Source organism: Aythya fuligula, chromosome Z (assembly GCF_009819795.1).
Source record: "Aythya fuligula isolate bAytFul2 chromosome Z, bAytFul2.pri, whole genome shotgun sequence".
Lineage (NCBI taxonomy): Eukaryota > Metazoa > Chordata > Aves > Anseriformes > Anatidae > Aythya > Aythya fuligula.
In genome coordinates, this window is record NC_045593.1 from 69,445,343 (window position 1) to 69,566,957 (window position 121,615).

At 52.5% G+C, this 121,615-nt stretch overlaps 7 protein-coding genes across 7 annotated transcripts; 5 read left to right on the plus strand and 2 right to left on the minus strand.

The window, feature by feature from the left end:
• Positions 1–19,609: 19,609 nt before the first annotated feature.
• Positions 19,610–20,473, plus strand: FOXE1 (forkhead box E1). The gene has a single exon (XM_032205267.1). The coding sequence runs from the start codon at positions 19,610–19,612 to the stop codon at positions 20,471–20,473; it is 864 nt and encodes a 287-aa protein (XP_032061158.1).
• A 19,258-nt stretch (positions 20,474–39,731) lies between these two features.
• SPINK4 (serine peptidase inhibitor Kazal type 4) lies at positions 39,732–43,572 on the minus strand. The gene is made up of 5 exons (XM_032206330.1): positions 43,471–43,572; positions 42,074–42,182; positions 41,622–41,656; positions 41,249–41,361; positions 39,732–39,786 (listed from the first exon to the last, which is right to left on the minus strand). Exons 1-5 carry the CDS (start codon positions 43,570–43,572, stop codon positions 39,732–39,734), a joined length of 414 nt encoding a protein of 137 aa, XP_032062221.1.
• Positions 43,573–50,096: 6,524 nt separating this feature from the next.
• On the plus strand, positions 50,097–68,827 carry B4GALT1 (beta-1,4-galactosyltransferase 1). Its single transcript, XM_032205295.1, has 6 exons — positions 50,097–50,400; positions 60,096–60,331; positions 65,634–65,821; positions 66,644–66,766; positions 67,878–67,982; positions 68,539–68,827. Exons 1-6 carry the CDS (start codon positions 50,097–50,099, stop codon positions 68,672–68,674), a joined length of 1,092 nt encoding a protein of 363 aa, XP_032061186.1. The 3' UTR covers positions 68,675–68,827.
• Positions 68,828–86,946: 18,119 nt separating this feature from the next.
• On the plus strand, positions 86,947–100,474 carry SMU1 (SMU1 DNA replication regulator and spliceosomal factor). The gene is made up of 12 exons (XM_032205894.1): positions 86,947–87,016; positions 87,750–87,960; positions 88,048–88,200; positions 88,792–88,902; positions 89,836–89,964; positions 91,206–91,325; positions 91,724–91,840; positions 92,039–92,166; positions 95,691–95,817; positions 96,987–97,154; positions 97,460–97,612; positions 98,263–100,474. The coding sequence occupies exons 1-12, from the start codon at positions 86,991–86,993 to the stop codon at positions 98,359–98,361; spliced, it is 1,542 nt and encodes a 513-aa protein (XP_032061785.1). The 5' UTR covers positions 86,947–86,990; the 3' UTR covers positions 98,362–100,474.
• A 2,531-nt stretch (positions 100,475–103,005) lies between these two features.
• On the minus strand, positions 103,006–110,119 carry DNAJA1 (DnaJ heat shock protein family (Hsp40) member A1). The gene is made up of 8 exons (XM_032206104.1): positions 109,855–110,119; positions 109,570–109,747; positions 108,475–108,579; positions 108,134–108,361; positions 106,198–106,312; positions 105,070–105,185; positions 104,538–104,638; positions 103,006–104,298 (listed from the first exon to the last, which is right to left on the minus strand). Exons 1-8 carry the CDS (start codon positions 109,984–109,986, stop codon positions 104,080–104,082), a joined length of 1,194 nt encoding a protein of 397 aa, XP_032061995.1. The 5' UTR covers positions 109,987–110,119; the 3' UTR covers positions 103,006–104,079.
• A 331-nt stretch (positions 110,120–110,450) lies between these two features.
• On the plus strand, positions 110,451–118,838 carry APTX (aprataxin). Its single transcript, XM_032206490.1, has 7 exons — positions 110,451–110,589; positions 110,720–110,766; positions 113,142–113,471; positions 114,647–114,706; positions 117,022–117,248; positions 118,085–118,188; positions 118,487–118,838. The coding sequence occupies exons 1-7, from the start codon at positions 110,460–110,462 to the stop codon at positions 118,639–118,641; spliced, it is 1,053 nt and encodes a 350-aa protein (XP_032062381.1). The 5' UTR covers positions 110,451–110,459; the 3' UTR covers positions 118,642–118,838.
• A 1,320-nt stretch (positions 118,839–120,158) lies between these two features.
• On the plus strand, positions 120,159–121,406 carry LOC116500971 (actin-like protein 7A). The gene has a single exon (XM_032206331.1). It carries the CDS (start codon positions 120,159–120,161, stop codon positions 121,404–121,406), a length of 1,248 nt encoding a protein of 415 aa, XP_032062222.1.
• Positions 121,407–121,615: the final 209 nt, after the last annotated feature.

A 121,615-nucleotide genomic window follows, 5' to 3' on the forward strand; every position in this document is an offset into this window, starting at 1 on the left:
TCTGCAACACGCTGCAGAGCATTCCTGTTTCCCTGCTCAGTTTATTCTACCACTCACCATGTCCCATTAGTCACATTAGATCCAATCACTGAACATTCAGTGTTTTCTTCCCTGGGAAAATCAAACAATACAAAAAGTGACCTGCTTGGAAATCCAGAAGTGATGAGAAAGGGTAGTTTTTTTTTTTTAAAAAAAAAGTGAATATGCCTTTCTCAGTTTTTTCCACCTTTCCAGCCTGGCACATTTTGGATGCAGGAGTGGCACTGGGATATCTGGCATGCAACCTGTGTGGTAGCCGGGTAGCCGAGCTGCTGGGACGCATGGGGATGGTGTGCTGTAATGTCTCAGCATGCAGAACCATAGGCTTTGGAGGCCTGGTCCAAGCGATGGCAGGTTTTCCAGTGATTTCAGTGGGAACCGGAGCTACTCTCAAGAGGATGAGTGTCACAACCGGCTAAATTTTCCCTTTCAGTAACAAGGATGATTTTTCTGGTTTGTCCTCCAGAAGTGGCTTCAGACAAAGACCCTTAACACTTGCTCTGTGACTGACCTCCCTGCCTCAGAAAGAGCTGTGTCTTCCATTTCCTCCTGAGATGACAGAGAGGTGAGCAGTGTGCGCTTGAGGCCAGAGCACGTCTGGTAGTCGAGTGCAGCGGGAAGGAGAGGTCCCGGAGATCTGCACGCTCCGCTGCTGCAGCAAGCTCAAGGGCCTTCTCCTCTCGGGCACGATGCACGCTGTGTCACCGCAGGAATGCCTGCCCAGCCATGCTCTGACAAGGAGGCTTGAGCCCACACTTAGCCACTCAGCGGCTCGTCCAAGGGGAGAGGGGGAAGAGGAGCCGCTGGGGACGAAGTGTCCCCGGGGAGGTGATGCGGTCTGCTGCCCTGAGAGCAGCGCGCCCTTCAGAGCCAAGCACCGGCAAGAGGAGCGCGGGGAGGGCAGAAATGGGAAGGCGGAGAGGAGATCTAACAAGAAGATTAGATTTTAGGAGGCTTTCTCTTGCTTTAACATTTCTCTGGAGCACTGCTCCATTGTTCCTGATGGAGGGGTGCTGGCTGGCTCTCTGGGCTGCTTCTGTAGGGTGATTCACTTTGTTGTTGACCGTGGCCAGACACAGTCCTTTTGGGTTACCAAATTATGAGTGGCCCTTTATGGAAAAGTCTTACTGAAGGGAGATGTTTAGGAGAAAGCTATACAAAGAAGTGGTGGCAAAACAAATAAATAAAAACAACTTTCATGCCACAGAGGGTATGCCCAATTTCGTAAACGGTAAGAAGTGGAAGAGAAGGAGAAAAGAAGGTCAAGGGGCTACCCAGCTGCTGCCATCCACTGCCAAAAGCAGTTATGGAGAAGAGAGGCAAACTTCTCACAAGTCCACAGGTGAAGGACAGGAAGCAATGGGCACAGGTTACGACAGAGAAAGTTCAGGTTGGATATACAGAAAAAAAAAATCCTTCCCACAAGAGTGGTACTGCTCTGGGACAGCCACCGGAGAGGTGATGGGATCTCCATCCTTGGAGATGCTCCAGACTGACAGGACAAGGCTCTGGGCAAGCTGACCTGGCCTTGGTGAGCCTTGCTTTGAGCAGGAGGTTGGGCTGAAGACCATGAGGTGAAAACCTTTGTGTGATTCTTCAAAAAGCTTCTTTGGACAGCCAGCCAGCTCATGGCCGAAACAGCTTTTGGATGGGCTGCCATTCTGTGGCGATTTCCCCATGCTCTGCACCAGGTGGGAAGGGGTGTGAAGGACACAGGACGACCAGGCAGGGCTCTGCAGGGCAGGAAAGGCAGCAGCAAAGTTTTTGGAAGTGCCCACAAACTTGTTCCTCTTGTGTTCCTCTACTCTCCGGAGAAGGCCTCGGGCCCACAGCCTGCGTCAGAGCAGAGCTGGGCCTCTGCTTGCATGTCAGGAGAGGCAAAGGAAGAAGACAACGGAGGGGCAGCGTGCAGTTAGTAACAAGCCTTCCCCTGAGGTTTCATGAGTGCAGGTTCTCCCTGCCTGCCTCCCCGCTGTCCTCGAAGCAGGGCGCTCACACTGCAGGGCTGCTGTACCCCGGGTTGCTGCTCTGGCTGTTCCTTGCAGGTTTGCTGCCCATTTCTTTTCTCAGGCAAGGTATTCTGTGCTCTTATAAAGCATTTATTGAAGAGATTGCTTACCTTCTATTTTTTATATATATATATATATTTTTTAATTTAGGATTTCTGCACCCAAGGCAAAGATTAGGGTGGCAATGCACCTAGAAGTACTTCAGAGCATCCAGCTGGCTTGCGCTTTTACATGTTATCACAAGCACAAGCTCCCTTCCACCTCTCAATATTTCTCACCTCGTAACAGAAATGCCCCAGATATGACAGTGACAAGCTAAATGCACTGCATGTGTTTGAGGCCTGCCCACCAGCTCCTTTCTTTTCTCTCCAGCATACGTCATCCAAGCTTTCGGGCTTCTCTCCTTTTAAAGCCCAGAGAGTCCTTGCCAACAGTCCTTATGTAAATGGAAAATTTATGCACACACACCCATGCATGTGCAGTCATCCCTTCTGCTTGCTCACATACTCTCGCTCTCTCAAAAAGGCTGTCAGAAATCTCATATTTTCCACTCAAGGCCTCTCCTTCCAGCCACAAACTACTGGACAAACGTTGAGGACTTCATATACCTGCCTGTCAGATCCAGGCGTGACAAGGGCCTGGTGGTGTTTGCTTACTGTCCCAAGAGGGCTGTAAGTCTAAGTTTTAAAAACTGCTTCTCAGACTGTATCCAACTGCTGTGCACCCACACAACACCCTTGGGGTGGTTGTACCAGGAGTACATCCATGCACCGTGACCTGGCCTCCTTTTAAACTGACCTGTGCCTTAGCACGAAAGAAATGGATAGTTCCAGCTAAGTCTCAGTACCCCATTTTCCATCTTATCCCCCTGCCAACTCATCTGACATCTTTGTCAGAGCAAAGTAACCGTTAAGAAAATTGCATTTAATGTTTCTGATGCTGTGATGCATGGCATTTTACTTCTGCAGACTGCAGACAGCAGAGTGCTACTTGAGGTTGTGCATGCAGCATGCTCCCATTGCACAGGCAGTATGAGTTCCCTGCATTTTGTTTTCTGCATTTTATGGCACCTGGCATCACGTGCTTTCACCTTCCTATCCTTTGAAAAGAAATTGCAGAGCCTGCAGATTTCATACTGCAACAAAGGTGGCCAGCAGATCAGATCTGGTGACCTAAAATAACAGCCGCAATGTAGTAAGAGCCACACCGATAAATCTGAAACATCTCAACTGTATAGAAGATTTTGTGTCGGAGGAAGCAGTTTTAGGTTTTCTCCCTTTTCCGCCTTTCTTCCATCTGAAATCTGCAGAGGCCATGCAGGAAACCAGGGAAATGTGACTCACACTCACTTATACCCGTGAGTGATCCTGGATTTTCACCAGTCCTGCCCAAACTGCAGCTAAAGGCGCTGAGTAAACAGGAGGATGGTAATTATAGCAGTCAAATGGCCTTGCCAGCATCTTCAATTTAATTTCATTTATGTGACTAATTAGTATCCCTTGAAGATCTACGATGTGCCTGTCACATGGATTAAAAAGCAAGCTACTGATAAAAACTAGCCATCAGTGCAAAGTCCTATTTCTGACTGTTCCTGAAACAGATCCAGCAGGCAACTGCTCTCGGCTCACCACCCTGAGGTAAACTAGCTGAAGATTGAGAAGAAAGGTGCTGCTGGTGGTGAATTCACAGCTGGCGGAGGCACCGGGTTGTCCCACGCTCCTACGCGTGTGGGAAGCCCGACTGCCAGCAATATTCGGGGAGTGGGGACTCGGTGGGGACACAGGGAGGATGCTGTGAAGGTGAATGGGGCACAGGCAGTGCAGAGCAGGAGCTCCTCTCCACACAGATGGAGTTACAGGGGATCCTGCTTTGCCTCTTCAACAACCAGGGGTGAGCCCGCTTGCAACAACAGCACGATGGCCATGAGAGCAGCTGCTTCCCTCCACGCTTGAAGGAAACTGGCAATATTCTTCTTTTTTTTTAATGAAAGGTTTCTACCTGCCTGACAAGGCAGAATGGATCTGTCACACTCCGCTTTGGCCTCTGAGGTCAGCAGAGAGAGGTGGTGCGGGCATCTCCCTGCCTCTCAGCTCAGCCCTCCCTGCCAGGAGAAGGCTTGCTTCTGAGCAAATGCCTGAGAGAGGACCAGTTCCTGACAACACATGGCAGCAGGTGATCCATAGCATTCCCTCCTTTTCACCTGAACCAGAGCAAAACTGCCCACTGACCCTCCGCATCTACAGCTGGAGAGCTCTGGTGTGCCACAAGGCAGTTCCACAGCGTTTTCACTGTAGGCGACATTTCAGTGATATACAGCCGTATGTCACTACACCAACCGTCTTTGACTGCTGTACAGTATTGCCTTTACCACAGCCATCTGCTTCAGCGAGAGCAGATCTTTTAAAAAAGACACGCTGAATCTTAAGGCCACACAATTAAATTGCTGATGAACCAGTAATCGAGTCATCCATGGTCTGATTCCTCACTGACAGGCTTCTGTCTCAAAAATGCGAGAAATCCCTGAGTAAAAAGTGTGGAGCTGTCATCAGATCTGGAGATGCAGAGCTTTGCAAGTTATGAGGAATTCTTTTGTTGGTGTGCAAAAGCTGTAACAAGCCACTTCAGCCTCCAGCGCTGAAGCCAAATCTGGGTGGGATTTGCCAGCAAAGAAAGCAAAGGTCTCACCAGCACGGGCACTATTGCCCAAGGCTGCAGCTGCTCTCCTAATTTACCAGGGTGCTGGTATCCACGATCAGCACTGCCTAGAAGGGCTATTTCTGGGGACACACAGTTGTCAATGAGTATTACTGGAACTGCATGCCTTAAAAAGAAGACAAGAGGAACAGGCATGACAGTCAGTAGGTTTTTGAATGAAAATGGGGGAAAGGAGCAGCCCTGTCTCCCTGCTAAGTCCTATTTACTTGATGTATCAATCTCCTTTATGCAGGAAATGTTGACAATGCTGATGATGCTTGTGATTGATTATTAATACAATGCCTTAGAGGTTACACCATGAACAGAGACACCTCTTTCCAGGGTACCAACACGGAAGAGAAATGTGGAACAAGCACAGGACATAAGTAGCTTGGGGAAGGGGAGACAGCAGCACAACCGTGTTGTTTGCCTGATAAGTCAAAATTATGTTCTGCAGGTTTTACACATGCTTCAGGAAGGAGAGCTTTAAATAGGAATCGGGAGAATGATAACATGCGGATGAAGCATTGAAAAAAGCAGAATGGTGTGGGGCCAGTGGAACAGAAGGAACTGTGGAAGAGTGGGAAGTATTTGCTTCTTTTTGTCAAGCGTCTCTCCTAACAAGGAGCCCTACTTCAGCTCCATGCTGTCAGACATTTTAGATCTCGTACAGGAAAATTGCATCTGCAGCAGTGAACATGTCTGCAGGAAGATCCTGCAGGGTTGGATGGGTTGCTTTTAAGGGTTAGGACTTTACTTTTATACTTTGTGAAAATCATGATGTTGACTGAAGCCAAAATTCACAGATGGGAGGAAAAATGACAGCAGTCTGTTCTTGAGGAAGGATTATTCTGTCACGCAGGATACAATAGAGACCTCCTCTTTTACTACTTTAACAAGTTTTATTTCATGCTGGAATTCCTGCTTCAGAAAGGCACTGTCATGGGAAACGGATTCTGCCTGGAGACCAAACATTGTTCAGGATATCCCTTCTACCTCTGCGTGCTATTCAGCATTAAGGCGGCTCTAAGCAAAATCCTGAGACTATTGAAATCTCTTTCTTCGTCTCCCCCTTTCTTTTTGACAAGTGTGTAACAAGGATGCAATTGTTTGGAAGCCCGGTGGTGAAGAGAGCAGAGAGTGAAGCCTTCAGACGTGCCTCAGTGGTTTAGAAACCTAACCCCAAGGCTTGTGAAAGAGTTCACTGGAGGTCTTAGGTAGGGTTGAGCTTCCCCTCAGGTCTCTAGACACCAACGTAAAGGCACTGGAATGCCTCTAACAGCCGACCCTTTTGCGGATGTTCCCACCTAGGATTATCCCGGCTCTAGGGCTGAAGAATAACCCTTGGCCAAGTGATGGATCACAAGCCCTTGTCTTTGAGTATCTGCAGTTTGTGTTGGGTAGCCGCCCGTTCGACCAACAGGAAATCGTTTCTTCGTCAAAATGACTAAAGCTTTTGAAAGATGAAGGCAAGGGTTCCTCTGACGAATCACCAAAGGGCTGCATTTGGGGAATATTGTTCCTTGTTACCCAGAAGCTACTTGGCAGCCTGCTAGCCGTGGAGCACGAACACAGCGAGGACATGCAGGTATTGACTGGCGAATACAATCGGCTGTCAGAGTCCATCCCAGCCCCCAAAAGCGGCCTGTTTATTCCTTCAGCTGCTAGGTCACCTTGTGCTTCAGGTGTCTGCTGGACCTTGGAGTGAGTGTGTGCGTGGGTCCAGGCTCTGTGGAGCCATGGGAGCGCTGTGAGCACCTCTGCAGTGGACACCTACATCCCACACCATGGGGACACCGTGGCCCCTTTTCTGGGGACACTTTTGCTCTGTTTCCTTAGTGCTCAACACCCTCCTTTCCAAGCCCATCACATCTCCCTCTCAGGGGCATGTATGTTTAAAGATCATTCGGCTGGAAAGGGGGGCCCGGGGTCAGCATCTCTTGTGCTCCTGCTCAGAGAAGTGCTTACACATCCCACGTGATGCCTGGTACACGCAGCAGCACTCCAGAAATCCCTGGAGCAGGACAGGCACAATGGACCCCTCCTGGCAGGGCCAGCTGTGACTGCCAGGTGGCTGCCTCCTGAGCCCCAGTTTCCAGCCAAAATAGCATGGAGATCCAGGAGAAGCCCCTCATGAGACTTGGCACCCGCCACCGCTGCTGGTGTGGTCAGTGAATGCACCCTGGCATCCCTGGGGGACCAGGAGCCCTGGGAGCCCGTCCTCATCCCTGCAGGCTGCCAGACATCCCCAGTGATCCTGCCCTGAGCACTGGGAGCAAAAGGTTATTCCAGCTCAACCCCAGCCCTGGCAGCAGGGGTAAATTGCTCTCTGTCTGCCCAAGAGCTGCCCAGCACAGTAGGACAGACACAGCCCAGGAGAACTGTCGGGCCCATGAGCTCTAAGCGCCTCCATCACTGGGCCAGGAGAGGTGTTTGGGCAGCAGACCTTGATCCCAAGTTCTTCCATACAGCAAAACTTCTACTCTGACTCAGAGTAAAACCAGAAAGAAGTATTTCTCTTTCTGCTGCCTCTCTCCCCAAGTGACCCCTCCATATACGGTGCACCTAAAAGCCCTTTAGGCTTCCAAAACAAACCGAAAAAAATAAAATAAAATCAAAGAAACGGAGTATGATGAGAACCAAAAATTGGAGAAGGACCTCAGGCATCATTTAGGAAAGGCGCAGTGTCTTGCTCTGGCACTGTGCCACCCATGCTCGATGCCTGGAAGGCTGGGAAAGGTTCTGGGGAGCAAAGACCGCTGTGCAGGAATGCTTTAAGGCCTGAGTGGTAATGAGTCAGTGCTGAGGTTTGGACGCATGTTTCCTACTTAGCACCTGCCAAATGCACCAGACCTCGATGAGGAAGGACACGGAATAACATTATCCCTGGTGCACAGACAGGAAATGGGAGCTGAGCAGAGGGAATACTTTCCTAGGATGAAACTGGGAATTGGCTGCGGGTCTGGGACGAAAATACACGGGTTTCAGTCTCCCTGGGACATAGATGGAAAAGTGCCCATCCCGGTCCCATAGCTGCTGCTGTTCTGTTGGTTACCTGGCGAAGGAAAGGAGGGGAAGAAGAGAGAGTGACTCCATGCTTCTGAGACAGAACCACTTCCTAGCTGTGAAGGAGACAGGGCAGAGCAAAAGAGCAGTGCTCTGCCCCTGGGATATTCCTCCTGTCCTTCTTTCCTTCGAGGAAAAGAGGGGCTTCGAGCCCCTCGAGGCAGGGAACTGGAGCAAACCCCTCAGCAGCTGCTCCCCCAGAAGATCCAGCCTGGGAGGCGGCCCAGGCCACGTGCCTTCACCCACCTCCTGTGGCAGCCGCAGCGAGGTTGAGCAATTGTCAGGCAGGAATTTGATCGGGAGCTCCATCCCGGTTACCAAAGACGGGTTGCATCAGGCTGGCATGTGGGTGCAAACCCTCTTTATGCTCTGTTTGCACTCGTTCTGGCGCTGACCCCACTGTGAGCTCACTGGAAAGCCGCTTCGTGCACGGCAGCCCTGCGAGATAACGCTTCTCTCCACACCCAGTGCCGGCCCCAGCACGGGAGGGGAGCCCGGGTGGATGCAGCCAAGCCAAGATGCCGGCAGGAGGGTGGGCAGGGATGGTGGGGGCCCTGCACGGACTGGGGAAGGGGCAGGCTTTGGACCAGGGGCCAGCCGCTGTGGGGAGGGCTTTTGGTGGGCAGAACAGTGTGCGAGGCAAGGCGGCTGAGCCCTGTGGGGGAAGGAGAGGTTGGGGTGAACATCTCCTAGCTGGGGCCAGGCCTGAAACGCCGACAGGAGCTGACACTGCTTTTCTGACCAGAGCGACGACCCTCATTCCCCTGGGGTTGTGTGTGAAAGCACACACCTCTTGGCCACACGCTGTTACGGACACGGGTGACTCCTGACCCAGATCAGCATCTGCATGGGCAGCTGTGCTGAGCAGCTGGGTGTACGAGGGAGAGCCCGAGCCCTGAAGCGCTGAAATAAAAACCCATTTTCCAGTTCTGTAGCAGCGGTGGGCCTCGGTGCCACAGGCATGGGCAGAAAGTACCAGGAGGTGAATGCAAGCCTGCTGGCAGTGCCCTCACCTGGTGTCCCCTGCTCCTGGGGGACACCTGCCAGAGCAGCCAGGCAGCATTTGGGATGAGACAGGCGGCGACCACTGCTCCAGCCCAGCTCCTGGAGGGTCTGGGTATCCTGAGAGCATCCCCAGTGGCACCCCTACCCAGCACGAGGGGTACGACCCATCCAGTTTTTCAGGCTGCGAACACGTTGCGGGTTTCAGGTTGCGCCGGGAGGACATTCCTCTGGCGCTACACTCCCTGCAGGGCTAATCCGCAGGGGAATGCGCCTGCGAGGTGGGGCCACCCTGGGGCTGGCGGGCTGCAGAAGGCAGTCACAGCCTTGCTGTGCTCATACACCAGCCTCTCGCATGGCCTGAGCCCCGTAGGAGACTGGAGAAGGTCCACGTCAGGTCTTGGGTGCTCTGACATCTCCCACGTGTTGCTGCTGGAGATCCTTTGTCATCCCCAGCCTGCCCTGCTGACAGTAATGTGTGTGCCCAATGCAGTCTGAATAGCTTGAGACCCCACAGCTCTCCGCTGGAGCCTGCCACAGGGACCCCAGCACGTCAGCGTGTGCCACATGTAGGCACCGAGGGGCCTACCGGGTCTCAGATCGCCCATGCAGGCCTGCTGTGTGCCTGTGGTCTGCAGAAGAGGACCTGCACCGATGGGGAGGCTGCACGCAACACTAATATTCTGCCCATTCCATAAATAAGCTCTCTTTAAACCTCTTAGTGTTTTACACTTCTCAGTGTTTCAGTGATCTTTTCTAAACGACTTCCTCATGTGAGGACACCCTTTCTGCAAGTGCTGTATCTCTGCTATAAACAAGTATCAAAAATGGGATAGAAGAGTGTCCTCTGTGACCCCATCATGCCTTTGCTTTTTGCTGTTATCACACCAATATTTTTATCTGACATGTTGAAATGTTTTTAAAAAAATAGTGGGAAAATGACCCTCTCTAATCCATGCTCTGGAGAGGGGCTCTCAAGCAACTACTCTGCAACAAGATAAGTATGTCTACAAAGATTTCAGGTGGAGAAAGCATGCTGCAGTTAAAAGACTTGTTGAACAATGCAGAGGAGAGTGATGTCTGTGTCTAACAGTGCTTCAAGAAATCCAACCTCCCCCCCTTTACCCTGCCCGGATAGCTAGGCTGGACTTCTGTTTTCACCCTCAGCTACTATGTTGTCCTTGCTAGAGCAATCTGGTTGCAAATAACCTTAAATCTTTGTCGAAACTACAGTGCTGCTCTGTTTGGACTTGGCTGGTGTAACCCCTGTTAAAAAATGCAGAAAATATTTCAAAGTTAAACTTTAAAAGGACAGCCATTGTTTTATTTGTGTTTAATTAAAAATAATAATAATAAAAATTGTTTTCCAGTCCCATGGTAATTAGCAATCCAATCTACAGCTCCCATGGGAAAGAGCCTGGAACAAGTGTGCTCGAATATTGACTTGCTCTAGACATTGCCAAGGTGTTGAGTACAGCAATTTGTTGGGAGGGGGTTTCCAACTTTGTCTCTGTAGCAGTTAAACTGTCATGCTCCAAACCACAGAGTTTTACTACAGCCTCCATTTCCCTTTGTTTTACCTGAACTTCTCATCCCGCTCTGCAAATCCTATGCCAGAATGAGTCATTCCTGCAGGACTAGCTCTTATTTTTCTGCTCTCCTGTCAGTGTTGCCCAGACTAGTTCAGAGGAGAAAAAAATGACACTCCCCATTCAATAGAGCCGTATAACAAGTGACTGAAAGAAATTACCTCCAGTGCTCAGCTATTTACACTGCACCAGCAAGGAACACCCCATCTGCACGGCACAGTGCAGCTGACAGGCCAGTGGCCTCCAGCACGAGCGCTTATGGTAGTTTTACCCTGCTGGGCAGCTGAACTCCAACATAGCTGCTCTCTCACTTCTCAGAGGAAAAGGGGGAGAAAATATGATGGAAAGGACTCAGGGGTTGAGATAAGGACAGGGACATCACCCACCTTTTATAGTCATGGGCAAAACAGACTCAGCATAGGGAGATTAATGTAATGTATTGCCTATCACTAGCAGACTAGAGCAGTGAGAAATTAAAAGCAAACTACAAACACCTTTCCCCCATCCACCTTCTTCCACCTCCTCCCTCTGAATGGCACAGAGGAATGGGAAATGGGGGCTGCAGTCATTCCCTAACAATCTGTCTCCACTGCTCCTTCTCGGTCCCTCTCTGACCCTGCTCCCCGTGGGGTCCCTCCCAGGGATGCCGTCCTTCCCAAATTGAGCCTGGGGGGCTGCCCACAGGCAGCAGCTCTTCAAGCACTGCTCCCACACGGCTCCATCCCACGGGGTCCATCCATCCATCCATCCATCCCCCAGGAGCAAACTGCTCCAGCATGGGTCCCCCACGGGTGGGCGGCAGCTCCCCCCACACCCCCTGCTCCTGCGTGGGCTCCTCTCCACGGGCTGGGGCCTGCTCCTGCGGGGGCTCTCCATGGGCCGCAGCCTCCTCCAGGCCACATCCACCTGCTCCACCGGGGGCTCCTCCACCCATGGGGGGGCTGCAGCGTGGAGATCTGCTCCATGTGGGACCCATGGGCTGCAGGGGGACAGCCTGCTCCACCAGGGGCCTCTCCCTGCACAGCCCTCAGGGGAACTGCTGCTGCCTGCCTGCAGCACCTCCTGCCCTCCTGCTGCACTGCCCGTGGGGGCTGCAGGGCTGGATCTCAGTCCTCAGTCTCCCAGTGGCTGTTGTGCTGCATTTTTGTTTGTTTGTTTTTTCCTTTCTTAAATCTGCTCTCCCAGAGGCACAACAGACATCGCTCCCTGGCTCAGCTCTGGCCAGCAGCAGGTCCCTTTTGGAGCAGCTGGAGCTGGCTCTGCTCCGACATGGGGCAGCTGCTGGGCTCTGCTCACAGAGGCCACCCCTGCAACCCCCTGCTACCAAAAACTTGCCATATAAACCCAATGTAGTGATCTCCCCAGGCAAGGGCATACACCAGTGCTTCCCACCTGAGGAGCTCCTGTGAGACCTCCAGAGAAGGAGGGGGGATGCTGTGCTGCTCATGGGATGTTCTTGCTGCCTGAGCACCAAGGAGCGGTGCTTGCTGGCTCCCTCTGCTCCTCCTGCCTTGGGGGTGGATGTCATCAGGCGTCTTTTGGAGGCCCCCTCTCTCTGGTGACAGCTGAGGTCAATCCTGTGCCTCCTTCACTGACTGTGTGGCTCAGGAGGGAGAGGCTTCTGCTCTGGGGCTTACCTTCTGAGAGCAGGTCTTACCCTGCCCCTGTCCCATACACCTTTCCTTGTGTTCACATATAAACAAACATTTGCCACAGAAAACATACTTTATTTAATTATGTATGTATTTATTTATTCATTTGTATTTTGACATTTCATTTTCCATCCTTCCCTTGTTCTTTATTTCTGAAAGTCATAGAAACACTTTCAAATAGCAAGACTGCATTGACTTTTATTTAACACAACAAAAAGGAGAGAAACTTGAAGGCCTCAAAGATGCTGTTCTCCTTCCTATTCCCTGTCCAAAATATGATCCTGAAAGTGATTGTTTAAATAATTTCTGGAAGATCTGTTTTCTGATAGTGGTCTAGCATGGTGGCAAATCTGTGATTTGCGTATGAAGACCTAAACTGCATAAGCAAAACCACCAGGGCCAGCTGGGAGAAATAAGATCTGAGCACCTGGCAGGTTGAGAAGCCATTTTGCGTGTGTCCATAAGTCATTTTCCTATATCGTTGACAGGATTAGAGCTGACTTGACAGAAACTCCTGGGAACTGTGGTTCAACCTCACAGTGTCTCTCATGGTAACAGAGAGAATTGCAGGAATAGTCTGGCCCAGCCTTTTGCGGAAAGCAGGGTTATGCACCAAGTGAGGCTGGTCTTCTCGCAACCTCAGGCCACAGCCAGTTAGGCTTTAACAAGCCCAAAGGACCGGGATCCCACCGTGTCTTCGGGAAGCCTGTCCCAGGGCACAGATTGCACACGTGAAGTACAGACTGGTAACTGCACAGTTCAGAGCACTGTCCAAAATGTAGGTAGATCTCTGAAACTGTATGCTGCCTCTGGAAATGCACACCGTGTAGTTACAGTCTGTGCTTCTAACAGAAGCACAAAACTTAAAAGCCCGTCTTTCTATCCAGATTAGTGTGACCTCCACACTTTTGGAAATACACATAGCCTCAGGTAGATGCTGAGGTCATATGTGAGAGAGCAGGTGCTTATCTAGCATAAATCCACACAGGGCTGTTAACTGCAGTAGGACCCACAGCCTTTGTAGTCTTGTCAAAGAAAAGTTTGAGAAAAACTTGAGAAATAAACTGTCTCCTCATCTGGGAGTAGATATTTTGCTATGGGCTCAAGAAAAACTCCAGTGAATTTCTGTGGGTATTTGTAAGTAGGGCACTGTTTGGCAATTACCACAGTGGTAATGGGTCAGAGAGTGCTAATGAGAACAAAGAGGCCCAGGGAAAAAAAAAAAAAAGAAGAAAAAAAAAAAAAAAGAAAAAAAGAAAAGAAGAAAAAAAAAGGAAAAACCAGGAGCCCTTTGTAAAAGTATTTGGATTTTGCCCACCACTGCCAATAAGCCTGAACTACCCCTGCTTTACATTTTGTTCTGGAAATAAAGGCTATTTACATCCCTCACTCATGGAATTAGAGCAGCAGTTTGAAGTGCTGGGTGCTGCCAATTCACTGTCAGTGCCTAACGTGCCTGAATTCACCGATGGCAGATGGTATTCACAGTTTTCCTTACAGCCAGGTGTAATTTGCCATTCGGTGTTGTGTTAACGCAGGTACATGTGTGCACATTAGTGCAGATGCATATGCCATTTTAAGCCCTGTGTTTTTTGTTTGTTTGTTTGTTTTGTTTTGTTTTGTTTTTCTTTTTCTTTTGCCCCTGTCAAGCCTCAGTGTGATCCTCCTGGCAGAAGCAGCAGATGTGTTCAAAGAGACTGGAGAACAGCAGAGTGCAGCCTTTTGCAGAGCAGGGGATTTGTGGAAGCACCAAGCTTTGGACGTGGAGATGCCTTTATGTCTGTGGAGGAGTGGACATGGTGCCTCAGAGAGGTGTCATCGGGTGGGGAAGCAGGCAGATGCAAGACTGCTGCTCATGCTGCAGGTCCACATGGATGATATCCAATCGCCCCCATTTCAAAGCCAGAAGATGGGGAGCAGATATTCAGGTCATTTTTTTTCATTCTTGGGGTATTTCCAAATTGAAGAGTCTCATATCTGATTTGGGTATTGCTAAGCAATTTCCTTCCTTGAGACAAACTCTCAGCCCACCTACAAGACTGATGACTACCAGACTCTGCAGTTAGGTAGGCTGTCCACCAAGCAGTACAAGTCTGTGATGGGAAAGCAACTGTGCAGGATAGCACTTCCTTACTCATCTGCTCTTACAGCCCCTGCTCTTCCTACTGTTCCTCTTTCACTGCCTAAATTCTGGAACAAAGGAATGCTTCTGTTGCTGCACAGCTCTGATTCATCCAGAGAGTGGGCTACCTTCTGCTTAGACCAAGATAGGGAATGAAAGTGATTTGGAACCAAAGTAAGGTTTGTAAAAATTATAAATCACAGAGGAGATTAAAATTTCCAACCATTTTCCCATTATTAACCTTCTGCGATTAATATTGAGTTATAATGCTGTTTCATCAGTGATTTTCCTTGGCCTTGAGAAAAACAAGCAAACAAACAAAAAAAAAACAGAGCTGCTCACAGCACTGCAAGTTTTACATGCTCTTTAAAGACCAGTCCTAGAAATCTGTGACATTTTTTTCACATTTTTTTTTGCTCAAACCAAGGAGACGCTGAGATTGAAAGTCTTGGATTCCAGGCCAAGACCTGGAGGAGAAAACGCCCTGGTGGGCACCGCTTTTATTGTCCGTCCCTTCAAGATCTGTTCCACAAAACAAACATCTCCACCTCCAGCAAAGGCTCCTCATCTTCTTCCAGCTCCAGCCCCCTTCCCTTCCTTTCCACGTTCCCTGCCTTTCTGTGGTCCTCCTTCTCCTCTTCCTCATCCTTCCTCCTCCTTTTCCTTCTCCTCCTCCTCCTTCTTCTTCTCCTTCCTCTCCTCCCCCTTCTGCTCTTCCTCCTCCTCTCCCTCCTCCTCTTCCTCTCCTTCCTCCTTTTTCTCCTTCTTCTCCACCTCTTCATTTTCCTCCTCCTCTTTCTCCTCCTTCTCCTTCTCCTCCTCCTCCCCCTCTTCCTCCAAACCTTTTATTTCCCTTCTTTTCCTGCTTGGCTGTCCTCTCTGACCATGAGGAAATCAATGCTCAACCTCCTGCAAGCTGCAAGTGCCACAGAATAAACAGAATAGAACAAGCCAACTGAGGAAATTGGTTACTAAATTATAGGAAAACTCTACTGCAATTTGCTAAAGACCTTTAAATGGCTGTGTTTTGGGTGGAACAACAAGAAGGCCATTAGCAGCAAAGAACACAACCAAGAAATCTCTCCTGCCTATTAATTTCCCAGCACTACAGCATGGCTAAAATTACCTGTTCCCTTTCCACTCCACACTGAAGTGCTGGTCAGAAAAAGGGCAACGCTGTCCAGGGCTGTGCGGTTCTGTCTGCAACGAAGGAAAAAGAAAGGAAACATTTCTTTCCAAATGGCTGACTGAAATACAGCAAGATACTTGCGAGGACTCTTTGCTGACATTAAGGCAAAGTAATTAAATAATTAGTCTCAAATAAAATAACAAAAGCAATAAACTACCCTGTCCAAATGGCCGCATCCCATCATCATCATCATCTATCGGGCACCAGGTTTCGCCGCTGGCTGCTGAGAGGGATGAAGCAGCACTCCTGCCAGCAGTGCCAGGCTTCACATGGCACAAGCCCAGGGTCCAGCCAGCCCCGCGGAGGTGGCAGGCTCAGCAGACGGGTCCCAGCAGGGCACCCCCGAGGGCAGGAGGTGGTGGGCAGCAGGAGATGTCGGTCCTGCAAGAGCCACCACCGTGCCCCGTGTGCTTGGACCTGCTACAGGCTGAGCGAATGCCAAAGACGTAGGCCGCTATTAGAGGGGATTAAACCTCTCGAAACTGTTGAATGACTGGCCCAAATAGAGCATTTGAAAGGCAAAATAGAAAGCTCTTATTTCCATGCCAACAGCCCCGATGGCTATTCAAAGATACCCATCCGGAAGATTTTCATGAGGCGCTGAAATGCACAAGCTGCAGAGGAGCGAGAGCCATGCAAACCGCACACCACCTGCCAAAAAAAAAAAAAAAAAAAAAAAAAAAAAAAAAAAAAAGGCATAACAAGTGATTTTCGTCCTACAGAAGAGAGCCTGACTCTGCTTTGCACGTCCCCAGAAAAAGTCAGCTCCTCCTTGCACGGCATCTGACAGATCTGCTCAGCTCCCATGGATTTCTTGGGGGTACAAAGGCAAGAATGGGCAGCCTGATCCTCTTGCAAACCAGGTCCAGAAACATAACCAGGGGGAGGGAAGTGGCATTAATTTGGGAAAGCACAACCGATGATAACCAACCAGGCCACTAATGCAAAGTATCCATTAGTCTGTTGCTTTCCATCCCCTCTTCCGCCACGTGGCCACAGGCATGTGGCAGCTACACCTCCTCTCCCCCTCAGAGATCTCACCCTGGTCTGCACGCCAAGCTCTAGGTACAAAGTATTTCCACGTATCCACACAACCACCCCTCTGCTTTTGTATCTGGTGCCTCCAGTCAGATAAAAGATACCTTAAACTCGGTGATTTTGGACTGCCCCTTGTGGGCACAAGCTCTGGAAGCCGATGAAGGATGTCCCCATCGCCTCTCCTGCTCCAGGAGACCCAGCCTTGCGGTCCCCCCTTGGATCTTAGCAGGGGTCCTTTGTCTTAAAGTGCAGTAAGTTGTCTGGCTTGGATGCCCTTCATGCTCCCAGCAGAGGAGACCTCGTGCCAAACACAGAACCGGCAGAAAAACCAAGGGAGTCACCCCCCTGCAGAGGCAGCTGTGCTCGGGATGCAGGCTGCGCCACGGGAAATGTGTTTTCATTTCGTTTGTCTTCAGCCCATCTGATCTGGGATTTGGCACTGCTGAACACACAGCTCAGGGCACCTTGAACGCTTCTCTGCTGCTCTTGGGGCACAGAGGCAAAACAAAACCCATCTCCCTTCAAGGACGGGAGGCGTGCTGGTGCTGGAACCAAAACCGTGAGCCTGCTGCCCCTGAGGGGCAGTCCCCACGCTTGGTGCCTGCTCCCCTCAGGCCTGGAGAAGGTGGGAGAAGCCCCTCAGGTCGCAGGGCTCACGGAGAGCAGGGCCTCCAGCACTTTACTCCCGAGGGATCGCAAGGGTGTGGTTTGTAGCCCAGGAGGGACTAAGGGGAATGAAGCCTAGAGGACTGGATTTCTTCCACGGTTTGAAATTGCTCTGAGAGATCCAAGCAGATGGGATTTTGGCTGGAATAACTCTTTTGGCAGCTAGTGGTACCAACAAACCCCCGTCTCGAGAGGCCATGGCATAAAGCTCTCGTGTCGGGCACGTTCTGTAGTGCCTGGTCTCAAAATCAGTGAGTGCTTTCCTCAGCCAAAGGCAGATTTCAGCACAGGCAGGATCTGAGCTGGGGAGTTCAGATGGAAAACAAAAAAAAAAGCTGGCTCTGCTGGTGCTCTCCAAAACCCTGTCCCTGGTACCGAGAGAAAGGTCGAGCTATAGCTTTCGTATGGCTAACAGTCCCGTAGGTACCACACGCTTCCTATTGCACTGCGGGTGTTTAACCAGAGTGGCATTTCCAACTGTATTTGGTAAATCAATGCTGGGGACGACAAGACTGTGTGAAAGCACCGGATTCTCTCTTTCCTCTATAAAAACGTTGTCCCTCCTCCAGCATCGCTGAACCAAAAAAGTGCCCATGGATGTGAAGAGCACCAAGGCTCTTGCTCCAGCAACAGGCACCACTGTGACCGACCAGGGCGGGAGAGCTGCAGCCCAGGGTGTGGATCCCACAGCGCTCGTGACACCAGTCGTTAAGATGGGATGCGTTCCCGTGCCCAGACGGGAGGGCTGGAAGTGTTTTTTAAGCAGCCTGCTGGCAGTACCAGACTGGGGACAGCCAGCACGTCGCACAAACGCCGCCTCACTCACAACAGCTCCGCGTGTGTGGCGAGGAGAGGCGCAGGAGCAGCAGCCAGCAGGCGCTATTTCGGTACCCAGCTCACCCCGCTGCCATGCTGGGATCTGCCAAGGAGAGGGCTTTCTTGGAAGGGGTTTCTTGCCGGGATTTTCACCAGCAGCAGGAAGGGCGAAAGCAGCGTTTCAGCACGCCACCCCACCTCAGCGCACGCCTCTTTTGTTCCCCACCGCCTGCCACCGCAGACTGAAGCACGATCTGACTTTGCCCTCTGGAGGCACGGCGTTGGCATGGCGCAGCGAGGCACAGCCCCAGAGCCGCCCTTCGGAGGGCCGGGTAGGGGAGATTCGTGCCCAGATGCGGCTTCCTGTGAGCCAAGGGGGCAGAGCACGGCAGGAGAGGCAGCTGTGCTGGGGGAGGCTGCTTCTCAGTAACCCTCCCGCTGTGTTCTGCCTGCTCCAACACCGCGGGTGTCACTGCGGGAGGAGGAGGACGCTCTTGGGTCGAGCGCCGCAGCACGCGACGTGAAATGCTGCCACACAAATGATGCCAGCAGCTGGGACAGCGCGCGTGGGTCCTCGGCTGGTGCCACCCCACCCTGTATTTTTTTTTCTGCTAGAAGCTGTAGGAATATGTAGGTGGCCTGAGACTCAGCGTCCCCTTATTTAGCAAGGAGCCAGGGCTTGGGCTGGTTTTCCGCATGCCAGTGGCTCCTCACACGTGCTGGTTTTTCTCTGCGTGGAGAAATGACGTTGTGGGAAACCTCCGAGGGACCGCTGTTTCACCGGGATGCACATCTCCTTTGCGCAGGGGTCCCCGGGGGTTTGGGGGTGCCCTTCCCACAGCTGCAGACCCCGCACACCACTGACAAGAGCTCTGGGAGCGCTGGCAGGGGGCACCAAGGCAGGAGTGCTTCCAGCAGGCCAGCACCTGCACTCGCTGCACCCCGTCCTGCCTGTCAGCCCCGCCACACTCCCACCCCATCCACTCCAGCACACGTTCACACGCACAGGGACGCTCATGCCTTGTGCCACGTGCGTGTGCACACGCGTGCATCCCGCTGCATGCCCAGGAGCCCCATGCACACCCCTCAATCCTGCCCCAGTGCCCTCGCACACCTGTGTGTACCTGCGTGTGCTCTCCCTCCATGCACGCACGTTCCTGCTCGTGCCGCTCCCTTCTCTCCCACCTCCCGGGGCCCTCCTGCAGCCCCTTACACACTGCCTGCGGAGGGTCCCCGTGCCAGCACGGCACGCACAGCACACACACACGGCGCTCACTTGGTGCTGGCCAAACCCCCAGCACCTGAGCCAGCAGCAGGGAGCCGTCAGGGCCACGCACATCCCATCCCATCCCATCCCATCCCATCCCATCCCATCCCATCCCATCCCATCCCATCCCATCCCATCCCATCCCATCCCATCCCCATCCCATCCCCTTCCAGGCTGGCAGCTGACATCCCGCGGCACGGGTACCCCGGGCAAGCAGGGACCCGCTCGGGGCTCGCTGCCGGGGCCCGGGGGGCGGCATCGGGGCGCTGCCCTGCCCCTGCCCCTGCCCCTGCCCCAGCCCCTGCCCCAGCCCGTCCCGGTGCGCGGGGCGTAGCAGGGGGAGTGCCGGCCGCCGCCGGGGCGCGGAGCCGCCGGACACGGCCCCATAAAAGCGGCGGCGGCGGCGGCGAAGGGGCCGGGCTGCGCCTCCTGGGCTCGGCGGGGCCGCCCCGACGGCCGCATGACCGCCGAGAGCCGCCTGCCCCCGGGCCCCCCGGGCCCCCCGCCGCCGCTGAAAGGGGACCCGGCGCCGCCGGGGGACGGGGAGGAGGCGGCGGCGGCGGGGACGGGGGGGACGGCGAGGGGCGGCCGCCGCCGTCGCAAGCGGGCGGCGGAGCGGGGCAAGCCGCCCTACAGCTACATCGCCCTGATCGCCATGGCCATCGGGCAGGCGCCCGAGCGGCGGCTGACGCTGGGCGGCATCTACCGCTTCATCACCGAGCGCTTCCCCTTCTACCGCGACAGCCCCCGCAAGTGGCAGAACAGCATCCGGCACAACCTCACCCTCAACGACTGCTTCGTCAAGGTGCCCCGCGAGCCCGGCCGCCCCGGCAAGGGCAACTACTGGACGCTGGACCCGCACGCCCGGGACATGTTCGAGAGCGGCAGCTTCCTCCGCCGCAGGAAGCGCTTCAAGCGCAGCGACCTCTCCACCTACCCGGCCTTCCTCGCCGAGCGCCCCGCCGCCCCCTGCCGCCTCTTCCCCCCCGCCGAGCTGCCCCCGGACCCCGCCGCCGCCGCCGCCGCCGCCTCCTGCGCCTTCTCCGCCGCCTCCTGCCCCGCTCAGGGCTGCACCGCCGCCGCCCTGCCCCACGGCTACGGGCCGCTGCCCTCCGCCCCCGGCCCCTACGCCCCGGCCGGCCCCGGCCCCCTGTACGCGCCCCCGGGGCGCTTCGTGCTGCCCGCATCGCCGCCGGCCCCCGCCGGGCTCTACGCGCCCCTGCCCCACTCCTACGGCCCCGGCGGGCAGATGGGGGCCGCCGAGCACGGCCCGAGGCACGGAGCCTTCCCCGCAGCCTCCGACAGGTTCGTCCCGGCGCTCTGACCCCCCGCAGGCGGCCGGGGAGCTCCTGGGGAAACCTCACGCTCGAAGATCTCGCTCTTGAGGACCTCGTTCTTGAAGATCTCCCTCCCAAAGATCTCCCTCCCAAAGGTCTCCCTCCCAAAGATCTCCCTCCCAGAGATCTCCCTCCCGAAGATCTCCCTCCCAAAGACCTCCCCGCCGCTCACAGCTCTGCTCGCACAACCGGACCTCAGGGAGGAGGGAGGTGGGAGGACGCCTTCCCCAGCTTCGTGCACCATGGCCACAAAAGCACCAGCGTGCCGGCGGGTCCCTGCTGTGGTGCAGGGATGTGCCACGCTAGCGCTGGGGCTCGCCAGTGGGTTTATAGGGGCTGGGGAAGGTTTGGGGTGCAGGCAGGCTCTGCGAGTCGCACCCCGCCGGGGGTTTGTGCTTTGTGCTGCTGGGGCTTGGGGAGCAGCGGGGCTTGGTGCGTAGAGACTTTTCCTAGAAGTGTGCTCAGCCTCTGGAGTCCCTTCCAGACCCGGCGAGGCTGGGGGATCTCTGCCCGTAGAGGTCTTCCCGGGACGATTGCACAAAGCCCAGGCAGCCTGGTCTGTTTTGGAGCTGGAGTTCCTCTCTCCTCCTGAAACAAGTGAGAGAGGCAGGGCACGGTGTTTTCCGATCTCTGCTTGCTCTCCTTTTCTTTCAAGCTCTCCTAGGATGGAGAAAAGGCAAAAGGAGACCATGGAGAGGGGACAAATGATGGGCAAAGGCTTCCGAGTAGGTACCTGGAGAAACCCAAGCAGATCTGTCCAGACAGATCTCGCCACCTCGGGAAGGGGACTGGGGACCTGAGAGGTGCCCGGGGCTCTGGAGTTGTCAGCAGGGAGGGAGCAGATGCAGCCCCGCCGCTGCTGGCATCTCCTCATCCAGCTCCCTTTCCCCATTAAGGTGTGAGACTGCACGACCAGGGCCAGGAGAAGGTTGGTGAGAGGCTCCTGCAAACTGGTGGGGCTTTGGGTGGGGAGAGGGAGGTGGGAAAAGCAGCGGGAGGTTTGGAAGAGGAGGGAGAGGGTGCACCTACACCTACAGATGGGTAGGACCACAGGGTAACCGGGGTTGGAAGCCGGGAAGTTTCTGCTCCAACTTTATGCTCGGCAATGAGCCAGACCAGTTTTTTGGGGGGGCTATCCTGTAAAGTCTAGACAACGTCCAAGGATGGAGACAGCACAGGGGTTCCTTGTGGCACACACTCAGCACCCTGCTAATCTCACTCGGTGCCTGTCTCTCGTCCGACAGCTGCAGGCAGCTGCCAACAGCTCGGATCCTGCGGCAGAAGCTGTGGGGCAGCCCCCCGTGTGTCCCCGAGGCAGAAGACCTCCCTTCCCTCCCCGGGCGGTCAGGATGGCACACGGCAGGGTGAGGCACCCCCATGGCAGCTGGGGCTCGTCCCGGAGCTGCTGCCCCTGCCCAGGAGCTCTCTGGTGCCCCTCAGCACCTCTTCAGCTGTGCCCCGAGGAAACTGCAGCCCCGGGGCAGGACCACAAGCCTACCTCAAACCTTCGGTGTGCCGAGACACGCCTGGGGGCTCTCCCTCGCTTGCTGCTCCCCCTGCAGAGCAGCCTTGTCCCTTTCCCCGTCCTTCCTGGCCGCGGCAGGTCCAGGAGATGCTGCCCGCAGCGGCTCGGCTCGCCCAGCCCTCTCTCGCCTTCCCCTTTACCAGCTGCAGGCGGAGCTGTAGCCCTGGCTGTAGCAGCTCTCCGCTTTGGCAGCCGTCTGCGGGCGCTCCCTTCGCTCACCGCCGCTGCTCGCCGCCCCTGCATGAAGGCGAGAGGTTTCCTGCGGTGTGACGGAGGGTCCGGGGCTGGCTGTGGGGCTGGGAGGGGTGCGACCTGCAGGGATTGAAGCCTGTCCCTGTGCTAGCTCGTCCCGCTCACCTCCTTTCACAGGTCCTTTTGGTCTGGGGGGTACCTGGGAGAGGGACTGCCCTGCCTCTCGGTCGGTGTCCTCCTTCCTTCCTGCGAGCCTAAGGTTTAATGTTTTAAAACTGGTGATTTCCAGCCAGCACCTGGGGGCGTTTTCACAGCTCTGCCCCTCCGGCAGCTCCTGGGGGACACAGACAGGGCTGGGCAGGGGGAGGGAGACCTGGCTGCAGGTGGCTGCAGGTAGCCTTTATTTGCTTCTGGATTGCCTGGGCTTTGTGCAAGTCTCGGCTCAAGGAGGTGAGCCTGCTGCACCAGCATCTCCACGTGCACACACACGGGTTAATTTTGTGTACAAATAAGTGCCTTTCTAGCACCAGTGCTTTGCGCTGGGCAGCTCAAGGATCCAGGCTTGACGATCCTCATCAGCCACCTAACTAACCCTGCTCTAACCAAAGGTGCAGGAACTTTTTTTTTTTTTTTTTTCATTTGTTTGTTTGTGAAAAACAAAACAAAACAAAACAAAACAAACAAACAAACAAAAAAAAACAGAGAGAAACTGTCTCATCAGTCTTCCTTCGGCAACAGCTGACCTCAAGCCCTGCGGCCGCCGGGTGCTAACCAACCTGTGCCTCTGCTTCAGAGCCTCCCGCTGCCTCTGCCCCAGCTCTGCAGGCTGGGCTGCCCGCCTGCCTCCCTGCACAGCCCGGGATTTTGAGCAGCTCCTCCTGGCGCCGGGCGATGGGGAAGCTCTTTTTGGGAACCAGCAGGAAGCAAAGCGGGAGCCGGATGGGTCCCGTGGGGCTCCGAGCCCTGCTGCACAGAGAGCAGATAACCGCAGGGCTCAGACGCTGGGTTTGCTCTCTGCTGCTTCGCCTCTCCTCAGGTGCTGAGGACTAAACCTGAGAGTATTTTGTTTGCCTTGTGCAAGCCACTCCTGAGCTTGGATAGCGTGTAACATAAGCTCAGGAACAAAACCTGGTGTCTGGAGGACATGCATGACGGACCGCGGTGATTCACAAGGTACCAGTTGTGTAGGTGCAGTCGTGTATTGTTTGCTGACAGGATCTAGATGCTGGTTCTTATTTCTCTCCCAATCATTTCTAACCTCCGGTTAGGGACACCAGGCACCTAGGGTGCACTCACTGCAGCGGGTGCGGTGAACGAGCGCCTGTTGCACCAAGGACCTGGGACGCCTGGCCACAGACTGCCCAAGTTCAGCCACGGGCAGCGAGAAACCCTGGGCAGGAGCCAGGGTCTGTGTGCTCACTGAAAAGCCACACGGACCCTCCGAGGGGCTCTGTCCTCTGAGGATTTTACGCCGAAAACAGACAGAGCCCTACCCGCCCTGCTTGCAGCCGGCCCAGAGGACTCCAGAGGTCCCTTCCCACCAGCACTGCTGTGGTTTTGTGGCTACTGCGACCTCTCTGGGCTCCTGTGCAGGCAGGCCCATGGGTGAGGGGATGGGGATCTGCTGTGTCTGTGAGGAATTGGGGATACGCCACGTCTGCGAGGAATTGGGGATACGCCGCGTCAGGCAGCTGGGCTGGTGGCTCTCAGCCACCGTCTGGAACAGGGAAACTCCTGGTTTCTGGAAACTTCACTGTAAATATCCTTCCTTCTGTTTAGCAGAGTTAGCCCAAGTTCCCAAGTAGCCTTTTTGATTTCTGGGAGACGAGTGCGATAGGTTTGGGTAAGAAACTGGGTGTGAGCCCTGAGGAGAAGAGGGGCAGAGCACCTCGGTGCTGCCCAGCCTCGGGCACAGCCACTCCTTGCCTTGCCTTCGAGAAAGCAGATTATTACAGGTTAGGGGAAAAATTGTACTATGCATTAGAGATATTTTTATTATTTTTTTTTTTGTATTTACTCTTCTACTTCACCTGTAATGGAAATAAACCTCTGTCCTGTTGTTTGTAACACAGCGTTGCTGGTTTCTTCAAGCCTTCCCCGCGTCCCCCCGAGGCTGACGGAGCAGCAGCAGATTGCTCGGAGGTGCTGTGCTGCTCCTCGCCTTTCGCTCCATCTGCCTCCCCTCGACTTCTTCTTGCTCAGTCTGCCAGGATTGCTGGAGACACGGGGCGGAGGGAAGGCGGTGTCAGAGTTTGGCTTAGCAAACTCCTGCAGAGCTCGGAGTCGCCACAAACACCTCCGAGAAACCCAGGCGTGAGCCCTGACAGGGGTGTCCCTGCTGCAAGGAGGTGATGGCTCCACCAAGAGGCTTCCTTGCTGCCTGCCTTGCTGCTGGCACGGGCAGAGGAGCCTGCGCTCACCTCCCCCTGCAGAGACCTTCAGAAAGCATCTCCCTGTCTCTGAATCAGGGCTGTTGCCAGGAGAGCCCTTCTGTGTGGTTCCCTCAGCAGTGATTTTCCCCACAGCCCTTTTTACAACTAATAATAATAATAATAATAATAATAATAATAATAATAATAATACCGTGTCGTTTGGCACCAGGGTCTAGAAGGCTTACGCCAGGCTGTGGGAGCAAGCCTCTGGCAGAGCCAGGGTCGCTTGTGACCAGACTGGAGCAAATGGTGCTCCTCCAGCACCGGCCTGAGGGGCAACTGGGGGAAATCCACGCCTCAGGGCCACGAATCCTATTGCATCCCCACAGCAGAGCTGATTTCTCAGCTTGTTCCACCTGCTCGGCCTCTTGCCTGAGACCAAGAAGTCACGGTGGGGGAGACGGAGCCATCAGCTACCCCTGGGAATTGGGGTTACTTTGGGGTCTGGAGCAGCCACCACAGCCCCTCCTTGCGTGGGCAGAGGGAGAGGGAGGGAAAGGGTCTCGGTGGGGAGCCCCAGCCCCAGCTGCCAAACCCTGAGCTTCCGCCACCTCTGTCAGAAACTGAACACAGGGTGCAGCTGGTGGTCCTGAGAGTGTGTAGGGCCCAAAAACGTTTGTAGGGGATGAAGTACTTTGCCCAGGCCACTTGGTCTGCAAGGAAGAGGAGGCTGTATCCTGGGCTGTTCTGCATGAAGCCCTCTGAGACAACCCTACCTGTGGCTGTCTCTGGTGAGAGGACCCTCCCCAGCTCATGCTGACCTCTTCCTCTTGGAAAGGATGCCCATGAAACCAGGTTGTCGCTGTCTGAGGCTATCAGACTGCGCCCCAAGCTTCATACCACTCATTTGGCCCAGCTGTTCGTTTTACTACGTGGTCTGACAAAATCTTGTTATGAAGAGGAAAGGGAACACTGTAAGCGAAGCCTGGGGTTTACCTTTGCTGTGTGCAGAAGTGTAGCCAATGCAATATTTCCAGTTCTTAGTGTCATTGCAAGAACACCTCATCACAGTCCAAACTGAGAGAGGAAAGCCTCAGTAATGCAGCTGAGACTGCTGCACATGCACAATAACAACAACAATAATAATAAAAAAATATTAATATTAAAAACTAGCATCTACCCCTGCTCATTATGCTAGTCAATACCTTTTCTGTGCCTTGATGTTGATTTCTGTTGCTCTGTGTGTGTGCCATGCAACAAAGGGTGGGAAGCTGTAACAACTTACCAGCATCCTGGTGTCTTTATCAGGCAGATCACGAAGCTCCTGGCAAAGGTTTCTTCCTTTTCATCAGCAGGTGTTGGTGGTGATGATTTCTTCCTTCTCGGTCTTGAAGTTCACTGGAGTTTATTTCTAAATGTTGTTGTAACGTGCTTTCCCCTGTTTGGTGTGGATAAGCCTAGAAATGGATCCATTTAGGAAAACCCAAGACAAGAAAGACATTGATACACCGGAGCCCAGCTGAGGCCATCGAGTTGGGGGCCACAGCAGTGGGCAGGCTGAGGGAATCAGGTTTGTTAACCTGGAAAGAGGAAAGACAGCAAGTCTAAATTGCAGTCATAGCATCACAGAGACACAGAATGGTTTGGGCTGGAAGGGACCTTAAAGCCCACCCAGCTCCAGCCCCCTGCCATGGGCAGGGACACCTCCCACCAGCCCAGGCTGCCCAAAGCCCCATCCAGCCTGGCCTTGAGCACCTCCAGGGATGGGGCAGCCACAGCTCCTCTGGGCAGCCTGTGCCAGGGCCTCACCACCCTCTGAGTAAAGAACTACTTCTTCCTGATGTCTAATCTAATCTAATTTTTTTTTTTTTTTTTTTTTTTTTTTTTTTTTTTTTAGTTTAAAGCCATCTCTCTTTATTCTATTGCTCCACTCCCTGACAAAGAGTCAGCTTTCAGCAGGGGTTGGACTCAGGATCTCCAGAGGTCTCTTCTTGCTTCACTTTTTCTATGGTTTTGTGATTTCCTGATGACACAGGAGAGCCAGGCCAGCCTGTGGACTGCTGCTGAGCCCTGCCGTGCACATAGCCGTAGTCCTTGGCAGCCCTGGAACAATTAGAGATATATTTATTTAAACAGAAGGATCAGAGCTAATGATTTCTTGGCAGGAAATAGTGGCCAAGGAGGTAGTGAGTGTTTGCAGTCACCGGTATTTATTACCTCGAGTCAATATTGGTAAAACAACAAGAAAGGTGGTTTTTTTTTTCAGCTCTGCAAGACCAGGTTCTGGCAGGGTGGAATGACTTCACATTGGCCTCTGCTGGCCTCCAGCTGCCAGCTGCTGGCCTGGTTCTTTCTGCTCAGGCCTGGCTTTGACCTCACTTCTGCTGCGGACCAGAAAAAAAACCCTCTTGCTTAAAACACCACCCACGAGCAACAGCCTGCCACGACTCACCCCTGACATCCTGCACATGCAGGAGACCCCATTTCTCACGAGAAATCCAAGAAGAGAAATCCAAGAAACACAAACCAAACAGCATCTCTCCTCCAGTGCTGCTGGAAGCTGGCCATGCCTACTCTGAGTGTCTGGCAGGCCGTGGTGGCCTCCTGCACGGCTGTGCCACGTCCCCTTGGATGCTCGCAGACCACGCAGGGAGGATGTGTGTGACCGTGTGCTGTGACCTCACTTTCTGCAGTGTCAGGAGAGGATCTCTTCAAACGCAGGGAATTTTATTCCTCTTTAATCTCTCGCACCTTTAAGAGACCACGGGAAAGACTACTCGGCAGGGCAGACTGCTGTCACTGTGATGTGGCCTGTGTTGTGGCTGTGTGAAGGCATCCTCAGCATCACCAGCCTTTCTTCTCTAGCCACAAACTCTTGCAGACAAATATGTGGCAGGCAGAAGGGTTTTCTGGAGCTCCCCATAAATAAATAAATAAATAAATAAATAAATAAATCAGTCCTTTAAAAGCTGTGCCTGTCTCATTCAGTCCTTGGACGTGCATGGTGCACAGGGGGGTTGCAAAATGCAGCTGACCTTGTGCTGGCAACAGTCCAGCTGTAATCAGGAGGCTCAACAAGGGATAGCTTTTCCCAAAAGTTTATGGGCATGTTTTATGGCCACACTCTGTAGCAAATCCTTCTTCCTTCCCTATAGGAAGTAGTCTTCCTTTTCTAGTCACACGCAGCCAGGTCACAGCTATCTGTAAACTGCCAGGTCATAAAATAATCCACCCTCGGTGCCAGGCAGACTCCACCAGAAGACACACTGGAGGTCCCTCCTGTTCTGTCCTGTACTTACATTGCTCAGGACACCAGCTCAGGGGCTTGCAGGCAGGATGCACCAGGTCCTTACCTGTTACTTGTAAGGCTGTGTGGGCAGAAGGAAGGTGTCTGCTCCTCTGAGGGCATCTGGTCAAGGTCTTTATCTAGCAGTATGTGTAAGACAGGAAGCCATAAATGAGAATACAGGGTCACAGCCCTGACCAACTTGATAACAGGTATGGTGCCAGGAAGATCGATTTGGTTGCTGCTGCTGGTAAGGCTGTGAGCCAGGTGGAGGGCTGCACACTATCTGCAGCACACGGGGCAAGGGGAGCGGCAGGAACAGGCTGCGGGTCGGGCAGAGGAGGGGAGGCAGTATAATGGGGTCAGTGATAAGTAAAACACAGCACTCAGCAGAACGGGGTGTCCTGGGGGAGCCTTGCCCTGCCCTCTTGCCAGCAGAGCACAGCGAGGAGGAGGGCAGCATCGTGTCGGGCACTGGCCCTGCTCCCTGCACCATCACCCCCCCCGTATCACCAAGAAGGCTACGCTCAGCCAAAGGTCTCTGACCTCCCCTTTGTGTCAAACTCAGACCCTACTTTTCATCCCAGAGGGTGGAAATGTCCCCTTCTGGCCCCTCTTAAAAGCCTCTGTGGGTCTCAGGAAGGAGTGAAGGCGAGGGAGAGGAGGGGGAGGATGCTGCATTGCATCTGCAAAAGGTCACCCTCTCTGCCTTAGCTCCAGCAGCCCCCACCAGCCCACCCTCAGCTCCCTCCCAGCAGCAGGACCCACGCCAGAGGTGCACTTGGATCCCTACGTGGACAGGTTTTCACATGAATCCCGGGCAAATCAATACAAGGAAGGAGCTCTGTTACTTGCCCCCGTTCCAGAGAAAGAAACTGTAGTTTGCAAGTGAAAGTGCTGATAAGGAAGGCTTTATCTTTGTCTTGGTTATTCTGCAATAACACTTGTTACCTGCGGACACACCTTTCTCACCGGCTGCCAACGAAAACAGATAGAGACAGAACCCTAACGTGGGCTGCGCAGCGGCTGGGGTGGCTCCAGCACCTCAAGACCACCACAGGCATTTGCCGTGGGGAGTGGGCTGCTTCAAAGCCTCCCAGAAGCTGCTTCTCCCGGGTCTGAAAAGCTGTGGGAACAAGGTCCCATCTCCTCAGGCACGGAGGTGGGCACCAGGGATGGGTTCCCTTCCCTAGGAGCACTGCAGAGGGTTGGGGAGCTGGGGACAGCCACCAGCTCCTGCTGGGCCCCAGCACAGCGTGGGGGCAGGAGGGTCTCCTGCCCTGCCCACCCGCGGCAGATCCTGCAGCCCAGCCTCCTTGCAATGTGGTGTGGACTTGCAAGAGTACCCCAGCACAGCTTTCATGTTGATGCTCAGCCATAAGTTTATTTAATTTTTTTTTTTTTGTTGTTGTTGTTGTTGTTCTCCAGGAGAAAGACCTTCTATGTCAGGGTGCACAGAAATGAAAAAAAAAAAAAAAGCCACCCCCACCTGCACAGAGGAGAAGACCACAAGTCCTGAAATCTACACACTACACTCGATCTTAGCCAGAAGGCAAAGAAGTGAAATGTGGGAGGAGAGGAAGCCCTGTTCTTCACTGATTTCACAGAAATTCTGGGTACACGGCACAGGCACGTGTTTCTTCGGAGTCTCGGCCTGAAAGTTGGCTGGGGAGCTGCAGACACAACACCTGTGCAGAACGGCCTCACGTCTCTGCCCCAAAATGGCACTTTCCTGACCAACACGTATGGTTCAGCTGGTCCTTGTTCTGCGATGGGGATCTGCTTGCCTTTGTCTAGTGTGGCTCAGCAAGGTGAGAGTTAATTGGCTTGCAGGAAAAACAACGCTCTCCTCAGACCTGAGGAAAGCGAGCTGTTTATCAGGACAGCAGACAGTGAGAAAGGCCTTTGGACCGCAGATAACAGCACAGGGATGGCTGGGTTTGTCAGAAGTAGGAAAAAAAAAAAAAAAAAAAAAAAAAAAGCCCAAGCCACAGCTCTCTGGCCTGCTGGAAGTCACAGGGGGGTTCAGCTTTGCTATGGGGCTGGCATTTCCCCGGGGTGGGTTGGAGGCACCTTTCAGAAATGGGGACAGGTGCCTGTGGGGACAGCGCCCTGCAGCGAGGGGCAAGGGGCACAGCCCTGCTCTGCAGACCAAAAGCAGCACTGGGAGCACACTGGCCAGGAGACTCTGGGCTTTGTTATTCACTGGGAAGGAGGGGCTCTAAATCTCTCTACGACACTCACAAGAGTTTCTCTCAGACAGAAAAGTGTAAGTGAGAACATTAAGACTGGAGAGAGAAAGCTAATACAGGACTGATGGGAAGCTGCTCTCTTTGTCGTCTTCCACGGGGGTGTTCACATCTTCTGGTATCATTTCTGCAAGTTTCAGCATTTCTTCTTCACCTGCAAGGCATTTCAGAGACAGGTCACCTGCACGTCTCCACCCAGGGACGTGGGGGTCCCCGGGGAGCTGGAGGGGCTCTGAGGGGGCTGATGGCCACCAAGTGCAGGCCTGACGCTGGCACAGCTGTAGGAAGGCCTCCTGAGCCCAGCTGGCAACCAGCTCGGTGCCCACCACGGCGTGTCCCCTGCAGATGTGCACACCCCCAGCCCCGGCTGCCCCTTCCTCTCCCCAGCACCCCTCTCCAGCCCCGGGCCAGGAGATGTCTGGCACTCCCCGGCCTGCTCTGGTCTCAGGAGATTGCCTCTCCGCAGCACGTCTGCTCTGGCCTGGCTCTTGGCAGGGAGCTGGGGGGCATGGTGACCCACTGTCACGTTGGTCACGTCTGACCCCCTGGCTGCTTTCGTTTCGGGCAGCAGAGGGCTGGGGGCAGGCACTGCTGGGCTCTGTGAACCAGCAGCGTTGCTGTTGCAAAGTCTCTTTGCCTGACCTGTTGTCCCAGGGAGGTGCATCAGGACACACACACTTCTTCCCCGTGCGAGAAAGCCCACAGAGATGTCCTTAGCACACAAGCTGTTTAGGACTAGCAACCACAGACCCCGTGCCAATCACCCTGCTGACTGCAGAGGGCTTTTTGTCCCTCCCCATGACTCGGGGAGCAGTATCTGCCCGCACAGCCCCAACCCATGGGCCTGCACACCCCCGTGGGGACGGCAGCTCACCCAGAGGACTCTGGCTCCCGGATGGCAGATAAAGCAGAGGGCTCTGGCTCCCAGATGGCAGATCAAGCAGAGGGCTCTGGTTCTCAGATGGCAGATTATCTCGAGGACTCTTGCTCCCAGACGGCAGATCACTCGGAGGACACTTGCTCCCAGATGGCAGATCACTCGGAGGACACTTGCTCCCAGATGGCAGATTGCCCAGAGGGATCTGGCTCCCGGATGGCAGATTGCCCAGAGGGATCTGGCTCCCAGATGGCAGATCACTCAGAGCAGCCTGGCTCCCACATGCCACGTCTCCCCCCAGTGCTCCCATCTGCACCTCATCGGGCATCTCCTCCTGTACGGTGCCCACCATGGATGGCTGGTCTTGGTGTGCTGGCACGGTGGGCACCAGCTCTGCCTCCTTCTGCGCCAGGGGCTCACATTTCGGCTCTAGTTCTGACTTCAGCACGGCTTCTGGTTCTGGCTTCACCTCAGACCGGCGGTGCCGTCCTCTTCCAGCTCCTCTTCTTGGCCGCTTGATCTTCTCCTGCTCCCTGTTGGGGGGATTTCACGTGGGCAAAGGGTTGGGCACACGCAGGGGGCACCCACCAGTACACCCCAGTGGAGACTGGGGTGCTCTGCGTGGGGACTGCGTGTGGCTGAACCAGGCTGTGGGGGTTTGGACACCGTTTTTCAGCCCGCCCCGTGCTGTGGCTGAGGATTGCTTGCCACCAAACCCACCGCCTGTGTGACCACCTCCATCTTTCTTGGCCCCCTTGTGCCAGCCCGGACCTTTAGCTGGTCCCACTGGCCATGGGACACCTGTGCCAGCCAGGGCCTCTCCTCGCAGAGGACACAGGGGGCCCTGCCAGGCTCTGTCCTCATGTGAAGACTGTGCCTGGGCTCAGGAAAACGCCTGACAGCATAAGCAAGTTTTACCCTAAAGCCCACTGAACTGAATCCTTCTCCTGGGCTTCTTCTTTTCTCTTCCGCAGCATCTCCCGGTCTCTCAAGCCTCGTCGGGTGGTGGCACCTACAAAGACAAGAGGAGGGTGAGCACGACGGCCCAGCCACGGGGCGAGGCGAGCCCTGCCTGCCTGGTGACAGAGCATGGGCACAAGTGACCTGGCTCTTTTTGCCACGAAGCAGGTCTCGATACAAAACTACGTGGGGTGCTGTGCTTCCAGACCAAGGCTTAGAAGGGCTCCAGATAGCTTCCCAAGACTGATATCTCAGCCACCTACACGCTGGAAAACGAATCCCCCAGCCTCACTGAGCCTTCCTCTGTGCCCTGATCCTAACCAAAAGCACCCCTGGTCACGTAGCAGTAGGTGTGATGGTTTCTGATCTGGTCAGCCCCAGATTTTCTAGCTTGGACTCCGGCTCGTGGAGTCTTTGTTAAGACCTGGCTGAGGTCAAATAACAAGAGACCATTTCCTTGAGGAAAAGGGGCAGTAGCAATACCAGTAGGAGTACCACTTCCTTGGAGCCTGCAGGGAGAGGAGAGTCTTCCCACACGTACACTGAGCAGATCACAAAAGCACTGCTTTTCATAGTTTCAACAAATCCCACACATCGAAAGAACAACCAAACGATGTCCTGCTCCTCGCAGGTGTAATCAGAGCCAGCTTCGTCCATGGAACAGGCTCTGCTCACGTTAACGTAATAGGTCAAATGAGAGGGAAATTGTCATTTTGTCTTTCTTTAGCCTAGCTGGGACAATTGGCAAGGTGGGAGGGACTTCCCTCCCACAGCTCTTGTCTCCCAGATGTCTGAGTTAAATGTGAGAAAAGTCACAGCCCAGGACAGAACAAACACACACACAATCAACTGAAACACCAACCAACCAACCAAAAATAAATAAATAAATAAATACATAAATACATAAATAAATAAATAAATAAATAAAAGCCAACCTCTGCTCAAAATAGGTCTGTACACAGGACACCTCTGATAACTAATAACAATTGTGGAGAAATCTAGCTCGGAAAGAATCTCTGGATTCCCTGAGGGCCTCTGTCCCAGTGACCCGTTCAAAGCAGGACCAGTTTTAAAACCACATCAGGTTATTCAGAGCCTTGCCCGGAGATGCTGGGAAAACCTCACAGGCCACCTTCCTGCTCCCTGCACCACTCTCACTGTGAAATCTTCTCCTTTCTACCCAGCCACGTTTGCAGCATGGACCTGGTGCCTCCTGTCCTTTCCCGGTGCACCTTTTCAAAAAGTCTCTCCTCCGTGACTCCTACTAGATAGAGAGGCTGCAACAACATCTCCCTCTCAACCACTTCTTTCCTTGTCTAAACAACCCCAGCTCCCTCTGTCCTCGCGTGCCAGCTGCTGCAGCCTTCAGCAGCTTTGGTGGCTGTGCACTGCACTCATACCAGTGTGGCTTTGTCTTTTTTTTCTGCTGAACTGCCCAAATCTGGGCATGGTACTCCACATGCTGTCTAACAACGACAGCAGCCACCATCACAACCACAGAAAACAAATATAACCCTACTTTCTGTTGTTGCCTCTTAGCTTTTATGTCCTTCTGACAGCTACTTTCTCGTTCCAGGAGCCCCTGTTGCTCTGAGCACAGCAGAGACAAGAGGAGGAGGCAAACCCTCTCCCACAAGCCCTGCAGCCTATCTGGGCTGCAAGGAAGGGAGGCAAGAGGGTGCAATTTAGATGTGAAAGCCACCAGATACACACGCAGTGTCCGAGTTTCTCAGTGATGGCAAAGGTATCTCGGCTCGACCAGAGCCTCCGAGACGGAGAGCGCTGCTCTTGGACTGCGCAGCGTGCAGCTGTGCAGGGGAATGCGCGGGCATTCTCCAGCTGGGAGGCTGTCTCCCGAGGTGAAGCAGCATCACAGATAGCAAAGCCGGCAGGAGGTTTTGCCATCCACAGGGGAAAAGGCAGGAAGGTGAGGTGACAAGCAGCAGATTTGCACAGTGCTCGGGTTTAACTACCCACGTACACGATCCCTTGCACATCCCTTTGCAGCACTCAGTGTAACTTTCTTTCAAAACACCTTGTGAGCCACACAAGCACTTCTGGCTGCATGCAGTCGGTCTCCTTCCCAACCCACCCAAAGCAAATTGCTCTGCACAGCCAGAGAACACCCCTCATTCATTTCCAGCTGGTCCCACACAGCACTCCCAGAGCTGCTCCAAAGCTGTGAGCCACCCACTAGCACCAGGCAGGGAAAAAAAAAAAATCACACTAAAACACCTGCACCCCAATGAAAAGTTAGTTAGCAGAGGATGTAAAGATACAGAGATGAGCTGAAAAAAAATCCATCAAGTTAGAAGAACAGTGAGAGAGTACTCTCAGCCTGCAGGCAGGCACTGTATTGACACTGCCTCAGCAACTTTTTCTGAGCTGGAGAGCCTTTATAGGTGCTTCTGTCTTCGTGACCTGCAACATGACACAGAAAAAGCCACATGCACTTGCAGTTAAATGCGCATCCTCCATCCCCCAGCCATACACCGGTTAATTATTAACTTCTTTTTTGGAAACCGCTAGTGACAAAGATCATTCTCTCCTCCCTCCAAAAAAAAAAAAGTGATTAGGGTCAGCATTACCTGGCACAGCATGCTCCTCAGGAGCTGCAGAGGGTAGCAGGGAAGGGGCTGTATAGAGCAAGGTCTTACCTAAACTTTCCATGTCTCCACAGGTTTAAGTGAAAAGCAGCTTATTTCCCCGGGAAAAGAATCTGGAGCTACTGGTGCGGCAGAATGAGAGCTTGGAAAAAAAAAAAAAAAAAAAAAAAAGCAGACTGCCCGCCCCAAAGAGCTTATCTGTACAGGCCACTACTAGAGTAATAATACTCCCCTTATCACAGTGCAAAGGTGTGTGAGAGCCTGCTCAGGACCTACTGTGTGGTCTACAGAACGCGCCAGTGTTTCTAAACAGCAGTTCCGCTTCAGATAGGAAGCAAGCGCTCGCTGCTGCCAAGCCGCGGCTCCGATGCCTTCCTTCAGAGCGGGGAGAAGGTGCCTGGCAGGGCAGGATGCCCCACAGCCTCGCCGCCTGAGAGGCAGGGAGGTGTTGGGGGACTCTCCATCGCTCTCGTGAGACCCCAGCCGGGACACGAGCTGCTGGGACGCTGCTCGCAAGAGGGTCCGAGTGGTGGTGGGGAGGGACCTCCAGCTCCTGCAGCCGGGGTGGAGCACAGGAGAGTGGCACTGTACATTTCGGAGGGCCATAAGGATGTCTTATGGCATTATTTGGAGACTGCCAAATTCGGGTGACCTGTGCGAGGGCTGCAACACTTTCCTGGGGAACCCAGACAAAATAAGGAGTCCGCAGAGGGACCCCCGAGGGGCTGGATGAGCTGAGGAGCTCCTGATGTCCCGTACCCAGTGGGCCACCTACGAGCAAAGCATGTCCCTTGTGAAGCAGGATGGTGGAGGGCAGCCCCCAAAAAAGCCACTGGGAAGACCCAGCCAGGCTCTTGCTCCCACCAGAGGCTCTCCTTTGGTGGTTGCTCCTATCTGCCCCGGTCCCACTGCAGCCCCACACCTGCCCAGCCTGAAGACCCACTCAGGCTCTGCAGGACCATCGTGTGGCTGCCAGGGGGAAGTTTCTGATGCTTATTTTGGCTTCAGCCCCGAGACCCTGCTCCCTGAGGGGCAGGGTGGACTGCTCGGCAGGGTCCGTGCGGCTGGGACCCCAGGGCGCTGTGTATCCTGGCTCCCTGCACATCGAACGAGGTGGGAATCCTGAAAACCTCCAGAGCAAGATCCAGGCTGGATGCGGGTGGGTTTCCTGGGGTGTAACCTGGTGGGCCCTGGTCATCTCTGCTGCCTCTCTGCCTACCCCCCCCCCACAGTTACTGCTTCTCCCCAGGGCTCCTCCCCGGTGTCCACTGCAGATTACTCCGTGCCTCACGTGGGGCAGGGCGGGCTTCGGAGGCCTGAGGGAAGCGGCGGGGTGGTGGCAGCCAGGCAGATGTGGGGAGGCTCTGATACGGGAGGGTGGGTGAGGAGCGTGACTGGCACGCAGAGATGTGGGGCTTCCAAGTCACTTTTGGGGAGTTCCCTGGGTCTCGGTCACCAGCGGAGGCAAGGTGTGCTCCCCGCTCGGCCTGGCGCTGCGTGGCCCCGGGGACACCCTGCCTCATGCACACATCCCCAAACCCCTCTCTCGTGGGATGCTGCCCCCGTGTGAGCTGGGAATACCCTGGGATCCCCGGGCTGCTTGCAGGTGATGTGCCATGTGGCTGTTGCGGGTCCACCAGCACCAGCTGCCCAGCGAGCACCAAGGGGCTGCGGCCCGCACGGGGATGGGCATGGTGCTGAGGAGCTCGCACCTACGAGCTTTGGCACCACAACCGAGCTGCTCCACCTGCTCGGGCTGTGGCTGAGCTCAGCCTCTCACCCCTCGCACCTCCTGTTGGGGAGAAGCACGCAGCCGCTCCAGAGCCTGCTGAGGTCTGATAAATCGCTCTTGACTCAGCAAAACAGTGCCACGGGGCACCGCAGAGATGGTGCTGCGAGTGTTTACTCCACTCCAGCCTCTTTCCAGCTGGGTGGAAAACGATAAATTCCTCAATATCGTTCATAAATGAAAGAGCTGCGGTGCCCTCGGAGTCTTCTGAGGTACTTAACAGGACAGACGGGTGCTAAGCCCCAGTTTCCTCGATGGAGACCTGGGGAACCCTCACCAGAGTGCTTTCTGAGCTTCACCCTTGTTTCCCCTCTGCCCGGCATTGCTACAGCAAGGCAGCACCCAGAGACATGCCTGTCCCTCCTGTAGGGACCGGCACAGCCCTGAAGTTACCCCGGGGATCAGCACGGGGAGCTATGTGGCTGTCATGCAGGGTGCCAGGGCACATCTTCCAGTTTTGTCCTGCCTGATGGTGCACGGCACTTCTCCAGGAGCAGGGCCACCAGCTGCTGCTGTAGGCTGAGCTCTGGTGCCTGTGGGAGCAGAGGACACCCTCTGTGACTGATGCATGAAGAGATGGGAGACAGATGAATAAATCCAACAGGCAGAACTATGCAAAAAATAAACAGGAATTTGTGTACTCCAGCAGGAGCAAGACCTTTGTGGCCAGGGTAACACATCTGCCCTGCCACAGTCCTGCTGCCACCAGCTCCTCCCATCTCTCCTGACCAAGCCAGGCTTTCGAGCCAGGCTCTCAGCACCAGGCTGGACCCTGCCATCCCCTGCAGCCCGTGGTGGTTTTACAATTACACCCCTCGCCTCGCCTTGCTGCGTGAAAGAAACAGCCAAACCCGCCGGTCCCCGGGGAGGGTGCGTGCTGCCGCATCCGCCACGCAGCGAGCCAGCACCGACCCTGCCTTGGGGCTGCCCACGCCTTGACCTTGAAGGTCTGGCCCGCGAGGAGCGTGCACCAGGGCCCTGCAGCCCCTGGGTAAACACGCCGCGCTGTGCTGCGGGCGTGAGGCTTCCCTCTTCAGAAGCGCCGCCGAGCCATCCCTGTTGATTTTTCCCGTCCTGTGCAAACAAACAGACCGGGCTCCTGGGGGAGATGCGCAGCACCGCGCTGGCGGGCTGCCCTCGCTCCATGCAGCTCGAGACCTGCTCCCCTGTCCCATCTGGGGCCGAGGTGCCGCTGGCCCCACAGCAGCAGGGACCCCCAGCAGGCAGAGCTGCCCTGCTGTGTCCTGCCCACGGGGGTGTCCCAGGGTGCAGGGGAGAGCAGGGCGGGGATGGAGCTGTGTGCTCACCAGCGCTCGCTGTCCAAAACCCCACCAAACCCTTCCCCGAGGTGCAGGGGACACCTCCTGAGGCTCACTGGCAATGCAGGAGACCATCCCCTGATCCCCTGGCCTCTCCCTCCCCAGCTGAGGGCTGGAAGGGGGAAATGTGCTTCCAGCTGATAGGAGAGTCCCGGGGGGACAAGGGAACGAGGGGCGCAGTGACGGCACTACACACAGACAACCTGCGTGCAGCTGTGGTCCCCACACCTGCAGAAGTGGAAAGCACCTAGAGAAGGGCAAGAGGGATGCTCGAAGCTCTGGACAGCTATCAGCAGCTAGCCAGGCTGGGGGCAGCACCTGTGGAGAGGCAGACTTCGAGTCATGGGGAGCAACAGCAAGACGAAGGCAGGTGGGAGGAGATGCTTTGGTTCAGGGGCAGCTGCTGTTTCCAGCGTGCAGACATCAGCAGACCTCCGTGCTGACCTTGTGATAGTCGCTGATAGGGCTTCAGACAGCAACAAGACCAGGGCAGGGAAGAACTTCAGATGACAGCAACTGCCTCCAGACCAGAAAACAGCTGAAATCCCAGGGCTCTGTGCACACCTCATTACCCCCCTAGCACACCCTCCTGCAGGTATTTGCTCTTGCTGTCTGCTCATGGTCCCTGTGCTGGGGACAACAGGTCAGCAGGACCTCCAGTCTGACCGAGCACGGCTGCGTCACGTCAAATCTGTCACCGCTGGCTTTGTCTTGCATTGCAGGGCTGCAGTGTCCCACTGGGAGGTCACAGGAGGGAGCAGAACCAGAATAAGGGTGTCTGGGTGTGTGGATGGACATGACCAGCTGGCCAAGCACGGTGGCCATGACGCTGGCACAGGTCCCAGACTCACGGGGTGGCCACTGAGTTTGGGGAGCTCACTTTACACGTAGGGAGCTCACTTTCCTCAAACCCCTAAGGGGCTGGTGTGCCTTAAAAACCTGGGGGTGTTTAAGGAAGGGTTGGACGTGGTGCTTAGGGACATGGTTTAGTGGGTGTCATTGGTGGGAGGGGGATGGTTGGACCGGATGATCTTTTCAAAGCAACCCAATGCTTTGTTGAAGCTATGCCAAAAAAAAAAATAATAAAACCCAACGAGTCGTGCTCCCGGGACACAACATCTGGAGCAGAGCCGCACTGAGTTCAGGAGGAAAGCCTCGGATTAGTCAGCGTCCTCTGACCTCTGCCACCACGAGCCAAGGGAATCCCTTGCATAATCAAGCTGTGCAACGCAGTGACAGGTATTTATTGAAAGGTGAGTCACGTCACAGCTAGTAAAAGCAGGAGATGAAAGAGCAGAGGGAGCCCCACGGGTGGCTGGCTGATGACAACAAGCATTACCTGCGCTGGATCATACTGCACCGCAGTGCCAAAAATTGGCCCTGACACGAGGAGCAACCTAGAGCCGGAACCTGGCAGCTATTTGGGACGTGCTGTTCCCCGGGAGCAGCCCAGGGGATCGGTTCAGCTTGGGGGCGACCCCTTGGAGTTTCAGGGTCTCCACTCGGCTCATTCAGTGCTCCCGTGGGTTATCTGGGCTGCCTCCTGTGGTGGAGCAGTCTCAGGTGAAAAGCTAAATAGCATCTCATATGACAAGTGCAAATGCTGCTGTTTTCAGTTCGCATCAGCTCTGGAAGGAAAGGTGGTTATTAGGGAGCTGGAGAGAAGGCTGTCGACGCCCACGCTGGAGAAACTTTAGGTTCCCTTTGATAAATTGCCTCCTACAGAAAACTGTATTTTTTCAGCACCGCCTTCACCAGGATCTCAAAGCTATGTGTGCTTCTCGCTACTCCCACATGTCCTTTCTCCAAGGAATGTGGGAGAAATAATACACACAGTGCAGAGCCCTGTATGCAGCGCGGATTTGAAATTAATGTTTTGACTACACGCTTTTAGTAGCCCTTTGTAGGAACTGGCTCGTGTCATTTTCCCCCATAAAAATAATGCTATTGAAATATGATTATGCATGTAATTTTATTATTCGCCATCCCGGGCTGAAATGTTCGATCTGCACAGAGCACACAGGATCAATTAATCACCTGTTTCCAGGCTCAGGAAAGCCACCAGAAAGCTCAGGTATCTCTGCACATCCCGTCATTCAAAATCCGGATGTCTTGCCTGGTTTTCCTAGAATCATGTAGGGAAAGAGAACAAAGAGCTTGAAAAAAATGTTCCCTGGAGTCACGCTTGGTCTCCCACCTAGCCTGTCTAGATCCGAGCACTTACTCTGAAATCGGTTTGTTCATTTTTATGTCTTAAAAAAAGGTGAGATGTCCGCAAGCCACCCCGGCCTGTAGAGCTCCCCTCCCTGCCTGTGTGTGTGGAGGTCCCGCTGCCGAGGACCCTGCACCACCCTCCTAGGACAGGGCTTTCCCCCGTGTCCCACCTGAAGCTCCCTGGGTGCCCTCAAGAGGTCCCTGTTGCGCAAATTTGTGGTGGTCCCCGTGGCTTGAAAGGCTGCCAAAAGCCGTGAGGCACGTGGCTGGGTGCCTGCACCCAGAGGTCCCTGCCTGTGCAGACTGGCTGCCCGGTCTACCTGTCTGCACAGCTGGGTCCAAATCTCCCCTCTCCAGCACAAGAAAGCCCTGGGCCTTTTCAAGAGGGTCCAGAGGAGGGCTGGAGCACCTCTCCTGTGAAAACAGGCTGAAGGAGCTGGGGTTGTGCAGCCTGGAGAAGAGAAGGCCCCAGGGAGACCCTTGCAGTGGCCTCCCCGTGCCTAAAGGGGGTTGCAGGAAAGCTGGGGAGGGACTCTTGGTCAGGGGGTGGCGTGAGAGGACAGGGGGTGACAGCTTTACACTAAAAGAGGGGAGATTTAGATTAGGCATTAGGAAGAAATTCTAATCCTTCACTCAGAGGGTGGTGAGGCCCTGGCACAGGCTGCCCAGAGGAGCTGTGGGTGCCCCATCCCTGGAGGTGCTCAAGGCCAGGCTGGATGGGGCTTTGGGCAGCCTGGGCTGGTGGGAGGTGTCCCTGCCCATGGCAGGGGGCTGGACTGGGTGGGCTTTAAGGTTCCTTCCAGCCAAAACCACTCTGTGACTCTGTGATTCTCCGGCCACAGGCAGCACGGCATGGGGACCTTCTCTCATCCTCTGTGAGGCACCTGGTTTGCTGCCAGCCTGCAGACACTCGTGTTGGAGTGTCTCTTGGCTGTAGATCCTGACCCCACCTTCTGGTGGACCTGCTGACCATGCAGCTGCTGGCTGATCCGATTTAGCAAGCTGATCCAGTGCATAAATACTGAGCTCTTTTGTGGGATCAGCCCGTTGCCACTGTAACGTGTACAATCACTCAGTCTGCAGCTGTGTGGTCCCTAAATGCGCTGCCAAGGAAGGAGACAACACCTGCAAGGGCTAGGGGCATTCCTGTGCCTGTCCTCGGGCACTGCCAGCACGGAGAGGTGAAGCTCAAGGCTGCAAAGCCAGGCTCAGCTGATGAAAAAAAAAAAAGAAAAAAAAAAAAAAAGTCCACTTTGCTGGCAGGCCTCTGCGTGCTTCCCATGCTGTGGCTTTCCCACGGTGTTTGACAAGTGCCCGCTTTCAGACGGCTAAAATTAGACCCCTGGAGGCCTCTGCCCAGGGCATGAGCTTACATTTTCTGTACACAGAGCAAGCACTCATTGGCGTAGGTGTTCCCGTCGGTGCCACAGACAGGCAAGTTCACCAGGGGGCAGGCCAGCAGCTCAGCCATCTCTCCGCACACCGGCTGGAAGGGAGAAACCACAGCAAACATTTCAGAACCAGCAGCTCCCCCCTCTTCCTCCCACAGCATCTGGGCAGCAGCGAGTGTGGCTGGAGCTGGTGGCACGGCGGCTCGGAGCATCCCTTCTGCCCTGCACAGGGCAGGGCCTGCACGCAGAGGCTGGGTGCACTTTCTGGGAACAGCCTTTCTCCCAGGCATGCCGGGCGCTGAGGCAGCCAGATCTGATCTGAAGCCATGAGCCAGAGCATATGGAAATCTCTTACCCTTCTCAGGCCGTTCCCTTCATCCAGCTCTGCCCCTGAAACAGAGCAGAGACCCGAGAGGTTGGCACAGGGGGATTAAGCAACACTTGTGACCCTCCTTTCCAGCAAGAACCAGCAGCAGGAGCACGAGCCATTGACAGAGGGGCCAAGATGTGAATGCCTGTTCATCAACACCATCACTGAGCCCCTCTCCCACAGCTCTGCCTCCCAGGCTCTGCACCAGGAGCTCCACCGAGCACCGAACACATGGCAGGAGCACCCTGCACCAGGTTTGTCCGGTCCTCCTTCTCCCACCCCACCACGCCGCCTCTGTGTTGCCTTGTCCCCCTCACCTCCTCTCCAAAACAGACTTTCTGTTTGTTTGGGGTACTTTTTCTGCCCTCCCTTCCCATTTTTTGGTCTCTCCCAGCCTGCCATTGAGGATCTGTCTCCCGGCAGCAGAGAGGACTTACCACTGGTAGTGATGAGGGCCACCAGCACCACCGCCAGCCCCAGCAGCTCCCTGGCGGGCATGGCCGGACCAGGCGCACGCGCTCGTGCACCTCGCTGTGCTCGTAGTGGCTTTTATAGGGGAGGGTGCTGGCTTATCTCAGCGGCACTGGGAAAAGCAGCATTTTGAGCAGCATTTGACCTGCACTGGGAATGGGCCAACTGTGCACTCAGGGAGACCTGGCTGCTCTCACGTGGCTGATAAGCCGCAGCATGCCAGCTCCTGTGCTGGCACTGGTGGAGGCTGTTATTAAATCCCATTGCGCTGTAGTGGCCGGGTGATGCTGCTCTTCTCTCCCACCCAGCCAGCCTTCCTCTGGGCATGTTACCCCCAGATCAGTCCTCTGGCTTTGCAGCTACCGTTCTTCATTCTCTGCTGAACAGCGACAGGACCCGAGGGATTGGCATGGAGCTGGGACAGGGGAGGGTCAGGCTGGGGGTTAGGGAAAGGGTCTGCACCCAGAGGGTGGCCGGGCACTGGGACAGGCTCCCCAGGGCAGTGGTCATGGCACCGAGCTGCTGGAGTTCAAGGAATGTTTGGACAACGCTCTCAGACACATGGTTTGATTCTGGAGTGGTCCTGTGTGGAGCCAGGAGCTGGACTTGATGATCCTTGTGGGTCCCTTCCGACTCAAGGTATTCTGTGAGTCTGTGATTCGTACACAACAGAGAGCTCCTATTTGACTGGGAGATATTATGTACAAAAAGCTGCAAAATTTGTGTTGATTTGGTTGGCTGTGCCATGGCCCGAACAAGGATGTTTCAGGACTTTCCACTGAGGGACTTTTCAGCAAGGACCACCGCTCCAGAAGACCCCTGCTGTTTCACCTCTGTAAATGCATGCCCGACATCAGTCTTTTCATGTGAGCATCCTCACTGCCTCTTCCTGAGAAAATGAATTTCCCACATCCACGTCACCACCTTCCTCAGGTGAATGGAGGTCAACTGATACAGGGAGAAGGATGGAAAAGAGTACCAGAAAGTCCATAGCTGAAGACCACTGTTGACTAGATCTCCTCTGGGACAGACGTGCCCAGGTTCAGCTTGGGCCAGCAGCAGCAGTGGGTCTCTTGCACCCTGGCTTTGTGTGCAGGGTAGGTGTCCCAACAGAAGCCACCGGCAGGCTGGCAGAGCTCCAGTAAGGCACAGCACCATGTGCACTTGCCGAGGAGCCAGCCGTGACCATTCTCAGGATATTTCTCCCCTGTGGTCTCAGCTGAGGCTTATCACAGTACGTGCCGGCCCTGGTCGGCTGAGATGAGCAGGAATGGCTTGGTGAACATCCCCTGTGGCCATGGGGGCACAGCCCAGCATGGGCCTGCAGGCCATGGGCTCTCATCCTCCTGCCTCCCTGCAGTACCTGCCTCAGCACGACTGTGGCCGGGTTTTGGGAAGGAGCAAGGTTGTTTCTGAGGACAAATAGCTTCAGGACTCCCCTTGCAGAAACATGCCTCTGCGACATTTAGATGGCTGTGCACATGTTTTATATTCTCTCTTCAAGGAGTTTATGCAGTTCAATAACCTTTGGTTTTTATTATAATTCCACTTTGGAAATCCCTCAACTAAAGTAAATATTTAACTGCATTAGCAGTTGCTCCTGAGGCATGGGGGGGGGGGGGGGGGGGGGGCTGTTGTGGTTGTTTAGTCTAGTACCGGGGAGATCCGATAGCAGCCTACACCCAGCAGAAGGGCACTAATGAAGCTGGAGGAGCCAATCTCTTCTTGATCACCCCAGGTGACGCGACGAAAACAGTGGGCACGAGCTCAGGCTGGGTGTTGGAAACCCAGGAGGGTGAGCGACCAGACCAGCAGGGAGGCGGGGGGTCTCCGTCCTCAATGAGACGCCTACAACGCCACGGTCACCCTGACCAGGCAGTGGGAACGGCCCTGCCATCTGCAAGGCTTGATGGCAGAGCCCTAGAGGGCCCTGTCCTACAAAGACAGCAGCAGCAAAGTTAAAACGACACACGGAGGCATGACGAAGGGAAAACCACTGCTTGTGGGATGGCTGTGCCTGTTTCCACTTTGTCTTCAAGCACAGCCTTGGAGCCCCTGAGGAAGAGTCCTGCCCCTCAGATCACAGAGGGAGAATCACAGAATCACAGAATAACCCAAGCTGGAAGGGACCCATAAGGATCATCAAGTCCAACTCCTGGCACCGCACAGGTCTACCCAAAAGTTTAGACTATGTGGCTAAGTGCACAGTCACTTTTTAAACTCAGACAGGCTTGGTGCAGTGACTACGTTCCTGGGGAGCCTGTTCCAGCGCGCAAACACCTTCTCAGTGAAGATCCTCTTCCTGATGTCCAGCCTAAACTTCCCCTGCCTCAGCTTAACACCATTCCCATGGGTCCTGTCACTGGTGATTACGGAGAATAGGTCACCTGCCTCCCCACTCGCCCTCGTGAGGAAGTTGTAGACTGTGATGAGGTCCCCCCTCAGCCTCCTCTTTTCCAGGCTGAACAGGCCCAGTGCCCTCAGCCGCTCCTCATACGTCTTCCCCTCTAAGCCCTTCACCATCTTCGCCACCCTCCTCTGGACACTCTCTAACAGTTTAATGTCCTTCTTGTACTGTGGTGTCCAGACCTGCACACAGTGCTCGAGGTGAGGCCGCACCAGTGCAGAGCAGAGCGGGACAATCACCTCCATCGACCGACTAGCGATGCCGTGCTTGATGCACCCCATGGTACAGTTGGCCCTCCTGGCTGCCAGGGCACACTGCTGGCTCACATTCAACTTGCTGTCTACCACGACCCCCAGATCCCTCCCTGTGGGGCTGCTCTCCAGCGTCTCATCGCCCAGTCTGTACGTGTAGCCAGGGTTGCCCCGTCCCAGGTGCAGGACCCAGCACTTGCTTTTGTTAAACTTCATGTGGCTGGTGATCGCCCAGCTCTCCAGTCTGCCCAGGTCTCTCTGCAAGGCCCTGCCACACTCATCCGAGTCCACAAAGTCCTTCCTTGGGACCGACGGGAGGCTTCCTGGTGGCCACGTGCCGCAGCGTTGCTCCACGTTGCTCCGGCTGCACACAGGAGAGCCACGCCTTCAGGCCCAGCCCTTCCTCCCCTCTGTCACGGGTGTTTTGGCAGGGACACCTTCTGCTGTGCCCAGCTCTGACGCAGCGCATCGCCTGCCACGGGGCCGCGGTGTCTGCAGACCTGCAGCCTCGGGTTGCGTCACATCACTCTTGCTCCACATCTGCCTGGCGGCCTTATCGGCAGCGTGGCCTTGATGTCATCGCTGCTCTGCCCAGCACCCGAGGCTTCCTCTCTGTTATCTGTCACCTTCGCACCTGCTTTCGGACCCCCGCTCGCACTGGTGCTTTAACTCCTGCCCTGCTCATCCCCCCCCAGTGCTTTTACGTGCTTACCCCCTTCAGCACCAGGGACCACCAGCAGTGAAGCTGTGACAGGACAGAGGGCTGCCCTGCTTCTGTGACCCAAGCCGGGGCACACAGCACATCGTGCCATCATGCCAGGAGGGAAACTGTAAAGAAGACAGCAAGTGGCATGGTCATGCCCATCCTTAGCTCCCTCCCTGCCTCCAGGTGGCTCTCACAGCGACGATGGTCATCCCTGCTCTGCCTCTCCTTCGTGAGCAGGAGGAAGAAGGACTCGCTGTGTCACACGCAGAAAAGCAGGCGTGCAGGTGCCCAGAGGTTTTCCTTGGGACGTACCGGGAAGCCAAAAACCCACCTGCCCTGCGCAGGTCACCCTGCGTCACCCAGAGGGGAGCCACCGTCACCACCAGCCAGGAAATGGGACCTGCTGGATCCATCCCACAGCCTCAGCCGCCTCCCTGCTGCCCGGCTGCTGTGGGTAAATACGCCCACGTGGCAGGCAGCGAGCTACGCTCGCAATTCCTCCGGTGATTCAGAAATTCCCCGTGACACCACGGGCTGCGAGCACAAGACTGGATGAATACAGGGACAACCGCTCCCAGCCGCTCCTGTTCCTGCCACCTGAGGGCCAAGGGCCAAGGTGATTCCTAGCAGGAGAAAGGCAGAGCTTCCCAACAAGTCGGCCACAGGAGCTGGGGAAGCAGCAGGCTGAGGGGAAGCATCCTCACACCACCTTTTCCCCTGTCTTCGCTGCCCACCAGTCACCACAGCTGGTCGCAAGTCCCCCGTGGCTCACACCTGAGCCGAGGACATCTGAGGACACCCATCCCTCCCAGGTCCCCTGGGAGATCCTTGTGACAAGGAGCGGCTGGCCAAGGAGGCTGGATTTGCTCAGGGGATTTGCAACTGCCCTGAAGCTCCTTGGCAGCGTAAAGGCAGTGTTGACTTTCCCATTTCCCTCTGCTGCCACATCAGGGATGGGTGTCCAGATCCTCAGGGTATGTACCCAGGAACACCCAGAGGGAGCCACCTCACACGTTATCAGACAAAAGGGCATTGTCAGTAACCGTAAAAACCATTCTCATTCTTCCTGCACATTGCTGTGGCTTTTGGTTTCTATTCCTCTCAAAATTCGCAGTGAACTTTGCTGTTTACACAGCACATTATTTAGGCTGAGAAAGGAACATTCTCCATTGACTTTTGATTCCTGCTTTTTTGTTTGTTTGTTTTTCCTTTTTTACCCTCACATTACAGCCGTCTGCATCTGTACTGATGGACCACAGCAGCACCAGAAGCATTGCAAACAGCTTGATTTTGAGCAGCCTCAGTGCCAAGGCAAACTTTCTCCTTTGTGAAGCTGTCAGGCAAAATGAGGCCAGCCACTGGCACCAAACCACACCTTTCCGTACAACCTGCATCCCATGTTCTGCTCTGGAAAACAGGCTGTTCGTCGGCAGAGCCAGGTCCTGGCACCTACGGACAGCTGCTACGCCGGTCGTTCTCTGTCACAGGAGGCAACACAGTGCATAACCAAGAAATGCACTGCTGATAATGACAAGCACCCTTGTAATGGATTTACGTTTACACTGCCGTAACACACAGTTTGATTTGTATGCTATAGGAGTATTACAGCAGCTGGCCAAAACAACAGAAGATAAGCCTGATGAGGAACTGACCAAGTGCAGCAGTGACCCAACCTGAGCTGGCTTTGCAGCCAGGCTTTCGCAAGCTCCGTTTAACTTATTTTGGTTGCTAGACAGGGAAGTGCATGGCACCAGGCCTCGGGCTGAGCCACACTGCTGTGCGCAGTGCTACAGCTCACCCAGGCAAAGGAGCCATTCAGGTTAAAAATGCCAGAGATTAATGACTGATGGATGCCCTTCACTTCAACTTTCGGTAGACTATGGCTCCTGGCTGACCAGTCTCTCTATAGGTGAAGTGAGTTCTTCCTCTGGCACCCCTTGACCACCAAAGCTTTGCAGGCACCTGCCTGTTCTCCAGCAGGCCTCCCCTGAGCCTCTTGAAGAGGAGCATCCCCACTTCTCCCCCAAGGCGAGCACACAAAATAGGATCTCAGACATGGCTCAACACCACCCAGCTGAAAAGATGCACAAGTACATTTGCCATAGGACTGGCTACAACTGAAAGAAAAGGGGGAAATTCACCCCGTGGGACTGTAAGTACATACAGGCTCACACACTTTACTTGTCACAAGTGCAGGATGCCCTCGGTGTCCAGCAGAGCCCACAGGAGGCAAAGCAGGTGGCAGGTGGCATCGCCCACCTTTTCAGTGGTAGAAATTAGGCAGGACATGTGCAAAAAGACTTCCAGGTTTGCAAGATGCCATCAGACATGAAATCTTGCACTCTGCAAGGCTGGACCCGTTTCAAGCCTTCATTTAGAGTAGTGACCATTGCGAATTGTAGACAAAGCTTATTGTCTAGCCTCCCCCGGGGCTTTTTTCTGCAGAGCCAGTACTGGTTTGACATCCCTGGCATCTTGCACACCTCGGAGGCCACGGTGACCCACGGCTGCAGAGGGGCTGAGGAGTTGCCCCCTGGTCTCATACCACCAGGGAGGGTGCACAGGCCTGTCCGTGTGGGCACTGTGTGGTACCCCCGTGGGCAGCACAAGGACACTGGCAGGGCACGGGGGGACAGACCAGACTTCTGTGGATCCTCCTGCTGGCTGTGGCACCTGCAAACCCCGCTTTGGCACATATTCATGTCCTGTCCTGGATCCTGCTGAGCCCCTCAAGGGCTTTGCTGCTCTTTGGGGGTGATGGGGCTTATAACCTCCCTACTGCTCCTCGTACTTTAATGCCTAACCACGAATGTCTCGCCACATATCAGCGAACCTTCACGCTGTTGCACCCCAATGGCTTGTTTCAGCACGCATGTTGGGTGTTTATGATCTCTTCCATCTGCCAAGTTTGATTAAAATCAGAGCTACAAGTCGTCAGGCATGGTGGACTGGCAGACATGCCCGTGTGCGGCACAGCAGTGTAGTTACATACCGGTTATCTGCAAGGAAAAAAAAGGCTAAAAATTACCTTCACCGGAAAAGAACATCTGTAGTACCGTGAAGCTGGTATGATAACGTAGCAAAGTCAAATCTCTGAGAACAAGAATTAAGGTTGGGCCAGGGTGGAGACTGCTGGCTGGAGAGGGACAACGTGCGGAGCGAATGAGAGCCCAAGGGCAGGCACGAAAGCATTTGTCCTTTAAGACAAGCATTTCTATTTCCTTATTCTCTGATTCAGTAGAACATCTTGCCTCTGTGCCATCATAAAAAAATAAAAAAGTGTGTCATTATGTACTTAACTGCGCATACCTATATTTACCTATTCATACATGACTGCACACCTGTATCTACACAGAATGTAAATGATCTCCGACAGCAGCAGAGGCTGCTTTCATCTGTAAGCTTTGCTCTGATTCCAAAGCCCTTCTGAGCATTTGCAAAGCAGTGGTGTCATGGCAAAAATAGTGAAGTTGTTATACCACTCACACAAATCATAGCTGCTTTCTATGGCAGGATGCTACAACAGAACTATGTGGAAATGTATGTTGAAGACTTTCGAACTGTATGATGTTTGTACTGGTCACTGTACAAGCTTCTTCTGCAAACACATGCTAAATTTATGGCATGTCATATTTAAGAGCTTGAAGGGAAATCAAATTGACTCTACCTTGAGTTGCAGTTGAGGTCTGACTCTCTCTGCATCACAGAAACTTTCCCAACAAGCAGCCAGCTCAAAGCTGAAAGAAGTAAAAGACAAAATTTACATGGATTATTTGCTGGCAGCAGTGAAACAGGGAAGCCTTGGACTGACCTGTAAGTCTTGACGAATGGTTGCTCTGCTCGGAGTCATGTTGCTGGGGTTGCCTTTTGCTAACTGATCCAGAGCAGATACCTGGAGGTCCTGAGGGTCTGAAAGATGGGTTTGCTCATTCAAGGAGGCAACTTACGAGCTGGTGCTTACTCGAATGCTGACCGAGAATATCAGTAGCAATAGCATTAGTGTCGCGGATGGCTGCATTGTCATCCTGATGCTCACACCGTTCAAGCAAAGCATTAAGTACTGGACTCACTCACAGAAGGTGTCAGGAAGAAACGAGAAATGTGTAAGTAAAGAGAAGCGTTTGGTCGTGAGGATTACTTATTGCCCTGGCAAACCACCCGGGTGTCCCCCGCTGTCCCCGCAGCGCTCCCCGAGGCCCGGGTACGTGTGTGGCGGCGGGGCCGTGTGTGCGCCCAGCCTCCACCCCCTAGCCCCGGGGGGCAGCAGGGCCACGGGCGGCTTGCTGACCACCACGGCTCCCACCTGAGGGCATCAACGAGCCGGGCAGGGCTGCGGGGACACCCCCCGGGCAGGGGGACACCTCCGCGGGGACACGGCACCGGAGAGGGGGATACCCCGGGCTGCCCGGCGGCGCCTCGCCAGCCCCCGACCCCTCTCCGCTGCCCACCCCCGGGCCGCCAGCCCCTCTCCCCCGTTTCGGGCGGAGGCTGCGGGCGGGCCCGGGTGCTGGGGGGCCGCCCCCGTCCGGGCGGAGCCGCCGGCGCCCCCGCCCCGCTCCCCCGGTGCCCGTCGTCGGCGCGGTGCGGCGCGGCGCGGCGCGGGGCGGGCGGCAGAGCGCCTCGGCATGAAGGAGCCGTCGCTGCCCGGCACCTCGCTGCAGCGGGCCTGCCGCCTCCTCGTCGCCTTCTGCGCCCTGCACCTCTCGGCCACGCTGCTCTACTACCTGGCGGGCAGCGCCCTGGGGCCGCCGCGCAGCCCCGAGCCGCCGCCGCGCCGCCCGCCCCCCGCCAACGCCTCGCAGCCGCTGTCGCGACAGCCGCCGCCGACAGACGCCCGCCCGCCGCCGCGACCCCGACCCCAGCCCGCGTCGCCGTCGCCCACGCTTCCTCTGCCGCCGGGGCCGTGCCCCGAGCCCTCCCCGCTGCTGGGTGAGTGCCCCCCCGACGGCGACCCCCGCCCCGGTGGCCGCGGCTCGCTGGCCGCGGGCTGTGACAGCCCCCCCGGGGGGCACCGGGGACGCCCCCGCGGTGGCGGAGGCCAGGAGGGGACGGGGCGAGCAGGGGGGCACCGAGCGGAGCCCCCACACCCTCCCCGAGCGCTGTGCGCGCCCCCGGGGCGGCGAGTCCCCGTCCCCACGGGTGTCGCAGCTCGGGGGTGGCGTCGCGGACCCCCCCCCCCCCCCCCTCCGCCCCCTCTGGTGCTTTCCCCGGGCGAGAGGTTTCCCTTCTGGTGTCTTGGAGAGGTTGGGTAATTTCCTCTGGGAACTCTACCCAAAAATACCTCCCCTTGCGCAACGCCTCGCAGGAAGGAGCGGGCGGGCTGCGCCGAGCTCCGCTCGCCCTTTGTGTGCGCACTGGGGGGAGCCGCGCCGGCTGGGACGGGGCCGTGGGGCAGAGCCGTGGGGCAGAGCCGTGGGGCGCAGGGCTTGTGCGCATCCCGGCGGCGCTTCCCGCATTTGTGGACCCGTGATGCAGTATCCTGATACGTGGCAGCCTGGCGTGGGTTTGGTGCGGGCTGGAGCCCTGCTCCCGCAGGCCTTCCCCGGGGCTGCATCCCCTGCCATCCCCCCCGGGTTTCTGCATCAGCCTCCTCCCGTAGCTGCTCGCATCCGCTGGCTTTGTCATGAGGCAGAGAAGAGAAAACAAAAAAAAAAAAAAAAAAAAAAAAGAAGAGGAGGAAAAAATAAAATAGAAAGAGCAGACTTTCAGCTGTTTTCCGCCCAGCTTGCTGCTGCTGGGTGCCTCGCAGGTAGGGGAGCTCATCCCGCTGGCATCCCAGCCCATCCTCACCTGCCCCTGGAGTCTGGGCACCCATCACCTGGCTCCTTGCTGAGGTGCCACGTTTCCGAGGGCGTTTTTTTTATTTGCTGGAGATCGTAAAGGGAGAAGAGGCTTTCAAGCAGCTACCTGTGGTTTTCAGTTAATGAAAGCAACACAGAAATTCATAGTTTCTCTCGGTACTCGCTGGTCAGCTGTTTATGGATCAATGCATCTGAATAACAAATGACTGGTTTCTTATTTTAGGAAGGCGGTTTTGAGGTCACCAAAAGGAACTGCGTTGTGTTTTTTTGTTGTTGTTTTTGATTCGTGTCTTTCACTTTTTCCCCGTGCATCAATTTTAAGTTGAAAGCGGCTCTGCAAGCCTGCCCTCGTGAAGTGGATGTGGGAGCCCTTTATGAGCATGGCTTTGCTTTAAGCCATCTCCGCTCACCCTGATCCTCTCAGGAGCGAGTCATGTGCTTCGAAATGCCCAGAGTTCAGAGAAACGCTGCTCTGTGTCCCCAGGACTCAAGGCATTTTCAGCCTTGGTGGCTGGAGGATCAACTCAAGTACACTTTGTCTTCGGTGCAATTGGCAGCCGGTGCTAAGAGGCCAGAGGAGGCTGTTGAAAGTGGCTGCAGATGTTCAGAGTCACAGGGCCGAGCAGAAAGTAGCTCTGAGCAGCACAATAGGCAAATAGTTTCCAGCTTTGCTGCATGCAGCACTCGTGGGGTTGCGCTCAGGTGCAGGTTGGCACGGCACCCGCACGGCTGCGAAACATCTAGCCAGCATGTCAGTAGGAAACCCAACTGGCCTGGGGTAAAAAATTATTTTTTACCACTTTTTTTGGTTCATGTTTTGATGGCAGGCAGCATTTGTAAAACAATCCCGTCGTACCTCGGACGTTGGTCAGAGCTAAGTCTGCTCTGATAATCTTCTCATGTATCTCTGTGATCAGCGTGGGGGATGGAGAGGTGTAATGTCTGCAGGCATTTCTGAGGCTTAATTCACCCACTCAGAATTCAAAAACAAACAAACAAAAAAGCCTCCTTTCTCCGCACAAAGCTGCTTTTCAGCATAGGTGAAGCTGCTTATCAGTGTAGCTGCAACGAGCAGGAACCAGCAAGGACCTTCCTGGGGCTCCCTCCTTCCCCAGGCCACAGGGCAGTGCTGTGCTGTGAGCAGGTAGCGCCGTTCCCCCTGGCACAGACCTGGGTTCACGGGCACACACCTCATTTTCTCTTTCTTTTCCGTTCTTCCCCGCCCCCCCACCCCGCCTCATTGGGAAGCATGTGATGAATCACCCTGGGGATGTGTGACTGAGCTGGTTTGGCGTTTTGAGCAGTCAAATAGCCAGATACTGCCTTCAGAGCCCCCGAGGTTCCCTTCGAGTGATGTTCAGAGAGAGCAGCTGACAGTCCCTGCTGCCTGGCTCCTGGGCAAACACATCAGCTGAATGCGAGGTTTAATCTCGACATGAAGCTGCTGAACTTAACCTGCTTTTATGGTTCGTTTGCATTTGCTTATCGTTTGAAAGCAGGAATTAGGGCTGGTGAGACAACGCTGTAAGTAAAACTTGAACGAAAAATCCTTAACAGCTCCGAAGTTCCTTAATACAAGGTAATAAAAGCGTTTATGCTCCAGCTGAGAGCTGCATGCCAATAAGTGGCTTAAATGGGATACCTGGAAGCAGAGCCCACTTACTGAAATTTCAGCCTCCTAGGAGCCCGAAAGGCAAATGCAAGCTAAAATCCAGCTCTGTGCTGCCAGTGACCATCCCCTAAACTGTTACGATTTTTGCCAGCTGTAGAACAACATAGTTTTAAAAATAATAATTAAAATATATTAAAAAAATCAAGAGTTGCTCTACAGAACTAGTGTATGTGCCGACCTGCATGCTTTCAAAAAAGTCAAATGATTTTCCCCTCCCCTTCCCATGAGGTCCATGTCTTTCGGTGGTGGTGCTGTTTTCTGCCTCCGGATTTCAGTGAGGAGTGAGGAAGGAGGCAGCTCCCTTGGTGGCAATATCCCCACGTAAAAGAGCTCATCTACAAGCAGCGCTTATCTTTTGGTGCCAGAAGTCTGCAAGGCAGAACCTCATGGGCAGGCTTATCTGTACTTCAGGGATGTCATTTTTGAGTCCTGTCAGGTCGAGAGCACGTGTTGTTTATGGAAGTTATTTTAGAATACAGCTGTCTCTTTTTGCAATTTTTGACCCACATTTAGATACCAGGTGCGGCTGGCAGAGGGATGGCAGACCGAAGAGACGTGGCATCACCCTCAGCCCCATGAGCGTCGCATGGCAAAGACGAGCCAAGTGCCCGAAACACGCCGCAGGGAGGTGTCTGGCTCTGTGGCTTTTTGCCCCCAGATTTAGGCTTAGAGAACGTAGCAACACCAAACTCTAATAATTTAGGGAAATCATCAAAATGAAAATAAAAACACCATGGTAAATCAGAGTCCTACATGGAGGCACTGGTGGTTTCCACCGACGTGGGAGCAGACGTGCTGTGTAAAATGGGTGGTGATGCTTCGTGTCTGCGTGGCAGAAGGACTTATAGGTTACGTGCTGCCTGAAAAAGCTGGAGATCTTACTGGTGCAAGGGCCCACTGCCTGTGGACATTTCATGAACAGGGACAGAGGATGCCTTAGCATCAGCAAAACCCTGGCAGGGCATAATATGGGGCAAGAGAGTGGAAATCTTGAGGTGTCCAGCATCCCGGGGCGCTGGAAACACCAGTTCCTAAGAAAACCAGCGGTGCTGGTGCCGTTGGGGTTTGGCAGATCCTCGCCCAGCAGCCCCACGGGGCGGGTGTTAGGAGGACAGTTCGGAGGGGATGCCCTGGAGTATGTCATTCTGTAAAAGTAAAACTGAAACTTGAAGAGAAGGGCATGGAGAGGGCCTGGAGAGGGGGAGCTAACACGTGGACCGGTTTGCTGAAGGTTAGGGCTTTTTTGGCCTCGAAAGAGTCTGTGCTCAGCTTCTCCAGAGAATATGCCAGAGGTGTTTGGCCCGGAGTGGATGCATGATGCTGCTGGCAGCTTGGCTGGCAGCACCACGACCATCCCCATGGTCTGGAGCACATCTCCCTTGGGAAGCGCAGGCTTTCTCAGCACCGAGCATCCCTGCCCCAGCACAACCCCTCATTTCTCCTCGTCTCCTCGAAGGAACAGCCTTGGATTATTATTAATTAGGCTCGCAGACTAGCTCAGAAAGGCACTGTGCCTTCCTGGAGAGCAGTCGTTTTGGGGACGCGGCGCAACACATGGGGTGCGCCGGAGAGAAAAGGAAAGTTTTCCATCTCGTGCATCTAGTGTTTTATAACGTGCTTGTTTCTCTGCCAGCGCTGATCTGAGGCAACAGCTAGGGTTGGTTTTTTGTTTTTTTTTTTTTTGGAAATTGGGCCAAGTTATGCTTGGAAAGAGGCAGCTGCACTTGGATGCAAACATGGGCTGAGCCCTTGGCCGCCCTGTCCCGGTGTGGAGCTCCTCAGACCCCGGCGGGCAGGGCACGGTGCCCACACCTGCCAGAGGGGTTTCGGGGTGAAGCGGAGGGGATGAAGGCCGGGCGTTTGGGGGATGTGGAAGGAGCAGTGCCACCATCCTGACAGGCTAGGGGAGGTCCTGCTGCCCAGCCCTGCTCCATGGGGAGGCCGCCTTTCCCTCACTGTCACGCAGCGTGCGGCGAGGCGCGCATCAGCACCTCGGCAGCTCTGCAGACAGCCTGGTTCCCAGCTGCCTCCCGGAGATTTTCGCTCTCGCTGCAGCAGAGCAGTCCCGGAGCAGTCCCCAGGCAGCTGTCTGCCTGAAAGAGGGCTGCTCCTCTCTCCTCGCTCCCCCTCTGCGGGGCTCCAGGTGCGGCCCAAGGGCACAGGACGGGACCAGGAGGCCTCCCGTGTCCGCCTGTCCGCCCGCCCGTCCGCATGTCCTGCGGCAGGGTGGGGTTTTCCTGGCGGAGAGGCAGCTCAGCCTTTTTCTGCTCCGAGCAGCCGGGGAGTCTCTTTTGTTTGTTTGTTTTAAGTTTGCCGTTCGAGGGTCTGGAATTTAATTTCGCGGCGGCAGCCTGCAGCGAGCCTCAGCACGAGCAGGGCTAATCGCATGCAGACCGTCCCACCGGGTGCGAGCTGGGCTGCAGCCACCAGGGAGGACTCTGCTTCTCTCCCCGAAGCACTTTCTCGTGGAAAGCACAATTTAATAAAAAAATAAATAGATTTAAGACACTGTGCGCTGGTGTGAGGCCTTGTGTTGGAGTAGGTGTCGTATGGGGCTGGATTCAGAACTCGTGCCCGGGCTATCTTTTGCAGTCAGTCTGCATCCAAACGCTGCAGGCTGGTGTGAATCCTTGTATTTTTCAGCCCGTTTTCGTGGTGGTGGACGAGCGGGGGCATGTGCCGGGCTCCAGGAGCGCGGCCTCACGCCAGCAGAGCTGATGTCTGCAGGAGGACACAGCTCCGTGAGCGTAGGCCGGCCGAAGGAAACAGATCCCGGTGCTCAGGAAGGATTTTTTTCCCCGCACCAGGACGTTTACAGCCAGACTGGAGGCTGCCCTGGGCAGAAAGAACAGGCTTGCCCCGTCCCACAGCTTGCTCCCTGGGGCTGCCACGTGGGTCTGGGGGCCGGGGCGACCCCTGCTCCCCAGCCCGGGGCTGAGGCTTTCCGGGGTGGAGCTGGTTTTGTTTTTCCCGGCGAGGCCTGTGTCAGTGCGGTCGGTGGGCCCTTCCCTTTTCTGCTCGGGCCCTGCAGAGAGCCTTTTTTGTTTCTCTCTGCCAGTTCTGCTTCTCTTTTCCAGTTTTCCTTCTGCACAGGCTTGCCTGCCCTGCCCGTGGCAGCACAGGCGCACGCGTGGCTCGGTAGCAGGGCGATGGAAACCTCCTCGCCCGCCTGCTGGAGGAAAGCATCTTTCAAGCCTCCCTGCTGCCTGCTTTTCCTTTCATTCTCACCAAATTAGACATCTGAGACCTTTGCCCACCCTAAGCCCGGCCGAGGCAGCTCTCAGACGGCTTGCAGCATCAGGCTGGGCAGATGCTGGGCTCTTTGTGCAGGGCACTTTGCTCCCCGCAGGTTTTTGCGAGCCTCACCTTTCGCTTCGTTTGAGAAACTGTTTCCTGTTTGTGCGAACCACACCGGCTCCTCTGGCGCCTGTGCCTGTGCAGAGCTCTTCCTGTGCACCTTTTGTTTGAAGCTGAGCAGAAATGTTTCTGAGCGAGAGAGATGGGGGGTGGGAGGCAGCTGGCTGCTGCTTGTTTTTTTTCGGTCCCTTCCACTGCCACCTAAAACCTCCGAGGTGTTCGGGTGTGAGGCGCTGCTTCTGCGTCCGTCCCAAATTTCTGGCAGCCCCTTAAGCATATTTTCAAGACTTTCTTGTTCTGAAAGCATGCAGCGAGGCTCGTGGGAGCTCTGAAGGCGAACCCAGGAGATGTCAGCCTCCAAGCCCCGTGCTGCGCGCGTTACCGGGGCTGCACGTCCTCGCGGCGCTGCCGCACGGGTGTGTGCTTGGCAGAGGCCCAGTGCAGAGTAGGAGCTCCTGTGTCAGGCAGCCACTCTGAGCGGAAGCAGAAGAGAGGTTGAGATGAAGTGAATTGGGCCGGAAAGTTTACACAGCAAACACGGAGCAGGATACGGTTTTAGCCAGTGTGACAGCACCCATGGCAAACTTCACACCTTCTCTTGGCATCCGCAGCTCTTGTCCTGGGTCAGCATCCTTGGGGCTGCTCGCTACCCAGGCAGTCAAAATGATCCCAAATGTGCAGCTGGAGCCGTGGCCCTGGTCTCTGCTTGAGAAGCCCGTGCTTGCAGCTCTCATTCTGCGCTTGCCCTGCCTGGGAGGCGAACGGCAAGCACCGATTTGTGCCGGGTGGCATTTTGCTGCTGCTCGCTGTCAGCTGCGTGGCCCTGCGAGGTCTGATTTGTTTTCAGGCGTTCTGTGAAAGCAGCTCGTCCGGATTTTTACATTTTCCTATCCTTACTGATGCCAGTGAATTTCCTAGCTGGGTGACCCGCGTCCAGCTGAGCTTAGCGGCGGTGCTGTGAGAACTACAGAGGCAGTACTCGAGGAGCACTCGTGGACTTGGACTTTGAGTGTGCTACGCTTAAAACTGACTTTATTCACAGCAGGAGGGGAGTGCTGCAGATAGTTCCTCATCAGCCTCCCTTCCAGCCCCCGAAGCTGTTAAATCTGCCCTCTGCAGCCAGCTCTTATCACGGCTGCTTTCCTCTCCTCTCTTTTCCTGCCTGACCTCCCAGCTTCTGGGTGGGAGGCAGGCAGGAACAGGGCTCGGCAGGATGCGCAGTGACCTGGGAGGGCTGCAGCTGCCAGCCTGCACAAACACCCTGCCGGTGGCTCCCCGGGGTCGCACGCTGCCGAAGACAGATTTTTGTGCAAATTGGGCTCAGCGGCCCACCTTCGCTCCCTGCTGCTCTACCAGCTGCTGGCAGGGCTGCCAAGCTGTTGGGGTGCCACTGTGGGGAGTGATGCTGCGCAGTGTGTGCCCCTTCCTGACCCGATACCTCCCCTTCCTGTGCCTTCCCCCCGCTGCAATGCACCCCGTGGGTGCTGGCAGGCTGGAGGGGCTTGGGCAGCGCAGTGGTAATGGGAGCTTAACGCCTAGGTTGGAGAAATTGCTTCCTTCTCGGCTGGGAGGGAAACACAGAAGCAACTGTTTAACATGGGAACTGGAAAGCATAAAAACTTTCCCACTTACCCCATGCAAAACGCATCTGCTCTGGGCAGATCATCATTATTCTCGTCGTTGTTGTCATCGCTGTTAATTTTTTCCCCGGGGAGCAGCGCGCTGGGATCCTGCCTGGTGCCGCAGCAGGCTGATCGTGGTCAGCCCCGCTCCCTGCTGAGCAGCCCACGGAGCTGCGAGGCGGGCGGGATGCCCTGCAGGAGATCTGCCCTCCCGAAGGACCAGCAGTCCGGCCACCCCTGCGTGCAGGCAGCGCTCGTGTCCGTCGTTCCCCAACACCCCTGACCCCGCGTTAGGTGGCCGATGTGCTGCTGAAAGACACGGAGTGGTGGTATGGATGCTCAGGGCTCGTGCTGCCCAAGGGCCAGCACGTTCTGTGGCACGCTTCCAGCTGCAGTCCGGGAGCTGGCAGCGGGCAGGCACCATTCCCCGTCAATTGCTTGCATTCAGACACCTCTTCTTGCGGGCTGAGCCTGCCCCCCTGTGCCTGAGCAGCTCTGCCAGTGGGTGTGAGAGCTGTTGGGAGATGCCTTTGCATCCCATCCGTGACACCTCTGCCTGCAAGGTCTCGCTTCCCCTGTGCCGGCAGCGAGTGAGGTGGCAGAGCTGCCCCGGGGGTGTGCTGAGCACGCCTTCATCCTCAGCAGGTCATCTCTAGCCAGAGCGAGCACAGGGCTGTGAAGCGCACCCCACCTAAAATGACTTGTAGAAAAATAGCCTGGGAATGAGCCCGAGCTGCAGTATCACTTCCACCTCCCCAGTTGTGTCAGAAGGCACATAGTTGGGTACGTACAAGGTTGCTCGTATCGGTCACAGCCTTAAATAGCTCTAAAAATGCCCCTTCTCTGGGGGCTCACTGCCCAGTGCCTGTGGTGGGGCTCCCCTCTGCAAAGCCCAGCCTGGCCGTGGAGCCCCGATCCTGCCCGGGGGTCGCAGCAGCAGTCACAGCCAGGGGTTTGTGTGCTGCATGCTGCGAGTCCACACGCTGTGGCTGCGTCTTCAGCAAATGCAGAGAGGAGCTGCTGGCCCCAAGGTGAAATCCGTGTGCCAGTGCACACGCACCCAGGTGGAGGAGAGGGAGGAGAAGCAGCAGCCAAATCTTTCAGGAGTGATGCCCAGCCTAGCGTTTATGGCAAAAACCTTCAGCTTTGTGCACGGGGTTTGCTGGTACGGAGACAGCGGTGTTCCCGCTGGAGCCGATCTGTGCTGGTGGCTGGGCGTGCAGGCAGAGGGCAGCCTCATGGGCACCTCAGGCTGATTTATTAGCTCACTGTCACCGAGCACAGGGCAGGGCAGAGGGAGCAGTGGTTCCCCGGGGAGCGGTGCCACTCATCAGCCTTCTTCCACGGGTCAGTTTGTCAGGGCTGGGGCAGCCTGTTCCAGCAGGGCATCCAAAAACTGCTCCTGGGCGCCGTGCTCGCCCCATGTGTTGCGTTGCCTGTGAAATTGAAGTGCTGCCAGGGGGCTTCTCAGTTTTTTACGCACCAGTGATGGCACCGATCAATCTGGCAGTTTCAAAACCTGCCGCTGTTGAAACCACGTGCAGGAATCGCCAACTGCATGCAAATCCGGACATACTGCCGGTTTTATTTATAGCCACGCTAGCACAGGACTCTTGATAAATAATGGGCACGCTGTCGGAACACTGAGAGCATCTGTAAGAAAAAAAAAGAAAAAAAGAAAGAAAGGGGGTTTTGTTCGCTTTGCATGTGGGCAGCCTTGGCGTAAGTGGTTACGTCGGCAGGAGAGCGGGGCTATTTTTGAAGCGCCCGACTCTCACGCTGCACGAGGTGGGTGGGAGCGCAGGGGACAGCACCCTGCTCCGGGCTGGTTCCTCGATGTGTGTGCCAGCAGAAGCACGGCCGTGTGATGTTCAAGAGCTGTCAAGCACCAGCGGCTTCACTGGGGTCTGATATCATGGGGCCGGAGCGTTTGCAGGCTCGCCCTGGGTGGCGGCGTGTGGTCGCATCAGGTACAGCTGGCCCCAGCTTCACACCTCCGTGCACCACTGGGATTTCGTTTAGATCCAAGCCTGTGTTTAATAAAAAACAAACAAGAAAACAAGAAAATGAGAGTGGTGAATATCTGTGCGCGAGGGATGCGTGCCCGTGGAAATAAATGGTGCGTGGCCGTCGGGGTGTGCTAACGGGCTGTGTGCTCTGCCTTTCTTCCAGTCGGGGCACTACGCGTGGAGTTCTCCCAGCCCGTGAACCTGGAAGAGGTGGCGAGAATAAACCCACAGGTCAAAGATGGAGGTCGTTTCGCTCCAAAGGACTGTAAAGCACTTCAGAAAGTAGCAATAATCATCCCGTTCAGAAACCGAGAGGAGCACCTGAAGTACTGGCTCTATTACCTGCACCCAATTCTTCAAAGGCAGCAGCTAGATTATGGAGTGTATGTTATCAACCAGGTAAGATGCTGGGGACACGGGGCTTTTGACACTCTTGCAGCGGTGCCCGTGCCCCCTGAAACAAAGGAGTGGTTACTTTATCCTGAGTGGCAGTGGGTTGGCAGGCAGGCGTCAGGTTGCTCTGAAAGGCAATTAAAAAACAAGGTGAAGCACAAGAAAACGAATATGAACAATTTTGCTCTGATGATTTTGATGGAAAACCTGGAGTCTGCTCCTCCGGTCAGGCATAGCTAACTCTAAAAAGACTCTGGTTGAAGAAGCTTGTTGGTCAGGAGGAAAAAAAATCCCTAATAGCCCAACCCAATCTCATTTCTCTTTTGAAAAGTTCCTTTTCACAGGAACTGCTGCAGGGGTTGCACACAGAGCTGTAAGCTGACCGGGTAGCCTTAATACCTGATCTGGAATTAAGTGTGACATAAAGCCATAGGATTTCACTCGAGGAAGTGAGCAGCTTTTGTTCATGGTTAGTAATAAAGCATAAAGTGTCAGGATGGACAAAAGAAAGGTGCCGCAGCACAGCAGGTAAGTGTCTGTCTTCAGGCCAACAGAGCAGAGCAGGAACAGGCAGCCACAGGGTGTGGGGGGTGCTCGTCATTTTTTTCCTTGGTATCTGGAGGACGTAGACTTGCCTTAAAAAGGAAAAAAGAAAAAGGTACATTTCACTTCAAGCAACATAAATCTTAATTTATTCCATAATGGTGCTTAAACAATTGGGTGTTGGAGGGGCTTATGGCGTGCGGGCAGCAGCGTGGCAGGGCAGCAGCAGCCCTGTCGGTCCCGGCAGGCCTCTGCAAGGACAGCCCCGCGGTGCATTATTGCTCTTTGTCCCGTTTTGGTCTCAGTTTTCACAGAACTGAGAAGCAGCCTGCTTCCTCAAACGCAGCTCCTGCCACCTCGGTCTGGCCCACATGGCTGCGGGTGTCACGGCGCGGCCGGAGGGGCGGGCGCCACAGCCCTCACGGCGATCCAGGAGGAGCTGCTGGTGGTGTGGAGCCAGCAGCACGGCTGGGGCTGGTGTTTCCCCATCGGGAGAGCCACGGGGTGAGGGAAGTGAGGGGCTGGATCGCACAGAGCCATGCCGGTGTCCCGTGGGCTGGCAGGGCCCCGGCCTGGCCCCAGCTCCCAGCGCTGCCGTGGTGAGGGTTTGTGCAGCCCGCCTTGCTCTGCTCCTCTTCTCCTCTGGTGCTCTGTCCTCTGGTGCTACGCCCGTGTGCTCTCAAGTGATTGAACCCTCACACAAGTCATTTAAGGAAATGTTCTTTATTTGTTTGTTTTGTTTTTGTTTTTTTAACTCACCCCTTTGGGCAAAGCGGGAGCGGGAGTGACGTCCAGCATGCTGGGTGTATGTGTCCTGGACACATCCTGTGGTCAGATATAATAGGTTAGTAAACAAGGCTGCTTGACTGGCAAAATAAATACTCTCCTTCCTCATGCCTCTTGTGAACTTGTGTCTGGAAGAGGCAGCACGGTCAGCGCTGGTGAGCCCATGGGATGTGTCTCTCCAGGGTGAGTGGGAACACTGAACGGAGAGATGCACAGAAAATGTGTTAATTCTGCCAGAACTACAGTGGGATAATGGTCTTATTTCTCTGCTGTCTTGACAATTGCTTTTCTCTTTTTCTTGTCTGTCCTTCCCTTTGCATCTGCCCTCCTTTTTTTTTTGTTTGTTTGTTTGTTTGTTTTTGTTTTTGTTTTGTTTTGTTTTGTTCTTTTTTGTTTTATTTTTCCTTCTAGTGGGGAAATGTTACCTTTACTTGTTAATCCTGTCTATAGCAAAGCAATCACTGAAGCAAGGAGAATTACTGTGTGATCTGATTCTTACACGCTGCCTACGTGCTCTTCTGTCCTCTGCATCTCATAGAAAGAAAGAGGAGCGCTGAGCCCTGCTACTGCTGCACTGGTAATGTCAAACTTCTTCCTTTCAGCACAATGCGTTTCCCTCTCGAGCCCGTTGTGTCTCCACCATGCTGTTCCTGCGTGCCTGAATGCCTCAGAGTAGGGCTTGGCTGGAGTCAGGGGAACGGTGTTCGTAAGATGTCCAGCATGTAACAGGAGCCAGTGGAAAATGTGTGCTACGTCTGCCCCTCCCCAGCCCAGCAAAACCCAAACCTGACACGTGGAGCAGCGGCTGGAGGATCCCTCAGATAAGCTTGAGATGAGAGATGCACGGCTGGCAGCACACCCAGCTGATGAAGCACAGGCTTGGCTTCGTGGCAGGAGAAGGCAGCGGCGAATTTGTCAAGCCTGCTGTAGTCCTGCTCGCTCCTGCAGTCGCCCATGTGCTCCCTGTTGCATTCACAAGACCACGAGCCTGCAGTAGCTGTGCAGTCGCAGTCGCTTTGGGTGGACTGCGTGCTGCTGCTCCACGAGCTGCTGTGCATGCCAGGACATCCGTGCACTCAGGTTTCAAAACAAGTTTTCTTGCTGCACCTCAGCAGGTGCCACTGCCCATGTGTCGGAGACCTCGTGCACCAAGCTGGAGTTCAGGAGAGAGGAGGCATGGCAAATTCCCTAAAAACTGCATTTTCCACTGGTCCCCGGTGTTACTTGCAGCACCCTTAGTAGCAATTTTCCGGAGAGCATGCGTGTGTCTGTGTGTGTGTGTGGCATCACGCCCGTTCCTGTTATTTTGTGGGGTGTGCCAGGGCTGCCTCCTGCCTCAGAGTGCGAGACAGGGCAAAACTGGGGTGACACCACTGTTCAGGTGGCAACTTGCAGGTTTGCAAGCCTCTTAGTGTGAGTCTCAGCTCCGTACACCCCAGCTGAAAGAAGGCAGCACCCTTTGGTGGGGCTAGCTGAGCAAACCAGATCCAGCAAAGGGAAGGAGGAGAAGCCTAGCTGATCTTCTCCAGGTGCCAGCAGGAGCCAGCATCATCCCCTGTCCATCCGAGGCAGCCAGCTGTGCCCCTTTATGCCAGTCTCTCATGGTCTGGTGGCTGGGGATGGGCTTACAAGTGCTGGAAGGGACACAGGGAGTAAATCCGTGAGGCAGAAACAGGTGCTGAGCACCAGCACTGGCTTCTGATGTGGACTGAGCTCCTGGATGAGAGAATACAGGGGGAAAAATTGTCAGGGAAAAAAAAAAAGTGCTTGGAGTGCACCTTTTCTTGTTGAAAGCCCAAAAAAAGAGGTGCAGAGGCTACACCTGGAGCACAGCGGTGGTGCCAAAGCGGCAGCCCCCTGTCTGCTGCGTGGCTTTTTGGGGCGATGCCCTCCAACAGAGCGGGTCCAGACCCATCCCTGCCCCTGGGATGAGCACCCACGGGCGCAGAGCTGCCAAGCAGGGGCGGGCGGGAGGCTGGCTCCTGCCTGCTGCGCCTCGCCTGCGCTCCCCAGCCTCGCCGGTGCTGCCGTGCAGCTGGACAGGGTGGCCACCAGGAGAGCAGATTTCCCTTTTCCCTCCCAAAGTCGGGAGTCAGTCGGAGACAGGAGCCTGCAGCACCATCTTCAAGTTTTGGGATGTGGATCCCAGATTCTGGGGGCGTGCTGGTGCTCCTGAAGCGCCTTAGGTTAAGAAGCAGAGATTTCTGCAAAAAGAAAAAGCTCTTACCGGGGCAGGAGGGGAGAATTTGGGGAGAAATTTAAGAAAGCAGCTCCTGGTAGAATTGTTAATTCCTGAGTGTCCCCTGGATGAGCGAGAGGCTGCCGTAAGGCATGGATTAAATCAGGCTGAGCCCCTGCTGATCACAAAACCCACGTGGAGCACGCTGCTCGCCTTGCACTGCTGCTACAAGAAGAGCAGCCAAGGGGTGTGAAACGAGCAAGCACAGCTCCTGGTGCAGGGAGAGGCCCTGAAGGATATTTTCTGGGGACCAACCTCTGGCGTGGCCCAAGATCCTCCATCCTGGTTGAGTCTCCCGGCCGTACGGGCTCTGCCGGGGCTCGTAACTCCAGCTGCAGGACTGGGGAGCGCGTGGGCTCGGCAGCCCCTTTGCTGGCAGCCAAAAACCCTCTGTTCCCACAGCCACAGCCGCTCCCTCTCCCCATCCCCTTTGTTCAACTTTCCTTCATCTTCTGCGCTCCAGTTTTCACAGCTCTTGCTTATGCATGACGGTGATCATCTTCCCACCACCTCAGTTATTGCGTGAACCCTTTTATTTCAGGTGAGGATGCTGAGAACTGGCTCAGATCCTCCTCCGCTAAAGCTCACTCCTCCCTGTGAAGTCATTTAAGCCCCAGGCAGGTGCTGAAAGCTTTTGAAAACCTGGGTTTGACACTTGCATGTTAAATCCTTCATTTGAAAGATATTTGTGTCTGTTTCACGGTTAAATTCTTGGCTCTCCAGCCACAGATCCATTAACCAGTTTTGGTTTTTGGTTACTAATTATTAATCCAGGCGATCGGATTAATCAGTTTCTAAAAAGATTATTTATTAACCAAACAAAGCCATTCAGGAGAGGAGGTAAACGGGATACTTCAGGCTGCTTCTCTGTATTTTATCTAGCCTTGATTTTGCGTCCCACACCGCCAGCTCACAGCAGGGTGGGGAGCCGATTTGCACGCCTACACGCACGCACACGCTGCAGGAGCCAGGCACGGCAGGGCAATCCTTTGGCTCGAGGCTGTGGAGAGAGGAAGGTGGGAAGGATTTGGCAGGCTGGGTCTCCCGGCTGGCAAAAATCTCCTTCAGCGCTGCTCCCCGTGCAGGGCTTGGGTTTGGTGCCGCTGCCGCGGGGCCCGGTGCTGGATGAGGAGCCACCCCAGGCCACCAGTGCCCCCAGGGTATGGTCCCGGTGCTGGTTTCTGAGAGCACCCCAGCAATCCGCCAGCCCGTGTGTGTGTGCCAAGCCACGTGTGCTTCTGCCCGAGAGAGGCCGGGCTGATTTCTTGCACCCGAGATGTTTAGCCCCACAGCCCTTGTCCTGGCCACAGCCTGAAGCGCAGCCGTGGTTCCTCTCCACAGTGCTCAGAGCGAGCACCTCCTTCCAGAGCGGTCATTTGGGTTATCTCGCTTTTGCTTTTGCTGTTTTATTTAATTTTTTTTTCTGCCGTGAGAGGCTCCATCTCCTTGCCCTGCAGTCTGTGAGCCTCCTCACAAAACTCAGCCCTGAAGTGCCCATGTGTGGGGTGGGATGGGGCCCTGAGCCCCCACCACACCGTTGTCTGGCCATTTCGGCTGCCCCTGCAGCTGGGACCAGCTCAGATGCCAGGTCCCAGAGCACCACAGGAGCACTCGGTCCCCAGTTCGGGATGCCAGAGACCTGCAAACCCAGCGTGGCAGCACCGGCGACAGGTAAGAGACCTGCTGATTTCAGCTGTTCAATGCAAGTCACTTAACCGCGTTTCTTTTATTTTACACCAGGATGGAGAAGAAGAATTTAACCGTGCTAAACTGCTGAATATAGGATTCACGGAGGCTTTGAAAGAGTATGACTATGATTGCTTTGTGTTTAGTGATGTCGACCTAATCCCAATGGACGACAGGAACACCTACAAATGTTATAGCCAGCCAAGGCACCTCTCTGTCTCCATGGATAAATTCGGATTTCGGTGAGGGGCATTTCCTTCCTAACTCTGCCGCGAGCACCGCAGGCCAGGTGCAGCGTTACGCATCCCCACCCACCAGCAAAACCCTGGGAAAACGTCTCTGGAAAAACGCTGCCTTGGCACTCACATCCCTGTGGGAGCAGGCAGCTGGGGCAGAGGGAGCAGGGCACAGAAATGAGCCGTTTTCTGAAAATTTCAGTGTCTGGGCAGGCAGATGCGGGGCTGGGAGAATCGGGCCTGTTGTGCTGCAGGTGCCTGTGCCCCACCTTGTGTTTTGTGGTGTCAGGGGCTGGTGTTTCAGCCCAGCCTGGAGAGTGAGGTGCTCTCACAAGGCAAGATCCATGCAGGGAGCTAGAAGAGGCAGTGCGGGGCGTTATTCTTAGGGCAGGACCCGGTGTTTTTGGGGCTGCTTGGCTTCAGGCCGCAGCAGGGCCTGCGCTGGTGTCTGGGGGCAGCACAAACGGAGCGCCTGCCAGCTTGCACGCTGGTTCTCCAGGCTGCTGCAAACACAGATGTGGCTTGCTTTTCCTACCTTTCTTTCATTTTTCCTATGCCAAATCCCCCCGGCTGAGTTTAAAAACTCAACCCATGAAGCAAAAACCGGTTGTAAGCCCCAGGTGTCCCTGCCCCAGGCCCTGCAGCCCTCCAAGCAGCCAGGTGATGCTCCGAGCAGAAATGCTGGCCCCGGGGGGTTCCTCTGCTTGCTGAAGCAGAGCCAAGTCCTGTGGTAGGTCTTGGGGGTGGGTTGCTGGCCAGGCTGGGGTGACGGGCACCGTGACCCCTCCTCAGGTCCATCCCCTAATGGTCTCTTCTCCCAAATTCCAGGTTACCCTACAACCAGTATTTTGGAGGCGTGTCTGCCCTGAGCAAGGAGCAGTTCACAAAGATCAATGGGTTCCCAAACAATTACTGGGGCTGGGGCGGTGAAGATGACGACATCTACAACAGGTAAATGAGCACCCACCTCGCACCACCGGGAGCCATGGGAGCTGGGGGGGAGAAGACCTTCACCCACAGAGCCCAAGGCAGCTCGAGGCTCGCCCAGGTCTGCAGCCTGGCAGCGCATCCCTTTGTTCCCAGGAGGGATTTGTCTGTCAGGTTTTAAGCAGCTCCAAACAATCCCCTGAGCGCTTGCTTCCTGCCTGGAAGAAGGCTGAGGAAGGCTTAGAATTGCAAACGAGGAGGAAGGTATTTGCACAGGGCTGGCCGGGCCCTCCTCTGCCTGAAGATGAGGGCAGATGTCTGTGGGTTTGTGTTACCTTCTTGACCCCAGGAAGGTGGGGCCATCCCTTTGAGAAATCATCGTAGGAACTCGGATGTGAGAGTCTCCTGATGTTTCTTGCCTGCGGAGCACACCCTGCATTGTCCTTTCCCTGGGCTTTCCAAGCTCTCCTGAGCTTCCTGAGGCAGCTGCAGATTCTCAGCACATTTTTTCGATAGCCCAAGTGAGGGGTGACTTCTGGTGTGGCAAGGCACTCAAAGAAAGGTGGAAGTTGCCTCTTTGGGAACTTGTGTTTTGAGGGGTGCGGGGTGCTGTGTAAAAATTCAAAGGGAGACACGAAGGAAGAGGTCTGACATTGGCATCCATGACCTGCAGGTGCCTTGCAGAGAGCACAGAAATGACGGCGGGCTGCCCCCCTCCCCGTGCTGCTTCACCACTCCCCGGTTCAGTTTCTACCAGCACAGCACTTCCTTGCACTTCAGCTTTCACATCTTGAAAAATGAATGCTCTTCTGGCTGCCTTCCAAATGGGTTAAAAACTAGATGTCTGCCATTCAAATTCCAGTCTAAAGCCCGGAGCAAGGTTAACGCAGGCGCTGGCAGAGCCGGATGGGGTGCAGGGAGGTAGCAGGGCCCTGGTGCAGGCGGGGGGGTGTCTTCTTTCCCCACGCGTGGGAAGGGACTGGCTGTCCTCTCCTGGCATTAGCAAGCCTGCAAACACACAGCAAGGTCCTCAACCAGAAGAAGAAAGCAGGCGGTGGCCGCCAGCGGGGAGCATGCTGGAACAGCCCTCATCTGTCACCTGTTGCGGGTGTTTAATATGCTCTGCTCCTGACAGGCTGGTGTTCAAAGGCATGGGGATCTCGCGGCCAGATGCTGTCATTGGGAAGTGCAGAATGATTCGCCACTCGCGTGATCGGAAGAACGAACCCAACCCTGAGAGGTGCGTGCCTGCATCCCTCTGCCTGCATCCCTCTGCCCCCGCTGCACCAACCAGCCCCACCGCCCCGAGCTTTGGCCATCTCCTGCCCGCCTTGTGGTCCCCATGCTGGCTGCACCCTTCCCTTTGCCACCGTGTTTCCTTCTCTCTCTCGTCTCTGCAAGATTTCACCATGGCACCAACGCCTCTCACCATTTTATTTCTTTCACCCCTTTTCTTAAATATCCCGTGCACATCAAAGAAAGCTGCAAGCGGTGGTTCCCAGCTTGTGGTGGGGGAATAAAACCATTGCTTTAATTCAGAACCGGAAATAAAAAAATATATATATTTTGTAGATATACGTAAAAGGCCGGTGTGGTCTGGAAGCTTGGCTGTTTCCTCCTGGCTAAAAGCCACCCCCTTGGCCTCCCCAAATGAGGGGTCTGACGGGACCCACGCTGATACCCAGGCTGTTCTTAAGGGCTGGAGCTGAGCTGCTGTCCGGGAGGCAATCAAAATGTCACACGGAGTGGGGGTTGTTTAAAGGTTTTCTTGTTTGTTTGTTTTTCCCCTTCCGCAGGTTTGACCGAATTGCTCACACAAGGGAGACAATGGGCTCTGATGGCTTGAATTCGCTCTCCTACAAGGTGTTAAGGACTGACAAGTACCCTCTGTACACAAAGATCACAGTGGATATTGGCTCACCGAAAAGCTAACACCGCAGGCACAAGAGAGACGTTGTGTACGTTGCCTGGGACATCTGGCCTCGCTGATGCTTTATATCTTCTGGGTTTATAACAGTTGCAATGAACAACGACAAAGAAAAAGGCCTCATTTGGTGTGCCAAAGCCTCTCCAAATTGGGTGGACAAGTGCTTTTATTCTCCTTTATCTTTTTTTGGCTTTTTTTTTTTTTTCTTTTTTTTTGACTTTACACAACCTTCCAGCTCTCCATTGTTTTATAAGTCCAGAAGCTGTACCTAAGAGCTGTAAATATTTACTTTGGTGAGAAACATTGAATGTCATCTCTCTGTGACAGTGCTCCCTATGTTAAGTTGATTGCTGGACCCAAGTTTTAGTGATTACAACTGTGGTGCATCAGCAGTTGGTGCCCATGACATTTTAGTATTCTAAATTGGGTGGATGAAAGCATTCCTTTTAATTCATTCCTGGTTTTACTTTATGAAGGACTGTAAAATGCTGCTAAAATTGTACAAGTTTACGCATTTCATTAGATTTTTTTTAATGGAGACAACATCATGTCTTTTTTTCTTTTTTTTTTTCCTAGCAGTGACCAAAACATTCTTCTCTGTGTGCAGAGCAAGTTTTGAATAACCAAGTCAGGATTCAGTGAATGTCACTATTTCTTTCCGTCTCAAAGGAGACTTTGAGTGAGTTGAGCCAGAATCTGCCACTGCGCTAGCTCTCTGCGTAGGGTGGGAGCTAGGCAGATGGATAGCACCTGCTTTGTGATCTGCAAGTACCGCTGGCTTTAGATAACCATACTTCTGGATGTGACAGTGACATTTTGCCTAAGCAGAACATGACACTTGGGGAATATTTTGTTTGGTTGTTTTTTTTTGATGGATTTTTTTTTTTTTTCGATGGGGGTGGAGGTGTGCTTTTTTATTCCCCGAAAACAGAGATTGAGTGGGTTAAATTGCACGTTGAAATGATGGCCTTAAAATTTGCTGACACTTGATAACAGTGGTAGAAAGCCACCACGCTGTTCAAACATTGTCTGAAGACAAAGAACGAAGCTTTGCTTGCAAGGTCATGTGAAAACTTGAATTCACTTATTACTTCTGTTGTTGTAACATTTTAATAACTTTTAAAGTAATTTGTATATCATAAGCAGAATATTTAATACCAGATTAAACTAGGGTGCAGCATAATAGGATATGCTTCAAGGACTCCTTTCTCTCCAGGCTCTTGGGCTTTTTATGGATTGTAACATATAAGCCATGCATGACACTTGCTCTGCATACTTGTCCACGGAACCTCCCGCAGTGCTGAGATACTTGCAGGACAGCAGGTATCCCATTTTTTAATTATTATTATTTTTTAATTATTTTTCCCTTAAAGCCTGTTGAGACACGTGTCCTGTGTCGGGTAGCTCCCTCGAGGAGCATGCAGGCTGCAGAGCACTACCTTCTGCTTGTGCACCAGGGCACCAGCAGCACCCGGCTTGTCCTTCCCACAGCCCTGTTGAAACCCTCAAGCGCTGACACCCTCGGAGCTGGGTTAAGTGATTTTTAAAACTCTCAGCCAAAATGGAGAGCTTAATTCCTTCTGGTGAGTAGTTACTTACCAGCTGTGACCACAGAAATTTGCACTTCCTTGGCCTGTGCTGAAGGCTGTTGAAATCAGGGACACTTGTATTGGGGATCATCTTCAGCACTGCCTCTCTTTTTTTTTTTTTTTTCACTCTTTTTTTTTTTAAAAAAAAAAACTTTTGATTTTTTTTTTCTCTTTATTTTCTTTTTGGGGTGTTTTGGACCTGAAGATTTTGCTGAACCCTTGCACTGCAGGGGTGGGATCCTGCGGGGGCCGGGGGGGCTTGCTCTCTAAGCTGCCAGGCTATGGCCTTGACATTTCTTCCTAGGCCAGCAGCAGAGCAAAGTAAGAGCAGAGACTGTACTCACTAGGGAGACACCCAGCTGCCTTTCCAGCTTCATTTGGGAACGTGCTCATCCCCTTGAACACCGTTGCTGCCAGGCGTGCTGCTGCAGTTGTGCTGGGTGTGGAGCGAAGGCAGGCTTGCAGGGAGGCAGGCGTTCACTGCTGCCTTACAAACGTGGCTGCTTTTTGGCAAGTCAGGCTCCAGCGCTTGCAGACACAATGGGGTGCAGGAGGAGGCTGTGTTACAGGAGCCAGGTCAGACACCTGCCTGCAAAATCTTGGCACAGCTGCAGTCTGCACCAGTAGCTGAGGCATAGGCGAAGGCTTCTTTTTTATTTTATTTTATTATTTTATTCTTCCAAAGGTGCCTTACAAGCAGGGCCCCCCTCCCACAGGTGGCAGGCAGGTCAGCACCAAGCCTCACCAAAGCTCCACTGCAAATCCTGGGTCTCTGCGAGAGCACCTGGGTTTGGTCCTGAGCCTTTCGTGTGCTGGAAAGCTGGGACCTTCGGCTGTGGCTATGTCTGTCTGCTAACTGGCTATGCAAAGGGGCTACCTGCTGTATTTTAGTGTTTTCCTCGTTTGGTTGGCTGGTTGGTTTTTTAGTTCATTTGTTTCTCCTTGCCTATTGATTCTCTGGGGATTAGAAAAAGTCAGCGTAAGAGCTGCTTGCTCCGCTGTCTGCTGGAGTTGTGGAGCGTCGTGCAGGTGGTCCAAGCACGTGGTGGTTCTGGCTGTTACAATCAAAGCTCTCCATGGATGTGCCTTGAAAGAAGGGAGAGACGGAAACTGCAAAACCAGGAAACATGAAAACCATTTTCAGCACAGAGACGCCGGTGGTGCCAGAAGCTGCCGCTTGGTTTCTCTCCCAGCGCTGAAGCCTCAAGCCATGTCAGAGCCGAGGACGCTGCTTCCTTACCCTTCGGTGCTGAACCTTCGTGCCCAGATCTCACTGCCCCTACGTCAAGCTGCGCTGCTCGAACTGGTGAAACGCTCTGGCTTCCACCTGGCCGTGAGATCTTTCCCCCCGGGATACCCGGGGCCCTTTTCTACGCATGCTCGTCTGACACAGCAGTGCGTTTTGACTGGGCGGTGCTCTTTCCACTCCTGTCGCGACACTCAGAGCGATACCGTGCCTAACGGTTGAAACCTGCAACAAATAGCTGCAAGGGAAACGCTAATGCTCGGCTTCTCTGGGACTGCTGTTTGCTCGCTGGGATGAGAGAGAGGGTCCGGGCATGCAGCTTTCCCCCTGGATCTTGCTTGCCTACTGGACTGCTGCTCACGGGTCTCCCGCAGGTGGTTTTGCTTTTGCATTTTTATCATTTATTTACCAACGGGTGTATCGTCTGATGTTCCTCTTTACTGTTGGTGTCAAATAAAGTATTTTCAGTTACGGCGTTTGGCAGTGTCACTCTGACGAAGCGGGCTTCCCAGCCTGCTACCCTCAGGCTCCCCCAGCCTGAGTTTCTCCCCTGGCCCTTGCAAAAAATTTAATTGGAGGGGTGGAGCAGATCCCAGAGTGCCCAGGTGCCCCCAGAGGACCATATTTTGCCCAGCAGGCTTGGCTGGAGGTTTGGAAACAGGGGAATCATTGCTGGGAAAGCGATGCAGAAGCCTGCCTGCCTTACTTGGCACTTCCTCATGCAAGCGGTTTCCGCGGAGGAGATGATTCGACGCTTGGTATCTACAGGCGAAAAACGGTCCGAGAGAGGCAACGTGCTTTTCCCCTTCCTGCCGGTTCTGTCCCCAAAGCATCGAGCTTGGGTGGCCAAGGAGTGGGGGCAGTTTTGTGGTGGGAAGGAGCCCCGTGTGGAAACCTTGTCCCTTGGTGAAGGAAGCAGCTGAGAAGCCTCAGCAGGATTTCACCGTTTTCCCTGCTGGTGCTGCAAGGCCTCCCCGGCCAGAGCAGCATGTGACTGCAAAGGATCCCTTTATCCCTTTATCCTTCTGCTGTGAGAGCTAGCTCGCTCCAGCACAGCTTCCTTCCCCACCTCCAGCTCCACCTGCCTGGAGGGACAGGGATGGGTAACCAGAGATCTCATCCTTTGTGTCACGCTTGTTTACCCCGCTGCACCTTCCTGTTCTCCAGTCCATGGGGGGAAAAAAAATAAATAAATTAAAAAAAATCCCACAAACAAACAAACAAACAAGCATACAAAAACCATGAGGCTGTTGTTAGAAGGCAGGAAAGGACTTGGCTGAAGTTTTCTGACCCCTTTCACCCCCTTGGAAGGGGACTGAAGAGCATGTGCTTGCTGCCTGCCCGTGCTCTGTGTCTCAGCACAGCGGGGCTGACACTGGATCTGTTTTTATCTGCCTGCATCGTGCTGGCAGGGTGTCTGTGCCCTTCGGGTGATGCACCCACACAAGACCTCCTTTTATCTGCCTGAGCTGAGGCAGCAGCCCTGCTCCTGGGGCCTGTTTTCCTTTTCTGCCTGCCGCTCTCTGTATCACAACCAGGGAGGCAGATGTTAGTGCACAGAGACAAGACCAGCGTGGAGCCAGTGGTGAATGACTCCTGAAGCCAGGATTAGGTCCTGCAGTGAAGGAACCAAGCGGGCAGAGCACGGGACTGGGGTTCATCCCAAACTCAGGGGGCTCTTTTTGCCTTCCTGCCCTTCACAGGCTTGAAAACTGCCCCTGAGGAGGTGTGTTTAGTGATGTCCCTAACCGCAGTCACTGCGGTGTTTCACCAGGACAGCCAGCCAGCTTCAGCAAGCAGCCTGCCCGTGCTTCCCAAAGCCAACCAAGCCAGACCCCTGCTTCGTGTTCACCACTCCCAGCACCTGCCCAGCCACCAGAAGTGCAGGGAGGAGCGGTGAAGCTCTCCGTGGTGGGGTCCAGCTCGCCCAGAGCCGGCAGAGGGACACAGCCCGCGCCTGGGAGCATTGCCTCCAGCACGGAGGTGCTGGCTGCTGGCACCGGGATGCTGCAGTAAGAGCTTGCTGATTGATTTAATTTTTTAAATTTTTTTTTTCCTCCACCCTTCTCTGGAGAGGGAGAGAAATGGCTTGGTCAAAAAAAAATAAAATAAAATAAAATAAAATTGGCAGGCTCCCATGCAAAACGGAGATGGGCCAGGAAGTCCTCCCTGCAGTAGCACCCCACCTATCAAATGCCCCAGTTTTCTTTTTTTTTTTTTTTTTCCAAACCACAATCTGGAATAGAAAAAAAAAAAAAAATCAAATGGGAAACAAAACAAAACAAAAAATGGCATTTCTGTCCGATCTCCTTTCTGTGGGATATAGTGATGGCTCTTAGGGAAAAGCAGCGACGGGTCCTCACAGGGAGGAGCACCAAGGAGGTTTGGGGTCCCATCGTCACCCCTGGGGCAGGATGTGCTCCACCAGCACGTTGTCCCCAGTGACCTTGTCCTCCCAATCCCAGAGATCTGTAGCCCAACAAGGTCTGTGAGCCAGAGAGGAGAGCAGCACACCGCTCCTGCCACGTGCTGCTGCAGGTGCTCCCTACCCACGCTCCGTCCACACCAGCCTCAACATTTCTACTGCAACCCCTTGCAGAGCCAGAAAGCTGGCAGTGTATTTCCATCCAGCACGTAGATAAAAGAAGTAAGGCCAATGGAACAGCTGGCCACTAATCCAGGTGCCAGTCTGGCACGCAGAATCAACAAAGAGGCTGAAAACTTCTGTCGAAGTCAGCTGTGAGGCATGGTATGGCCAAACAAACTTGTTTTTCTCAGTTTTTCTTCCTTTTAGAAAAAAAAAAAAAAAAAAAAAAAAAAAAAAACAGGACGGGATTACTGCTTTGATCAAATAAAGGGAACAGGGTTTCAGTTACGTAATCAGGTTTCCTCAATGCATTTTTGATTTATCACCTGATGTTTTGGTAAGACCCATGCTTTATGCAAAAGAAACAGAGCTTAAAAAGCAGCTTGGTGACCTTTCGGGAAGCGGCTGTTACAAAATCTACGCGGAGTTTGCAGATGGCAGAGACGCGGTGGCAGAGCAAATAATAGCTCTCTGTTACAGGAGGCTCCGGGTCTGAATAAATCGCTGCAGCCTGATGAAATTAACTTTAACAAATAAATGACAGAAAGGCAGCCGGGGCCAACAACGCCAGATGTGAGCTCTGCCTCGCAGAGCGGGGCTGCTGGCAGGCCGAGGCGTGCCCGTGGGTAGCACCACGAGCTGGTTGTGCGGCAGCTGCTGGGGATAAGGCAGCCCCAGATGTGAGCAGGGGGGTGACGACACTCAAACAGAGGGATCCTGCTTCTGTGCACTTCTGCTTGGGGGCACACTGCAGCAAAAGGGGCGGCTCAGCCCTGTCCCTCAGTCCTTCAGGCAGCCAGGTCCCTGCTTTGCTCCTTTTTTTTTTTTTTTTTCTTTTTTTGCCTGACACCGGGCATGTCTCTGGGGATGTGCTATCGGCAGCTTTGCAGGTAATTTTGGCAGCTCCGTGTTGTGGCAGTCTGTAAACTGTCTGTGAACTAAAATTAAAAATTTGCTGTTTTAAGCCCTGGCACCCATTTTACCAGGGCAGAGTGTGCCGAGGGAGCTTGGCCGGGCAGTGAGATACATGTAAAACACCCGGCGTGCAGGATGTTTGAGCAGGGCAGGGCGGGCACAAGCTGGGACGGATCTTGTCCTCTGGGCAGATAGTTTCAGCCCAAAGGACTCACGCCTGTCCTTGTTAATCTCATCTTCCAGATCTCCGTGCTCAGGGCATCCCCCCCGTTTCTGGGTGCTCGCCCAGTGTGTGTCTGTCTGGATGCCACATCGCAGGCCTCAGGTGAGGCAGCCCCAGCCTGGGAAGTGGAAGCAGGCAGGCATCTGGTTTTCCCAAACCAGTTCTTCCTGAACTCCCAGCCCGGAGCTAAGCCGCTTTTTCCCCCTCTCCCTGGGAGGAAGGGAACAGACCCCATAAGCACCTCGGACGTTTTCCAGCAGGACATTTACGCAAGGCCCTCTGCAGCCTGCCAGGGCCGCACCACGTGGCCGGAGAGATGATGAACAGAGCGGGTCCCTGGGGACACGGGGGATCTTGGCAGCTTGGGGTGGGGAGGAAGGCAGATAAGCCCCTAAAATGCCTTCTGGGCTGGGGGGAAGGCAGGACAGCTGCGGGGCTTTTGGGGGAGATGCCCGAGAGACTGTGAAACACGAAGCTGGTGGGAAGCCCCCCAGCTGGCCCCCGGCAGGAGGAGCTGGCACACTGAGCAGCTGGGGAGTGGGAATGGAGCCACCCCAGCCCCACTGTGCTGCTGCTGCCCCCACATCTGCCCCACAGCCCCCCGCAGGGCTGCTGTGTCCCATCCCCAGCCGGCCGCCTGGAGCCACAGCCGGAGCTTGCAGGGCGCAGTTGTCAAGCCCTTATCTCTGTTGTGATTATTCTCCCCACCACCACCTCCCCTCCGCATTCCTCAAATAGCAACATTTGTTTTGGAAATTCCTCTCCTGAGCGGTTTCGGGCTTGAAATCTGGGAGGGAGCTGGTGCGGGATGGGGTCAGAGGTTGCGCTTGCCCTGGTGCTGCACAGCAGAGTCCCGGCGACGGCTGGTGCCCGCTGGGGTGGCTGAGGGACCAAAGGACATCGCCATCCTGTGCCCCAGCCCCACAGCCACCACGCACATGATGTACATTGAGTGTGTAGAGCCAAGCAGGGAAAGGGCTGCTGCCTGCTCACACATCTTTCACCCCCGGGCAGCTGCGCGGTGTCATCGGCCCCGGAGAGACGGCTGCAAACGAGGCACGCAGGGAACGTCCTGACCCGAAGCAGACGTGGCGGGGGAAAGGGTTTTTGGCACGGGACTGAGCAGCTGTGCTCCTAGCCCCAGCACGATGGCAGCTTGTGGGGCTGGGGAGCCCACCGGGGAGGTCTGTAGGGTACATTTCTGGGTGTCTTCCCCCCGGGGCTGTCGCACGTGGCAGGAGCCCAGGCAAACCCGGGGGGTGGCGGAGCGTGGTGGAAGGAAATGATGCCCTGCACAGCGGGGAAATCCTAGGGCAGAGGAAGCCCAAGTTGAGACATTTCTTGGGCAACATCCAGGAAGTAAATCTGCCTCGCTTCACTGCAAACAGGGAGTTTTAGCAAAAATATGGCGGGGCGGCTGACAAGGCCAGGGGGTGGTGGTTGTGCTGGGGAGAGGACCCTGGGACGTGCAAGCCCCAAGCACGGGCTCTGCCATCATTTGGGATGGCGGGCAGTGATGCCTTGGAGGATGGACGCAGGGCAGGCTTGTGGTCACTTGGGCTGGAGCCTGAGAGCAGCCCTGTGATGCGCCCTGAGGAGGAGCAGGACCTCCCTCGGAGGAGGCTCCTGTTCCAAGCAGACCAGTATTTACACAGCACTTACTGGTGGTGAAACGGAGCGCTTAGAGAAACGCCGGGGGACTTCCCCGCACCCCAGCAGTGTCGTTCGTCACCCAGACCTGCTGCCCAGGTGGGTGATTGGAAGCTGCTCACACAGCCTGTGTGAACTGAAACGTTCCGGCAGGAAACCCATTTTGCTGCACGTGTGGCTTTTCTTCCAAGCTGCGGGCTGCTTTGAATGCCAGAGAGGTTGACAGAGTTCGTGCTGCCGGTGTCACCGCGCTGTTTCTTGCTCCAGGCAGGGGCACAGCCTCTCTGCCTGCCTGTGCACAAGGAGGAACAGCGCCCAATCCCCTGCAGAAGCAGCGGGTAGGGCTTGCACCCCTGCTGCTACCAGCAGCCTGCAGCTCCCCACCGTGTCCTCCAGGTGGGTTTCCTGCAGGCACTCCCCATTTTGCAAAAAGGGATTCCCACATTTAGCTGGCAAAAAATAATAATAATAATAAATAAATAAAAGCTGATTCGATTCCCTCTTGGGCAGGCAGGCTGCCTGCTCCCAGGCCTGCTGCGTGTCCCCCACCCCGGGCAGCAGAGCCGAGGGGTCTGCAGGCTCCCCGCGCAGCGCAGCGCAGTGGCAGGGCGCTGCTGACTCACGCCTGCGGGTTGCTGGGGAAACTGCAGTCATCACCACTGGAATATGCTGTCGCACGCTCACTTCTGCAAACCCTGCACTGCCAGGCCCAGAAAAAGGGAAAAAAAAAAAAAAAAAAAAAAAAAAAAGCAGCCGCAGGAGTCCAAGCCCTTCGGTGGGAAGCGGTTCTCAGTCCCGCAGCGGTGCTGCAGGGAGAGACCCGCCCTGGCAGTGCTGTCTGCAAGGTGGGGGCCCTGTACCCACTGCCACCCCCCATGCGGGCCTTGCAGGGTGGGAGAGCAGCATCTGGGAGAACAAGGCAGATCTGACCTTCAGGAGGACGTTGTTCTCTGTCGGAGGACATTGGTTCTGCTCCAGGGCAGCCAGATCTGGGGCTGGGGTTAGCGTGCATAGAGCAGGGGGTGTGTTAGGGGCCTCCAGGGCTCCCTGCTCCCCCCACTCCCTGCTGGTATTGCCAGCTGGTTGTCTCGCCCTCACCGAACATCCGAAGGACTTGCCCTGTGGCAGGTCCCCCTGGGCCTGTGACTTGCCCAGCTGAGTCATTCCTTTCTTCTGGAGCACGGTGGTGACCACAGGCAGTGAGTCACCTGCGCCCTTCCACCGAGACGCAGGGCACGTCCCAGCAAGGGACAACCCCTTGGTCACCTCTCAGGGCAAACCTACCAGGGCAGAGGGCCTCCAGAGGGGCGTTGGTTCACCCTGGCGGTGTTCCCTTGAGAAACGAGAGGCTCCAGCTGATGCCAGGTGGCATTACATGTCGCTGCGTGGGGACGTGGCCACGGAGGAGAAGGGGCTGGAGAGGGCAAGCCAAGTTTCTGGGTGCCCACCCCAAGCCTCACCATGCCCCTCCGCACCCCACCACGGGCCCACCTCGACCCACCTGGGGACAGGAACCCAGCCCCTACAGCCACCCTGCGGACCCTCTCAGCCACCAGGCACAGCACCAGCATTTCTCCCTGCCACGTCTCCTGTCCTCCAGCTGAGCTCTGACTCATCAGAGCTTCCTTCCTCCCCAAAATTATTTATTGCATAAATAATGGCTGCTTTGGAGCAAGGCTAACAATGGACCGGGCAAGCCTGCCCCTCGGGGTGTGGAAGAGGGCCACATGTTTCTATCCCTCTTCCTCAAAAGCATCACCTGAAAACCTTGGTGTTTCTGACATGGGGGGGGGAGGATTCCCACCTGTCCCGCCCCTGTTTTGGGCTCTGTTTTCTGGGAGTCCTGGCTCAGTTCACCTCAGGCTCCCCGAGCTCTGCACAAGCAGATGCAGAGGCTGGATGTAAGTCATTCCTCACGCTGACTGCAAACCCCTGGTTGACTGAAATCCCTGAAAACAAGCACACATCTGTGTTCACATTCAAAGACAGAAACACTTTTCAGACCTGGTGCTAATAAAGGTTGCTGATCTGTGTTTGGGAGAAGAAGAGGAAAATGAAAGAGGAGAAAAGCAGAGGCGGCTCTCGAATAAGTGGATCTTTTAGTCATAAAATGCCTGGATAGCTCTTGAGTCCTCTTGGCTCTTCGAGCAGAGAGGAGACAGATGTTGCCGATGCTCCGCTGCTTTAGCTGCTGGTCCAAAATCTGTGCCTGGACCTGATTAAGCTGAAATCCTTCTCTTATATCTTCTCCAAAGTATTCCATCTATGGTCATGTAACGCGCTACACAAAGGAGACCAAAGAAGAAAAATCTTCCCCATTGTAACATTTCTGGATGAGGAACAAGTACCTATGGGAAAGAAATCAGGCCAAGGTCCTTGTTCTAAGACCAGGGTCTCCTATCTTCCATCCCCCCACCAGGCTGCTCATAACGGAGAGCAAATGCAAAAACCAGAACACAGGGAGAAATGTAATTAATTTGTTTTGGGATTTTGGGCTGGAAAAACAAAAACAGAAAGGGGTTCCTTTGTTAGCAAAGGCTGTGGCTTCTTTTGTGAGCAGCTTCCATGTGGTCGCTGGTTGCACATGAGTAAGTGATTATCCTGTTTCAAGTAACATCCAGGAAACCGAAAAAGCACCAGACATAATGGCACTGCAATGTCCTAACAAATCAAATTTCTAACCCCTGCTGTCAGAGTTTTAGCATTGCTGGGGCGACAGCACAAAATAAGGGCAGAGATCCTCCTTCAGGGGAGATGAGTGACTTCTGCTAAAGTGTAAGCCCGCAGGCTGCTGTAGCAGCAGCAGGGCTGCTCCGTCCCAACGCGGCACTGTGGCTGGAAACAGCCACCAGCACGGCCGGCACAGAGGGCACACGGCATGGCCAGGGACCCCGGGCCTCCAGGAGAGCATCACCCAGCGGAAGGAAAGTATGAAAGCAAGCTGGCAGAGAGCAGATGATGCCAAGAGGCTCCCATTTCGGCTGAGAAAGGAGCAGGCTGTGCTGCCTGACGCTGGCCCTTCGCATGTGCTGGGGGCGGGGGTCCTCAGAGGGAGTAGGAGAGGCGGTGCTGTCTGCACCGTGCCCCTCAGGTTCCCTGGCAAAGGAAAGATTTTACTGAAAGCAATAAAAAACAAAAATATTCAGGCTCAATCCACAACACAGGAGTCAACGGGAGTCAGATTATTTTTTTTTTGCCTGTAAATCCCTTGTGATGCTTACCAATAATAAGTTGACTGAGGAGTAGCACTACACACAGCAGGGGTGTCCCTGAGACACGACGCTGATGGCGATCTGGGCCAGCAATGGAGAAGCAACAGGGCTAATTCTTTGTGAAATACTTACCATAGCCATTCCTCCCGGCCTCTGACTGATGAATGCCATCACTGGATGCATTCCTTGAGCCCTGGGCAGGGTTTGTGAGAGGGGTGGTGGGGTGGAGCCCACGTGGCCCAGTGGGGCTGGCAGCGCGGGCAGGCTCTCCTCGGCACACACATCACACCAGGGGCACAAAACACTTCTTTAAAGCCAGCAGTGGGTCTCAGGAACCATCCCCAGACCCTTGGCCGAGCCCCTGGGGTGGAGCCGTGACCCAAGGCCTGGCCAACAAGCCCGAGCAGCTCGTGGTGGTTGAGAGGCTGAGAGCCTGGCCGTGGTGGGCGACCTGCCCTGTCAGCGCGAGCCAAGTCAGCACTTAGAGTCCACAGGTGACAAAGGGTCACCACAGGCGGATGCTGAGCACACGCCCAGGCAATTCTTGGGATACCAGCAGCACCAACCGGCCTGCTGAAGAGCACTGTCTCACGGGCTGGTGGCTCAAGAAGGACAGCTGAAGGACACGGCCACCCGCAGGGTGCTCCTCGCGACTGGCCAGCAGAGGAACAGCCCCCCTCGGGGCAGCTGAGGCAGAGACCCAGGTACCACGGGGAACAGCACGCCACGAGCTTCAAAATCCTTGGCATCCGACGTCCAGAGATCCCTAGGACGAAGAAAAGAAGATGGCCAACGCAGTGCTTCCTCACGGCTTCGGGAAAATCTCCACTGAGATCTCGTTTAGAGAAACGAGAACAAAAGCCAAGCACACCCGCAGCATCGCAGGGAAACTCAGGTTGAAAGGGACCTCTGGTGGTGCCTGTCTCCAAACCCTGCTCACAGAAAGGAGCACTTTGACAGCCTCCCAGCTCTCCAGCAGGACTCCTTTCTTCGTAGCACTGACACCAGACCCACGACCAGGGTGAGGCAGAGGAAGGCTGCCACCTGCCCACGCACCCGTGCCCCTCCTCGGCTACCTTTCACGTCACCCTGCCTTGCCCTGTCCGTAAAAACATCCCAAGATCACGACTTGGAAATGCACAACGGGCTGCAAGATGATCAACCCCACTCCACGTCCCCCAAAGAGTGTCGTTGTTCATTATTAGTCTCCAGTTACACAGAAATTAACCTTCTCACTGCATGCAGCCCTTAAAAGCGAAACACACACGTCAAATCTAACGCTGCCTGCGAACAACAGCCCCTTCAGCCCGATTTCTGATTTCACTTCTAACCCTGAAGTGGTTTTGACGTGAGTCAGATGTTAAAGTCACTCAGGCTGGCTGCGAGGGCTGGCTTTGGACCTGAAGCTGCGGTGTAGCCTTCCCCTCCAGCAGCACACTGTGCCACGTCCTGCTTTTAGACGGCCTCCCCTGCCCTGTATGCACCCAGAGAAGCGCCTGACTGTCCCTACACCACAAATCATTTATGACTTTAGAAAGCAGGCAGCTAAAGAAAATTGTGCAGGGGTGCCCGAGACGGCTGGTTTCATGCGCCCCAGGGCCCTGCACTGGTGAACAATTGCACAGGTAGCTCCTGCAGACACGTTTCTCGTGAGGAAACATTCCTCCTGGTGGGAGCAAGGCAGGGCTTTGGGAGAAAACAAGTGCATCAGCACACGCAACAAGCTCCAGGCAAGCCAGGGGTGCCAGCACCCAACATTCATGTGAACCAGAGCCCAGGCCCTCATCGCAGTGAGATCCGGGCCCTGTCCCTACAGCATGTGGCTAGATTTGGTCTGAAAGAGGATGTGAAACCTCCAGCTCAAAGGCTGCAGGTGGCCCATGAGCTAACGGAGGTGCAGAAAATCTCTGACCGCACTTGGGTTGTCCTTTCACCTCTCAAAAGGAGAAGTAAGAGTGGCTCCAGCTCTGACCAGGCTTGCACAGGAAAGCCACCTTCCAGGGAAGCAGCAGTTCCCACGGCTCTCCTGGGATGTCTGGAAAGCGTGGGGGCAATGCTGGGCAGCTCTCGGGACACCTCCAACAACCTCCCCCATCCGCAGAGCGCTGGCACTCTGCACAGCTGCCTGTCGGGAAGGTGGGCCCCATCACAAGAAAATGTGAATAAAGTAAAATAAAGTAAAATAAAGTAAAATAAAGTAAAATAAAGTAAAATAAAGTAAAATAAAATAAAATAAAATAAAATAAAATAAAATAAAATAAAATAAAATAAAATAAAAAATAAAAACATTTGCAGTTAATGTCTAACTGCAGGAGTGGCCACTCAGCGTTACCTTGGCAGGCTGGAGGAATGGGCCAGAAGAAACTCTGCCGGAAGGAGAGGCAAATGCAAAGGCCTGTCCCTGGGGCAACATATCCCCATAAACCAGTGCAGGCTCTGCTCAGAGGTGCACAAGAAGAGGACACACTGGGGGAAGCAGGTAGATGCTGCAGAAAGGGGAATTGCCAGCTGGGCCTGGGCTGGGAGCTGGGAGTTGGACTGCAGAGCTTTGGAGGTGCCTCCCTAGCGAGGCCTCTCCACAGCCCCGTGTTACGGAGGGAGGGAATGCAGTTGCCTCCCTTTGGAGATCTCGGCTGTGCTCCAGTCTGAGACATCCCAAATGCCTGGGGCAGATCCGAGACACTACGTGCCTCCTTCACCCCTCCTGGCCTGCTCTCCGGTGCTGGGTGTTGTTCCTGCATGGCCTGGCAGAGCTGTGTGTCCCAGCAGGCTTGTCTGGAAGAAAGGTCGGAGATCCCAGGGCTGAGCTGGAGCTGGCCTCCTCGCACCATGCAGTGCTGTGGAGCAAGGACTGGATACGATCTCCTTCCCAGGCAGCTGGGGAATTAATATGACTGCTGCAACTCACAGCCCCTTAAGACTCTTTCGGAGGTTTTCTCTGCTGCCTCTTCAAGTGCTATTTCTGCTTGTGCATTCAGGATTTTATTGATGCAGAGCAGTGACTGAGCAGGCAGAGGAACCTGATGAGAGAGGAAAATGACTGCAGGCATGTACTAAAGCATTCAGCTCTTCCAGCTGAAAGAGATTTCTGCCAAGCGATTTTATAAGGAATGAGGCATTTTACAGGAAAAGCAGGGCCTCTGCTCTCATTTCCTTTCCCCTCTTCTCCGTGAACTTCAAAGAAAAGAGGGGTCAAAACAGAGGCCAGGCAACTGGAACCGAGTTCCTGAGCCCTACAGCCTAATTAGTCCAAGCTATGTTTCATTGGCTCACTCTCAGAGACAGGCCTGAACTACAAATCCTCCCCACAGTGTCACCAAAGTTCAGACAGAGCCCTCCCCGATGCCCAGCAGAGGGGATAACACCGTCCCCCTGAGCTGCTGGCCACGCACCCCTCACGCAGCCCGGCCTGCAGCTTGCCTCACCAGCCGTGAGAAGCAAAGCTTGTTTCTATACAAATTTAATGAGCGCTTAGGACCGCATGCCAGTTTCGAGTCACAAGCCTCTCCCTGCAAGATGCAGGTCTCAGGGTTTTCTTTTTTTGGACCCATTAAAAATATTCTCAAGAACAGAGAGCCAGAAATGACACAGCCCGTCCCTCCTGCACAGTCACTCTCAAGACACTGGCCTCAGCAGGGTGCATCTTATTTTGAGACCACAGTAAGTGCACTTTGGCGGAAGGACTCATTTCCGGCCCTGTGGTCTGAAAGCTGAGAAAAGCAAAACCCCCACCAGATCGTAACTTGGAAAGCAGAGAAAGGACATCATTGTCGCAGCAAGTTCATGCGGCCCTCTGATGCTACAGCACTGCTCTCGGCCGTAGGGAACCAAGCCCTGCAGCTCGCAGGCTCACAAAACCAGGGCTGCAGGGAAAGCGAGGCCCTCCTGCTCCCCAGCCATCAGAGCAGGCTGGGACCAGCCAAAGGCACAGCTCACTGCTGGCTCGTCCCTCAAGCTGGTCTCCCAGGGAAGTGAGAGCAGGAGGAGTGCCGCAGAGGGCTGCACAGAGCACGGTACCGCCACCAAATCCCCCAGCTTACACAACTTCCAAGAAATGGCAGTGTTTGTCAAAGACATTGTTTGCAGACAAACTGTGACTGAGCTCTTATTTGCTGAGGAAAGCTGGCTACTTTTGAATCAGGAAGGATCTGCATGTTATTTTTTCAAACCTTCTGCCAAGAGTAGAGGTAAAGTTCTCGCTGTAATATTTCTGACTCCATGTCACATGCTCAGCTTTCACTTGAAAGAACCATTCTGGGGCTGACGATGTCTGGGGGTTCAACTCCCAGTTATACTGGGAGTCATTTGCACTGCCTGACTGCAGCAAGACTGTTTACCTCCTTTCGCATCTGTCTCTCAAGCCAGACGATAAATTCTGGATATTTTCTTTTCTCAAGTAACACGCTGCAAGAGCTGGCAGCCGGCGCCTGCTGCCTGCAAGGACTTCTGGAGGTCTCCAGACGATCCTCTCTCAGTGCAGCCCCGCTGCCAGCTCGAGATCAGGCTGGCTGCAGGGGCGTCTCGCCACAAAGCCTGCGTCAGGGAGCCCGCACAGCCCGAGGTGCACGGGGACCTCTTGCCAGACGAAGTTTGCTGAGAGCTGTGACCCGCCTCGCAGAGAGGTTTAGCTGCAGTGTCCATCCCTGTCTGCTGCCACCGTGGAAGGCAGGCCAGATGGCGGACACACCACCACCACCACCCAGCCTGATAGCACGCTCCTGTGCTGGCCTCACCATTCAGAAAGATGTCGGCCGGAGGGCTGTGGCAGCTAGGGATTAGGTGGCCTGTCTGTCTGTCTGTCTGTCCGTCTTTTTCTGCTCTGGGGCAGTAACACACGAGGGAGGGAGGGCAGGAAAGCATCAGCCATTCCAGCTGAATTCACCTACAGAATTGAGTCAGACTTCTGCGTGCTGCCAGCACAAAAATAGCTGCCATGTTTGGATTTTACAGCCTGATGTAATTCAGCGTGGCTGAACTACTGACAGACAACTGGCTTTGCTTTGTTACAGCCTCGACCAGGGCTGTTTTCAAAACAACTTTAAGCAGATATACATTCACCTGTCACTGAAAACAAACATGCCTGGCATGGTTAGCTGATAGCTCTCCACAGTAATCCCCACACCTCCATAACAGCAGCTACGACAAAAGAGCTGGGATAGCTGAGAGGACACAGCAGCATGCAAAACATTCACCCTGCGCCTCGCTCAGTATTTCTTCAACTTTATGCTATTGGATTACTTTTTTAAGCACTCTGGGGACAGAGACAGTGAAGAACAGCTTTCATTGGCAAAGGCAGGCAATTTCTCACACTGTTCTGTTTTCCATGGCTCATCCAGCAAATTGTGCACCAAGCCTAAACAAACAGCAAGGGACAAGCCTGTCTGAGAGGGGCTGACTACAGCAGATTTCACAAGCTCTTGTGCTGGCAGCCTGGTGCTGGTATCAGGCCCTTGCTGTGAGCGGGTGGGAAGTGCCCCACGCCGGGCAGATACGAGTGGCGAGACCCTCGTTGTGGCCAGCCACCCGTGCGAGGAGCTTCCTTCCTGGCAACTCCACCTAAGCCTACATGCAGCGAGGAGGGCAGAGTCAGCTTTGTTTGCCTTTTAGCATTAACCGGGGCTTCGGGACTTCTGGCCTTGGTCACAGTCCAAGCGAGCAGCATGGATGGACGCCCAGCCACCCTTTGTGTGTTTAGCACGGGCGCCTCATGTTCCCTCTCACCACTGGAGGGCTCTGCCCGGCACAGCAGCAGCATTTGTCAGCCCTTACAGTACTCCATAATTAAAGCAGTCAGGATATGCTAATGAGTCCCTTGCTAATGAAATACTGCCTTATGCAGCATTATAGTTTAGTGCGGGTTTAGCGGGTGACATTGGCGGTAGGGCGATCGTTGGACCAGATGATCTTGGAGATCTTTTCCAACCTTAACATTTGAGAACCAAGCTCTCTCTTGGTTGTCTCCAGGTTCGCAAACAGCGATATCCTTGGTCTGGCATCCCCAAGCCTGCACATGCACCCAGGTTGGGGCTGACTCTGCCATTTCCGAGTGCCACCACAGGGGAACCCCACAGAGGGAAGGTGTGCGGCTGGGTGGGAATGACAGAACCATAGGATCATTAGGGTTGGAAGAGACCTCCAAGATCACCTGGTCCGAGCATCGCCCTGCTACCAGTGTCACCACTAACCCACGTCCCCAAGCACCACGTCCAGCCTCTCCTTGAGCACCCCCAGGGACGGTGACCCCACCACCTCCCTGGGCAACCCGTCCCAATGCCTGACTGCTCTTTCTGACAGAAATGTCTCCTCATTTCAAGCCTGAACCCCCCTGGCACAACTTGGGGCCATTCCCTCCGGTTCTACGTGTGGTTATGTGCGAGGAGAGCCCGACCCCAGCTCCCCACAGCTTCCCCTCCGCTAGCAGCGAGCTCAGCCCTGAGGAGGCGCTAAAATGGCCGCGGGGGGGGGGGGGGGGGACTGTGAGTGGGGAGCGGGCGGCCACGGGAGGCAGCACAACTTCTGGCGGGCCTCCCCGGGTGCCTGCAGTGCGCATCACGTTGTGCTCTGAGGGGCAGGAAAATAAAACCAGACAGTCCCAGACCAGCCTTTATTGCACAGCACAACTCCCCCCCCTCCCACCGCCCGCCCGCCCGCCGCCATGACAGGCCGCCAGGGGGCGCGCGCCCGCCGCCGCTGTTGCCAGGAGACGCCGCCCTGCCCGCCCCCCCCGTCACGTGACGCCGCTCCCCCGTCACGTGGCAAGGGGCGGGCGGCGGCGGCGGCAGCGGCGGCGGGAGGCGGCGGCGGCGGCGGGGCCTGGCGGAAGCGGCGTCGCGCGAGGCCGGAAGCGACGTAGGCGGCGCGGGGCTTCCGGTGGTGGTGGTGGCGGCGGAGGAGCAAAGATGTCGATCGAGATCGAGTCCTCCGAGTGCGTGAGGCCGGGCCGGGACGGGCCGGGACGGGGGGGGGCCCCTGGGGGGGTTTTGGGGGGCTCTTAGGGCGCCTGGAGGGTCCTGAGGGGGTCCTGGGGGGGTCCTGAGGGGCTCTGAGGGGGTCCTGGGGGGGCTCTGAGGAGATCCTCGGGGCCATGAGGGGGCCCTGAGGGGGCTCTGAGGGCGCCTGGAGGGTTATGAGGGGGCTCTGAAGGGGTCCTGGGGGGGCTCTGAGGGGGTCTTGTGGGTCCTCAGGGGGCTCTGAGAGGGTCCTGAGGGAGCTCTGAGGGGATTTTGGGGGGGCCCTGAAGGGGTCCTGAGGGGGTCCTGGGGGCTCTGAGGGGGTCCTGGGGGGACTCTGAGTGCTCCTGGAGGGTTATGAGGGGGTCCCGAGGTGCTCCTAAGGGGCTCTGAGGGGATCCTGGGTGGGCTCTGAGGGATCCTGAAGGGATCCTGGGGGGCCATGAGGGGGTTCTGGCGGGACTCTGAGGGGTCCTGAGGGGGTCCTGGGAATCCTGGGGGGGTATGAGGGGGTCCGAGGGCATCCTGGCGGGGTCGTGAGGGGGTTTTGGGGGGCTGAGAGGGCTATGAGGGGATCTTGAGAGGATCCTGGGGGGGCCCTGATGGAGTCCTAGGGGGGCGTGGGGTCAGGGGTGCAGCCCTGGAGGTGCGGGAGTCCCTTGGCTGATCCCCCCCCCCCCCCCCATTGATGCTGTGTTTTCCCGGCAGTGTGATCCGCCTGATCATGCAGTACCTGAAGGAGAACAGCCTGCACCGCGCCCTCGCCACGCTGCAGGAGGAGACCACCGTGTCGCTCAACACCGTGGACAGCATTGAGAGCTTCGTGGCTGATATCAACAGCGGGCACTGGGACACGGTGCTGCAGGCCATACAGTCGCTGAAGCTGCCCGACAAGACCCTCATCGACCTCTACGAGCAGGTGAGGCAGAGCAGGCACCGCAGCAGGGCCCTGCGGAGGCATGCTGTGCTGTCCTGAGCTCACCTCGTGCTTGTCGCCCTGCTGCAGGTCGTGCTGGAGCTGATCGAGCTGCGGGAGCTGGGTGCTGCCCGCTCCCTGCTGAGGCAGACGGATCCCATGATCATGCTGAAGCAGACCCAGCCAGAGCGGTACATCCACCTGGAAAACCTTCTGGCCAGGTCTTACTTTGATCCCCGTGAGGTAGGCTGCGTGCTTCTGACACCGCGCTGTCTTGTGTGACTTCCTAGCCTTGCTCCAAGTTATTGATGCCTTGCAGCATCTTTTCCATGTGAACATGCAGCTTCACAGTTCTAGGTGTCTTACAAAGTGCCTGGGAAATAATGGGTAATTCCTGGTCATAAGGCAACAGAACAGTAACTTTGAAGTGTATTGAAGGTGGGATTTTAGGGAGTTACTCCTCTGTCCTGCCACAGGATGATGTTGTGCTCATCATTTGACATCTACCTCGCTTTCCCTGTCTTATGTGTGCAGAAGAACGTGTTTACTTTGTTTACAAAGCTGCTGTTGTAGAATAGCCATAGTAAGGATTTATCTGATTATGAAAAACTGAAATTCTTAATGAAAGCGTATCGGGAATGTCTGAAAGGTTGAAGATAGAGATGGGCTGTTTTGAAGGGCCTAGTAGAAAATGAATCTGGAAGGGGATTCAGATAAGAGCAGTTTAAAATTTTTATGGAAAACATATTTACTGCAATTTTTTGAAGTAATTTTTTTCAAAGAGAATAAATTTTTTTGAAGAGAATTTACTTCATAAAGATAACTTCTCCCTAGGCATACCCTGATGGAAGCAGCAAAGAAAAGCGGAGAGCTGCTATTGCACAAGCTTTAGCTGGAGAAGTCAGCGTGGTACCTCCATCTCGTCTTATGGCATTGTTGGGGCAGGTAATTCTTGGAAAAAAAATAAAAATTAGTAGCACTCTTGTTTTCTGTAGATCTTCACCCTATAGAATTAATGATGTTGTAGTTGATTTTCCATTTCAATAAAAATAGAGCTTAAATGTTGTACCTTTGCAAGCCGAATAGTTAAGTGACCTTTTCTCCATGTGGCAAAGATTTATCAGTTGCAGCAAAAATCATCACTCCAGAATTAGATTTCTTCCCATAGAGTAAATGCTCATTGTACAGAGAGATTTTTTTGCAAAGCAAGTATTAACACACAGTATTTTTGCTGTTGTACTTACTGACTCTTCTGATTCTCAAACCACCTTCATTTATAGTTTATGTAGACAGTATTTCATGTATTTTGTTGTTTTGTGACTTTAATCTTATTTTTAAAGCTTGTAAGTATGCCAGTTAAATTTTCTTGGCGTAACTAGCAGGTCCTGACTGAAGGTAGCTGTTTTCTAAAGGGCTTGTATAAGACTCTGTCGTTTGAACAAAGTTCATCTGTGTATTACAAGAAGGCTTAGGGGCCACTTTTAATTTTAATTTATGAAGTTCTAGGCAAATAAACAACAGGTCAGGCAGTTCAAATGAACAAAAGATCAAACTCATCACACTATTCATGTACTGTATCCTCTGTACTGATGATCTGAGCAGGGTGGGTGTGAAGTCATTCACACCTTCAAAAACATGTAGGGATAGCATTCTCGTCTGTTTGTGGTCATGACTTGGGAAGCATAATCTTGATAAGACTTGTTTGCTCTGGTCTTGAGTAAATTCTAGCAGTGTAATTCCCTTAGACTATACAGGTGTAACAATTCCTGAGGGTACACAAAAATACTGCTGTATCGCACTCACTGTAACAAAGTTTTGATGCAGAAGGTAGATATTAACTGATAAACTGATAAAGTATTGCTTTCAACTCCTGAAAAGGCGCTGAAGTGGCAACAGCATCAGGGCCTGCTTCCTCCTGGTATGACGATTGACTTGTTCAGAGGCAAAGCAGCTGTGAAAGATGTCGAAGAAGAGAAGTTCCCCACACAGCTGAGCAGGCATATTAAGGTGATGATTTATTTGGTTTATGTATCTATACCAGTGTTTCTTCTTTCCTGTGCTTTACTTTGGAAGCTAAAAGTAAATGCTCTGAATTCTCTGTTAAGTAATATCTCTTCCTTTCTTCCCCTCTCCCCTTCTTGTCCATGCTTTGCCTCATCAGGAGTCTTTCCTTGAGAGCCTGAAATGAGGGCCCTTAACAGTACTGGGTGCTTGTAATACTTGTGGATGTGATTAATTTGACTCCACAGTTCAGAATCATTCATCCTTAAGAAGTTATTTCCTTAGTCCTCTTCTTTGTTTCTGGAGGGAAATACCTTCCAGAAGTGTCTTAAGCTGATATGCTTGCACAAAATGTCAGTAAATGACTGAAGATAAGATCATGAACTCTACCATGTCTACTAATGGATTCAGTATCTTCTTTTTAAGGATTTTGCCATGCAAATTTCAGAAGAGAAAGAAAAGTGTGCTGTAAGGACACTGTTGTCCTGCAGCACAATAGGCAGTTTCCTCCTGTGAGGGTTTTCGGCTTCACCACGCAGTTCTGTGCAGTGAGGAATTTCAGTTCACTGCAGTGTCTCTACTAGTTCTCACAGTGAACAGAAGGTAGTGTTTTTCAGAAGTTGTTCAGTGGCAGCTTGCTAACGCTTTATTAGAACTTGCTTTCTTTTCCAGCACTGGTATTCAACTTCTGTAGTGAGCAAAAACATATTTTTATACTTGGTTGTTGTGCTCACACATGTTTCTTTTCCCACAAAAGTGGAAAAGTAAAGTATAAAAAACAAAATACCAAACATTCTCCATGAAAGCTTCATTAGAGAAACATCATTCCAAGTGAAGCAACTCGTACTACTTTGGAAGTCTCCAAAACCTGCCAAGGATACATATGCAATGATACACACATTGAGTACAGGGAAGGTGTTTGTTAACATTCACAGTTCACTGAGGAAGAACAAGCCAACTGGCCCTGCTGCTTCTGCAGGCAAGAAGTGTTTGGCTTAAGCTCAAGAGATATTACCAGATCAAAATGAATGCTTTTTTTAAATTATTTTTTATTCGTGTAAGTAGGTACTGACAGGTTGGGTTTTTTTGTACCTTAATATTAAATATGTGAATGCGTATCTCTAAGGAAGTGTTTTTTTGTTGTTGTTGTTGTTGCTGAAATGAGGCTACAGTTTTGTTTCAAGGTGAATAGCTTATTTTAATTTAGGTTTCTTGCTAAGCTAAAATTCTATTCTTCTGTAAAACAGTTTGGGCAGAAGTCGCATGTGGAGTGTGCTCGTTTTTCACCAGATGGCCAGTATCTGGTCACTGGCTCTGTGGATGGTTTCATTGAAGTATGGAACTTCACCACTGGAAAGATCAGGAAGGTAAGCTGCTTCTTATGCCAAATGGGTAGTGGCCAGGGTACATGGATTTATTCTTTCAGGTTAGTCTGCATGTTTGTTTTCATTTCCCAGGGACTGAAGGATGTCTTCCTGGTGATTTGAGTGTTGGTCTGGAATCGTGATACGTGCTTAATTCTCTGTTCTGTCATAGACTTCCGCCAGCAATAACACCTTCACCACCACCACCCCCCCTCTTTCCGTGTCGTTGCCTATAAAGCCACGACAACAGCACTTCCCTATTTTTATAAGACTGTGAGATCTGCTTGATGATAGGCTGTAAAATATAGCTGAAGTTAAAACTGCTAGTACCTTGGCCTAAAATTAAATTAAATTTCATGTAATTCACTGTTTTGACTGGTGTGTTTTCTGCTTTCATTTAGGATCTGAAATACCAGGCGCAAGATAATTTTATGATGATGGATGATGCAGTGTTGTGCATGTGCTTCAGCAGAGACACAGAAATGCTAGCAACCGGAGCACAAGACGGAAAGATCAAGGTAGGATCTTTTTGTAGAATCCTGTGTGGGAAGGGCTGGTGACCAGAAAGAGTCATTTAACATTGCAATAATGTTTCTGTTGTACATGGTAACAAAGTAAGTTTAGCATGGCCCTGAAACAGATACATAGTGAGGTCTGATGTGTCAGATCTCATAACAAAGTAACCACCTCTATTTTATTTGCTGTTTCTTTTTCAGGTGTGGAAAATCCAGAGTGGCCAGTGCCTGAGGAGGTTTGAACGAGCACACAGTAAAGGTGTTACGTGCCTCAGTTTTTCTAAAGACAGCAGCCAAATTCTTAGTGCTTCTTTTGATCAGACAATCAGGTAAACTGAGAAGGTGTCACATATCGTTCAGGAGAAAAGAAAAGAGTGTTCACATTAGGGAGTTAAACTTGGATCTGGAGTTTGATCCTTTTGCATTGAGTTTTACTACTAATAGGAGAGCTTATTGCTGAGAGTTGGAGAGGAATGGTTTGAAAGTTTGATCTTACTTTAACTTGTTTTATCATAGAATCATAGAGTGAATCATCGAATGGCTTGGGTTGGAAGCGACCTCAAAGATCATCTAGTTCCAGCCCCCCTGCTATAGCCAGGGACACCACCCACTAGATCAGATTGCTCAGGACCTCATCCAACCTGGTCATGAAGGCTTTTTTCCTGCTTCAGGGGCAGAGTGTTTCATCTGCTCTGTTGGTGTTGAAATTGGCCTTGGGTGTTTCCTTCTGGGAGGTTTCTAGGCTAAGAAACTATTGTATCAACCTCCAGATACAACAGTTTTTGTAGTAAGCCTAGAGTAAGAAAGATCCAAGGATAATAGCATGATAATGTTTTTTTGAAACAACCTAAATGGCCTAATCACAAACACTCATTAGCTCCAAAAGAAGTGAAAATAGTTGGTTCCATCCAGATTATTTTTCTTCACTCAGCAGTACAATGGGCTCTTTTTTTCTGCTGCTTAAAGAAATCCTCTGAGAGCACCTTTAAGTCTTTTGCTGCATCTTCTCTGCTTCCCCTCGTAGTTGCTGAAGAGACTAAAATTTCCCAAAGTGGTGGGAATACTTGGGAATCTCAACTGGCAGTACTCTTGTTTCTCCTTTGGTCTGTGAATGAAGGTGTTTGTCTCTCCATGAGGTGCACGTGCATGAGGGAAGATACGGCTCATCCCAGTACAGTCAGGGACAGTAATTTTTGCTGCTCTCTGTCTCAGTCGTGCAATACCAGTCCTCATCCTAAAAAGGTTCTTGACCCAGTTTACTGCCCAAATCCATATTATTCTTAAGTATCCTCAAGTTCAGGCCCTTAGATCCATCCCCTTTATCTCTTTTGGATCCAGAGGCCTCCTTTTGGAATGGGAACAAGAGGAAGGAGGACCCAAATGAAATGTTTTCCGGGCACCTGTTCTTCCCAGCAGTCTGACATGGAGTAGCAGAGATCCAGTCCTGTAAGAGAGCCAGGCTGATGGACCCCGAGAGCTACAAGGGCAGGAGTTGGAATTTGTATCTGGAAGAGCCAGTACAGCCTTTCTGGTGCTTTAGCTCTCTCGCCAAAAGCACATGGACAAGGAAAGGCTGGCCCTGATCAACCTGGAAAACAGAAGGCTGAGGGGTGCTTAGCTGTCTTATCTAGAACTAGTCATACATGTAGATAAGGTGATGCCAGGCTTCTCTCAGAAGTGCACAGTTCTTAAAAAGGGCAAACAGCAGAAAGGGAAATTCAGATTGTATATAAGGAAACACTTTATTTATTTCTTTATTTTATTTTTTAAATTTTTTTATTTTGAGAAAAACTACTGCTTGGACAATGTGGAGAGAGCTGGATAAGGTCGGGCGGGATCTCAACCCTTGTTGAGACCTGATTGGACTTGGAAGTTGACATCGCTTTGAGGAGAGCGTTGGAATATATTTTTCCCAGGGTTCCTTCCAACTTAAGTTATCTTGTGATTCTCAGACATGTACAGCAGTCTTGGAATCCCTGTTACAGGAGAATCATGTGGCCGGATGGTTTATATGTTTGCGATCACAAGGTAGTAAAACTTACCTCAGTGATGAAAAAGAGCTATAGAGACAGAGTCATTTCACTCCCAAAAGGTGATTCCCATTTATCCATGTTGTCTCTGCAGCTCCTGTGTTGGGCATGGGAGATTTTCCTTTCTTGTCCAAACCATAGAGCAAATATGCTCCTGCACCTATCTGGGCTCTTCTGTGCTGTTCTTGTTGCTGAGTAGAATTTGGCCACTGCTGGGTAGATTTTGTTGGCAATAAAACTTCAGTTGATACACAGCCACTTCGTTTCTGTTGACAGAACTGATCCAAGCTGCTTTCTACGTCAGTTGTTTTTCTTCTTTGGAATTATTCTGAGTTATACTTGATAATATTTTGTTTTCACATCTTTTGTCTATATGGAGGACAGCTGTCAGATGCCCCTTCTGTGATATGCCCGAGCCTTCTGGCCCCTGGATTCTCCAGCCTGTCCATCTCTTTTTATAGCAGGGGCCCTGCAGTGGGCATGGTACTCTAGAAGTGGCCTCAGCTCTGCCAGATAGGAAGGAGCCTTAATCTGCAGACTGTGGCTCTCCTAATGCGTCTCCTAATGCGTGTATGTGGATGGGTCTCCCCACTGCCACAGCATGCTGATGGCTCTCTGTTTGTTCTTCACAAGGAGTGCCAGGTCTCTTTCTGAAGACTTCCTTGCCATCCAGTCAGTCCTTAGTCGATTCTGAAGCCCGAGATTGTTCTGCACTTTGCATTTATCAATTTTCAGCATTGGGGGTTTTTTTCTTAGCCCAGCTGTCCAGCTTGCCAAGGTTTCCAGTCTCCTCATCTGTGTCTCTCAATCCTGAATTACAGGATATGAGACTTACAATATGAATTAGATTGATGCAGTGCTTGACAATTCTAAACATATAACATTTAATTTAATGAGATTAAGTAACTTTTAATAGATTTAGCCTCTTGCCTCTGCTGTAAACCCTACTGGTACTGTTACAGATCTGGAAGGAACTTGACAACGAACAGGCACAACAAAACAATGAGAAATATTCATCTGTTTAAATCCTAGTATAGATGAACTATAGCATAAGCATTTTAATTGAGATTATGTAAGGATGGATGTTGAATCAATGCCAGCAAGCTTCAAAGAAAATTAGGAATTTTATTGCCAATTATTCAAACTTCTGCTTGAAAACTCTATCTCTGTAGGCAGTGGGTATTGTAATTTAGGGGTTAAATAGATTGGCAATATCAATTTCTCATAAATAACTAAGCACATACATCATGAATTTGCACAGCAGAAAAGGTAAGAGGCAATGGGAACAGGTTGCAAAAGAGAAAACTCTGCTTGGGTATAAGGGAAGATACTTTTCACTGAAAAATAGTGAGTTTCACACAGTCCTGGGGTAGATCCCAGAGAAAACCTGCATCTGTGGAGATTTTCTTCACTGGCCAAGGCCTTGCTCAAGGCCCAGAGCAAACTGACCTCGCTTAAAGGTCAGCTTGGCTTTGAGGAGTCTGAGTGAGAGACCTCCAGAGGTCACTTCCAAACTTAAATCGTTCTGTAACTTCCATTTTGTCAGCATCGTAATTTCTCATTCGTGCTCCTGTCGTCTAGTATCTGTAGGATGTATTAAGGGTCCTTGAAGCTGAAAGTTGATGGTGTTTCTCTAAGCTTTTTACAGAAACACATACTGCGTTTGATGAAAGGGGATTGTGGTAAAGAATTATGGTTTGGAGATTTAGCACTTCCTATTGTTGCCTGTTAAAAGGTAGCTCAGATTTAAAATGCAGTGAAGCCAAGGGGTGTTTCAGGCTACTTCAGCTGCTCACTCAGTTGTGACCTCTATTGTGTGACAGGATTCATGGTTTAAAATCCGGCAAAACTCTAAAGGAATTCCGTGGTCACTCCTCTTTCGTCAATGAAGCTACCTTTACGCAGGATGGTCACTATATTATCAGTGCATCCTCTGATGGCACAGTGAAGGTAAGATAGTGCTTACCTTTTGTAAGTAACGCATTCAAACTCTTTGCATGTTCTAGCTGGTGTGTTAACAACTACTGCAGACCTCATAGTTGGTTTTTTGTTTGTTTGTTTGTTTTTGCATAATGTGTCTTACTGCTTGTGCTCTTTGCTGTAGCTTGCTGTAAACGAGAACTGATGGTGGTTCATAGTCCCCTCAGAGACTGCTGCAGAGCTCCTTTCTGCTGTGTATATGAAAGGAGAACATAAGTGCATAGTAACCTGCTGGTTACTGCTTTGATCTAGAAAAAGAATGGTCTGTGACACCTCTTTTTCCTAGAACGTGGAAATTTGCCTGTCTGAAATAATGGCATTTTCTGCCTTACTCTGTTGGACACCTGCTTATTTCTTGGTGCTTAGGAGTCCTTTGGAGTATAAAGGAGTGTTAATAAAACTGATTGTAGAAGTGATAGGTTTGGCTTTTAGTCTCCACAAAGACCATAACTATGCTGTGTAATAGTTAGGAGTAGTAAAATATTGTTCTGTACACTGCCCTAACAACACCAACAAAAATATGTGTGTATATATAGAAACAGCTACATTATGGAGTGTTTGGGGGTGAGTAAAGGTAAATGGTTTATAGACAGGGGGAAAGGAAAGTGTGATAGATCTTATTCATATTAAATGGGGTGTTGCTGCAAACTTGCACTCCTTGCCAGACTGCTCCTAATAATGGGAATAGTATAAGAAGGTGAGTCTCCCATTTTGGTTGTACTAGTACGTAAACTGCAAAAATATTCCACAGGTGGTGAGTTAATGCTTCATTTTGTACGCTTCATTTCATTTTTAAATGTAGGCTACACATATATTTACAGATGCCAGCTAAAACCATAAAGCAGGTGCAGGTGCGAACTCGCCCCTAAGGGCAAATGCTTAATGAAAGGGCGCCAGGCTGAATTTGGGTAGTGGAAATTCGCTTTCAGGTCAGTCATACTGCAGTTGTTCATGGTATCCACATGGTGTTCAGAACGGATCTGGTAATTTTCTTTTTATTTTTTTACAATATGCTTCTATTCATATTTCATTTCGGGAGTTCTTAATAGAATGTCTGAATCCTATACCATGAGCTATTTCTGAAACCAGTCAATTTTGTTTACTGTTTTTTATAAAGCTAATTTTGTTCCTTGTTCTAGGTTTGGAATGTGAAGACAACAGAGTGCTCAAACACCTTCAAGTCTCTCGGCAGCACTGCTGGGACAGACATTACTGTGAACAGTGTCATTCTGCTGCCTAAAAACCCAGAACACTTTGTGGTTTGCAACAGATCGAATACCGTCGTTATTATGAACATGCAGGGTCAAGTATGTGATCTTACTGGTGTCCTTTGAAGTCTCTCTGTCATTTTAAGAATGTCAGAAACCTAGTTAATAATCTAGTTAATTAGCTAGCCTGGGCTTAAACTTGATTTCTCCAGTTCGCTGTCATGGCAATTGCTCTGCACACAGTTTCATAGAATATCTTGTGTTGCAGAGAGTAAGTATAGATATGGAGAGATCCTGTTTTCTAAACAGGCCTAGTACTGCCTGAATATTTTTTACTCTGAAGATGGTGATTATGTACACACCTTAATCCTGTGAAATGTGTTCTGGGGGATGTTCTGTTACAGATTGTAAGAAGTTTCAGCTCTGGTAAGAGAGAAGGTGGTGACTTTGTCTGCTGTGCACTTTCACCTCGTGGTGAATGGATCTACTGCGTCGGTGAAGATTTTGTGCTCTATTGCTTTAGCACAGTGACCGGCAAGCTGGAGAGAACTCTGACAGTAAGTTCTTAGCTGGAGCTGTTGCAAGAGTTTTAAACAGAGGGATGATATTAATGCTTTTTTTTTTTTATGAGGTCTGTAAGGAGAAGTTTTGTACTAATGTGGCTTTCATTTCCAGCAGCCCTGATTGGTAACAAGCGTGTTCCTTTTATGTTCCAAAACGTGGAACACTTGGCTGTGGAATGTTCTCAGACTTTTTCTTAGAGCCATTTTAATCTTAGAAGTTCTGAAAATATTTGTCACCAAGACAGGAATTCTTGGTTGAAACTATGACATGAACTTGAGCACATTTTAACCTAGGCTGCAGCTAGCGCAGAATTTGACCAAGCTGTCAGATTTCAAGCTGTCAGGCTTAAGTTTGTCTTGGAGTAAACTAAAGAGAGATGCCAGCTTCAATGTCTAAAGTGGGGAGTATTTCAATATAGTGGATTTCCGTTGGTGTAGGTGACAAAGCTGTCTGTCTCCCCCAATAAAAAGTAACTGCTGTGTCATGAAAATTGGAACTTAATACTGTTGGGGTTATATTTCTGCTTCTGCTGTATGCACAAAGCATGTTAAGTCCCCTACAAGTACTGAAGGGAAGATAATATTTGGCTTGTGTCACTGTGAAAGGAAAATTATCCTGATGGTTCTTTCTGCTTTTTCTCTAGGTTCATGAAAAGGATGTCATTGGCATTGCTCATCACCCCCACCAGAACCTGATTGCCACCTACAGTGAGGACGGCCTCCTCAAGCTCTGGAAGCCATAGCTTGGTTTGACTTTAAGCTATGAAGTATGCCTGTTGGCTGCAGGGTGTTGGTGTTTGTGCTTTTACAAGGTCGAAATACATGGAGTGCGATAATGTGTTCAATTTTCAGTTCAGTTTTCCAGAAGGTATCATTTTTAATTCCTGGTCTAAAGTTAGCTAGGTTTATGCTAGGCGTAGCATCACTTAATTTCAAATACTTTTATTTTTACTAGAGTGGCCAACTCCTATGGGAGTGGCTGTTCTGTCTCCTGAAGCGTATACTCCTCTTACACCATTTATAAAAAGTGAATGAGATACAAACTGTACATACAACGGGCTACTGGCTTCCTATAATATAGTCAGTTTTTGTTGTTTTGAGTAAACGATGCGGGATAAGAAGACTCTCTTCTCCACAGCTGGAATGAAGGCACAGTTTTCCGTGAATGCAAATGAAGCTACGCTTTCCTCAGTGGGAAGGCAGAAGCTTTTCTAGTCCAGTGCGTTTTGCTGTGTTTGATTTTCCATTATACTTTTCTCCAGTTATTTGTATTAAGCATTGTCACACAGCTTTCTCAGAATGAAACATTTTTTTCCTTCCCCATTTCCCAGGACTTCCCTCTCTAAGTCTGCCTAGTGTGGCAGTGAGAGGGGGGTAGGTTTTTGTTTTCAGTTTTTTTGTTGTTTGTTTTCATCTGCTTCCAGGCTAAAAGGAATAAGACGGGCTCGCTTGCTACTAATGCATAATGTCTTCAAACCAGTTTTAACTGAAACAAGCCTCAGGGGATCAATGTTTTAAAACAGGCAAAAGCCTGTTTTGCACGCACCGAGTTCTTAGTGCGATAATGTTGCACATTAATACCTTGAAGTTCATCTTACCTTCCTCTCTTCTTAAAAGGGCATGGCATACTCAGATGGGTCTCATTAATCATAACAGTGTTGCTTAGATTCTGCACTATGACAGGAAAGATTCTAGACTTTCAGTTTGGAACAGATGATGATTCTGTCTGAGATCCTGGCTAGGCTGAACTGTTGTGAATGATCACCAGAATCTTCTAAAATCTGACTATAGTTTTTTCCAGGATGTAGCTAAAATGGAAGCTTTGTCTGTAATGATGGGACAAACACGTGCATATAGATTTGAGTCTGCCTCGCTTCTAGTTTTATTCTCTTGTAGAATGCTTTCTTTCAAACAGTAGTAACATTTCTGTGACTCAATAAATTAGTTCCAGTTCCAGTAACCTCAGTCTTTTTCAGCTGGTGGGCTTGATCCTAGTGCGATTATTGGTTGTCAGCCAGTGACAAAACCCTTTTGGCACTGACCTGTGTATTTGGCTGGTCTGTGCTCCTGTTGGTCTAAAGAAATGCGAGCAGTTTTAGCGTGATTTCTCCCAAAGCATTGTTTGTTCACTACAACTCTAAAATTCATTCTCTGTTATCCTCAGTGTTTTAATTCCTAAATTGTTTTTTTACTTCCTTAGATACAGCAATAAAGCTATTTTTTAGATAGCAAGAAGTGATTATTTTTCCTGCCTGAAAATACACTGTTGTAGTGGAAGCTTCTGGCAATAACACATATGACAAGCTCCATCTGACAGTTGACACCTTTTGGTAAAGGAGAAGATCCTAACAAAATATTTTCAATATTACTTAACTTGTGATTCACTTCACTTTCAGGTTACACGGAAGCACTAATCCTCAATGTAAATGATACCTTACCTTGTGTTTTTTAGAAGAAAAAAACTTGTATCAAATGTAACTGTCTGTCAGAATCCTGAATGTCTAAAGATTTTAAATACATTTTCTAGCTTTAGGACATGAGAGAGAAAATCTGGCATTTCTTATCCTTTTTATTTATGATTTTTAGAGTTTATTGGCTCAACTCCCCAAGATGAAAGGGCTTATGAAAGGGTAATGGTAAAACTTATCTCCTTGGCTGAAGCTGTAATTTGTAAAATTGCTGGCATATAACAAAAAAGTAAAATGGTAATCTTGAAAATGCTCTTTTTTTTTTTTCTAATGTCATCTAGGAAGATATTTTATCTCTGGAGAATCAGCCAGTTATTGTGCCATTTTACCTGAACAAGGCAACGTTTAGTGCTTTAGTTAGCATTAAAGAAAAATTGTTTGGTGTTCACCTGTGGGCCTTACTTTGTTTTTGAATCATTTTGCTTGGAGTTACCTAGCTCAGTGATGCACAGATGGGCGCAAAATGTTTGGCAGGAGTGTTGTGTGATGGAAGTCTCACAGGTCAGTTCAGATCTGGTAAATCATAGTGATTTAGTCTTCCTGATGTGGGAATCAGTGGATTTCAGCCCTGCTTGGGTGGAAGCAGCCACCCGTACTTATAAAATATATGGGGAAGAGCTACTGCTGCCTCAGCGAAAAATAAGCAAGCCTAGGTTCCTGCTCTGTTCTGCAAGCGTGTGTGTAACTTTTTATTTAATACGTTATTGGGGGTAATAGTTTGTTCAAGTGCCTGCACTTGTCAGGTGCAGTCCTGCTCTGGTACTGTTACCAGCACGCCATCTTCAAAGACAAACAAAAAACCAACAGACCCTATTTTGACTTGTCAAGATTTAGAGAGACCAGCTGAGAACTGACAGTTTGATCATTTCTAACGAAAATTTTCTCATAAGGAAAAGGTCCTTTGTGAGTGTCTAATACAGCAACTAAATTCTCAAAGGGTTAGAAAGACTGAACAATCTCCAGAGGTGGCAGACTGCCGCTGCGAATCTAGTTCTGCAAATTGCACAGGATTTTGAACCGTGAGCTCGGGTGAGGGGGGCTACCTGCGATTTGGGCAGCTTGGTAACACCTGTGTTCAGTCTGAGGTACGGAAAGGAAACGCTTTGCAGAGACCTATGGGGAAGATTATGCTAAAAGTCAATTATAAATGATCAAGTGCTGCCTTTCTTCATTTCCTGCCTAGTGTCTGTGTGGCTTGTGGAGTCCTTTTTCGGCAGAGTTGCTTCATCTCCAGTTCCTGTGGGTGATGTGGGCTTCAGGAGCTGTGCGTTGGATGGCAGTGCACAGCCCCTCTGACCTTCTGGATCACGGCAGCTGATGGGAGGGAGGCCGAGTCAAACTCTGAATGTCCAGGGGAACAGCACAGCATTTAGGGAAGCTTTCAAGGAGAAAAGTGGCTGTGCGCTCTATTTCTGGCGTAGAGTAGGAATCATTTGTGGGCATTCTACAGCTACCTGTGGAGCAAGGTACGAGGAGCTGGCGTTAAGGGAGCATAACAATGTTTTATTTATAGCGTGCTGTTCACACTGTGAGACTGGGAGCTTCATAATGCAAACAGTTTGAAGCCCTCTCCAGCTTCATTTTGTCAGCCTCTAAAATTGCTCCCAGTGTAGCAACAAATTCCTCTGATACCGCCGGCTCTTTGTCGGGCATGAAATGTCTGGGAGCTGGCATGTGCTGTTGCGAACTTGTTAAGCTCTTCCCATCTTTCCAAAATGGGAGCTTTGTAAACAAAACAACAAAGAGCTCTTTCAAGCTTTATCCACAGAGTGGCTGTGGTTGGAGGGGCCCTTCGGAGGTCATCTGGGCCGACCCCCTGCTTTTCTCCGGGCCAAACGGGTGCAGCCCTGTCAGCCTTTCCTAATACCACCTAATTCCTTGCCTCGGGCAGCCAGGGCACAGGCAGCTTTGTGGCAGCACCTGCTGCTCCTCACAGTCCCATGTCATCCACAACCCTGCTGAGGGTATGCTGTGCCACTGATAGCCCTTTGTGGGGATACTCAGCCCCTTGAAGACACCAGTCCCTGGTCACACTCGTGACTGGCTTCCAGCTAGCCCTTGTAGCCAGCCCCCAGGAGTCCCCCCCATCTCGTGCCCGCTGAAGGACCACCCGGTTCCGCCCCCCTGCCCTGGGCAGGGACACCTCACACTCTTTTTTTTTTTAAAATTCACAGCCCTCTGAAGCAAAGTAACATCCCGCTGTAATCCTGAAGGTGCTGCACTTTGCTTTCTGAGTTTGTCAGGCTCTGGCTCTTCTGATCCAGGGGTTGGTCTGGCCCTGAGTTCACGCATCCCTGTGCAGTTCAGGCTTGGGACAGTTCTGCGGAAGCCTCTTGGCAGCGGCAGGATTAGGTTCTACTCCCCCCCCCTTGACGAAGCAAAGGCTCCTGCTGGTTAGATGTAGGGGTAGAGCTGACTAATGAGCTCATGAGTGCAATTCACAAACACACCTCGCCTACGGAATCTGATTCCTGCTGAGACAGATGAAGGGAAAAAGGTGTAGGCAAGACCCAGGTTCTCTGTTGTGCGTGTGCCTGAAAGGGAGCTCTAGCTGAGGCTCAAGGAACACTTCATGAGCTGTCCTTGTAACAACAAAACCCACCTCTAAGTCAAGGTCAAGAGGTGCTGCACAACCTGCTTCCAGAAATACGACACACACTGTCCTCACAGCAGCCATTTTCTGGAGGAAAGAAACATGACAATTCTCTCCCTGCTTTTGCTTCAAAGTAGGGCGGAAAACATGAGCTGTGTCCTAAGCCAGATGGTAAAACAAGACCATGCTAGAGGTTAAATCCAGACCTGTCTGCTCAGCATATTCTGTGAAAGATGTGTTTTGCCAGGATTTTTCTGTGAATAGCTGCCTAAAAAGAGGGGTGTGGTATCTTTAAACCAACATCTGGTCTCAGAAAAGAGGCAATGAACGATTTTGTAATTATATTGGAAATGCTTCATCTACAATAATTAGAACATTCATACATAATTTTCAAGAGTCAGCTCAAAATAATGCACACAATACATTAATTTCAGAACATCCTAGATGTGTCAGTCGGGATACTCACTGACAGTAAGTTTTTTTTTTTTTTTCTGCAGGCTCACATATAAACACCAGTAGGGACCGTACTGCTTTCCACGACATACCCTGTAGGGTATCTGATTTCAGTAATCAAGGGCAAAGTCAAGCTTCACATGCCAGCAGGGTGATAAGACTCAAACCGCATGTGTGTTGGTAAGGCCTGGAGGTTTTTTGTTTTTTACTCATGCACAGTAGTGGATGAAGCTCCTGCAGCAGCAGCCAAGCGACCACTGGCTCTATACACAGTATCATGCAGAACAGCAGCCAAAGAGCAGCCAGCATGAACTGAACAAAGCTTCACATCTAGCTCCAAGGTCAAGACTGAAGCTGGCATAAGGACTACTTGACCTTATGTGCAGAAACTTGAGAGAAGTCATGGATCATGTGGCTTCAACAGGCTTGTGAAGATTGACCACATCCTTGTCAGCTTCATGTGTTAGGGGGCCGTGTTAGAGCCAGTCCCTACTGATAATCCCCAGCGCAAGCCCAGAACATTAACATGATATCCTAACAGGTACAAAGATTAGCTCTATCTTACCGTGATTTAAAAGTACTTGTGCATACTTTATCAGAGTATAAGATGAAAATACCAAAAAAGACCACCACAGAATCTTAGTCTAAGCCTCAGCAATTGCACACATACAGGAATTACAAGGCTTGAAATAAAAGACAAGCAGGTGAAGGAGTTTTCTGGATCAACAGGCAAGGGTGAAGTGCAATCAACTTGGTTTGAGCTCACATCCTGGAGCTGTATACAAGTTTCCAAGTCAGTTTCATTAGTTTATTTCCTTACGCTTTTAAGAAACAACTATGGCTGGATATAACAACAAATAGCAGGAAGTGAGGGTGAACCGCTTGTAGTCCTTCACTCATCCACTAATGCATACAAAACAAGCATCACAAGTTATTCACTGGCCCTTTTACGATGTCTGACATTGAACACCACCTCTAGGGTGGTGCTCATCATCTTCGTAGACTTCTCCATTATAGTGATGTTTTCTTTTTTGAGATGGATCAAAGTCCACTAAATCCACTTGCTCCATTTCCTCAGTTTCTTCTATTTCCTGCCTCGTAGGTAGCAGTTTTTCAAGTAAGGACAGCTTATCTGAGGAGAGGAAGCCACTCTCTGGGAAGTTCACCTGAAATCATCAAGAGCCGGAGTTACTCAGGTGTTCCTGAACTTACCTTTTCCCATCCAGCCACCGGTCAATGATCTGCCAAAACCTGCTACATCACCGCAGGTGACATCAGCCCCGTGCTTGTATGTGGCATGACAGACAGGGTGGCGCACACAGCCTGCTGTCAGAGCTCCCAGCACCAGGTGCAGGGACATGATGCAGTGCTGAGCTGCGCCCTGCAGTCACACTGACCCACTTACTCTGAACTCGATGATAAGACGTCCTTTCTCGTATGGTCTGCGATAAATTGGCATGCCTTCATTCAACACACACTTAATAGCCCCGTGCTTGACAACCTGGCCTAAGAAAGGACAAAACAAGAAAAGCAATAAAGGAACGGAATTCAGGCAGGCAGCAGAAGCGGCTTTAGTTCTAACTCCCTTGAGTGTCTATGAAGCCATCTACATTTTCTTTTAGACAGCTACACTGGTACGCAGCAGTGTAACAGGGACTTAGTGCCTGGTAACTCCAGAGTAGGAAAGCAGGCTGACATCTATGTTACACTCTTGTAGGCTTGTAATTATGCTTCTTTTGGGAAGCATAAGAAGTACATTAAGTGCTCCATCACTTCCAAGGCTGAAAGTCATTTTCAGAGAGCCACAGCCTTCAACTCTAAGGTCGAGTACCCCCAGGATATAACCATGTCCATGAGGTAAGGTCTGTTACCATATCACATGGCTGTTCCTGTTCCTTCCAGCTTGGACTTCTAGCAGGAGGCAAGCCAGCACTCACCAGGATGGGAGGTAATAATAATGGTTCGGTTATCCAGCGTTGTGATGGGCTTTTGAAAGCCGCACAGTGCTTCAACCAGCTGTATATCCATAGACAGAAGAAGGTCTTCATCTCGTCTGTGGAAGAACCAATCAAAAACAGTCACGGAAAGGGGGAAGCAGTAAGAGCATCGTGCCCAACTTTAGTAAAGGACAAGCTTTAGTAGAGAAGTCTGGGCAATTAAGTAGTGTTGAGTATTGATGCAGCATCTCAAGACAGCATTATGGGAACAGTACCCATGCTGAGAGCTGTTGCTCATCAAATCTAGCTATTCAAAGTGGTGAAGTGTTTACTGGAAAGAATTAAATATTAAGGCTCATCTGCATTCAGTTTTACTTCACCACGCCTTCCCAATTCTAGGGAAGAGCTGGGACAATTAATCCCTTCCTTTTAGGTATATTAATACTTTCTCTGGTGTATCAGCCAGCTATAAGTTATTTTGTTAGCCATGCCTTCTGACAGCCTGGTGCTAGGGAATTGTAAGCAGGCCACAGCCACGATGTGTTCTGAAGGTACAATGAATCACAAAGCACCTGGACATTACAAAGCAATCATTTTAATCACCCATTCTGGCTTCAGTACGGCAGCACAAGTGATGTCCAGACACACTGCATGTCCAAGGGCTATGAAATCCTCAAGCCTATTTAAAGAACTTAGTTATTTCACTCACCCTATTTTAAAGGTCTCTGGAATGAGACTTGCCTGAAAAGTTAATTTTAGACTACGAAGGGAGAGGAGGAACATTCCAGTTGTCCCAGAAGCGGCACGAGCTCAGCAAAACACCGCAAAACCAGTAATATCAAGGGTTATCTGAGGACACCAGGACTGAAGGCAGCGGGCAGAAGGATGGACAAAAATAAGCCATCAGAGTTCTGGTCCCAGGTAACCACTCATGCACAGTCTGACACTCAAAACCGTGGCTCTGGCTAACTGCACCGGGGTTTCTGCACACATCAGTACTCACAGGTGACTTCCAGCCACCTGATCCTGCCTACTCACATTTCCAGGAGCTAGGAAGTCAGCAGTAACCAAGGAGGCATGCAAACAAGCAAATCAAGAGCGAACACTAAGGACTTCTGAAGTTCTTACCTTGTAAATACAGAGTGGTCTTTTTGATCCAAGACAATAATAATATCCCCTGGTTCTAGTCCTGGCTCTTGGTCCCCTTCACCATGGAATGTTATTTTCTGACCATCCTTCATTCCTGTCATAGAAAAGCAAAAACATTTTCCAGCTTTTTAATTGAAAGGCAGCAACAAGGAATACTTGTATAGGCACAAGCTGATAATGGGAGATCACTGAATCGTGAGATTAGAACATTAGGAACTTCTTCCCTCGCAACATTACTTCTCCCCTCAAATCAGCTCACACGTCCAGCGGATCTTACTGCTGCCAACCTGGGCTACAGCTCAAAATCATTAAGCCTAACTGTAGCTCCTAGTAGCCACCTGCCAAGATAAAATCTTTAAATGCGACACTGTATGAGCAAGCACTACAAAGATAACAAACGGTACGTACAAAATTCATTTTGAGAATAACCAATCAATCCAAGTTCTATAAATATATGTGGCAAAGAGACTAATGAAACACGATCTCAGTGACTGCATGGTGCAAGAATCACTTTCCCTAGGACCGGAGGGCAACCAAGATGGTGAAGGGTTTGGAGGGGGAAGACGTATGAGGAGCAGCTGAGGTCCCTTGGTTTGTTCAGCCCAGAGCAGAGCAGGCTGAGTGGAGGCCTCATGGTGGCCTGCAGCTCCCTCACGAGGGGAGCGGAAGGGCAGGCGCTGAGCTCTGCTCTCTGGGGACAGCGACAGGACCCGAGGGGACGGCATGGAGCTGGGACGGGGGAGGGTCAGGCTGGGGGTTAGGGAAAGGTTCTGCACCCAGAGGGTGGTCGGGCACTGGGACAGGCTGCCCAGGGCAGTGGTCACGGCACTGAGCCTGACAGAGCGCAAGAATCATGTGAACAACGCTCTAAGACATAAATGCTCTGATTTTTTTTTGGGTGGTTCTTTGGGGACCCAGGAGTTGGACTCAATTATCCTTGTGGGTTGCTTCCAACTCAGATGATTCTATGATCTCAGACACCCAGACCACCGACACAGAAGTCATGATACATAAATTCTTGCTGCCTCATTCTAGCTCGGTCTTTTTCTACGAGGAGAAGAAAAAGCTCTTTTCAGTGGGTCTCCTTGTTTGAAGTGCCAGTAATATTTCCCTCCTGACCTTCAAGTTTAGCATTACTGTAGGATTTTCCCAGGGGAAACTAAAGCAGGGCAGTGCGTACAGTGTGGTTATACATACATGTAAAATAGTTACAGATCTGCAACAAATTATCTTCTGTACGAGCCATGTGCTTGTCAGCACAGCTTATCTTACAAGCTGCACTAGTTCCAAGACTTCTCCCATTACCTTTTAAAGAACTTCCTCAAGTATTTGTCACTCAACATGGCATTCTCTGAGCCCTGTGAGGGTTTGTGAATTGCACTTGGCCACGCCAAGAGCACCTGCGCTAAGCAGCACTGTCAGGGTTACGCAGCGAGCAGTTCTAAGCATTAGGGGCTTAGCACCGTCTTGGCACCCTGTTACTGTAGCAGACCTGGTTCCCCTTCTCACTGAAACACAGCAGAAGTGATCGGAGTCTGCGTGGTTTCCCTACGCACAAAAAGTCATCAGGGCAGCTGGACCAACAAGGGATACGTTTTAACTAGTCCCATTACCTGATCAAGACCAGCGTTTACACAACTGCTCTAAATAAAAACAATTCACTGCTGACAGCACAGCACGTTTCAGGATTCATTCTCAGCTATGTGCACAGAAATTAAGATGCTAACACAGAAGTGATCAACCCTCCCTAAAAACAGATCTCCTTTTGGAGCCAGCAACAAGCGACTTCATTATGTATTCGAGGGCGTTACTCACCGAATCAACACCGTGTACTTGTTAAAGCTTCTATTTCAGTGCTGCAAAGGCAGTCTGAGTAGAAGCAAGTTTAATGCTGCTTCTCAGCAGGACACCTCACCTTTGTCGATGTGAACTTCTAGTATTTTCTTCTCTCTAACGATTTTTCTGCCAGTGCAGCTCTTACACCGGTCCTTGGGGCTGATGCGCTCCCCGTGCCCCTGGCACTCCATGCACACGGACTGGATCTGCTGCACCATGCCCGGCCCGATCTGGTGAATTCGGATTTGCATGCCCGTCCCCCTGCAGTTCGGACAGCACTCCACCGCGCCCTTCTTGCCTCCACGTCCTGGCAGGAGAATGAGGGATGGATGGTTACACATTGCCAGAAGAAACAAGGAAGCAGAGACTACTTCTGCAGCTTTAGAAACAAAGGCTACAGCGTTTCAACTTCACAGCTACCTTCACATTTGTCACAGATAACGTTCTTCTGCAGCGCCAGTTTCCTCGTTGCACCATTATACATATCCTCCAAACTGACTGATAACTGGTGGACCACATTTTTGCCTGTAAAAGAATACGTGTAACTACTTGAGTGTCTGGACTCAAAGTAATGGTAACACCACTGCCCTCCCCAATCACAATAAAAAACCCTAAGTTTTAGCATCTTGTTTAGCTGTGTTGCTGGTATTAGCCAATTGCTATTTTCCACTTGCAATTATAATTAGGTAACAGTTCTAATGGCATTGCCTGTAATGCCTCTCTATTAGGTTAAGCCAGAGACCCTTCTCTGGAGGCACAAATTAAACAAACACCACATTAAAAAAATATATAAAAGCTTTATCTTTAAGTCTCAGATGCAAGATTTCAATTTTAACTGCGACTAAGGAAGAAGTTCTGCCTGCCACAGGGAAGCGTGAGGCACTGCTGAAAGACCGCATGGTTCTTTTTTCCTCTCAGGAGGGAACTTCTGGGAACTGATCACAACTGTAGCAACTGCGGGGTTCTTTCTGTGGAGTGTAGCCAGTCCTGGTACAGGACTCTGATACAAAAATGTAACATTTTGACATGAAGCCTTTTCAATTCTTTGTCCTTTTGGAGATCACACCTAGGAAGTGCTGTGGCCAGCGCTGCTCTGAAGCGGTTTAATTCATGTTACACTCTCCCAGCGTGACCCATCCGGACTTCAGTTTTTGAGCATCATTTCACCGCAACTTCAGCCTGATTCCACCCAACACCACAAGAAAACAAAAGTTTCACGTACTGAAAATGATGTGGCTACCGCACTTTGATACATTTAACTCTAAGTAAAGAAGAAATTAACGTTTACGGGCTAACTTCTACAGCAGGCTGCCGAAAAGACCGCTTCAAGGCACGGTACCGTTTCTTACTCAGCCTCACGCTGTCCGCGCACAGGGTCGGGTTAGGCATTAACACGAGATATCGCCCAGCAGACCCAGCACGTGAACCGAGCGCTCTCACTTCGCCTCGCCGCCCTTTCGGGGCTTTGCTGCCGCGGGAACAACCCCCCCGACAGCCACCCCCGGCGGGCGGTACCTCGCCTCTCCCTCTGCATCCTGCCGCCGCCGCCGAAGAACATGTCGAAGATGTCCATGGGCGACCCGAAGCCGCCGCCCGAGCCGCCCTCCTTGATGGCCTGCTCGCCGCCTTTGTCGTACAGCTCCCGCTTCTTGGGGTCCGACAGCACCTCGTAGGCCTGCGAGATCTGCTTGAACTGCGGGACGGACAGACAGACAGACAGACAGACAGACACAGCGCCTCAGCGAGCCGCCCTGACGGCACCGGGACCCCCTCCCTCCCCAGCCCCCCTTCCCCAGCCACCTTCTCGCCCTCGTTGGGGTTCTTGTCGGGGTGGTACTTGAGCGCCAGCTTGCGGTACGCCTTCTTCAGCTCCTCGGCCGAGGCGTTGGGCTTCACGCCCAGCACGTCGTAGTACGTCGTCTCCTTCACCATGGTGCTGCCGCCGGGCCGGGCCCGGAGCCCCCGTCACGGTGCTGGTGCTGGTGCCGGCGCCGCCTTCCCCTTCCCTTCCTCTTCCCCTTCCCGCTCCGCTCGCCTCAGCGCTCCCGACCCTTCTGGAAAGTTCCGAGCCGGGCCCCGCATCCGCCCGCTTTTGAGCCGGCGCCGCCCCGCCCCGGAAGCCGCTGCTTGGCGGGCAGCGCGGCCAATCGCAGCGAGGGGCGGGGCGAGCGGCGAGCCAATCGGCGCCGCCCTCCCCGCCCCGCTCGGCGCGGTCGGAGGCGGCCGCCCGGCGGGGGGGGTCACGTGGCGGGCGCGGCGGGCTCCCATTGGTGGAGCCGCGTTGCCATGGCAACCGGGCCTACCCGCCGCGGCCTAGCGCGGCCTAGCGGGGCCTGGCGGGGCCTGGCGGGCCGCGGGGGGGTCCCCGAGGGCGCGGGGCGGGCTCGCTGGGGCCGGGGGCAGCCATGCGGGCGTGCTGGCTGGTGCCGGCGGAGGGCGGCGGCCGGCGGGTGCCGCTGGCGCACGCGGCCGCCGTGGTGCTGGGGCGCGGCCCCGAGACGGGGATAACGGACAGGAGGTGCTCGCGGCGGCAAGGTGGGGCCGGCCCAGGTGCAGGAGCACGGAGCGGGGCGGAGCAGCGCACCCCCCGCTCGGTTTGCGCGTTTTCTGACCCTTTCGTTCTTTTTTTCTTTCTTTTTTTTTTTTTTTTTTTTTTTTTTTCCAGTTCAGCTCCAAGCCGACTGCAGCAAGGGGTACGTGACGGTGAAGCAGGTATGCCGTTAAACCGCCGCCCAGCTCGTTCTGGTACCGGCCTGGTAGGGTGGGTGCACGTGCAGTCCTAAATAGCGCAAGCGGCAGCCCTCACCGCCCTGTCTGGAGCTTCTCTCGCTGCTTTCTGACTCATAAAAGCACAACGCCTGGCCCTCAGAAGGGACCTGCCCTTTGTGTGGGTGTCCGAGCGCTGCTCCTTCCAGCTGCGCCGACAGCCAGGGGCTGCAGCATCAGGGAGCACTGCTGCGCACCCTCGGCCTGTTCTTCCCAGCTCCACGCTTTGCAGGTTTTGTAGTTCTTCCCCTAAACTTGCCGATCTTCCTGGGCATTCGTCTTGCCTTTCTGAAGCTGAGGCAGCTCTTTGCCAGGGGTCAGAGCACGCCCGGTGCTCACGGGTCTGGGCAGCTGTTGAGGGTTTTTGTTTCGAGGGACAGGCAGGCAAAGATGTGGCTGTCGTGAGGGTGCGATGTGCTGTCAGACATCAGCGAAGGCATCCTCGTGTTACATACTGGGTGGGCGTAGGCCTCCTCTCATACTCACAAAGTGTCCCCAGGGTAGTGTGAAAGGAAAGCTCCTTGTCCTCAGCTGCAGGTGTCCACGGCAGCACCATCCACGTGGACAACACGTCAGCCCGGTCAGCCCTCTTATCCTCCATCAAAATGTCCTCCTGAGCTCAGCAAGCCCCGAGCCCCTGCTGGTCTGTGGCGAATCCTGCAGAAATCTCGCAGACACGCTCTCACAGGAGTCGGTCCTAACCACAATTTGAATGCAGCGCTACTGGTATTTCAGGGCCAGGAGGACCCCCTGGCAGGGGATGTTAGCCCATTTACACTGCCAGCTCTGGAGTTTTCTCCCCTTACAGGGTTGCAGTGGTCAGTTAAACAGCCCAGTTGGCCAGGGGTGTGGAAATTTACTTAATTTCAGTGAAACTCTGTGTAAGTGTAGGCTGAAAAGGTGCTGCCTGGGATCAGGCAGGCACTTCGTAAAAGCAGACAGCGGGTAGGGAGAGGCACGGTACCATCCTGTGAAACAAACAGGTTCCCTAGGACAAAACTGAAGAAACACTGTCAGGGTTTATCAGTCACAAGCAAGAGCTGATTTCCTAAAACTTATTTATAAGCATTTGCTGAAACCAGGCACTCCTGGCTTCCCTCAGGTCACCCTCTTGATTAGGCCAAACCTGTCTTCAGCCAGTCACCGTTAGATTGCCCACGCAACCGTGTTGTTGGCTAAGGCTGAGACAGAGCAAAAAATGCTGCTTTTCAGTTATCGGATGGACTTCAGGTAACTTCTCAGTTTTAAAGCACCGTTTTGGGTGGAAAACCATTTTAGAGTTGCGTGGATCCATAAAATGATGAAACGGGAAGGGCAAGTACATTTCGATTGTGCTGTCCTGAGCTTCTGCTAGAGGAAAATCAATAGCAGAACTGGTTTAGTGACAGCGTAGCATGCAAAATGAAAGCAAAAGCTTTAAAATACAGACAGACCTGTGTATGTTTTGCACAAGCTGAGGTGGGCTGAGAGATTTTGTCTCTCTTAAAGCAACAGGCAAGTGTTCTCACTCTCTGTGTGAACACAGTCCTCTGTGGAGTGGGGAAAAGTTACTAGTCTGCCTTGGGACACAAAAAAAGCCAGGACAAAGGAGCTTATCTCTGCGTAGTTGAGCCCTCTGAGGGCTCAAAGAACCTGCTTCCTGGCTTTTCTTTCCTTCTTTTGGTTACACAGGGGAGTGTTGAAAGCCTTAGCAGAGTGCTTAGTGAGCCAGCTGCTGTGAGCCTCAGCTCTCTTGAAAGGAACCAAAGAGTGAGATTACGCATGCATTTGAAGGTGGATGCGTTGATGGGACAGAGTTTGGTAGGTGCTGGGCAGGAAACAAAACAGTAAAAAAGAGAAGAAAGAGGAAATGAAGTAATCTGAACTCAGTAGGCTTTCTGGTGGTTATTGGACTGAAATAATTTCTTAAAACCACTGTTATTTTTTTTTTTTCCATAAATAATTGTTGCTAACTTTGTTACTATTTTAGCAGTAGGTTGTGTATATTTTGAAAAGCCAGGCACAGGTCTTCCTGTAGCTCTGTAGCCAGCTGCAGTAGAGCTGCTGGGTCCTTTCCACACAGAGCCAAGGGCTGCGATTGCAAGACAGGCAGCGAGGTGCCTCCAGCTTTCAGGCTTCCTGATCCTGGGAGTGAGTCGCTGTGGGGCAGGCAGGGGGTGAAGACAAAACACGTTTCCTTTACTGGATAGTGGTGTTCCAGGGCTACTGAGCAGCAGTTGCTGGTGATTTCAGTTGCATCTTCTGCATTTCTTTCTTCCTTTCTTCCTTTCTTCCTTTCTTTCTCTTTTTTACTTCCTTTAATCTTTTTCTCTCTGCCAAAGATAGGAGTCAACCCAACTAGTGTTGATTTAGTGGATGTTGGCAAGGATGAAGAGGTGAAAATGAGGCCAGGCCAAGTTCTGCACATCGTGAATAAGCTTTACCCCTACACGGTGCAATTTGCTGAAGAATCGGGGAAAAGTGTTACAGAAGCAGAAGAGAAAGTACAAGCTGAAAAGAGGCCATGTGAGGACTCCTCTGAGAACGATGATATAGAAAATGTGCCCAGGAAGGCAAAGAAAACAGAGGTGGTGGATACACAAGGCAGTTCTGCAGAGCTCAAGCTAAGCAAGACCAGCGTGCCTCCACAGGAGGGGACTTCGAGCAAAAAGGCAAGTCTCTTGGTGTTAGTACTTCTGCTGTTCCCCCTGGAGTTTCCTCCTCCATCAGAGGGTTTTGATCGTCACTTTTGTGGGTGCTGCCTGTGGGACAGCTTCTCAGCTGCACGTGTTGAGAGCACACGGGCTGCCACGTGCTAAGGCAGAGACTCTGCTCCTGAGATCACGCAGCTCCCGAGAAAGCTGCTCGTGTCCGTGCTCACCTGAGCTGGTGAGTGTGTGTGAAGGGGCCTGCTGTAGCAAGCGAGGGTTCGTTCTCTGCTTCCTGCTGCAGTTTGTGCTCAAAGGGCAGATCTCCTCGAGGCTCTGCGCAGCAGGAGTCACACAAGAATAGTGTGCTGGCTCTTGAGATGAAATCTGCTCTCTTACAGGCAGAGCAGTGGTTATCGAGACGCTTGTGCACAGAGAACAGAACATCTTGACCCCTTTTCTTCCTGTGCCTTCTGCACCTGCCTCCCGGTTTTGGTCGTTCCTTAAGGTAGAACCGGGTTTACGTTGACGTTACCAGCCAAAATCTTCTGAAAGGAACTTTTTAACCCTGCTGACATGGACAAAATAATAATAATAAAAAAGAGCCATGGACGTCTTAGTGCTTCTGGAACAGCAAAAGTGCAGTTGCTGGAGGAGAAGGCATAAAAACAAAACCCTGAAGGAAGTGTCAGTCTCATGGGTTCTTTATTTCTTTGGCAGCCTGAGGCTAGTTATGTTAGGGCAGTATTGGTGGCAAGGGCAAAGAAAAATGACAATTCATTGGTTCTTTGTCAGCGCTGGAATAATGTTTGAACATCAGCCTCCATGAGAGTGTGATGATGGCGTGTGCCCAAACCTGCATGCCAGTTACTAAGCTCAAGCAGGCACAGAGCTCCCTGCTGTTACGTTTCCAGCTTTGAGTCCTAGCAGCATCTTGTTTTCAAGAACCAGCTTTGTGGGGACGGTTGGAGTGCCTGTGTTGGTGTTCGTGGAAAGGAAATAATTCAGGTGTCAATCAGCTTTTGTTTTTCATGTTACTTTGTTCGTTCTGTTGTTTCGTTGCTATAGTTCCAATGAAAGTACATAACAAAATGCTTTAAAATGCGTCATTATATTCTTAATTCTCTTACAAAAATTTTTTGTTTGTTTGTTTGTTTTTGTTTTTGCATCTGTTTTTTTTTTTTCCATCTGTTCTTTAGGAACATTTAGGACACTGGAGTCAGGGTCTGAAGAGTTCCATGCAAGATCCAAAAATGCAGGTGAGAACTGTGCACTCGTACTTCGCAGCAGCTCCTGTCTGACAAAGTTAAACGAGCTTTTTCCTTTCATGCCACAGTTTACTTTAATAATCAGATTAGCTGGGGGAGTACCTCACAAGGGCTGAATTGCACTTCCATCTCTGTCCGTAGCAGCATTAATCTGGGGGTCTTTACAGTCCCTTTGGGAGCCTGCAGAATGTCAGAACTTCATTATCCCGGAGCTCCCTATGCTGTCAAGTTTGGCCAGCAGTTACACAAAGGTTGTTGGGAGAGCAGGTGAGCAGCGTGGCTGCTTTGTTTTCTCAGGGAAACTGACAAAAACGGGGCTGCGATTTGAAGCGAGCACGGAGTGGAGACCCCTGCTTTCTGGCAGTCAGCACTGTCTTATCTCCAAGTGCGGCGCAGCTTCCTGGTTTCTAGTAAACTTTAACTTTGCTACACCTGTGCAGCAGCTGGCAGGATGTGACCCCTGGCTCCAGCTCCACACCATTTCCTCGCGCCAGCAGGGATTTCCTGGGTGGCTTCCTTTAACCTTCTGCAGAGGCTCCCGACGCACCTCCCTTCCTCTGCTTCCCTGGGGCCGCATCGCGCTTTTCCTCGGGCTGACTTTGTCTGCTGAAAGAAAGCAGCAATCTGACAGCGTCTTTTGTGGCTGCAGCCTGTGCGCTTTCTCATCATTGTGTCCTGACAGCCTGAAGGGAATATTCCCTATCCCTAAGTAAAAAGCAGACTTTGGTTTTATTTCAGAGTTTTGCAAGTGTATAGAAACTCCTTCCTGAAAACAAGATTAATAGCTTATCTCCAAAAGAGGCAGGATAATCTGCATCAAACAGCACTTGCGGTGGAATTTTTGCCTTGAGAGAATTAGACATGAGGGTAATCCAGAAATTAATATTTCTCCAAGCTGTGTACACGTTCCAACCATTTGTAAACATGTGAAAAGCAGGAATTTCTCTCCACATTCCCTGAGCTTGAGAAAAGCAGAGAGTTGGGCTCCAGTATGGCGACTTGTTCCTCCAGTTTTCTTGTTTCTGTTCTTGGAAGGTTAGAACACAAATAATTGTTCGTGGCTTACTGTTAGTTTGTTAGTTGTGGTTCAGAGTTAAACACACAAACCACAGAACCTTTGCTTCTTAATCACTATTAAAGACACGACAAGGTGTCTTTTTCTGGAAACACCTTGTCACAATTGTCTGTTCTCCCTGGTTGCATATACAAACACTGAAGTGTGTATATAAAGACAGGACAGCAGTCTTGCTGCTGAAAGAATTAGTCTTATGATTTGTGTGCTGACAGAATTTTAATCTTCCTTCCCAGAGAGCATGACTGATCAGCTCTTTATATAAACATATGAAAATAATTAGCAAAGATGACAAAGACACCATCCATCTCTCACCAACAGACTTGCTGCTAAGAGATCAGAGAGACAGCTCACAGTTTCTGCTTCAGAACCTGACGCATTTTTACTGCCGTGGACGTGCTGTCCCGCCCTGCTCTCCACATGCTTTACTTCTGTTTCTCCCAATGAGCTGCATGGAGTTGAAGCAGAGGGCAAAACAAAATGAAAACACGGGAAAGGAGGGCACGAGAGACAGAAATCGTTTCTCCTTTATATGAATGAACGGTCTTACAAAGTAGGATGAAATGAAGTAGCTCAGATTTGAAGGTTCTGGCTCTGTAATGCAGGAGGAGGACTACAGTGCTGAGCACTCCGTTTGTAGCACACCTGAGACTTGTGTTTCACTCCAGAAACCTTCAGTGTGAGGCCGTCCAGTGCATTCCTACGTGCTCTGTATTCAGCACGGGGCCCTGAGTATGCTTCAATGACCACACGGCCTGAATGCAGCCCGGGGGAAGCAGGGTTTCCTGGACCTCACTGCTGTGAGCCCTGGTGATTTTCAAGAGTTTTCACATCCTCTTGTAGCAGTGGCCGCTGTACTCCTTGCTGCATAGGAACAGAAGGCTTTTTCCTTGAAGCATGTAAAGGAGGATGTGGGATCGTCTCTCGCCGTAGCTGCCTGCTGTGGAAGAGGGGACGTGCTGGGCCAGCATGGTTACGGTCACGGTCCTCCTTGACGTGGAATGCCCTGCTGCTTGGTATTTCTTGCCATGTAGGATTTTTTTTTCCTGGCTTTTTTTTCCTGGCAGGCCCAGTTCCACTAGCAACACAAACACGTGCTTGAGGACTTCTGCAATCGTGATGGGACGTGCAGATGGCTAACACCCCAAAATTCACTCAAAATTCACTGCAGTGGTTTTAGGGATAAGGCATTTAGCTTCCAATCAGCATCTAATCAAGTTTCTTGTTTTGCTAGGTTTACAAAGACGAGAAGACTGTAGTCATCAAAGACAAATACCCTAAAGCACGCTACCACTGGCTTATTTTGCCATGGGAATCCATTCCAAGCCTGAAGGCGGTCACCAGGGAGCATCTTGGGCTCCTGGAACACATGCATGCAGTTGGGGAAAAAATGATCGACCAGTGCCCTGCTCGAGGCAGCCTGGAGTTCCGGCTGGGCTACCACGCTATCCCCAGCATGAGGTAAGGCCCGGGTGAGCCCTCAGCTGGAGCCCCTGCTCTGGATTTACAGGCTTGGGGCTAAATCTGGCATTGCTGAAGGATAACCAGTCCTCCTAAGTGCTAAAAACTGACCGGTGTCCGAGGCGTTTGGGTGCAGCTGTGAGCGTGCTGCTGCTGCATACGTGCTGGCGGGCTCCACGCGCGTCTGGAAGCAGGTGGGCAGTGCCCGCTGGGCCCCAGCAGGGTTGTGGGGCTGGGGCGTGGTACGCTGTGCCCGGCCAGTGGAAGGGGTGGCACGGCCATCGTGCATGCCGTCCCCCCTCCCAGGGCGCGTATCCGGGATCAGAGTGACTCTTAAGCCAGCCAAGTGCAGCCTGACACAGAGCAAGGATTTTAATCTCGTGTGTAAATAAGTCCAGGCAGCGCAGTGCCCGAGTGCCTGCAGAGGATCTGGGTATTGCAGTCACAGTGCTCCTGAGTTTCCTCCGATTCTCGGGGTGGGCCTCGAGTCACCGGTAAAGTCCCACTGAGACACTCTACAAAGTTTAATCCTTTTGTTTATTAAAAACACCGTCTCTGCCTTTCTGGAGACCCGCAGGAATACAGACTGTAGTTACGTGCTAGTGGGATGTGCAGGGTGGCGACTCTGCCTAAGTGGAAGGCTTGGCATGAGACAGTATTTGAACACACGGACTGTGCTTCTTCTGTGGCAGAACTATGGGTCAAACGTGATGAAATAAGACTGATCCGTAAGTCTGACAGCCCAACTCAACTGGACCGTGCTTTACCTGATACTGCTGCAAAAGTACTTCGTGCACTGACACGTTTCTTCTCTCTTATCTGTATATTTGTTTTAGTCACCTGCATTTGCATGTAATCAGCCAGGATTTTGATTCTGCTGCCCTGAAAACCAAAAAGCACTGGAACTCTTTTACAACAGAATACTTCTTAAACTCCCAAGGTAACGATTAAAAAAGTATTTCATAACATAATCATGTTTGTGTGTTTTACCTGTGGGCTTCTTTTCCCAACAGAAGCGTAAGCCATGCATTCAATCACAGTAAGTGAAAGGTCTTGGGTGATTTCAGATATTGGGGAACAGCATTAACTAAAAGTCAACCAAATTGTGTGGATGGATTAAAATAAAACGTAGTAATGACTTGCTGTGCGTGTGAAGTGGCGTTCAGATTTCTGCAGTGTCAAGCTTTTTTCATCGTATTGCACAGTCATAATATCTCCCGTCTCTGGTTTTATTTCAGATGTGATAGAGATGGTAAGAAGCAAGGGAAAGGTAACAGTGAAAGATCATGCCTCTGAACTTCTCAAATTGCCCCTCAGATGCCATATTTGCAAACAGCAGCTATCCACTATCCCACAGCTAAAGGAGCACCTCAGGAAACACTGGCCAAAATGACGCTGCAGGAAATCACCCGACAACCCACGTGTTCGGATTTCAGGCTAAAGCAACAACCTCGAAATGTTAAGGGGACATGTACGCGTTTTGTTAATTGTGTTGAGAAATGTTAAAGGGAAAATGGAGCCTGCAAACAGCAGCATGATAACTTTGTCAGAGCTCAGACAAAAATTTAATAAAGTGACCTCTGAAATGAAGGGTGCTTGCAGCTCTGTCACGGCGCTGCCACGCTAATCCGTATATGAATGGAAGCGTGGGAGCAGTGTTTTGTTTGGATGAACAGATTTATTTTATTTCAGAAGTTGAGGTGCTAAGCCCAGATGTAGGTTTCAGTAGTGAAGGGGGAGAAGCAATGATTTAGAGGTCTTTCTCTCGATGTATCCTGCCTGTCAAAGGCTTTTCTGAAGACACAATGTTGGAGGGGCTGGTGTGGCTGGCAACAAAACTGTCAGAGGAGTGTACCGAGAATATACAGGGAAGAAGCACCAGCTGCAGCACCCCAACCACACTGCCCCAGCTCTGCTCAAAGGCTGCGGTGCTGCTGAATGGCCACCTACTGCTCAGACGTCAGGAGGGGCAGGTCTGACTTCTTCACGCACAAGGGCATATTTAACCATTTACATGTAAAATACATGTACAGCACACAACGGTCAGCTCTGCTGTCCCCCAGAGCAGTATGCTCTCAAGGCTCACAGACATTGCAGTGTGGTCCGACGCTGCCACGATTCTCCAGGCCTGCTTTTTGGTGAGTCTTTAGCCTCCGACTGTTGCCAAGGTGTGAGCTCCTGGCTAGGCAGCAGATCAGTAGCAAAGGAAATCTGTTCCGAGGCCGAGAACCGGTTTGTAGGGTCAAATTTAATGCTAAGCACAGCTTGGACTTGTTAAGTAAGACGCCCTCTGGGTGAAATGGCTGTCAGTAAAAGAGCACGCAGACCTCTCACACAAGGAAAATGTTTGTAAAATCTTGATTGTATTACTCCGGGAGAGAGCGTCCTTTGCTTCCACGCTGCAGCTGCACAGCGCTGTGTTACCGCATACACTGATGGGGCAGAGCGTCCTGTTGCTGCTGGAAAAGAATGAAGAACCTCGTGTGAAATGGAGGACAGTAACGGTGAGGGGGTGGCTGTGTCCTAATTTCAAACACTGCTCACGTTCCCTTTAGTTCTTGCTGGCACTTGGGTTAATACACCTTCACCTAGAAAACGTGATTTGAAAAAAGGGAATTACACAGTGTGAGGGTTCACTTTTGGCATGGTCAAACCGAGCTCCCGAAGTGAAATAGTGCTAGAGCTTAGCAGTAGGAGCTGCTTTGGAACAGCAGCAGTTGTAAATGCTGGAGAACGCCGGTCTTACGTGCCAGAGCACCCAGAAGGGAAAGCCACCTGCTTTCACAGTCAAGCCCACGCCTGATGTCACAAGTCCGTGACATCGCAACTGCTGCCACCAGGCCCCCAGGCGGGCGTCCCTCTGTCCCTCTGTCCGCTCGTGCTGAGCCCGGGAGGAGCAGAGGCAGAGCGATGCTGCTGAGGAGCACGCCCAGCCCCAGCTGCACCCACGCCACGGCTGTGCAGGATGGGCCCGCAGGGAAGGCAGCACCAGAGAAAAGCCACTCGAAACCAGTCAGGGACAGGTGTGTGTCAAAGACCAAGGGTTACCTAGAGGTGGTGAAGCGAACTGAAGCTGTAGTCGTGGACATGGGCACGGGTTACTTCAAGTGTGGCTTCGCAGGGGAGCCGTGGCCTTCCCATATCGTTTCCTCGGTTGGAAACCACCCACAGGAAACCCAGGGCGAACCAGAAGAGACCTTCATTGGCAGAGTGCTCCAGGACACCTGCGTGCCCTTAAATCTCATCAGCCCCTTAACGCACGGCGTGGTGGTGGACTGGCAGTCTGTCCAGGATATTCTGGAGTATATTTTCCAGACGGAGATGCAGATCTGGCCGGAGGACCACGCCGTCCTGCTGTCAGTGCCTCCCCTGTGCTCCATGGCAGACAAGAAGAAATACGCGGAGATGATGTTTGAAGGCTTCCACGTGCCCGCCGTGCACCTCGCCTACCAGTCCCAGCTGTCCATGTACTCTTACGGGAAAACCTCGGGTCTGGTGGTGGAGAGTGGCCATGGTGCTTCGCACGTGGTTCCCATCTACGAAGGCTACGTGCTGCGCAGCATCACGGGCAGCGTCGATTACGCTGGCCTGGACATCACCAACTACCTCATGCAGCTACTGAACGAGTCCGGGTACACGTTTACGGAGTACCAGCGGAACATCATCGAAGACCTCAAAGAGAGGTGTTGCTACACTTCTCTGGACCTCATGCAGGACTTGAATTTGCCTCTGAAGAAACAACAAGCTGACTACGAGCTGCCGGACGGGCACCTCATCACGGTCGGCAAAGAGAGGTTCCTGTGCGCCGAAGCGCTCTTCAAGCCATCCCTGCTTGGGTCGCAGCAACCTGGGCTGCCGCAGCTGACGCTCGGCTGCCTCGAGAAGTGCGATGCTGACATCAACAAGAAGCTGGTGAGGAACGTCCTGCTGTGTGGGGGCAGCACCATGATGGAAGGCTTTCCTGACCGCTTCCAGAGTGAACTCAGCAGGATGTGGCCCAGCGACAAAGTCCTCATAACGGCGTCACCTCAGAGGAAGTCTTCTGTCTGGGTTGGTGGGTCCATCCTGGCCTCGCTCCACTCCTTCCAGAAGCTTTGGGTTTACAGGAAGGAGTATGAAGAGTGGGGTCCTTCCTGCATTTTTAAGAAGTGCTTCTGACGGGGACACTGGGTATCTCAAAAACTATTTTTGACAAGGGTACGTGATTCAGTTCAAGAGCATCTCCCCTCTACCCATTGCTGTGGTTACATTAAAAGATTTTTGCTACAGCTACATTAGTTTTGACAGTGTGTCTGTTTTTTAGTTTTGACAGTGTGTCTGTTGTTTTTTTTTTTTTTTCTTTTCTTTTGTATTTAATGAAGCAGGAC

Bases quoted from the DNA above. Each gene is read 5' to 3' on its own strand.
- FOXE1 (XM_032205267.1), top strand. From the start codon at position 19,610: ATGACCGCCGAGAGCCGCCTGCCCCCGGGCCCCCCGGGCCCCCCGCCG.
- SPINK4 (XM_032206330.1), bottom strand. From the start codon at position 43,572: ATGTCGCAGAGGCATGTTTCTGCAAGGGGAGTCCTGAAGCTATTTGTC. The intron at 41,362-41,621 runs GTAAGAGATTTC...TCTCCCTTCCAG, and splicing joins AAGGGAACGGCCTGAGAAGG to CCGGTGTGCGGAGAGATGGC. The intron at 39,787-41,248 runs GTAAGCTCATGC...ACATGATTCTAG, and splicing joins TTGCTCTGTGTACAGAAAAT to GAAAACCAGGCAAGACATCC.
- B4GALT1 (XM_032205295.1), top strand. From the start codon at position 50,097: ATGAAGGAGCCGTCGCTGCCCGGCACCTCGCTGCAGCGGGCCTGCCGC. The intron at 50,401-60,095 runs GTGAGTGCCCCC...CCTTTCTTCCAG, and splicing joins CGAGCCCTCCCCGCTGCTGG to TCGGGGCACTACGCGTGGAG. The intron at 60,332-65,633 runs GTAAGATGCTGG...ATTTTACACCAG, and splicing joins GAGTGTATGTTATCAACCAG to GATGGAGAAGAAGAATTTAA.
- SMU1 (XM_032205894.1), top strand. From the start codon at position 86,991: ATGTCGATCGAGATCGAGTCCTCCGA. The intron at 88,903-89,835 runs GTAATTCTTGGA...ACTCCTGAAAAG, and splicing joins TTATGGCATTGTTGGGGCAG to GCGCTGAAGTGGCAACAGCA. The intron at 97,613-98,262 runs GTAAGTTCTTAG...CTTTTTCTCTAG, and splicing joins AGCTGGAGAGAACTCTGACA to GTTCATGAAAAGGATGTCAT.
- DNAJA1 (XM_032206104.1), bottom strand. From the start codon at position 109,986: ATGGTGAAGGAGACGACGTACTACGACGTGCTGGGCGTGAAGCCCAAC. The intron at 109,748-109,854 runs GTGGCTGGGGAA...TCCGTCCCGCAG, and splicing joins ACCCCAACGAGGGCGAGAAG to TTCAAGCAGATCTCGCAGGC. The intron at 104,639-105,069 runs GTGAGTGCTGGC...GTCCTTTCTTAG, and splicing joins TATTATTACCTCCCATCCTG to GCCAGGTTGTCAAGCACGGG.
- APTX (XM_032206490.1), top strand. From the start codon at position 110,460: ATGCGGGCGTGCTGGCTGGTGCCGGCGGAGGGCGGCGGCCGGCGGGTG. The intron at 110,767-113,141 runs GTATGCCGTTAA...TCTCTGCCAAAG, and splicing joins GGTACGTGACGGTGAAGCAG to ATAGGAGTCAACCCAACTAG. The intron at 117,249-118,084 runs GTAAGGCCCGGG...TATTTGTTTTAG, and splicing joins CACGCTATCCCCAGCATGAG to TCACCTGCATTTGCATGTAA.
- LOC116500971 (XM_032206331.1), top strand. From the start codon at position 120,159: ATGCTGCTGAGGAGCACGCCCAGCCCCAGCTGCACCCACGCCACGGCT.